Raw genomic sequence first — 118,746 nt, forward strand, 5'->3', positions numbered from 1 at the left:
TTTCACAAATTTGGAGCTTATGACAAATTGATTGCTTTAACAAGAAATGCTGATGCTTTAGCTGATTAAAGAATGATAACCAATAATGCCAATAAGAAAATTGTTTTATTCCTAAAACAATTAAAACGCAATTTGATCTAACTATTTATATGCTTCATTTGTATGAAGCACTATAACTGATCGCTGAGCTGTTGTGCTGTGGGTCAAGGGTACAACTCCGGGTTTATAATGCTAAAAAATCGGGTCCCAGTATCCACTAGCACAGAAAATTGTGTAGCTTTGTGTTTCACAACAAACAAACATAATTCTGTTGAGTTACTCTACACGAAACAACGTAATAATAATCATCGATATTTAAAACATTTTCAGCTTTGATAAAGCAAACCACTGTGGTTCACCTCTTTAGTTCATGCAAATCAAAGTCTGGTGAGCTGTCTCGTGATCTAACATCTTATTAATTGGTCATTCAGTTTTTTCTCCTAACTGGACACGAGGCAGAAGTGACTTTCTATTTTTATAGTTTCTGTATTTTACTTTAGTATGAAGTACGGTCACCACAAAATAAAGGCAACCTGATACGGATGTAATAAGTCATTGTGTTGACAAGGTCCTGAGGAACTTTTAGCCGTTCATTTGAAGAAATAACAAACAAAAAATATTTGCGTTGACAGGCAAGATGGAGGACTTAGCGGTAGAAGTGTGTGGGGAAAATGGTGCTTATTATAAGGTAATGTTTATGAAAGTTAAATTACGCCTAAAGAATACGTTTATTGTTGTTTTTCATTGCATAGATTAAATCACTGAATCACAGAAAGTTTATGTAGAGTTAAAGTATCTCCGGACTAATCGACTGAACGTGTTTCAGGTAATGTTTATGAAAGTTAAATTACGCCTAAAGAATACGTTTATTGTTGTTTTCATTGCATAGATTAAATCAAATCACAGAAAGTGGAATGTTAGTTTACTGTATTTTTACTGTGACTTAGGCTTAACATTAAGCTAGACCAGTGTTATCTATATATCGTTACCGGTCGTCTCTTGGTGGTATCGGTTTTGTTTTGCTAAGTTCAGACTATGATATGCAAATATTTGTAATCATGTTCTCTAAATCAATAATATTCTTTGGTTAGGCTTATTATCTTTCAGGGTAATCCCTGTGGTTGTATTGTTTTAAAAAATTTAGTTAAAAACGTTACTTTTAAAAGTAATAGTTGTTACGTTTCTTTAGTATTCACTTTCTATTTTTAGAGGTATGCATGCTGGTACAACATTTTGAGAAATGACCATTTTGCAGGGACTTGTTTATTTTCTACCCTCCCCATTTCCAGTGGCTGTATGTATACGCACACACACACACACCCTGTATAAGACGTTAAGAATATGAAATATCCCTATATACATACACTTGTGGATAGCATTATGCTTCTTAGTTTCAGCTGATGTTGTTTATGCATTATGAAATTTCTAGATGTGTCTAGAACCACTCCTTTATTCATGCAATTGTAATTGATAGTGGTAATTCAACATCTATTATTTACATATTTCTAAATTATTTACACCTGAGTTTTACATAGGACTTGCTGTACTGTGTATTTTAACCCCCACCCCCATACACATTCCAATATGATTATTCTTTTTTTTAACATTAAAGTATACTTAACATTAATTATAATGTTAACATTGAAAGTTATGGGATGCACTGCCTGTTATGATTAGTCATTTAGAGGCACTCTTCAGCTGCATTTTGGCCTCAAACATCAAATGTTATGAGTGTTAGAGGATCCAAACTGATAGGTCATACCACAAATAACATCAGTTGAAAGCTAATCACATTGATCACCATACTGTGTGATCAAATATATTTCATTTTATTAGTGCATAACAAGTACATTTTCTTATTTCTGCTGTACAGTATCAACATTATGTTGCTGAATAAATGCTTACACATTCTCAGTGTTATTGATAAATCCTTGTTTGTGTCAAAGAACAGTGAGAGATTCTCTAGTATTGGAGCAGAGTGCAGCAGGATGAAGAATATGTCACTGTCTGGGCTCTTTATTCTAATGTACTAATATTTACCCTCAGACTTAGCATACTTGCAATACAAGATAATCTTTGAATCTGCTTCTTCTTGAGATGATTTTAGAGTTTGGATGGTAGATGGCCATCATTAGATGTCAAGAGGTATGTTGATTCCTTCCATATAAGAGAACCTTTCCCTCATGAACTTTGTTGGCATATATTACTGTGAGTTTTGTCTTCACCTCTCCTTTGTTGTTCCATCATTTTCACAGAAATTTCTTGTAAATGTTAGTACTAAATACAATGTCACTGGACTTGAATTTTGAAAACCTTGTTGCAGATCTAGCTAAAGTAATTTGCTGCTGCTTTCAAATAGCAGAAGCAGACATTACGATCTTGAATCACCAGAATTCTACTTGGTGGTGTGGGATTTGCATCCTCACAATCCCTTGTTAGGTAATGAAATGCTTTACATTTGTTTGTTTTGGGTAAAACCTCTTTGACTGGGGGATTTTGGCAATTTTTAAATAATGAAAATAAATTCATATACCATTGGATTTCATGTATACAAATAAATGGATTTAAACTGCAAGTTCAATAATTTAATTCATAAGTAATGAAAAAAAGAAAAATGGTACTTGGAAATTGACCATTTGTTCCATGCTGTCTTTCCACTGGAGCAATGTTAATGAAATATTAGTGGTTTATTGCTTTACCTGTTAACCTGATACTGCATGATATCCATGTCATTGCAATAGAAAATATAGTCCAAAGAGAAATTGATCAATGTCAAACCTATGCATTTGAATACATTCCATGAATAAATAAAATGACATTTTTAGCAACCATTTGCTAGAAATGAAGTATGGGCTTACTTATGTACTTATGAAAGTAAAGGTGAGATTTTATAATGATGTTGCTTGGAAACTGGAAACACTCTGGTTGATAGATATGTACAGATAGTAAACTCCATCCATTCTATGTCATGTGAGGATGTAATTCTGTTCAAGATGTTAGTTATCCCAAGATGTAATACAAAAGTCAAGGAAATAAGCATTTGTGTATGAATTATCAGTGAAATTAGTAATAAGTGTGGATGTGCTATGATATTTTTTAAGGGTTTGTTTTTATTAAAAACAATGGTGATATAAAAGAAAATAGCTTAGTTCATAAATGATTTAAGTTTAAAATTAAATCATGATAAGTCTTATGCACTTAGCTCTGTGCTAGGTGATACCAACAAAACTTCACACAGCTTACAAAGGAATTTATTTTGAATCCAGGTTATGTATATAATCTAGAAAATAAAATACGAACTTCGTATTTTTTATTTTGTTGAAATATGGGTTATGTACTGAATCAAACACAATAGCCCCTTCACCTCTTTCCATTTTTGAAAACAGTCCCCAGTATACACCTACTTAAATGTATGAATAATCAATCAACAGCTTAGAATGTCCCACTGGTGGTTTTATCAGCTATTTTAATCTTTTAAAAAGTACCACATTCTTTTGATCCAAGTTTTCAAGGAAATAGGTTGTGTCTTTAGTCTGCTCAAAGTTTCATATTTTTCAAAATTTAAGTACATTCGAGTTACTAAGTTGAATAAATTATAGTGAATTCTGTGTTGTGAGTGTGGTTACCTATGATGTTTTTTGGTTATTCAACTGTATACATCTTCTATATGCAAAATTTTAAAAGGCTTAGCAGCCTATGTTCAGCAACAGCCAAGTACAAGGGTGAAGACCAGCAATTGCTTGTTTTACTTCTCGATTTATTCTGTATTTTAAGAAAAATAAGTTTAATAATTTATTTCTATTTAGTAATAATATATACACATAGATATATAATGTATAATAATTCAAATGTGATTGTATATTACAAAATACTAGTCCACTAAAACACAGGGAAGACTAAAGGTCAGATTTTTATTACTGGATACGTGACCTGACTGCATCAGTGCAAATTGTATGTTACATGGGCATGACTGTAAGGTCAGTATAATAAAATAATAATAAATATCTTTGTTTATATGTAGTTTGAGACTTTAGCTACTTAGACTAAACTTTTGTGTTATAATATGTAGTCATTGTAGCACAAAAAAGCATAATTTATATTTATTTCTTAATTTTTTATGATGGTCAAGTGACAGACCCAACATTGTTATAGTATATAGAATGACATGAAATGTAGTCTTACTGAAAACAAACATTTGAAATGTATTTAGGTAGGTTTAGAGATTATATAAATAATGCTTGAGATTTATGGGGTGAAGAATAGTTTTTTAATTTTAACATGAAATTGTTTTGTACTCAGACTAGTAATGAAACAGACTATTTTTACAAACAGATCATTAGTAAAATTATTTCATTAAAAATGACTTTTTGTACATATAGTAGTTGTATTCATTATTAAGTCTACCAAATTTTGTGAAAATACACATATATATTAAATATTATTGTGCAAAAACTTAACATGTGCAAATGTGTAGACAAACTTATGTATGTTATACTGAGCCTCTTGTGAAAGGGCTAATGTTTTTCACATCTTGTTTGTTATTCAACACTGCTTTTATTATGTAAAATGTTCATGGTTCAATTTACTATATTATACTGATGATAATTATATTAATTTTTATTAAAGCACAGGTGGAAAAAGACTGTGCTGTCCTTGGTTCACTAAAATTGTTTGCATAATTATTTACAAATATGCATGGAATGTGTTATGTTGTATCCTGCATTATTGCTGTATTATAGAATACATTCTTTTGCTTTAGCCACACCCAGTGATATGATATAGAGCAAACTTTGCCTCACGACCAGTGATATGATGTAAAGCAACATGTTGCTGGACTAACCTGTAGAGTGTTTAAAATTTCTTTTAATGACTTTTTGATATGCTGTTGCACATATCTATTAGTTTATTCATTGCTTAGTCCATGATACAAAGCTATTGATTTCCTTTGTTTCTAGTAATTCAGTGTCAGAGAAGTTTAAATGTTTTTAAAGTTTTATTTGTGTGTTTAGTAGTAAATATGTGATCCAAGAAACTGGTAAGACCAAAATAGAGCTTGAAGAAAGCTATCTTTTAATGTATTACTGTTTGTTATTGGTATAGCCAATTTGAACCAACATCCTGGTTTCAGTTTTAACATTTGCTTACTGGTCACTGACAAATAGCAGATGGCAGTTTTAGCAATCATCTCACTTTTATAAGAACTCATTTCAAATAAGTGGGAATATGGTTGTCTTGAAATGAGTCATGCAAATTCAGCATGTATTAATATGGTAGATGTTTTCTATTTGTTGTTGGGTGTACAGTAATTAGTATTTTATTTGTGTGAGATTTGTATGTTCACAGTTGTTGTTACTCATTCCCATGCTTCTATGGCCAGGAACCATAATTACCTGGAGCTTCCTACTTTAACATTTCCAATAATGTATGGTGTAGGAGTTAGAAGGTAAGCCATCAATTCTCTCAAGTTCAGTTGCAACCCTTGATTTTGAGATTTTACAAGTTGTTGAAGTATAACATTTCATTTTTGCTTGTATCAGACTTCCTTGTTTATTGTTATTTTTGCTGTTGCTTTTTACATCCAAAGTGTTAAGATTGAGCTATTTTGTTGAAAGTCTCTCAGTTTCCAGTTGATCCATGATGAAGGAGACTTTTATATTGTTACCAGCATTTTCTGTTTGGAAAATATGTTAGAGACAGGTTGCAGTGTTAGGTGACAAAACCACCAACTGTGTTTGTCATCTATGGCAAATGGATTTAAAAAGCTCTCAGGTGTTCTTTAATTTTTCTGACTTCTCACTCCTCAGTATCTCTGATTGAGCATTGCAGCACTTCATTCCTTCAAGTATATCACATATAAAAGTGTTTTTGTACTGAGATCTGGCACTGGTGGTTCTTATCTACCTATGAAAGGAATAATAACTGTTCAGCTTTTCAGAAATGCTAGTGCATGTTTTTGAAGTTTCCATTTCTCATCAGTTGCTGCTCTACAGGTGTCCTTGCATGTAGATTGTATGAAGAACTGCAACTTTCTTGTGCATGGGGTCAACATTCTAGCTATTGCATAACTGGGAACTTAGACAATTCTGATGGTAATGCATCATCATGTGCTAAGTGTGGCTATAGCAATAGTATGGAGGATTTAAAGGCATCAAGTATTTCAATCAGTGATGTCAAGAAACCCACTTGTTGAGAAATTTATATGCAAAAACGGCTCGTTTGGGTTGAGAAAATATTTTACATAGAAGAGCGAACAACGTTTGACCTTCTTCGGTCATCATCAGGTTCACAAAGAAAGAGGTAACTGACCGGAAGCTGACCACATGTTTGAAAGGGGTTGTGTAACTGTGTGTCGAAATGTAGAGGGCGGTATTAGATGTTTGAATATAATTTTATTTATTTTATCACATTAATATAGGTATAAAGGCATTCCTTTATATTGGTTTATTTTGGGTTTAAGTTGTTGTATAAGTAAAGCTTTAATTTTGCATTTGTTTATGTTTGTTTCTTTATTTAGTATTTGAGTGTTTTCTATGGTTATGTTATGTTTATTTGACTTGCAGTGTTCGAAAACGTGTGAACATCCCAACATTAACTTCACATGTGAACAGGAAGAAAGCAATCAAATATCATTTCTTAACCTCAAAATTACAAGAACTGACACACAATTCAAAACAGAAATCCACCGAAAAATCACCCATACTGGACTATACATTCCTTGGGACTCAGCACATGAAACAAAACAAAAACTCAACATACTAAGAAACCAAATAAACACTGCCATAAAACTATGGTCACCAGATAAAATTAACGATGAATTAGACAAAATAAAACAATACTTCATCAACATCAATAAGTTTCCTCCACAAACCGTAGAAAACATTATACGCACACACCTAGACAGTAAGCAAAATCAACCAACTAAAGTAAATACAGCTCACGAATCAAAAAAACTACAAAACCATATACTGCTGTATACCATATATTCCTGACATCAGCAAACAAATAACCAACATTTGGCACAAATTAGTAACAAAATATGACATTCCAGTTAATACCAAATTTATTCAAAAACCAGGCACAAAACTGAGGTCTATACTATGTAAAAACTACACTGACAAACACCACACCAACATTATTTATAAAATACAATGTGATAACTGCCATGACTTCTATATTGGAGAAACAAGTAGAAAAATGGAAACCAGATTCAAAGAACATAAAAAGTCCTCTTCACACGTTTTCGAACACTGCAAGTCAAATAAACATAACATAACCATAGAAAACACTCAAATACTAAATAAAGAAACAAACATAAACAAATGCAAAATTAAAGAAGCCTTACTTATACAACAACTTAAACCCAAAATAAACCAATATAAAGGAATGCCTTTATACCTATATTAATATAATAAAATAAATAAAATTATATTCAAACATCTAATACCGCCCTCTACATTTTGACACACAGTTACACAACCCCTTTCAAACATGTGGTCAGCTTCCGGTCAGTTACCTCTTTCTTTGTTAACCTGACGATGACCAAAGAAGGTCGAAGCGTTGTTTGCTCTTCTATATAAATATTTTCTCAACCCAAACGAGCCGTTTTTGCATATAAATTTCGCATCAAGTATTTGTTGATGTAAATGAATCCACTCATATTTTATCAGGTTTTAGGAGCCTTGTTCATAAGCATATGGCTCTGCTATGCTAAGATCAACATTGGTACAATATATGATGTAAGATTGAAATTCTTTCTGTTGTCCAGTTTATTAAAGGAAAAACTATATTTCATGTCTGTCTCAAGTTTGTTTTTCAGTTTCATTTTTCAGAAGTTTGGGTTTGAGAACACACTAAACTGTAAGCTTGGGATATAGGCTTTTCATATTTTGCTAAGTAGAACTATTTTGTGTTAAGACCATGACATTGTTATTGATAAATTAGTATACATTGTTACATGCATCAGTATTTGCTTTTATGATATTTACCTGTTTCACTTTTTATTCTTCATTGGTGCTTCTCCATATTTTTAGGTTTTACAAATATTTTGTTCTTCATGACTTGCGATATTTGGCTTCAGATGCAAAAAGGTTGTGTCCCCTTTTCCTCATCAAAAACCTCTCATCACCTAATCTTTCTGTTATGTCTAGAACTGTTTGCCATCTGTTAAGTTCAAACTGAGGTATCCTCTCTTTGTCCAGGTTCTTTCAACTTTCACTTTTTCCAATTTTCAGAATTATATAAATTGTAATCAGGTGTAAAGGGCAGTCTGTCCATGCCATTTAACTTTGTGGTGCTATTTTATAAAGTTTGTGTTATCTCTGTTGGAATAGATATGGTTGTGAGGCAGTTAAAATTCATATTGAATTGTTGGTATTGCTTTCTGTTGTAACCGTGATGTTTATTGATGTTATCAGGTATGAATGTACAAATGTCTGCCATTTTATGAACTGAATTGAGTGGCTGAGATGGCCTCCTCCTCCTAACATTTGGCAGTTTGTTAAGTCTGCTCTGTCCATTAATACACTTAGGAGTTGTAATTCTCCTTAATGTAAGTCTGAGAAAAGGACTGTACAAGTTTTTTGCTCTTGTTTGTAAACCTTCACACTCTCTTGTTTATACTTCTGGGGTGGGAATTGTTTCTCACTGGGTAACTGACTATGATGCAGTTAAATGCACATGAAGTCTGCAAAGAGAGACAAATCTTCATATATTATCTTGTCAGTCTTAACCTTGAGTATGAATTTTAATAGTATTATTGAAAAAAATTTTTTTGCTTAATATGCTAAAACATGCAACTTCAAAACTGGGATTTTGAGTCTGAAAACCTTGTAATCCCATACATAATGCTGAAGAACACACTTATATTCCATATGTTAATGTATGCAATATGTATATATATTTATTAACAACATGCTTCTCACTTTCAAGTGGTATACTTAGCATGTCATCCAAGATATGCTATAATATTTATAAAACAATTTCATTAGCTGAGTAGAACAAATAAACTTTGGGGGAAAGAGGAGTTGCAGTAGCAACTTCTTGTGGTTATGAACATTACATTTTCCTGTTTATTTGATGACCAATTCAAATTGATGCTATTTGAAGAAAATATACTTGTCATGAAAATTAAATAATCAATGTATTGTAATACCAAGAAAAATTGAGAAAATTAAAATGACTGGATAAACTGGTTAATTTCATGTTAAACAATTTTATACAACAATTTTTCAGGTTTTGGTGCTATATTAAAAAAAGAAAAAGGTGTAACTTCTTAGCTTACATTAAAAAGACAATTGTGCAACCTCTCCCTAAATTTTATGAATGTGTTGCCTTTGGTGAAGGAGTAACCTATCCTATGCATTCTCATCCAACATCACTGATTATCTTAGAAAAATTTAGTTAGGGCCATTTTTATCAGTTATTGTTAATTGAGGGTGCATTTCAACCTTTTCCCAGCAGGCTCGGTATAATATACATGAGTTTGTTTAGATGTTTGTACACATTAAGTATTTACAATATAACTTTTTATACAGTGTTTCTTCATACAGTTTGGTAGGTTTTTAGTAAAGATTACAAGTTTTCTTGTAAACAGAAATTCAGATTTTTTTAATGAAATGTTTTTATTAAAGATTTGTTTGTTAAAATATCGTGTTTCATTACTATTTGGAGTGCAAAGTGGTTTCATGTTATGATTAAAAAACTATTCTTTGTCTCAAAAATTTCAAATATCTATTGTGTAATCTCTATATCTCCTAAATACATTTCAAACATTTCTTCTTAGTGAGACTATTTACTGTTATTTCTATATCACAGCTGTGTGGGGTTTATCAATTTACTAACCCCATAACCATCATAAAAAATTGAGGAAATTATGCTTTCTTTCTTGCTTGAATGACTACTTATTATGACACAAAAATACAAATGTTTAGTTTAATTAGCTTAAGTCACAAAACATTGTATTTTTATTATTTTTTATTATACTGAACTTCTAGTTGTGCCGAGTTAACGTAACATAACTTGCATTGACATAATGTATAAGCACTCATTACGAAATCCAGTAATATAAAACTCATCTTTTGTCCTTACAAAATATATCTGTTGTGGCTGTGTTTTAGTGGACTAGTATTTTGTAATATACAATCACATTTCAATTATTAAACATTATTCATTATTACTAGTTAAAAATAAGTTATTGAACTTTTTTTTTAAATACATAACAATAAATCAAGAAGTAAAGCAAACAATCATCTCTTCTCTCTACGATCTTTGTACTTTGTTGTTGCTGGACGTAGGTTGCGAAGCCTTTTAAAATTTTGCACATGGAATATATCAGTTTTTTAAAGTTTTATATATGTACAGTTAAATAACCAAAAAAATAATAAACAGCTACACTGAAACCATAGAATTCCACTGTAATTTACTAAGCTTAGTAACTAAGATATATTTAGATTTTTTAAAAATATATAAACTTTAAGCAGTCTAAAGATGCAATCTATCTCTTTGAAATCTTGGTTCAAAAGATCATGTTAGCTTTTTTATAGACTTGAATGGCTGAGAAAACCACTAGTTGGGCATTCTAAGCTGTTGATTGGTTATTCACATGTTATATATTGAAATAAGTGTATTTATGAGACTGTTTTTAGGAATGGAATGAGATGAAGGAGGTCATTGTGTTTGATTCAGTACATAAGCTATGTCTCATTAAAATAAAATAAAAACTGATGTTCTTATTTTATATTGTAGCTTATCAATATTGGTAATTTGAGTTCCTAATTTGTTCTAAACTATAGACTTTTGACATCAAAAAAATTTAATTGGTGCTGCATTCAACATACAATGTTATTCACTGAAACTAAATTTAGATGTGTTCTTTTAATGTTTACTTTGAAAGCAGAAAATTAACTTACGTGAAATATTCCATTTGTTTTCAAACATACTGACATAAATTCATAAAATAGTATTTAAAAAAATTGTGAATGCAGGTCAACAAATGAGATGACCTGATCTTTGACTTTTTCTATTTGTTGAGATATGGCATATGTATTGAATCAAGCACGGTGGCCCCATTCATCTCTTTCCATTTTTTAAAAATGGTCTGTATAACTTCAGTATATGATCTAATGACCTGTGAATAACTATTATTTTAAATATATATAAATGTCTAATGTTATGAGATTCAAGCTAGTTAGGCTAAATGTTTGAGTTTTCATGTTATAATCTGCAGTTATTCTCGAATGAAAAAGGTATAATATATATTTATTTCTTAATTTGTTATGGTTGGTGGGAGGTTTTTCAAATTAACAGAACCCATATAGTTAGGGTAGACAAAATATAATGCTTTACTGAAAACAAACATTTAAAATGTATTTAGAAGTTTTTAGAGATTACACAAATAATGAGATTTGCAGGACCATTTTAATGAGTAATTTGTTAAGTATTTTATGGTGCTGGTATATCACCAACTGATTCAAGATAAAAAGTCTGTTTATTAATTTTCTGTAACACTGCCATATATATAAAGCAATTTATATTTATTTCTGTTTGCTCATAAAGAAGGAAGATACGTTTTATATCGTACTTGAGTTATAGGGCTATTTCATTTTTATAAAGCCTTCTTTAAACTGCATGTTTTTCTAATATTATGAATATATTTATTTGTTATGGTTGGTATTAGGTGGGTCGAGTTGATAAACCCCATATAATTAGGGTAGAGAAACTAACAGACAGAATATAAAGTTTTACTAAAAATTGTTTGTAAAATGTAATTAGGAAGTTTTATAGATTACACAAATAATATTTGAGATTTTAGGGACAAAGATAATATTTTTAATCATAACTTGAAAATCGCTTTGCTCTCAGACAAGTAATGAAATAGACTCAATATTTTCACAAACAAATCTCTAGGAAAATGTACTTTATTAAAATAACTGATATTTTGTGTGCAAAAGACATACAATATTTACCAAGTGTAACAAATTTTGTGAAGTTGCACATACTGCATCAAAGTTATAGTATAAATATTTAACGTATTTTATGTGGTCATCACTAAAGTGTTAATATAAAAAGTGGTTTCTTAGGTTTATATAGAACTTGCAAATGTTAATACATTATATGCATTATAAAACATATTGAAAATTATATATTTAAAAATGGCTGGTATGGGTATAGAAAGCACAAGTAGAGGAGCAAACAATGTTTCGATCGTCTTCGGTCATTGTCAGGTTCACAAAGAAAGAAAGGGTAACTGACCACATGTTTGAAAGTGGTTGTGTAATTGAGTGTAGGAATGTAGAGTGAATGCTTAGATGTTGGATTATATTTATTAATATACATATAAAGGTGTTCCTTTGTATTGGTTTATTTTGGGCTTGAGTTGTATAAGTAAGGCTTCTTTAATTTTACGTTTGTGTTTCTTTCTTTATTTGGTATTTGGGTGTTTTGTATGGTTGTGTTTATTTGATTTGCAGTGTTTGAAAATGTGTAAAGGTGACTTTTTGTGTTCTTTGAATCTGGTTTCCATTTTTCTGCTTGTTTCTCCAATATAGAAGTCATGACAGTTATCACATTGTATTTTATAAATAATGTTGGTGTTGTGTTTGCCAGTGTAGATTTTACACAGTGTAGACTGTAGTTTTGTGCCTGGTTTTTGAATAAATTTGGTATTAACTGGAATGTCATATTTTGTTACTAGTTTTTGCCAAATGTTGGTTATTTTTCTGCTGATGTCGGGAATATATGGTATGCAGCCGTATAGGGTTTTGTGATTTTTTTTAAATTGTGGGGTATATTTACTTTTGTTAGCTGATTTTGCTTTTTGTCCCACCCACCGAAGCCAGCAAGATAGCCTTTGAAACCTATATCTGAGACCCTAACCCATCAATAGACATTTCCAGCAACCAATTAGCAACCCTCATAGAATTCACCACTATGAAGACAAACTTCATGTTCAATAACCACAACTATATACAAACAAATGGCCTAAGCATGGGCAATCCAGTATCACCAGTTCTAGCCAATATTTTTATGACACAAGTTGAAACACAAGCAATTAACACAGCATTACATTCACTACTATATTGGTACAGATATGTAGGTGACACAGTTGTGGGATTCACACCTACAGAACACACACTTAATTATTTCAATCACATTAACTCTATACATCCCAACATTAACTTCACATGTGAACAGGAAGAAAGCAATCAAATGTCATTTCTTAACCTCAAATATTATTGTGCAAAAACTTAACATATGCAAATGTGTAGATGAGCTCTCATATTATACTGAGCCCATTGCATAAGGTTAATTAAAACTAGCTTTGATTTACAATTCAGTAATAATATATTTATATTAATGCAGAAATATGGTTTAAATTTGCCTGTTTTATTTCCAGTAAAAAATACCAAAATGAAAAAAATGGCAAAACTAGAGAAATTTGGAAAGAAAACTTTGTCCAAGTGACAGAAGAAAATTTAAAGAGTAAAGTTAATTGATTATTACTTCAGAGACTTGCAGACTCCATGGTAAAATATGTAAACATGGGAGTTGTGTTCAAAGTTTTTCAAGTGTAAAAATCTCTATGGTAGTAGTATGAAGTAACAGTTCATTGTTGTTTGGTAACTATTTGAAATACATTTTCAGCAACAGAAAATGTTAAATTTACAAAATTTGATTGTGTGTATCAGTAAATCAGCAATAAGGAACCATTTAGTCCTGGCATATCCCTCTTCAGAAACAAAGTTTTAAAATCTATTCTTTATTTTCCAGGAAACCACTTATACCCTTTCTTAAATGTCTGTGAAGTGTTGGCCTTCACTATTGCTGACAGCATTTTCATTCCATAGGTTAATTTCCCTTTTAAAACAAATAAATCTGTATCTTAACTGGTACTTAGTTAGTATATTCAAAATTTGGAAGTTCTATCCTGTAATTTACTTATCTTTGGAATATGACATAAAAAATCAAGAAGCTTTTATCCTATTAGTTCTCATGTGTTTATAGATATGATGCATCACAAAAGAAATCTATTTTTATTTTCAATTTAACAGCTAGGCCTTTTGTAGTATTCCCCATTTTCTTTTCAGTCGTTATAGGGTATTGAAATGAACTCAATAATCAATTTGTATATTCTTTTAAGTATTGTTATATATCTATCTATACAACTTTAAATAAATGTGATGTTTTGTGTATTTGAATTTTTAAAAATGTAAAATGATTCTAATTTTTAGGCCTACGTGACGAACATTCACGATGATGAGGTAACTGTAGCCTTTGAAAATGAGTAAGTATATGTGTACTTTTTGTTATTTTTATAATGTTTAGATTGCTCCTAAGTATCTTTATTTTCACAAAGAAGTCTAAACATAGTTATGTTATTATAAACTATAGGAAACTGGTCTAAATATAATCTTATATGGTTAAACAAGTCATTAAGTAAAGTGTGTGTGACTTTGTAGTGTTTGTTTATTTCAAATATTTGTGTTTCAGGAGAAAATAATGTTAAACTTGCCCATAAATTTAATTGTACCACAAATGATATTTTATAGCAGATTATATGTAGATAAGATTTGGATAAGAGCATATTGATCCATGCATCAGTATATGTAAGAATAATTACTTGAAAGAATATTTACATCTTATGCAACAGATAATATTTTATAAGATTTTGTGATACTTCAAAACATAGCTGAGTAATTAATTGAATTTGGCAAACAAGTAATTGGTAGGCCTATCAATTGATTATGTTCCATTAATTTGTTATTCTCACCTGAGACAAATTTTTTCTTTTTTTTTTTTTCTTTTTTTACAAAGAGTTTTGAATCATCTTTCATCAATGTGATAGATATCTTCAGGTTTAAGAAACTGGAATTAAGTTACTTTTTTACATCCTTTAGTGAACTATTTTACTAGTTTCAGCCATAGGCTAACATCCTGTATCAGTTAATTGAATAAACCTCATTGTAGGAAAGAAAATTATTTTTCAAAAGTTACGCTCAAGAACAGACAAAATTTGTCTAACAACACTGATGTTCATAGAAATAATTTAAATATAAGAACTAGGTAGGCATTTTTTTTAATTATTGAAAAACATATTACATTTGACTTAATCTTTTATATAAGTTTGAAAATGTTTAAGGTAATTATTCCATCTAGCAATCTATGACGTTTTGTTATTGTTTGCTATGAACATAAGTATCATTAGTCAAATCAGGTTAATTGACATTAGATGTAGGCCAATGGCTGAATCTGATACTGTTTTTTTAAGATTTTTAAAATATTTTTTTAGAGAGTAATATATTTATGAACTTTATACAAAATACCAAATACAAAAATGATGAGATGAATAGTTGGTGAGAGATACGTTATATACACTTATTTAGTTTTTAGTGTCAGGTTCATGATTTTCTGTGTATGCAGCTATATTTAGTGATCACACATAGATATTTTAGGTGAATCTTCACTGTAAATAGGGATAATAACCTTAAAAACATGTGCTGCGTGTTAGAGGTAAGTAAGATTATGATGAGTCTGAAAAGTTATTATTTGATGTATAAAATATTCTAGTAGAAAGTGTTCTAACAGGCTACTATTTTGAATCAGCAAAGTGCCAACTCCACACATCTGTATCCTTTTAACTCGTTTATTTGTCATTACATATTTGGTAAAAACAAATACCTTGTTTGTGGTAATATATGACAGAAAAATTAGTGTAGAGTAGGTTTTAGTTTTAAGTTGCTTACTTATTGGACTTTATGTCACTGTATTCTTGTATACCTTTATCAAAATAGAGAATGTTTTTTGTGCATTGTGTCATAGAGTTGATAGACTGTATAGGTAGGTGTGGCCAAAGCAGTCAATAGTCACATTAGAAATACAAACACTGAAAAAGCAACAAGAGATAGTTTTACTTCAAAAGATGATAGCTACTCATTTTCATTCGTTTCTCTATTCAATAAGGCAAGAAACTATTGTTGAGGCACCAAACCAGAAAGTGACCAACCTACTAAATTGTTCATATTTTTTCTTGTTTCATACAATTACATTATCAGTAATGTTAATTTAATACTAAATATACTGTATGTATGTTTTTGCAGTGTATGATGTCAGCACTTAGTTGTTATCATGTTACTATTATCCCTCAGTTTTATCTTTTGCACAAAAATCTGGTGTTCTTTTAAAAAGCTCAAGTACAGGGTAAAGCAGGAATTACCAGCTAATAATAAATGAATATAAAATAACTGTAACATGTGGAATACTTAAGGCTTTTATGCTATAGAATTGGCATCATTTGGGAGCCAACCTTTGTATTATGTATGAAGAGGATTAAAAGATATACACAAACTTTCTGTTGGGAAAACTGTTACTAATGAAGTAATTAAAACATTTTGTAAAATGATGTATAGATGGAAGTGCTAAATAGAATGTAAACAAGATTATTGGAAGGACACAACTATACATGGAACATTCCTACAGGACTCAATATTAAAATTTAATCTTACACTGTAAAATGCATACTTGACTTTAATATTAATATGTAGCTGCAGTAGGAAGCTATATATTTCTGACTGTTGATATTCAGTTTGTTTATCCTAATGTTATAGTCATGTTGTGGTAGTGTAACTGAGAGGCTAAGACTTACTTAAAGGAAAGCCAAGTTGGATCAAAACATATTGTGCGTGGCATGGTCAGGTGGTTAAGGCAATTGACTCACAGCCTGATAGTCATGGGTTCAAATTCCTGTCACACCAAACATGCTCATCCTTTCAGCCATGGGAGCATTACAATGTTAGTCATTCCCACTATTTGTTGACAGAAGAGTAGCCTATAAGTTAGCAGTGGGTGGTGATGACTAGCTGCTTTTCTTCTAGTCTTACACTGCTAAATTAGGGATGGCTAGCACAGATAGTCCTCATGTAGCTTTGCCCAAAATTATAAAACAAACAAACAAACAAAATGTGTCTTAGTTACTAGATACTTATTATGAGGCTGGTCGACTTGACTGGCCTTGTAACTATTTTATACTCTTGCACTTTACAGTGTAAAATTAATTTTTAATACTGAAACTCATAAAGAGATTTATGTATACCTGAATCATCCCAATACACTTGTTTTTATTGTTTTTCTCACTGCTATCCCTACATCATTTTACATTGATAAAATAGTTTTATTTGTGTATTCGTGGATTAATTTACTTTCAGTTCTTGTAGTTTCATGTTTGATTTAGCAGATATGTTGTTTTTCCACTTATTTTAGTAGGTTGCTTCTCAAAATGCTTATGGGCTGAAATCCTTGTTTCTTACACACTTTTGCCCAAATAGACTAAATTAAAATACACTGGGGAAATAGTAATTGTAGTTTATTCATATGCACCATACCAAATCTGCTTATTAATAATGTTAGTTGTTTATGGAGTTATCATTCATTAACATGCGTTAAATATGTCATTATGCCTTTTTAATACAAACTGCCAGTGATTCAAATTGATAATATAATTATATTAACTAAAACTAAATTAATAATATAAAGGTTTTAAGCTGCTCATTTTTTGTTTCATATCACTATGAAAAAATATCATCCTTTGAATTGTATTTATGTACTTTAACTTTTTAATATTACTCACAAAATAAAGTAAATCCAAATTTTTCAAACTTTCTGTAAATGTATTATATCTGGGTTATTGCACCTTCTTCACAAACTCAGAATGAATGAAGTTTAATTCTTCAGTAGAGTAAGTCTATAATTATTATGTATGCTTTAAAATATATTTGGATTGAACCAAAAAAAATGAGAAGTTTATTGATGAATTAGTGTTATGTAAACTAATAAAAATTAGTGTTTCTGACTGTTACCATCTTTGATTTCCACTAGTTGATTAATCAAAAATCTGATTACATCAATTGTTACAAAAATAATCAACTACTCAAAATCATTGTTTTTGATTATTCCAATTATCAAGTCAGTTGAAATATTTTAAACAATTTTTTCTTTTTATTTAATGTTATAACAAAGCTGCCAGGGATATCTCCCAGTGTCACTAAATTTGAACTTTTGGCCAGAGGAAAGGCTACTTGTTGGCAGCACATGCTGTCGGGTATTTTTTGGTGCTTGCTTGGTTATATGTACCATGGTTTGAGGAACATTGTACTAATCATTTAATGGGAGTGGAGATTATCAAATAGTAAGAAACACATTTCCAAACATAGTGTACATCTCTGCTTATTTCAACTGATATTAGACAATGGAATAACATTGTTAGAGACTGGTACTTTTAAGCAATTGTTATTGAAACAGACAATGCTATAAGAAAACTAGTTTCAAATTTTGTATCTTGGTAAACAAAAACATAAAATTTATATAAAAATACTGTAAAGCCACATAAAGCAGATTACAATAAATTATCCACTGAGGTTTATTAACATCTATTTATCAAGATCATTATAGCATTGTCTTTTTGCCAGGCATAATTCTAAGTTCATTACTTTCTGTGGATAGGTTCATTGCAAACCTTCCTCATAAGAATAATGGGTGAAAACAGCACCATTTGGTAACAATATGGTTACCTTCCCTTGACATTTTTCAAAGAAAATGTGTAAACCTTTAAGTATTGGGCCCTTTCTTTCTAAAGTAGATCAAGGTGCATAAAATATAATTTTTATCCTAGGCCTTGTGAAGACAATTATACTTATTTATGCTTATATTGATTACACAGTGAGCTCTTATAATACAGGGTGTTTGGAAAGTCACTGTGCACTTATATATTTATTAACAGACATGTTTCAATATAGAATACAGGAGGTAAATTTGAATGACAGTTATAAACAATGTTGAAAGTGACCCCTGTTGGCATCAGTACAGGCTTTGATCCTTCTTATTTTATTTCTAAACACCGCTATCAGTTACTGGCTTGAAATAGACTGAATTAATGCTGTTATTGCTGCTTTCAAAACTGCACATTGACTTTCTAAACACCCTGTATTATTCCTTTCAATACAGATGATATAGAAAAAAAACTAATTTTTTGTAACATTACCTTAAAATGATTGATACTTGGTGATTTTAAACAAACTTGAATTAAATGTGAAAATAATTATATATCACAGTAACAATATTTCAATTACTTGGATAGTTGGAATAATTGAAAAGATTAATAGTTTTAAACCACAATTTCAACAAGTTCAGTATTTGTTTGAGTCATGACATTAATTAATTAAAGTGAACAAACTTGAATTAATCAGAAATAATAATGACAAATCATATAATATAAATATATTGGTTTCTTAGACAGTGGGAATAATTATTTTATCAGAAATTATTTGATTAATCTAGTTAATTGCTCAGCACTTGTTCCAAATCTTCTTTAAGTAGTTTAAATACACAATTATATGAAAATAAATTGTAACTTAGAAAATACTGTTTATATTGTTTAATAGATTATTTTTTGTTGGCATCACTAAAATTAGAGCTTGCTAAAATTGCATTTTTAGTGTTAAATAAAACTGAAAATATTTTTTTTTGATATGATATTAATAAATTTTTCTTACTAAAGTGATTTATTTGAAAGCTGGCAGCCTGAAAGTAAATTCCACTTTCGAAGAGTCAGGCTTCCTCCAGTACCATTAAAGGAAGGAGAAAAATTAGAATTAACTGAAGGGCAGGAAATTGAGGTAAAAAAAAATTATTACTTTTGTATTTAATGCCATGATTTTGTGAAGCTTATTTAGACTTTTGACTTTATGTATGTGAATTTTGGAAGATACTGCTGTTGAGAGAAATGTTTGTGTCTTGCATTAAATAACTGGTAAGAAGACAAGTAATATAAAGTTACCACTTGCTTTTTACTTAAAAGAGTATTTTTCACATCTTGATCATGGATACTGACATCTTACTTCCACTCATAAATAGCTTTTCTTAACTTATATTGCCCTCCACAGGTACAAACATTCTTTAACCACTAGCCTTGATACTCTCACTATTGTGTATATTCATGAGATATCTGCATGGTGTTGTGTAATATGATCATGCAGCAACCCTCCACCAATAGGAGTTTGATTCAACTCATACTGTAATCAGCTCCCTCTCTTCTATGCAGCTTATAATCATTTATTGATTAGCAGTTTTACTTATAGGACATATTTTCACTCATACTTATCTACTGATTGTTTTCTTTTTAGAAAAATCGTGTGGATTACTTGCATGCTTTCATTTTATCATATAGTAATTCATTGATTTTTTGCTTCAGTTTCAAGTGTTGTTCCAAATGTGTATTTACTTTTTTTTTTTGTACCTCTTCTTTCCAGGTGTCTGTTTCATGTCAGGATCTTACATTATAGCTAGTGTTGCCTTATCAGGTATACTTATTCATAAATCTGGACTGCAGGACCTATGAGTCAGACATGCCTACTTTTGAAATGGGGTGTTCTACAAGACTGCTTTTTGGTATTCCTTGTGGTATTTTGCTTTATAAAGATGTTCTCTCTGGACTGTATGCTCATGGACTAAAATGATTAAAGCAGACAGAGATTGTTGCCCCTTCCTGATAACCTAGGTGTTGTAGTTCATCTAATTGGTCTGCTTTTCTAATTAAGGTCACCCATGCACTATCTCTGGACCTGATGTACAATTCCAGATACTGCCAGGTGACAAATAGTGTATTCTGCCAACATGCAATTCACCCTTCCAGCTGAAGCACCCTCCTTCCTACTGTCCTCTAGGTGTCAGGTTCCTTGTAGAAAAGGTAATAGTTGGAATAACTGGACCAGCCATATAAGTCCTGACATATTTATATCTGGGTACCTTCATCCTACCAAAAACTGGAAGATACAATACCAATCCCACCTAGTGATAGACTGGAGATGTACCTCCAAATGTTGGTTTTTAGCTGATATGGTGATGGTTATGTTGGATATGTGCACATGAAGATACGTATAATTGGTGTGGAGGCTCATTTTTTCCACCAGTTCCCATATCCGAAGTAAATGGAGAGAATTCTCTTACTATCATGAACTGGATATCCTTATGGTTCAACTGGTTTTGGTTGTGGTCAGTTTCTCACTTTGGACTTGACATGCCCTAACCATTCTACATTTGTGGTTCCTTAATTTCATAAAAATATGTTGCTGGGTGCCCACCTTTTACCTTGGAGTGAAAAATACATTCCCAGTGCTGTCTGGTAATGAACTGGAGATGCACCCTGACTTTGCTGTACTATCCAATATTGAAGAGATTACAGGCTGCATGGAAGAGAGGGCACAAGTTATAATAAGAGTCGTCACATTCGTATTGGTGGAGGGCTGCTGTGTTATCACTTTGCTTGATAGCTTGCAGCTGTCTCACATTAATACATATGAGGGAAGTTGGGATTATCAAGGCTAGCAGTGAATGAAAATTTGCACTTATAATAGAGGGAAGTGTATATTATTGCAGAAAAGCTAATATATATGAGGTAAGTAGCTATTGGAAATATATTTTCTGTATAGAAAGGTATTGAATTTGCTGGATTTGTTCATAAATACTGAAACAAAATTTAATGTTACAGATGGTGATATACATAACATTGAGTTTAATCTAAAATATCTTATGTTATTTCTATGGTGATAGGAATATATAAATGAAAAAGGCTTTTTATTTTCATATGTTTGCTCTGATGTGTGGAAGATAAGAATAGGAGACATTTGAGATAAGTAAGGTATATTGTCATGTTATATTTGAGATTAGGTACTGTTTGGAATGAGTGTTTCATTTTTTAAAAGCCAGATCTTTTTCACAGGTTTATTCTAGGGCCAATGAACAAGAAGCATGTGGTTGGTGGAGAGCAGTGGTCAAAATGACAAAAGGAGATTTTCATGTTGTGGAGTACCTTGGATGGGAAACAACCTATACGGAAATTGTTCCTAGTGACAGGCTACGTCATAAAAATACCAAGTTAGTAAAGAAGTTAACTAGCTTTGAGTTGCATACACCCAGTTCTACAATAAAAAGTGAAGGTTCATTTTGCAGATAATTTAACCAGGTAAAATTTAAACAATTGTAAATAAAATTTATTAAATTATACCATAAAAATATTACACTGTATTAGTGTGTGTAAAGTAGAAATAATGGAAAATAACAGCCTGTTGTATGCATGATATTTAGCATTCCATTATCATCTTTCTTTGTAGGTTGCATATTTTAGTTTTTTAATGGATTAATGATTTATGTAGCAATCACAATATAGTAATTTTATAAGGTTCAAACAGATTCAGAATAAGCTATTTGTGCTTATCTAAATTATGTTAATAAGTTTATTTTTCCTCTTAGTCCACCTATCATGAAGGGATCCTTTCACAAGTTTGAAATGGACGTGCCTGAAGACCTTCGAGAATAGTGAGTAGATAATAGAGTGCTGTGTATTTATTTGTTCTTTCCAAAAAATATACATTTAGAATTTAAAAAACTATAATCTTTAAGTGACAGGATTGAGATTGTGTGAAATTTGTTGTTTATTAAAATATTTGTTTTTTAATAATGCAGTGGTTGAAATAATTGGTTATGTAGAATAGGGTAAATGTACTTGATTCACAGTTGGAATGTGGAGTTCTTAAAATGTTTTAATTAAAAAAAACAACAAGATCAAAAATAAATAAAATATGACAACATTAACTTCTGATCAGAGCAAACTACTTGCTTTAATTGAAACTAAAATTTAACCTGGAATTCTTAATGATTGTTGCTGAATAAATATACTTGTATGTTCTTATATATAAAGATTATAATGAATTTTTTTGTCAGTTGGGTATGCACTCTGTTAACTATATTTTTGATTTTTAATCCCAGTAGTATACCACAAGGTTCTGCCAGCTTAGGAGTTTGTATGTTAGTTCTAAATGCATATACTTACCTAACAGTGCAAAATAACCTTTATGATGAAAATATAATTTGATAAGTAATTAAACGAGATATATTAACCATTTTAACCAATAGTATTAATGAAAGGGACTGTGAAAAACAATTGTGTATCTACCTACAGAACACAAAAACACCAGCATTCATCCTTACATGGTGCCAAATGTTTATTTCAGTGGACATTTGCATTTGTAGAGGTAATCTGTCACCTGTCAGCTTTTAAGGATAACTTTTTATTTGGCTTTTTTTTTCTATTCTGCTTTGTTATATATAGTAATTCTTCATTATACATTGCTGACTTAGATAGCTGTGGCTTTACAACTTTTGTAATTTTGGACTCCATGTGTTTCTCTGTATATGGACTTTATTCAGTTTTCTGTTTATACTAGCAGTGGTTCACAATACATTTGCAGGAGTTTTCCTGCTCTTCACATGAATTTTACTTATTCTGTCATTTCCACACATGCCACTCTAAAGCTACACTTTTTGCAAGCATTATGTGTTACATCAATAAATCCTAGTCTGTTTAACAACATTTTATTCAGACAAGCAAATTCATGAAGACGTAACTTTATTTAATAAAACTACATGTAAAGTAAACAGTTGAAGAAATGTTATTTACTATAGTGTATAGACTATGAAACAGTTATTAGCATTCATTATGTGACATGGTTTTATGAACTGAACCAGAATCTCAAAAAACAATGAATAAAACTCAGCAAAGAGAATAGTAACTAAGTGTTGTGTATGGGAGATTATATTAGGAACCAAAACAAGATTATTAAGTAATAAAGTTGCAGTGGAGACAGAATAGGTAGAAATATCTGAATGCATGTTCACAATGTGATAGGTATGTGGTTTTGAATGAAATGTGCATGTGTATTTTAGACCTAAATAAGTTAAAGCCCAGAAAAACTGTATCTAGCATAAATGTTTCAACAAATTACATGCAGATTAAATATTGCTTTTGTGAAGTACTTTAGAAATAAAAAACTAAAGTTCAAGTTGAAGCCAGTCATCATGTGATGAAAATGACATTGTACTATTGTGTAACATGTTCCTTACATTAAAAAGTTTGACTAAGCAAAAACAGGTGAGGTGATTCTGAATGGAAAGATCAATATGCAATCTGGACTCCATGGATGGAGACCTTTTTAACAATGTGACATTTGTAGATTTTGATCAAGAAATTGGCAAAAAAGTTCTTTGCAGACATAGAAAGAAAAAAAAAACATGTCAGGAAGTTACTTTTGGAATAAGAGGAGACAATGTGATAGTTTCCCACTCTTTCCAGTAGGGGTGCTCAGGAGCAGTTGTTTCCTTTCAACCCTGCTCATGTCTGTAATTGTGTTTATACACATTAATGGGAAGTTTTTGACAGAAAGCTATGAAGAATGTTGGAGAAGTTAAGATGAAGGTATTCTTTTCCAGTGGTTGTTTGTGATGAACAGAATTGTTGTGGCTGTTGGTGATTTGTGGTGTTGAGACAAGACAGAGAGATCCTAACATGCATTCGAAGTATTAACTTGAAATCATATTGTCTACTGATAGGGCAGTCTATCGATATTCTAATATTAGTTTTGGATTTTTTAAATTTAGTAACTAATTTAATGTTTAAATAAACATTATTGAATCAGATTTTATAGAAAGGAATTGGATTTCAGGCCTTTCTCGGGGTAGCGAGTGCCAAAGTGAATTTTCTTCAAGGAAGAACTGCAGTGCCCAGAGAAAATGCACTTTCACGGGACAAATGCTGAATCTGAATAATTTATCTGTCCTGTGCCCAGGCTGTAAAAGAAAACATGATGGTTAATAGTAACAAAAATAAAAAATGTTCAACCCTTTGTGTGTTTGTGTGCGTGCATGCCTGTGGGTTTTCTTCTTTGTTCTATTGTATGCATAACAAATTGTATGGTGAAGTATGTATGGTAGGAGTGCTTGTGAGCTCATTTTGTGTAGCTATTAATTAATTTAAATGCAAGCATATCATTAATATATAGATATAGTAAATTCAAAATTCTTTTAACCATGTCACTATACAATTAATCTGCATGCTGATTCCCCAAAGGACTCAATTATCCACCATTCTTACAAGATTAGCTGTTCTTATTCATTTGTGCCTTCTGAATTCAGACCTTTTTATTATTCATGCCACAAACCTTGTGTTACTCCTCTTTTGTTGTTGTTGTTTTTATTAGTTAATTTATGTCACTTTATTCTTGCACTCAAGTTCTGTCAAACTTTTTTGTGTAGTTTTTCTGAAGTCCACCTTGCCACTTTGGGGATTATAACAGTATCTTGTGTTTTTCATGGGTCTCAGGTGTAAGTGACCTTACAATGGAATTATCTGCTGTTGTGCTTTTGGAGATCAAATGCTATTGAGTTCAAACTCTTTCCTAGGACTTTGCCATGGCTCCTGCTGAAACTGCTAAACCTTTACTGGCTGATGAGGACTTTGTTTTTATTTTTTCTGCCTCTAGAATTTTCTGATTGTTCACTTTTCTAACCTCGGTATTCTTCCAGGCCTAATTTGGTCTTCTTGCACTTTTGTTCTCAGGTGTATGTCCTCACCCTTCATTTTACATGCCCTAACTTCCCACATTTGGTTTTTCCTCACTCACATATTCAGATTCTTGCTATTCTGTTAATCTAGCAATTCTAGTAAGAAATTTGCTTTTCTCACCTACCAAGGACTTCTGATCAGTTAACCTTTCCTTACCATCAGGCAGACTATATGTTTTTTTTATTAGCAGTTGTTTAGATTTTACTACTTTGTGGAGTAGATCTAGATTCTATTGTTTATCTTATGTATACCATTTTCTGCTGTCTTTCTTCCTTACATTGATTCTCAGAGGATCTTGACAGATATACTGAGAGATTTTTGCCAGTATCCTTCACTTTCTCTTCTCCACTTTAACCTGTGCTTTGTCCTCAAACCAGGCTTTTACATATGTGGTTTCTTTGTTGTTGGGAACTTCTAGGTAGGGACTTGGTTTTTTTTCTCCTTTTCACTTATATCCTACCTGATAGACTCTGTCCAGTTAAGGACCTCAGGTATGATACTGCACATACAACTGCCCTCTGGGGTAGTGCAACAGTCTTTTTATTCCCTGGCAATTCTTTTCTCTTCTAGATCTTTCCACTTCAACCTTTCAAGTTGGGTCCACTTTATGTCATTTAGCCGACTCCTCTCTATTCTTCATCTTGTACCTTATTCCGTGTTTCCTTCCATACTCTCTGTCTTCTCACATTTTCCCTTGTTTCTCATCTTTGTTGTCTGTTGGAGGAAATTCCACATGAGGACCACATCCAGGATGTTCCTTTTCCACTATCTACATCTCATAGATTTTCATCCACTTCTGTTGTTTTCTTTTTGTGTGGTTGTGCTCAAGACTTCAGTATGACTTAACTCTTAATTTTTTATAATTTTCCTCTTTTTCAGGAGCCTTTCCCTCTCTCTTCTTTTCTAACATAAATGATATTCTGTGGTGAATGGTGCCTGACCAAGTATTCTTTAACTTCAAACCTGCACTGAGCCATGTAGATTTGCATTCTATTGTCCATGATTCAGTGCTCTCACCATAGAGGTGGATTGTTCCGTAAGCTCACTTGAAGATTATGTATAACATGTGTTCATAACTGTACCACCTATAGCCTGCACTGATGAACTAGAATGGGAAAGCTGTACATCCTTGCCATGCCTTGAGTGAATAACTCGGTATGGTCTGCTTTTTAAAGTAGGGTTTTTTGGTCACCCGTTGCACTGTCTCCAGTGATGTCATTCCTCCAGACTCTTCGGTGCATTCTCACTCTTCTTCTTTTAGTGGAGTATGGGAGTTCTTACCTCTTTCCATTTCCAAGCCACTGGATAGTTGACCATGGAGGCAACCTTCTGAATGGGTTACACATAAAAGTTGGCTGTAACTATTCAACTGAGAGTAGGTGGTGATGTTCTGTTGGTGTAGATGAGATGTGACCTCCACAGGAGTTGATCCATCCCCTTGCTGTTGGATGTAACCTGAATCTATTTACACAATCACCTTTTAAGAGGACATGGCAACCTTAGACTGTTTATGGATTCAACAATATCCACAACCAATGGAGTTAGTCCATCACTTTCTTAGATCATGCAACCTCCTTATACCATTTACAATACCATGGAGTTATCCATCACCAAACTGGTTGACATGGCCTGCTCTTATTAATTTACAACTACAGTTGAGTTGATCTGATGACCTTACTGATTTATATGGCCTTCTGTTACACATTTTATACAAAATTGAGTTGATCCATTGTAAATGCAATTCAACTCTTTTCTTTTGGAGCTGTCATCGTACTATTATGTAGACATTGGTTCCCAGCATTGAGATGTTGGATTTGAGTGACCCAATCAATGTAAGTCCTCCCACAAGGTGAATCCATCTTATTCATGCCAGATGGCCAATCTCAGATTGCTTTAAGGTGTTGATCCTTGTGGCATACCCACTACTTAAAGCAGGTTTTAATCTGCAATACAGGGTTGGTAGTGAAGATGTTATGATCCTTATCCTACCCTTTCAGAGTGTTGGAACCCTGTAAAGGAGGGTTTAAATGTAATTTACTTTTAAAATACTGTGAAATATGTCTTAACCACTCTACACTTTGTGTTTGTCAAACTATGTACACAGATGAAGAGTGTACCTGGCTTAGAAATAGTGTAGTTTCCTTTCTCACAATACAGGATCTCTTTCTCTAGTTGTCAAGGGTATCCTTCAGACACCGAGGGGTGCTTCTGTTATTCTCTCAAACCAGTCCTCCTCCTCCTGTGTGGGATTCTAGCTAATCTTGTTAGAAGATGTAAGTTCTGTATCAGAAGTTATAAGTTTCTTATACTGAAAATATATTCCCAATGCATACTTACCTCCTCTTACACTTCTCACCTTGCCTTCCCACTTCTCCAACTGCTCACACCGCCTGCTAAACTTCAGAGTGAAGGTTCAGTAGAGGTAGTCACGTGCATCACTGAGCATACTATACTGCAATTGGATAATGGATGATACATAATATTATGCATGAGAGGCATGTTAGAATGTACTAATTCCAATGAGGGGGGTGTGTGACACTTGTGGTATGCATAAAGAAAAAGCTTGCATAATGAGGACAGCATTGAATGAGAATAGCTAATCAGAAATATGTTTTCAGTAAAAGAAAATTATATTTCTAATATTGAAAGAAGCTGTATTTTCTATATCTGGCAGTAATAAACTTAGAAAACCTTATTTGATGGTGAAAAATAATGATTTAAAGAAAACATTGAGGATAATTAGAAGAAAAGTGTTCCCCAGTAAATGCCATAAATATAGGCAAAATATTAGTCCTATAAGAGGCCGAAATCATTGCAAAATAGAAAACATTATATGGATAATAATATCCAAGATATATAGAAGCTGCCTTTATATGGATTTTATATATGTTCCTGAAATATTAGCAGTTTTGTAATGAGGCATATAAACATCAAGGTTTCATGGCATAAAACACACATTACAACACCCTGCAAGTACAGGGGAAATTCTTGCATGCAGCAGTAGAGGGAAGCATTGTTTGATATCTGTGGGGTGAATTCAAATTTTGCAGTCAGTGGATATAAATGTTTATTTAGTGATTTCTATTAATTATTTGTTCAGTTAACCAGTCTTCATGTTGAACAAAGCTGAAATGGGCAATATCTCCCCAATGCAGTTCTTTTTTTATTTTAATTTGTTTGTTCAAATTTATTGCTCTTTTGTTTTATCAGCAGTGTTAGAGAGGGAATTCCAAAGATTGGTTTTCTGGATTACTTTTGAAAATTAGAAGACAAATACATAATAGTTGATCATGCAATATCTTTATAATCATACAATCAGTTTTTGATGGTTTTGGAAAGATATTTATTTCTTGTTTGATTTTGAGATTTGTGTGTCTTAGATTTAACGAAAAAGAAAAATTTAGTATTATTTATTCTCAGTCTTTCAGTAACAGTTTTGAATAGGTTTATGATATTTATACAAACATATCAAAATTATGACTTATTTAACATTTATTTTAATCAAAATACTGCAATAACAATGATAATATTTGAGCAAATTTGTAACATTTAATTACAAAGTTTTATCAGTATGTATTTGTATTACAAAACAACACAATTTCTTTTAAAGCTTACTATAAGAAACTATTTACAAAATTATAGTGTGCTATTGCAAATCTGTATATCTCTGTCATTTAATACTCTTTTTAGCTTTTTCAGCTCCAAACTAGAAAATGCCCATAAAGAATACAAAAAAGCTATTGGTGCTGACATTGTTAGGTTTAATCCAGAGAAAAATGTTTTAGTGATAATTGTAAGTAGTACTTTATTTTAACAAGTTTTTCTTCTGTGACATATTTTATCTATCTTTTTGAAATATAAAGGATTGAAAAATATATTGTCATGAATAGGATAGATGTTATGAATAAATTAATATTTAGTTTTTGAGTACAATGCATTTGCTGATTTAAGTATCTTTTTTCTGTGGTATGTTTTTATCTGTACTTATTTTACAATATGTAGTAGGCTTGTACTATGCTGCTTTATTAAATTCTTAGTGTTTTCATAAATGAGCACATTTCTAAAAGGAATTTGAGATTTCATATCTGAATTCTAATCAGTATCAAGTCTTTTTATTTGTGATATTTGATAAATGTTGGTTGAGAATGTTACAGAAAAGTTATAATAATTGAATGTGTTTTGTAATAATTCAGTTGATGTTTTAATAGGGAAGATCAGAAGCCATGAGGAAAAGAGCATTGCTATTGATAGAAATGCATTTCCGAAATTTACGGCAGAAAGTACTGTTAGTCCACAGAACTGAAGAGGCAGCTCGACAGTTGGAAGTAAGACAAAGCATAGTTAACTTCCTGTCTCTCATATATCTGTATGTACTTTTATAGTTAAAAATATGTTATGTTAAATAATAGTGTTTTATGCAACTGTGATGAAATTGTAACTTCACCACTGTGGATCTAGAATTATGTTATACTAAATATGTTATTGACTGTATTCTGACTATTAATTTCATTAATCACTTTTTTTGATAGAGCAAGGAAAGATATGCTTTTACTGTTATTCAGAAGTTTAAATTGAGGTAATAACTGAAACTCAGCAGAAGGAATGTTCAATTGATGTATCACAAATTTTATCTACTTAATTGGTTAAAATATCAAGCGATGTTATAATACTGTTAACTAATGCCAAGTCTTGACCACCATAATGTGGTTGCACATTTTATTTTTTACATATTTAACTGAACAAATGTTTTTAGAGAAGTAACTTTATTTTACTTTATTGTACTTTAATATTTGTGGCTTAATTGTAACTGTAAGTTATTGTTTTTATTACTACGTTTTCCAGGATTTTGTTTTATAAGAGTAGTAACACTAGTGCTATTAGTACATTATAAGATTAACTGTAACTCTTAGTATACTCAAGGGCAAAGGAAGCAAGACATAAAGGTTTGATATAGTAAATGTTATGCATTGCAAAGCATTTTTGGAGAAATAATTAAAAGAAATTAAAAAAAATTCAAATTTAGCAGATCCTTTAACATTAAGAAAAAATTGTTTGTAAGCAGAAAAAGTAAAATATTGAATTCCTTTGCAATTCAGTATATCATGGTAGAAATATTCTGTAAAATGTAAGGAGTTGTTATTTTTATTTGAATGAAAACTTCTGCTAATATTCAAAAGGTGCATGAAACATTGGACTGTTTTTTGTATTTAAAAACTGCTTTAATGGAAAATCTCAATATAAGTTCTTTAGAAATGGCAATTTGGTTGATTTTTTTAAGTCATTGAAGAATTGTTGAAGAATGCACAGTATTAAAAGATTATAAACTTTCTAAAGATTCTTCCAGTAGCAGTTCAGTTTGAAGCATGTTAGTTAAGAGCTTTAGGAGAAGTTCTCGTATAATATCTTAATTTAGCTCTTGTGAATAGAAATTTACTGATTTATGAATGAATATAAAGTGAAAATTAACTTTTTAAGTAAATTTAAAATGAACAAATTTGATTTCTTCTCATAATGTTGGTTATATTTCAGAACACAAAACTGCATTCAAACTCAGGGTATGTGGAAGAATTCAGTGTAAGAGATGACTTAATGGGCTTAGCTATTGGAGCCCATGGGGCCAACATTCAGAATGCACGTAAATTGGATGGAATTACCGGAATTGATTTAGAGGAATCTACTTGTACCTTTAAAATATTTGGAGAGGTAATATGTGTGATAAAATGGGTTTGTTTACTCTTGAATGTAGTGCATTGTAATATGAGAGTTTATAGTTGTGATTGAAGAGCCTTCCAAGAAAACTTTTCATATTACAATGGGAAAAAATAAAATAAATTTCTGAAAGCTAATTATTTTTTAGCATATTAAACTTAATTTCAGTTTAAGCTTTATTGGCTTAGTGTAAAAATAAATATTAAAATAAAAGACAGTGTAAAATTAAATTTATCATATGTGAATGAAAAAGCTAACACTGGTAATTTCAATACTTTTAGAAGAAATGTGTCATTTTATTGTAGATTGAAATGTTATCTTGTCAACATAATTTTTACTATGTCAGAAAGTATACATCAGGAGATTGTTTTAAAAAAATCATAATTTTGCTTCTTTGGTTTCAAAGAAACTAATTTCCCTTATGCACAGTTGATGCAAAGATGATGGCTTCTCATTTGACTATATTTACAAAAAGCCTACCATTATGCACGACATATATAGCAATCATTGTTTAGTTCTAGTTTTTACTGTATCGGAGTAATTTTTATGGCTCTTTGAAAAATTGACAATTTGAAAATTTGTTTCCAAACCAAATTTAACAGTTTTTCTCAATAGTAGTAATTTACTTCCATTCTTTCAATTCTCATTTTATTACTCTACAGTAAGTCAAAGAGAGATTTTGTTTCAACTTACCATTTTAAAGTTCAATTTAATAAAAAGTTTTATAATAATTGATATTGATTCTGATATTTGCAATTGAATATTCAGAAATGAATTGGTTACTAACAAACCTTTAACAACAACAAAAAAGGAAATGTAATTTTGTGAAGACTGATTTAACCCTTTGGCATTCGTATGCTAGTTTTCTTAGAAAATAACATCACTCTAATCATATTTCATTCCAAACAGTTTGTTATTTGACACAAACTTTCGATAAAGGTATATTGTTTCAGAAAAATAAAATGTTTAATTTTTATTCCTTCAACTATTTCTGTTAAAAAATTCATCTTGTGTTATTTGCACTTCCACTCTGAATAGCTCACCTATGAGGTGATCTATATAAGAAATATAAAGATGCTATTATTTATGTTAACAGTTTATACATTTCACTTGCATATTCTTTATAATTTCATAAATGAATAGCATCATTTTTAAGTTAAATTTTATATTTTATTTTTCATTTTCTGTTCTCTGTCATTAGCTATTCTCATCAACAAACAGTGCAGTGAAATGCTTAAAATTAACAAATGACAGTATATACATACCTTTAAATAGTGGCCTGTATGCCTGTATTACTTACTATATATATAAAAACGGCTTGTTCGTGTTGAGAAAATTTTTACATATATATTTTTCTCTACATTTTTACATATGTATTTTTCTCTACGTGGGTTTTCTTGACATCACTATATTACTTACTGTTGGCCTGGCATGGCCAAGCTTGTTAAGGCGTGCGTCTTGTATTCTGAGGGTCGCGGGTTTGCATCCCTGTCCCGCCAAACATGCGTGCCCTTTCAGCCATGGGGGTGTTATAATGTGACGGTCAATCTCATGATGAGTTGGTAAAAGAGTAGCCCAAGAGTTGGCAGTGGGTGGTGATGACTAGCTGCCTTCCCTCTAGTCTTACACTGCTAAATTAGGGACAGCTAGCACAGATAGCCCTTGAGTAACTTTGTGCAAAATTCAAAAACAAAAACAAACAATACTTACTGTCTTTGCAAGTTGCATAGCCTCAGGCAGTAAGGTTTGCATATGTCCTATGTTTAGATGTGTTGATGAGATATGAAACAAATAAGTAAGCTTATAAAAAAATCACTAAATCTTTTAAATATGAATTGTTAAACACAAATAAAACATAATTTGTCAAAATATAAAAGTAAACCTAACTGTAATTTAACTATATATCATACTGATATATGTAAGGTGAGAAACAATTCGCGAGTATTAAAAACACCAGTCTGAACAATATACTTGATTCATTTCATGTCATTGAAAGAACAGGTGTATAACAAGGGTTTTTATTACAAATTTGGCTTTCAAGAGCAAAATTTGGCTTTTCTATTGGTTGTAAATATGCCATTCAACTGAAACTATTGCTGAGTAACTAGGTTTTAACTTTGCAGGTGGGATTTGTTTATCTTAAACTGAAGATAAATTTACAGTGGTTTTATATGGGGGAAGAAATTCTTGAAGGCCTCCAGACAGTAATAAAATAAATGTGTAGTGTAAATGTTAACTGTCTGAAATAGCAGTCTGTGTTAGCTACTCAGTTTCTTGTATAGAGCTCTAAACTCTCTCATCTGACTACTGGCAAACGACCACATATTGATGAACTCTGTATGATCAAATTTGCAACTTGAATCTGTCCTACAATGTTTAATTATAGATTTGTTAATTGAAACACCCTTAGGGTAGCTGTCTCCATTTTTTATTCAGAAGGGTTTAGGAGGGCTAGCTGGCTCTCCTAAATTGGTAAAAAAAATTATGATCTGGGGTCATTTTAGTGGAAACATCTTCATCCCAACATTCCAAACTCCTCTTGAAATCAAAGGCCATTGGAATTTTGACCAGGCCAACTGGCCCTCTTTCACTGCTCTCTTGGTACTTGATCCTGCAATCCTATGTAAATTATTGATAGATGATTGTGTAGCAGCAGTAACTAACTATATTGTCCAAGCAGCTGCTTGAGCATCCTCAAAACCTTGACATCTTTCCCACGACATTCCTGCTCTTGGTGGAATTCTGCTTGCTATATAACACAAAAAGCTCAGAAACGTCCTTGGTATAAATTTTGTAGATATCCCATGCTTTCAAACTGCATTGCATTTCAGCAAGCCCATGCACAGTCTTGGCGAGTTAGATGTCAAAGCCAGAAGAAATTTTGGATTAAATACACCTCCAGCATTTCTTCAACCACCAGTTCAAAAGTCATATAGGACAAGATCCAGATGGTGAGTGGCCAGTATACTTCTGCCTCCCTCTCTATCTTAATATTTAATTGCCATGAAGATGCTGATGCTCAGAGCATTGCCAATACTTTTGGTGAATGTTTCTCTCATGTATCTAGCTCTTCAAACTCATCCCCTTCCTTTTTAGCTATTAAAACACGAGTTGAACATCTTCCTCTTTCGTTTTTGAGTGATCATCCCTATGACTACAATCACCCTCTTACACTGGTGGAACTCAAACTTGCACTTCATTGGTCTGGCAATACATCAGTTGTACCTGATAATATACATTATGAGATGCTATGCCACCTTTCTCCTGCCTCCCTTACTATTCTCTTGGCTGTCTTTAACTGGATATGGTAGGCTTTCCTGATGCTTTGGCTCCTTGAATCAAACAACCTTCTCTCACCCACTCAGTGTGGATTCTGAAGACAACGCTCCACGATAAACCACTTAATTTGCTTTGAAACATCAGTCAGAGAAGCCTTTTTGAAGTAACAATGTCTTGTTTCTATTTTTTTTATTTAGTGAGAGCTTGTGATACAACATGGAAATATGGCATCTTGCAAGACCTACATGCATATGGATTGGATAGTAGTTTGCCACTCTATGAAGCATTTTTTAATGAACTGCTGATTCCGGGTCTATGTGGGCTCAACACTCTCCCATTTTTTCCCACAGAAACTTGGAGCCCCTCAGGGCTGTGTTCTGAGTGTCACACTTTTCATTATAAAGATTAATGCTATCAGGGAGCAGCTACCCTCTACAGTTGCAAATGGTTTTTTTGTTGATGACTTTCACATCTCGTGTCAGTCTTCAAATGTGAGGTTTATTGAGTAGCAGCTACAAACTGCAATCAATCATACTTAAGTGGACCACAGCAAATGGTTTTCAACTTTCTCTTCCTAAAACTGTTTGTGTACATTTCTGCTGCCAACAGGGTATTCATTCAGATCCAGAACTTTGTATTGATGATGATGTACTTTCTGTTATCCCTGAGGCAAATTTCTTTGGTCTTATATTTGACTGTAAATTAAATTTTATTTCCCATATCAAGCAACTCCGTGTCAAATGTATAAAAGCACTGAACATCCTCTGTGTCCTCTCTTCCACCTCTTAGGGAGCAGATCAATACTCCATTCTTAAAAATCTATTGTGCCCTTATCCAATTCAAATATGACTATGTGTCTATGGTTTATAGTTTTGCCAGAACCTCAGGACTGAAAATGCTGGATCCTATCCACCATCAGGGGCTTCGGCTTTGCACTGGGGTCTTTCGTACTTCTCCAGTCCAAAGTTTGTATGTGGAGTCCCATGAACCCCCTCTGTATATTTGCCGTTTACAACTGTCTCTTATGTATGCTTCGAACTTTGCTCTTTACCACAGCATCCTACTTGGGGTTGCATTTTCCATCCTCAGTGGGCTACACTTTTTCATAATAGAAAATCTGCCATTGTTCCTTTTAACCTTTGTATCCAGGCACAATCAGAAAAATTGGATTTATCTTTAAATAACATAGCAGTATCAACAGATTGGCCTTTTCCACACTGGCTAATTACTGTCCCCAACTGTGACCTATCTTTGAGTCATCTGAGAAAGGCCAGTACTCCTCATTGGAAATATTGCTCTTTATTTGCTGAACATCTTTCAAACAATCCATCCATTCCCATATATACAAATGGTTCAAAATCAGGTAACTCTGTAGGCTCTGCAATGGTTTGTTACAGTTTGGTTGTAGCACACAGAATCCTCTCTGGACAAAGATAGGTTATACAGAGAGATGGGCCAGTTTGTTTTGGATACCAGGTCATGTTGGTATTCTTGGGAATGAGCTAACTGACAGAGCGGTAAAGTCCGTCTGCTCTGACTATCACCACCATACCTGTTCCATATGTGGACTATGCATGGTCTAGTTATCAAAACCTGACTGTACATCAGTTGGCAGTCAACCTCAAGTGAGCAACAAAATAATAAGCTTTTTCAAATTAAGACTTTTTTAGCTTTTAGGCCATTTTGTTTCTGTAAAGATCAGAGGGAGGAAGTTGTTTTGGCTAGGCTATGCATTGGTCACAGTTTTTTAACTCACCACTTCCTTTTATCTGATACTGATCCACTAGTGTGTGGTCTATGTGGCACTCAGGTCACAATCATACATATTTTGTTATCATGCTGTTGTTACAACAAACAACAACGATGCCAATTTAAACATGTTTTTAAGGTAGGTTTGCCCTTGACATTAGCTAGTGTCATAGGTGATACTGGCTGCCTCACTCATGTTTTTACATTTTTAAGAGCCATTGGTCTTTTTAACTTAATGTAGGGTTTTTATTTTGACCTTAACTCAGGACTGGAAAGGCAAACTTCAGGTGACTGACAACAAGTTTGAACTTAATGCTTCAGTCTTTGTGGCGGGTCTTAATTGGGCCCAGCATGGCCAAGCATGTTAAAGAGTGCGACTCGTAATCTGAGGGTCGCGGGTTTGCATCCCTGTCATGCCAAACATGCTTGCCCTTTCAGCCGTGGGGGCGTTATAATGTGACGGTCAATCCCACTATTCGTTGGTAAAAGAGTAGCCCAAGAGTTGGTGGCAGGTGGTGATGACTAGCTGCCTTCCCTCTAGTCTTACACTACTAAGTTAGGGACGGCTAGCAGATATCCCTCGAGTAGCTTTATGCAAAATTCAAAAGCAAACAAAGTGGGTCTTAATTTTACATATTTTATGTATTTTTACCTTAATTTCCATTAATTGTTATAGTATACTACATCTTGTTTGGCACAGATAGCCTAGTAGCTCTAAACTCTCTCAACACAGGGTTGGTCTATGTGACCCACCATCTGACTTTTTTGTATTCGTTTTAAGTTTTTTTATATTTAATACTTCTAACTTTCAATGTAGTGTGTATATTTTATAAAATGTGGCTGTATTTCAATAAAGATTATAAATCTAACATACAAATTGTATTTTTTAGTGATGTATATCTAATAAAATAATATAAAGATTTGTAGATAAATATATTGGATACTTATTTTGAATTATTTGTGTGAAAAGTAATTTCATATTAAAATTAAAAAATACTTTTCTTTTGCTCAAAAATCTCAAACTTTATGTAATCCCTAACACCTTCCAAATACATTTCAAACGTTTTTTTCAGTACAACTTGACAGCTAATATATATTTTCTCTAACTTAACTCAAAATGGAATTGGTAAATTTGACTGACTTTGTAACCATGAAAAAAAACAAACCAAAATAAGCTAAAATTACCTCTTTTTATAATGACTTTATATTGAAATATAAAACCACATTTGTTTATTCTAATCAGCTCTAAGTTTGTAACAGTATACATATATTTATAATTAAATTTTATTATTTTATTGCCCTTTGAACTGTAACTAACTTCTGTCTGTATAGTTATAAGTTGTAAATCATTCAATGAACATGCAGATCGTTTCACTATTGAATTACATTCCTAGCATGTGTGCATGCCTCGTGAAACATTTTCATTTTATTATTATTAGCATTTATTCTACGTAATATAACCTTTGTTATCTAAACATATCTTTATTTTTTTACATCTTAGTTGCTTTTATAATTATACATAAAAAATAAACATAATAAAAAATAAAATATGGATCAAATCTTCTTTTTCTTGGTCTCAGTTGTTGAAGAGAGTAAACCTTAATTTTTTTTTACTATTCATAGTATTGCAATTGATAATTTTTTATTCAGTTAAATAATGCTCCAAACAATATAGACTAATAACATACATAAAGTAGACAAATTTACTTGCCTCTTAAAATTTTCTGGTGTTCTAACTCTGTGACAACAATCATTACAAATTCATCCAAGTTAATTGTTAATTTTTTCACAGGGAGTAAATTGACATTTGGCACTTTAGAATGTGATGTTATAGAACAATCATTTGATAGATGAAAACCTTGACTTTCTGTTGATTATATGTAATGTATAATTAAAAGTAAGAGTTATGAAAGAGAATATGTGCAGGAGTTATGTTTGATAACTCTGTAACCAAACAAAAGTTGAAGACAACATGGTTTATCTGAGCAATGACAATTTTGTAGAGAGTAATTTACATTTTGGACTTTTTTAAGAGATGGTAGATAAAATAGGGATGACGACATACCAAGAGATAGTATGCCACATTATGGGAAATTCAGGATTTTTTTAAATATTGTGTTGTAGAAATAAGAATTAAAAACTTGTATATTATTAAAATATGGATTATTAGCTGAGATTTTATGCTGTTGTGATTAGTATAACATAAACAAAAAATAGTTGAATTAAAGTTTGATTGTAAGACACTAAAACTTTGTGTATGGTTAGCCCTGTCACCGTGAACATCCTTTACTGTGCACGAATGACTTACTTTAAAAATCTTATTTATCTTTATTTTGTTTATGTATATGGTTAGGGTAAAGAAAATAACAGTTAAAATATAATGTTTTACAGAAAACAAACATGAAATGTAATTAGGAGGTCTTAGAGATTACACAAAAGAAATTTGAGATTTTTGAGATGAAGAAAAGTTATTTTAATCTCAATGGGAAAATCACTTTGCATGTGGACTATCTAAAACAAATATGCAATATATTCATGGACAAATTGCATTTTTTGTTCATTTATAATACTTCATAAAAAATAGTATATTTTGAATATGAAAGTCTTATAATGTTAACTGAAAGTCTGCCACATTTTGTGAAGATATACATATTAAAAGTTAATAGTATGAAATCTACAAAAACTTTACACGAGTGAAAAGAAGTCACATGATTAGTACTCTTGATTGAACTTGTATTGAGAGAGTTAAAAGTTGCAAATTGTAACCTTAAGTGGACGATGTGACAACAAAAGATACAGTTTTTAATTATCATTTTACATGTTTCTTTGTGAGATTAAGGAATGAAGCTTACATAATATCAAACTTTGAATTCTAAAGTACTTAGTAATAATAATTTCCTAAGATGCATTGATAAAAAGTTGTTTGAATAAATTTTGAATGTAACACAGTACCATAAGCAGAAAGGAATATAAAAGTGGTTCCAAAAGCTATAGGGTTAATACTATAAAGAAACAGTTATTTGGCATTTGGCAAAGCAAACAGTATGCAGAGCTAGAAAAACAAAAACTGTCATAAGAGAGTGAATATCCTTTCAAGCCACCATATGCTTGATGTTTATAGCAAAAATGCACTTATGTTGTAAACATTTATGTACATGTACTAGTAAATGGTAATTTTCGTAGTAGGAATATTATAAAGTGTAGCAGAGAGAAAGAGAAAGACATTTACTTGTAATTCATTCCCACAATTTAAAACACTTTAAGTTAAAAATGTATAGTTGCTGCTATTGCATTCAGAAGTGTTCCAGTTTTGCATAACCTAACATTTCATTATTAAAAGGAATAAGTTCAGACATTTTTATCATTGATGGTTCACATAAATCTTTCCAACATGTTTTCTTAACAGTTCATATGTTCTCTAAGAAAGTGCCCGTGCTCTTTGTACATGCTAAAGACTGTCAATGGAACTCTCCAAATAGAAATGAGTGAATCATAAATGACATTGTAATTATATTAATACTTTAAGGTATGAAGTTTATGTTTTTACAGCATCATTACTGAGTTTATTCTTTCATGTACAAAAGCTACTATTGGGAACAAAAGGACTTGTGTGTAGGAAAGTCTTGCAAAGGTGAAAGTGGTTGATAAGTAATGGTCTACTGGTGTGGTAAAAACAATCATTTTATGCACGTAGTATTTTTTTTTTCTGGCACAGTAGAGAAAGATACAGAAAAATCCACTTATTTTAGTCTAATACTCAAGTGAAGGTGTTATAAAAAGAGAAGTTAAAACTGATATCTGGATATTGGAAATCATTATTTTTTAACATACACATATACATAAGTTTAACATTTTATTAGAAGAAAACTTAAAAGTGTAACTTTTGTTTTACTTTTTATGTTAATTTAATGAATAGGGCATTCATTTAACTTCAAGAGTACAATAAAGTAAAAACAAAGTTTTATTTTTTGACAAATGTTATTTTATTCAATATCTCAGACAGAAGAAGCAGTGAAAAAAGCCAGAATTATGTTGGAATATTCAGAAGAATCAATTTTAGTGCCCAGAGTTTTAGTTGGTAAGTCTGTTAAGTGAATTATGTTATTTTTTATGTTTTTGTGTACTTATCAGCTTGTTTATTTGTGTGTGTGACAATTCAACAAAATTTGATTGCACCTGCACATTAGAACAAGGAAGGGGGGATCACTGAACTTTAGTTAGGCTTTTATTTAAAAGAAACAGTTTATACTTTCTTCAAAAGAAATATTGTTTATTTTGAGATTTCCATGGGCAAATAAACATATTAATCATGAAATAAGCAGAATCAAATCCATAAATTTAAAATAATTACAGTATTTTTGTAATAACGAAACCACTATGTTATAGTGTGTGTTCAGGAATACTTCTTACCAAAAAGACGTTCATGTAAAGCATTAGGTGAAATAGAATTATGAGCTCTTTATTGGTTTGGTTTGTTTTGAATTTTTCACAAAGCTAGACAAGGGTTGTCTGCACTAGCTGTTCCTAATTTAACAGTGTATGACTAGAGGGAAGACAGCTAGTTATCAGCACCCACTGCCAACTTTTGAACTACACATTTACCAATGAATAGTGGGATTGACCATCACATTATAATGCCCCCATGGCTGAAAGGGCAAGCATGTTTGGTGTGATGGGGATTCAAACCTGTAACTCTTAGATTACGAGTTGAGTGCCTTAACCACCTGTCTTAACATGGAACTCATGTTTTCTGCATGATGCAAATAAAATTTGACATAGGTTAATGTTTGACCAAGTTTTTCTAACTAATTTTATGTTTGTGATATCACTTGTCTTGATAGATCAGATATAAAGGTATGCAGTATTCTAAGTTGAAGTAAGAATATATACAGAACATAATAATAACACCTAGCTGATTCACTGTAGTGTCTTAATTAAATATTGCTAATCTGGCACAAATGTATATGACATTTTGTCTACCTTAATCTGGTTTTTGTTTACTCACTGCACAAACAGGAATAATGTGGTAAACATAACATATTGTAAAAAGTTTGGTAGGAGATGGCTCATCTTATTCACTGTTTTTAGGATTTATAACCCAGAATGTTTCTAACTATCTTTGTGCAGTAGGTTGGAGGCTTAAACTTATGATAGTTTACAGCAACTACAGTGTCGTGTTTTCATGAAAAAAAATTTGGACCATGTTTAGTGATGTTTTCCCAGTGTTTCTGTTAGAGATGATGAGAAATCCATATTTATGTAGTGTTCTTCCTTTTTTTTTCCAGTATATATGTCTTCTTTAAAACAAAATAGTCCTATTACTCTCCTTTTGGACATGGCATTTCACACAATAAATTTAAAATACTCCTCACTTTTTGTAGATGATATAGAAATTCTCAATCACCCAGATTATGTAGTTGCATTTAGTGTATGCATCTGTTGGTATGGAAGGCTGTTTAGTCAGAAATAATAATGTCTGCTTTATCAGATAGGGTTTATTCTGCATCTTGTTAAAAGTTGTTATCACACAATCAGGTATCAAGGAATCATGTTGAGATCTTCATTAAGAATCATTCAAACAGTTGTTCTTGGAATGCTTGTTTGACTGACTTGTTAAAGCTTCCTGAATCGTAGCCATTTTACCAGCAGTACATTTTTTATAATTACCACTGTTTCACACACTTAATTCTCATTTGTATCACAGAAGGGTCTATAAATTTCATGAACTGGCATAAAATATCTACCTAATGCTTTCTATACCTGAGAGGTGGGTTAGGACACCTCTCTGTGGTACTTTAATACTTGTGCCAAATGTGTGGGTGTTTGTGGTGGGGGGATGGAAAAATGAAGAAAGCTTCAAACATGTCACCCTCTGGAGTATTAAAAGAGGCCAATCAAATGAAGTCTGATAATAAATTTTGGTTCTGAAGACCTACTTCTATAACCCATCATGCCTTGGTGATCTTCTGAGCTTGTTTTAGTTTTTTTTTTTGGTATTTCCTTGTAGGAGAACTGTAGCATACAGATAGGGATATTTCCTGGACAACCATGAGTTTGCATGTCATATTTAGGCCTGCTATATTGAAAACTGTGAGTGTAGTTCATGGTCAAACAAATACACAGTGTGGGCTAATGTAAGTTAGCATCCAGTTGAAAGTAGTCACTGTTGGATGTAGTACTATGTATCATATTAGTAGGTCATCAATATAGTACTTGCAGTTAGGTGATCAATGGCACTCCAGATAACAGAACATTCAAAGTCAGTTGTATGAGTAGTTTTTACACCAATTATAATCTTGGACACATGGATAGCAATGAATTTGGTGTAACAACAGCTGTGGTACTTCTTGTGAGCTGAAATTTGAATGTCAAGTGAGTCTCTACTTACCTACCAATACTTGGAAATATTTCCTGGAAAACTTTCCAGTCTTTGTTCTGCTATACATTTTACCTTTCCACACATATGGCCTATAAATTCCTGTACAGTATCTCCAGTTAACCCTTTTGCTACAGTCTCAGTATAATATACACAAGTTAGCCTACACATTTGCACATGTGAGGTATGTGCACTATTACTTTTGATACAGCATATGTATCTTCACAAAATTTGGTAAAGTTTTAGTAAATATTACAAGTGTTTTGTACACAAAAATCAGATTTTTCAATGAACTAATTTTATGAGAGATTTGTTTCTTTGTAAAAGTTGTGTTTTGTTACAAATCTGAGTGCAAAGTAATTTTATATTATGATTTAGAAAATTATTTTTCATCCCAAAAATCTCAAATGTTATTTGAGATATATTATATCTCAAATATATATATTATATATATTATCTCTGAAATGTATACAGGAGGTTTTAGAGATTTATATTTCTATTTTTTTTTTATGGTTATGAGGTTGGTTACGACCCAGACCTTCCATAAATCAGAAAAGTGACCTTTAGTCTTTTCCTGTTTTGGTCGTGTTTAAGAGACAGACCCCATATATTTTAGAGTATATAAAATAACATAAAATATAAATTATGCTGCTTGTGTGCTAGAATGACTACATATTATAACACAATAATACAAATGTTTAGGCAAAGTAGTTTGTCTCATAACACTATGTATGTATTTATTTATTATTTTTTATTACATTGACCTTCCAGTCATATCTAGCTAACATTCAATATAATTTTAATTGTAAGTCAACAAGTGAGGTGACCTGTGACCCATTGCAAAAAAGTTGAGTCAGACCTCTTTGTGTTGGACTCTGGGGCTCCAACTTCTGGGCCCATGTGTACCAGATATTGGTTTTGGTGCACCTTCTCAGTGTTTTAAATATAGTTAAGGTTTGGTTATTGCATCTACAGAAAGCCCTTTCTGTGGAATGGTCCCTCTCTTCTCCAGTGGTCTGTTGTTCTAACTAGGGTTGCACAATCACCCATTGCACCTTCTGTAGTGTGATGTTCCTCCTATTATTCTTCCCTTCTTCATGTGGAGTTTGAGAGTTTTTGTCACTTCCCAGTTCTCAGCTGCTGGGGTTGTGGACCGTAGAGGTTTCCTGATGTCTGTAAATCAAAGGTCATAATACATATCACAAAACGACTTTTAGAAAACAGTAATGCTGGAATTCCTCCCTCATTTCGTACCTACTGCAGTTTATTCCCAGAGATGCAGATGCAAGTGGGAGCTTGTCCAGCTTTCATTGAATCTTTCATGTAATACTGGGTTCATTGATCATACTCTTTTCCTATGGCTAAGGTCAGTAGATATCTCCCCTTAGCATTTAATTCTGGTTGAAGGATATTTTACTTCCCTGCTTGGGAGGCTTTTGTCTGTCTTGCAATACCAGTTGTGGGACACAAATTGCCCTGTTTCCACAGTTGAGCAGCTAGGATAAAATCATGTGCACTTGGCATTATAAGTAGGATGTCTAGAAAACTTCCAAGTTCACATTAGAAGTCAGGGAAGCATATCAAAGTTTTCCATTTGTTTAATTCCTCATTGTAATTCTGGTTGCTTCCACTTTAGCACTGTGTTTATATGCAGTTGGGGTGGCTGTGTAAGTTGCTTAGTCTACTTGCCCTAGTTGTATTACAGTGTGTATACACTTTTTGATAGTTACATGCTGTCTTCCATACCTCATAATACCAAGACTGGGACATGGAACCTTATCTGTGTGTTGGGGCTGGGGAGAGAGATCATGCACCAATCCTCCCAAGACCTTTTCCTAATGTGATCCTCAGTGCTGCTTATTTTTACAACATTTAACTTTTACAAGGGTAAAGAATATGCCTGTTCCATGAGAGGCAGGGTCCCCTTTATGTGTGCTTTAGTATATTTGTTGAGCACACACGTTCTATTCACTACAGCCACTTTCTGCAAGGGATTTCTTACTTACATTACATCAATCTTACATTCAAAATAGATAATTTCTAATAAAATACCTTTTCTCATGCACTTCTCACTATTCCTATCCACTTTCAGTGTTTCTTTAATGTTTGATGTGTGTCCAGTTTCAAAAGTAAGGTACATGTAAAGTAATTCAGAAGGAACTAGATGCTCTTGGAGAGTGTGTTGTGCTCCTGTTAGTGGAGGGTTATGGCATGCAACATTCCCATTAAATGAACAGTTCAAATTGATGGGCATAAAGGCTATGAATTCAAACAAGAAAAATCATATTTTTTTATCATGTCAGAGGGCAATGGAAGATTTAAAAAAGCTTTGTGTAAGAGGAGATAAGTATTTATTTGAAAATATATTTTAAACTACTTGTAATCATCACCATTTCTGCATGAAATAATTCTAAATATTAAGTGAACAGATAATCTTGTTTCTGGCCAGAAGCATAAAAGAACAGTTGAAATAAAATTTGAATTACCATAGTTATATTATAAGTTAAATTTACCTTTATGAGTTATTTAAATGAAGATAAAATGACAACTTCAGTGAAATAAAATAATTTAAAATGATTCATATTCTGAGATCTTTCTGCTTTAGAAGCATGTGTTCAAAACAAATCAATTTCAGATGACTGGAATACATAACCACCTTAGCCTTTGTTTCAGGTAAAAATAAAGGGGATACATATCTGACAGTAAGCATACAAATTATATATACATATATATGAAGCTTAAAATGAGATAAAAATGCTTGTGTTTAGATTAGGTAGAAAATAAAAACAGTATCAAAAATCATTTAAATTTAAGTCACAAAATGGATGTTGGTAATAAAGCAACTTATTTAATGTTTTATATTTCAGGAAAATTGGCATATCATTATGTACTGGTTTTAGCAAAGCTTTTCTTTTGCTGAAATCGTCACTAGCACTTGGAAACAGTCCTTTGTATACGTTAGACTCCTACCAAGCAAGAGGATAGAGTTTCATATTAGTTGATGGTTAATTTTTTAAACCTTTCAATTTCATCACTGTAAAAGTTGCATATACCTTTTTTGACAGCAACTGAATCTTGAATGTGCAACATAAAAGGTTGTGCTTGCTGATTCTTATTGATTTTCTCTAGAACTAGCTCTTCATCTTTTTTGATAATAGTTTTGAGATTCAGTGGTAGAGCTTCAAAAGAAACAGTAGGAAGTTCATCTGTAGCAGGCAATGCTCTTTATTTAATTTCTGTTATTACATGTTGGTGTATAAAAATATTTGAATACTAGAAACAAATGATCTAAAACCTCCAAAATTTGTTATTTTTTTAATTGACCACTCATTTCATCTAAAGCTTATACTGGAACATACCACTAAAATACAAACCACAACTTACAGTATAAAACATTTAATGATTTAAATAACAAAATCTAATGAAATTATATCATGCATTTTTGCAATATGTTTTTGACATGTGATGTAGTAAAATATATTGTTGAAATAATTCTACTGTTAATAAATAAAAGCTTTCTGTAGTAAACATGTCGTATATGAACAAACATACAAAACTTTTTTCACCTCAATATATAGTGATTTTTGTTATTAAGTTTTGATCTCTGTAAGCAGATCATGGGCAGATTGAGAAATTGGTACAAGTCAGAGGTATGTTATAAAATGTCTTTAGAAAAACTTAATGCTTTGGGAAATCAACTCTAGGGACAGTTTTTAGCATAAATTTGCCAAAAATACTTTGCATTGCTATGCAGAGAATCCACAGGTACATGAAAAATGCATTTCATTTGTCTGAAGACATTTAAAAGCTACCTGTGACTTTCAGTCACACCTATCAAATTGTATCAATATCTTTGTCATTAATTCTTGTCACCTTCATCTTTTTTTTTTTATGTCTTTGATAGTTTTAATTTACTGTAATCTTGACATATAGTCAGAGCATTTGTAAATAATTCTAACAAAGTTGTATGTTAACTTATGCTTTTTCCTTGTGTTTATTTGCCTCACCTCATTTGTTATAGTTCATCTCTTTTAGTGTTAATTTATAATGTTTTTTCATCTATTGCAGGAAAAGTTATAGGGAAAAATGGACGCATCATTCAGGAGATAGTTGATAAATCTGGAGTAGTAAGAGTAAAGATAGAGGGAGATAATGAAAATCAGACTCCTCGAGAAGAGGTAGAGTTTAATGTATTTGTTTACAGAAACACCTGTACAAATATTTTGTTTGGCATATCAACTTAACCTTTTATTGTTAGAAGTGTATATTATCTGTAGAAAAATATTTAAATGTATGTAATATATTACTAAATTAGTTAATGTTTGTGCTAATCAATATAATATTAGTTTTTCCCCTACTTGTCATATATTATTTTAGTTGGATATGTTCTTTTGTTTCTGACTATTTTATTGTGTTGTATATAAAATGCTTCTGCAGATTTTACTTTCTTTTGTGCAAGAGCTTATAAAATATTTAAAAAAAAAATACCAGTCACCAACAATCCAGTTCTAGAGCCTGTTGGAGTTGTGACAGAACTTTTGTAGCTAGAAACAGCTTAGAAATAAAAACAAGCATTATAGTGGAATACAAGTGGTAGGTCCACCATAAATAAAATATAGATTATCTCAGCTTAACATAAAATTTTTGTATACATTCAAAATGTGTCAATATATTTTGTAAAATTAATTTTCATGAAATTCAATTACTTGGTGATAATTCTAATAAAGAACTCTTAAATAGTTATTGATATTTTGCCAAGTTACTGTTGATATTATAAACAAAGGAATGAATTTTGATGAATTTCTAACATTTGGTAAATATATAGTTGCTAATAAACAGTGTATAGTGGGAGATCAAAGTATACATACTATCTTCTTTATACAGAGCTGTGTTGAAAATGTAATTAAACAACTTTCAGGGCATGAAACTAAGAGGTGATTTTGCCAGATAAGGGTCATGCACAAAAAAATATTTGCTGGTCCCCCAAGTGTTTTATTGGATCCCACTTTTCTGGGATGATTTTTATTTTGTTTGTAAGAAGCATATTTTGTGATTTAAATTAATTATGTGGTATAATTTGACAAATTAATCATTTATCACATAGAACTCTTTATTTATGCTCTATGAAACAATAAGTACAATGAATTATCAGAGTTAATTATTCAAAATTAACAGTCATCATAATGAAAATTGTTTGACATTGGCTTCATCAGTTTCAACAGTGTTTTTCAACTATGTGAGAAGCTTATAACTATTTGACTTATAAACTATTGACAGAAGTAATCCTTTTGCCTTGGGTACCCTTTACTATACATGACATGAAGAAAATATTTTTTAAAATCCTGAACAAATCTTTATTTTATTTCATTAAAAATACTTCACTGAAAAATGTGTTTTTGTACATGAGAAACATATGATGTTAACTGAAAGACTACCAAATTTTGTGAAGATATACACACTATATTGAAAGTTAGTTTTTCAACCACCCCCTTTAAAGAGTAAAACATTAAATGTAAATTAATTACTACAGAATTTTAATTGCTTGGACAAATCATGATTTTTATGGCCTTCAATTTTGTTTGGTTACAGAGCTATCAATAGAAAATCAGACCTCACCTGCTACACCATATTGTTAAGATATGTTAATAGTTCTCTCTTACTTTTAGGTATGAATTATTTAACCAACAGAAAGCCGGGTTTTTTATCTATTGACTGATGTATTGCATAATGTTGTGTTCTGAACAGATAATAGTGAATCTTACTCAGAGTGAAGGTAGAGTTCCAGTGATAAATTTAATGACTAGCTTGGATGAACTTGTGAGAGCTTTTGTTGCATAGTTAGAAAGCTAGAACAGTTTTGAGAGTTTAGGGAGGTTGTTTATTTTTTGCACATTAATAGTCTGTGTTCTGTGGTACATTATTTAAATAAAGAAAAATTATTTAGTTCATTACTACTGTAAAAGAGTAGGCATAAATGTCTTTGAAAATCAAATGCAAGAAAAAAGAATATTGAGTGAGTATAAGTATTTCATGTTTATTTGTTGTTATAACACTATGTAACACAGATTTTGTTCCTGGATAGTATGTGTTATTTCTTAATTGCTTATGTTGTAAAACTACTGAAAATGACCATTATTCCCTTCAAACTATGCTTTTGTGACCTGGATAATGAAGTTCAGAAATTAACCAATTTTCTGTGTAAAAATGGGCAAACTTGAACATTTGCATTTACATATGGTGTGAATAAAACAACGCATGAATCAAGATTTACATGTTTTTATACTAAAGTTATGCAAAAATGTTTACAAGTGAGTAGTTTTTCGAGATTTGCCACTGTAATGTAAATCACTTTCACGTATCAGCTCCCAGATATAGTCTTTCATCATGTTTTCATTATATGCTCCTTGGTAAGTAGCAGTGTTCAAAGTCCAGTATATCTTGGTGGAAGCGTTCGTCTTCCTCCTCTGAGTAGGTTCCCATGTTCTTCTTGAAATTATCAAGATGAGTGTCAAGGATATGGACTTTCAGGGACTTCCTGCAGCCCATTTTGCAGTAGTTCTTCACCAGAGCCTCAACCAGTTCCACATAATTCTCGGCCTTGTGAATGCCAAAGAAGCCCCAAGCCACTGCGACAAAGCTGCCCCAAGTTTTTTTTCCTTTCCTACTTGAGCTTCTTGGGGAATTCTGTGCACTCCAGGATCTTTATTTGTGGTCGGATAGCTTAGAGAAGAAGTCTTGAAGGTACTTGAAGGCTGCAGTCTCCATATCAAGAGCTGTGACAAATTGTTTTTTCATAAGACCCAATTTTATGTGCAGTGGTGGGAACAGCACCTTCTGGAGGTTCACTAGTGGCTCACACTTGACATTGTGCCTCTCCACAGAGAACTCGGTCTGTTGTGGCCAGTGCTTCCTGTTGTAGTGTGCTGTGGTATCACTGCTGTCCCAAAGGCAAAGATGACAGGGAAACTTGATATAGCCTCCTTGGAGACCCATTAGTAATGCCACCATTTTAAAGTCTCCAATAACCTCCCAGCCATACTCATCATACTTCAAGGCTTCTAGCAAGGTCTTGACGCTGTTGTATTCTTCTTTGAAGTGCACTGAATGAACCAGGGAAAGAGACAGATACTTATTTCCATTATGGAGCAGCAAAGCTTTGATGCTTCTGGATGAACTATCAGTGAAGAGGTGCACTCATTCAGGTTACAGGCAATTTCCATTGCCTCATACAGACTGGATACATTGTGGCAGAAGCAGAGCCCATCTTGATGAGTGAAGAAGGTTGAAAAATGTGGGTGACACTTCCTCTGACTTGTGACTTACACACTTTCATCAAAAAAATCCCACTCCTTGAGTCTAGATGTCAAAAGCTCAGCATTCAACTTTGTTATACCAAGATCTCTGATGAAGTTATTGATGTTTCTTTGGTTGGGTTAATATGAGTTTCTTACACCAGCTGCACCTCTGAAATTGTAATCTGGATTTTAATGGTACATTCTCTTCTGATTTGCTGCTTTCTCTGTAGTGGAGTGAGTACAGAGAGCTCAGGGCAATGTGGTACTGGGACATTTGATGATGGAAGGTCCGGATACATAATATCAAATGCATTCTTGCCAGCCCGATGTTTGGAATGGCTCCACCGTGCAGAAGTAGGAATTGCTTGAGTGGTCAGTGGGTTTATGCCAAATTCTTGGAAAATCGAACTTCATGACTCTCTTTTCTCCTCTGTACCATCCTGCTAAAGAGCAAAATTAAATTATTATGAAGAATAAATTTATTTCATCCACAACTAATGTGTAAGAGGTTCATGCAAGATATTTTATATATGATATTTTCTTTATACTATTCGAAATTTAAAAAAAAAGATATTTAACTTTTAAAAGGTGTAAAATTTGTATAATAGAAAGTCTTACTATTCAAGCAAGCAAAAATTGTCTGTCTTACTTTCAGTTTTTTGCAGTGCTTGCATGTAAAATGAGGTGCCCAGGGTTTGTCTTTATCCCCGATAAGCACGCCAAAATATGTCTTATAGGCTTCACACATTTTAGCAGATGCTGTCACAGAGTACTTTTTTGCTCTGGTCTTGATAAATTGGCCACATACATAGCAGAATGCATCTAGAAAATGCTTGCAACTTTATACCATTGCTGATAAAATCAGATAGGTTCATGTGTTCACTTAGGCAGCTAGAACTTGATTAAGTGAAGAGTGGTGAACCCCTGTATATATATTACTATGGAAATTTCAAGAAAATTCTAAAAGTCTCTGGAAAATTGTCATAAGTTCTACAACATTCTAGAAAATTCTTGTAAGTTTGAGAAATTTCTCTGTCAGCTACTCAGCACTGAATCTACCTGGAATGTTTTGGAAAATGGGAAAATTTGAAAATTTCATTACCCAGGTCACAAAAGCAAAGTTTGAAGAGAAAAATAGGTCTTTTCCATTTACTTTAGGCATAAGCAATTGGAAAATAACAGTTTCTGCCCAGAAACAAGAAAAAGTAAAAATTTCATTACATAGTGCTATTATAGAAGTAACTAAAGTGAGATTGGAGTTTCTTCAGAGGGCAAAAAGTATTTTTAATCTTAAAATGAAAATTTACTCTGAACACAGGCTATTCAAAACAAATGCTCAATATATATATGGATAAATTGGACAAATATTTAATAACCATATGTAATGTGTGGGTCAAACAGAGCATGTCATGGTCTTTGGGGGATTTATTTCAAGTGTTTGAAAAGTAACTTTATTATTAATGTATATCAATAAAATATGTATTAAAACCTAGTTTTTTATTTCAAATTTTAATATGTACATTTTATTTTCTTAATATTAAAGGACATATAAAAGCTAAATATCGATATGTGTGTCACAGTACTTCCTTCTGTCTTGTTGCTCTGTTTATGTATATTTTTTATGCCTATTATATACACCTACAATTGATTAATGAATTAGAAACATGAATTTTAGATAGATAAGCTAAAATATTATAAGTTTATATCTTCCTATCACTGTGATTTACTTCCTATGGAATGGAAAGCAAATAATAAAGCGTGAATGACAATTGCTATATTCAAGGAATTTTTGAACAAATTAAACAAAAGAATGGAACAAGAAAATATGAATATTGTACTTTTCCTAGATAATGCAACTTGTCACCCCAAAGTTCAACTTTCAAATGTTCGTTTAGTTTTTCTACCTCCATTTACAACATCAGTTCTACAGCTACTAGATAATGGAATTATACAGTGTTTGAAATCGAAATACAGAAAATTAATGTTTTTGCATATTACTGCAAACATGGACGAATGTAAGGGAGCATCTGAAATTATCATGAAAATTGATGTGTTAGATGCAGTTGTATTTTTAAGACATTCAATCAGATGCATAAAAGATGAATGCATAATAAAGTGCTTTAAAAACTGTGGATTTATTCTTGATAATGGAGGAGATTGTGGAGAAGTTGTTTGTTATGATGATTCTAGTGAAATCCAAACTGATTTAGAAGATTGATGGATATGGTTCTGTGAACGCGGAAGGTTTTGTGAACGTTGACAAGAATGTTTTAACAGAAATTGATTTGAAATCTATAATAGAATCGCAAGATGGTAACAGTGTGAGAGATTCAGAAGATGAACAAAATGGAAAAGAAAGTGAGGAAACAGAAATTTCTGCTTCATCACAAAGATTAAGTTATAGTAATGCTATCAATTGTATGCAAAAATAAAGGGGGAAAATGAACTTCATAAAAAAACTGTATAATTGGCATTCACTTTTAACCACATGAGAAAGTCCATTAAAAAAAATGAAACAGTTGAAAATTGACACTTTCTTCAAATACATTTGATTAATATTTTGTGTACTTATGTATATGTTCTTATTGTAATAAATATAACATAAACAGTATGACAACTTTATTCACAAACATCTAACTTTCCTTGAGTGAAGCAAGTATAATGTTCTGCTCAAATATTATATGTAATTAAGGAATTGCATGTTCCCTGTTTAACGCAGAAATTTTACTCTGTCCTATGCGATTCCTCCTTAGGTTTTACTGTATTTGTAATGTTCATTGAAAGAGTGAAATAAACTTATAAAAAGTTTTTATACAGATTGTATAAAGTTCTTCAAGAATGTAAATAACTTTCAGAAAACATGTACATAAAGCTGTAAAAAACCTAAATGAATGCAATATATATATTTCATATAACTAAATACACATACATATATTTATATTTTAGAAACTGCATATGAGAGGAAATTTTATAAATAACAGAAAAACACAAAAATATATAAGTTATATTAAAATTGTAAACAAATGTTTGAGAATGAAAAACTTTCAAAAATATACATAAAGCTTTGCCCAGAAAAAAATCTAGAAAATGAAAGGAAGTTTTATACGTACAAGTGTATGAATAACAAAAGAAAATTTTATGGGCAAGAACATTATAAAAAGGAAACGATGTGTATTTAAGTGCAATAAAAATGCTAAGATGCCACTTTTTAAAATATTTGTTACTCTTTAGAGAAAAAGAATGAACTGTATTTGTGTAAGGAAAAGAGCAGTTACCTAGTACGAAAGCAATAGTTTAGTGAAACTTTCATAAACAGATTTATTTTTGTCATCATAATGTGCAAAATGAATCAGCTATGATAATTCAGTAATTTTGGTTACATACAAAGTAAAAGCTTGATTTATTTTAAGAGTATCACTGGTACAGTGCTCTGCAATATGTTTCATACAGAGATGCACATCACAGAGTGTATGCTTTGGAGTATCTTGTTTGTGAGGCACAGTCTGCATCTTTTTTTTTTTTTTTTTCCTGTTTGACAAGACCTGTATAATTTTGTACCCAATGTTTGTTCATCTACGGACAGTTCTCTGTTAAGAGAATAATGAGAAACAAAGGACATGAGAAGATCTGTCATAGGTCTAACCTCAAAAGTTTTATTGTGGTTAGGGTCATTCCTCGGAAGAGTGTTAGAGTTGTTATTAAAAAGTAAATATTTATGGATGGCTATAAACCTTTCTCAAGAAAAGGTTTTAGTAAACCAAGAATTATGAAATGGAAGATGTGTAGTCCAGTAGTCAGAAATCATAGGATGATGTAAAGGCCCAAAACAATAACTGGGCCAAAGTAAGCTGTCCTAAACAGTAACATCTTTCCACATTACAGATTTTATCTTTTGTGGTGGCTCATTTTGGTTTGTGTTTTATGTGCATATCTGTTTGTTTCATCTATAATTAAGTGGAGAGCTTCTACTGAAAAATGAAGTTTGAAAATTTCAATCACTTTATTCAAAAAAGTGACCTTTTGGGAGACAGGCTCACTTCTATTGAGCAGAGGTATCTGTTTTTGTTGTTCTTTTGTTATTCTCACCCATTTTTAGGAGTCATTACATAAAAGAGACTTCTCTGTGGACAGCTCAGTGCTCACTAAACTTTACCCCTTCTGCTACATCTTTTATCTTTGCCCCTCCCTGTGGTGGTGATCTTGATGTTGGTTCTGATGTAACTGGCTGTGGGGAGTCCAGAACATTTTTGTTCAAAAATGTTTCACCAGGTACATCTTGATCTGTCCATAAAACAGAATCTGAAGAGCTGGTTCATCATTTCTTGGCCATTTTTGTTTAAACAAATTCAGTCAGAGGCATTGAAATTGAAGCATCAGGTACTTCAAGATCCAGTTCTTCTGATTGAAATGTTTTTCTTTTTTTCAGTTCCTCCACTTTTCTTGTTGATTCTATCCATTTCTAGAAGGAAAGAACACATTACATGTAAATTATATATATTCTCTGTTGTGTATATTTGTTTTATATGTATATATATTGAGTGATTTCATTCTTAAATTTCAGAAGCAGTACATGATATGCTAAATTACAGAAGTAACTACATTGAACTTAGATCAACAACTACATACTGAACAGAAATTCTGTGTATATATTATAAATGATGGCTGCTTACTTCAAGCTAAGAGTCTGTAACAACTCACGGTGTTTCACAACTGTAAAGGAACTTCTGAACTACATTTTAGCAGTAAAATTAACAATGTCTTTCCAGAGAAGACTAGACTTAGAAGGCTTGTGAAACTAAACAGTTGTGATAAGTAATACTGAAATGCATTTTTAGTAGTTGACGAATAAATGCTGAAAATGGAAGTAGGATTTTATAAGCATGTACTCAGATAACACATTTGTACATCTATGCTGCTTCATTCTAAACACCTTGATATGATTACCAATCTTGGAAGAATTGCAGTGTTTATTGTATTGGAACTGAACAACATAGGCAACTTTGGCAAGTTGAAAGTGTAGTATTGCTACATCAGAAAAATCTTGTTGTAAACAGTGTAGGATACATACATAAGCCAATAAATTACACATCCTGTTGTCAATATAAATGTTTTCAATGATTCTAAAAACATTGTGATTTCTCTGAATTTTCCAAGAAAACCTTTTAGGAAATCCAATATATGAAGCATCTTCTTCTCAGATCAACTTCTCAAGTTGGCTGTTTTTTTGCACATGTTATGTTGCTTTCAGAGGTATATTACTATGGTGTCACATAAACAGTCCACTGAAACAAGCAGAAATTTATTGGTTTATTTTGTACTTTAGTCATTGACTATAAAATAAACACAGATAATAAAAAAGAAATGTTTAGCATTTCATAGTTTTAAGAGAAGTACTTTGAAACTTTGCAAATAATAATGACAAAAAGAGGCACAGCTGCTTGTTTTTTATAATGTCTTTTCATATTTCTACAGCCTGAAGAGTCAAATATATTTTTAAAATACTAATAACATCATTTTACTTGAAAATAAATGTTTGAAATGTATTTATGATGCTTTAAAGATTATACAAAAGAAATTTAAAATTTTTGGTATGATAGATAATATTTTTAATTGTAAGAGGGAAATGACGTGAAACAGATTTAATATATTCACAAAAATTTTCGTAAAATACTTCATTTAAAAAATTATTTTTTGTGTACAAAGAGCTTCTTGTGTTTACTTAAAGGTACATTAAATTTCATGAAGATGCACTTACTAAATTAAAAGTTACAACATAAATACCTAACTTGTCCAAATGTATACATGAGCTTGAATATATTGTATCAAACCCCTTATGAAAGGGTTAACAATGCTTTCATGGGTCAGGCTCTCAACTGTTTCAAAAGCATGTTCTACAGTTTTCAGTCTTTCACTAAGAAGGTCGAAACGTTCGCTCTTCTATGTAAAATATTTTCTCAACCCAAACGAGCCGTTTTTGCATATAAATCAGTTGCTCTTTTCAAGAGCATTGAAACTTCATGCCTTCCATTGAGCTTCTTTATTTGGAAAGTTTGCTGCCATTGTGGATTCAATACTAAAGAACTACCAAATTCAATAGACATCATTTTACCACTCTACTACAACAATGCCTTGCTTTCACACTAAGCTTTTGGATAACCTGCATCTTTTTTTTTTATTGTCATGAAATCCAAGAGATCCTCAGACGTATCACTAGACATTTCATCTTCATCACTCTCCAATAGAATAGCATAATCCATCCTTTTTTCTTCTTGCTTTTAATTTGTTCTATGACTATTTTCCACCTGCTTTTTTGTGCCATTTTGACCTCTGGGTCTAAACTGTTGCATCCAAACTGACATCTTGAGCATTTCCCACAAGAACCAGACAGATACACTTTGCACTTACAAGTTATTTTCTTTTACTCTATTGTTTCATTATCAGTACAAGATCAGTACATTAACTTACTGAATGTTGATAATATGTTGATTTATGGCCAATCATGGATCAGGTTTTCACAAATGGTGTGGCAGTCACCTACTTTTTGTATAAATGTTTCACATAATTTTGTTTAAATTGAATCAATATTCTACTTCACTGTGTGCATGCAGGCTGTGTGTAAGATTAGTGAATGTAAGACAGTTTCATGTCCACACTTCCTGCTAAACTACTGCATTGTCAATCTTCTGATTTCTACCTTTCATCTGAAGAGGGATTTACAACACTAAAATCAGGGGTTTGATTCCCCTCGGTGGGCTCAGCAGATAGCCGAATGTGGCTTTGCTATAAGAAAAACATACACATACACACTCATCTGAAGAGTGAGAGACTGTATAACAGATGTCTTTATGGTGATGCATATTATGTGCACAGAATGAGTGGTTCTTAAAAAATGATCTAAGAGCATCTAGATTTCATTATCACAAAGCTTTTTCAAGAGCTTTTTGTTGTTCAATGGCCATTTATTGATATTGCACACCAAAAGTGCTAAAATATATTGGTCGTTCAGGTTTTAAAGATGAGCAGTTAAGACATTTAGGATCTTCTCTCTATCTGTTGCTAAACGAGGTAAAGTATTCTACAACTTTGTAATAGTAAGGTAAAATATGAAGTCCTCTTGTTGTCCTTTAGTAAATCGTGAAGAGCTAGTCAGTCATGTTCTATATCTTAGAAACAATCTTGTCTCTGCAGGGTTTCAGAAAATCCTCTTAAGGATGATGTCTAATATTAGAATAAGATAAAGAACCTTCTTTCTCTGTTGTAACTGTTTTAGAAAACCTTTTGTTTTATTTTTGGAGGCAGTGAGTGCAATCTGAACATTGGGCACAGTATTCAAATGTGCAATCACTACTGGGTATACCTTGAGTAAGGTTTCTTTTGTGATATTGGTTTGTTGCAGCCAACATATGCCTCCTGTTTGTGTAGGAAGCTTCTGCTTGGTGTCTTACAACATTCTTGATTTTGTCAGCCCGATCCTGGCAACTGATGAATTGTGATAGTACAAGTAAATACTCGAAAGGAACGCATTTACAACTTTTTGGTGCTTTGGTTCTTTGTTTGAATCTTTGTGTGCTATGCATTGTATTGGGATGATCCAACCTGTTTTCTATTTCAGTTCCATTACAAAACTTTCCTGGACCCCAATGCTGATTGCAGCCACTTTGAAAAAATCAACGGTAATAGATATTAGTGAGTTCTTATGTACACAGCAGCACCACCCTTTTTTTAGTAGTGTGTGTGTGTGTGTGTTTCTTTAAAATGTTTTGTAACCTTATGAATATGTATTTTTGTGTGAACATAAAGCAACAACAGCACTATTTTCACACAAAAGATTTGTATATTGCATATAAAGTTGGACAAATATAATTGAATAATACATAGGTTGTGGTTTATATTAAAACAATTTTGGAACATTACCACATCATTACAGTCCATGTCTTCATGCCTGGTAATGCTGTCTATTGACCATACATTTTGAAAATAGCCTTGCAGTACTGCTTCTATTACAAAATTCTCTGCTGCATTATGTCCAAAGCACAACATACCTTCCTGAAGTCTTTCCATATGTCATCTTGTTTCTGAAAATTGCTTTCCCCATGCTCATTTCAACAGTGCATTTTCACAGAAATCAAAATGAATGAGTTTGACATATGTGATTGTTATGTCTTTTTATGGAATAACATGAGTACCAGTTTCATTTCTCAGGTCACTTTGGATATGCAGTGATTAAATGGATATGTATACATAACTTGTTGCTTTTTCAGACTGAGAATTTTACTAATTTTGTTGTGTATTGTCATGGAGTTTCATCTGTTACAAAACTGCACTTAGCCTACCATGGCTGGTGTACAACTTGTTGCAAGTATCTTGCTGATACTTTTGATGCATGAGATTGATTTGTATTTATTTATTTTTTCTAATGCCACTTTGTACAAAGGATATTCTTGTCTTAGAAGTTCTAAATACCTGATTTCAGTGTGTGAATATTTTACATCTGAAAGAGCTGTTACATACCTTTTTAAACATTATCAGTTTTTGGTGAAATCACACTACCTGGTTTAATGCCAAACAGTGTTAAAATGTAATTCTTATGCATCCTGTTCCACGACAACTTTATATCAGCTGTGTCTGTAATGTGACTTGCTGATTTGTGTATTCAAACTTTTAATGTAACACATCCAACCATCTACAGTTATCGTTATACATGAGAAATTACTGCCTGGAATAGAAGGACAGTTAATATGTGAATTTATTTTACCTTTTTCTTTATGTTAATGTTAAAGCAAATTAGAATGTTGCATATATATAAATAATTAAAGTAAGTTTATTAGGCCTTGTCTGTAATGTGTTTAACATTATAATTTTCATTTCTCATTGTAGGTTCCATTTATATTTGTGGGAACTGTTGAGAGCATTACCAATGCAAAACTTCTTCTAGAATATCATTTAGCTCATTTGAGAGTAAGTTTTCATGATTTATGTGCATGTTAGAAATTTTAGATTTTTAATTTCATGCTCTAAAGGATAATTTAAAATTCATGATTACAAATATTGCTTCAGTAGTAAAACAAATACAAGGTGATATAGCAGCTAATGAAACAAATGTAAGGTGATAGTTAAAGATGTATAATTACTACTTAAAAAGATTGCTTAAAATTCACAATTACAAATATTACCTTAGTAGATTCATGCATGTTTTAATTATTGTGTTAAAAATCTGTGTTTAGGTCTTGTATGTGATAGTATAATTCTGTGTGTGAAGTTAAGAAAGAATTTGTTTATATTTTGTTTTGTACCTTTAAATATGTTTATGAATTTAAAGGTTTATAAGAACAAATAGTAAAACAAGGTGTGTGTATCACTGCTGAGATATGTATGTAGTACATGCACATCTGGAGAAGTTTATATATCCAGATGTGTAGTAATATAGACTTCTGTAAGTGTTCATATTTTGTCAGGAGTAAAACTAAAGATTCATTTGTATGTGTTTGTCAAGCTGTTGTTTGTAATAAATCCATTCAAACCTTGGAGGTACATTTCTTTGTTGGTTTTACATGTAATAAATGTGGACAGCTGTACATTCAGCTCATAGACATGAGAATACCAACAGTAAATATGCAATGATTCTAGACTTGTGTATGTGTCTATACCTTTTGTTTTGCAGTTGTAGAGATATTTGCTTATGTAATTTTCTTAGATTTGTGTGTTATGAGGATAAAAAAAATTCAGATTTAATGAATGGAGTTGATTGTTTGTTGTATAACTAGGAATGAATTTGTGCATCTGTGTGTCAGATTTGATTTTAAATTGAAAAATAAGCCACTGAAGTCATAAATATCACCAGAGATATTACTTTCAGTTCTTCTGATGCCATTTTGGATAGTCTTCACACTGGATAGTATCTTAACTTTATCGTGTAAATATTTTCAGTTTTGTTTTTTGAAGTGACTTGTTATAAATGCTTTTTAAAATGTAAATGTTTTTTATTATTATTATTTTGTCCAGTGGCATAGATTTTTAGTTGTGTCATAATGGCTCCAAGTTTCCCAAGTACAAAGTTTCACTTCATAGCTCTGTCACCTTATGACCATTTTGAGATCTGATTACTGTTTTGGACTCATGAGGTTAAACTGTTTTGATTGGTGATTGCTCAAGGTCTCATAGATGAATTTACTTTAATTCTGCCTAAAATAATTTCTATTTGAGGGAAGACTAGTACAAATCTTTTGTGAGTAATAAAATCGAATCAGATATGCACACACCTCATGCTTGGTATTACTGTGCATAAAAATATAGCTAATAAAAAGGAAAAGAGGTCTAGTAGATTAATTTAATCTTACCTAAAAGAATTTCAAGTGCCACAGCTATTGAGGATGCCCTCTTGTTTTGCTAAAGAATTAGTTATGAAGTTTTTCAGGAATACTCTGTCTCACTTGCAACTATTATCACTGCAGTGAGATGCTCAGTTGATGCTAATGTGTAAACGAAGGGAACGTGTATCACTTGAAGACTAAAAGTTGTCAAAATTATGAACACAGATCTGTTAGGCTATAAATCTGCATTGGAAATTCTAAGGGACCAATAACTTATACAGGATGCTAACTATGGGGATTCATGGACAAATATGGGCTGGACTATATTGCTAAATTGCAAGATCCCCTTCCCCACAAAATGCAAGTTTGCTTAAATTAAAAATAAATATTCCTTGGTCACATCAAAATCATTTGTGTTTTTGACACTCAGGTTTATGTGGCTGGATTCAGATGTCTATGACTTATTGGCTATAAATTTGAACAATAAACATACAGCACACAGTCTACTTGTTTTAAAATAATATATTCAAAACAAGTCAAATATATGTGCAAAAATTCTTTCCATTATAAGATATCATAGTTGCATCTAAAACTAAACAATTCTCCTTACTTGTGAAAAGTCCACACATGTTAGTTCAGAACCCAGTTGACAAGATGTATTATTTCATCTCTGTTCTGTGTCTTACTGTACAGTCTGCAATAGATTTACTTATGTTATCCCATGGGTTACCATAGTTCTATGTAGATCTTTAAATAACTGTCTTTTCCTCAAAATTTACACAGGCAGGTTCAGTTACTTTAGAACACACTTTGAAAAACAAATTATTCTCCTTATTTCTTAAAGTGTGAAATTTGCTATTAACATATTACCTGTTATGGATAAACTAACAATCACACAGTGTAACATAATATTTTCCTGTATAACTTCACTTGCTTGCTCATCTAAGTTTATACATCTACATACATACATATCCAGTTGAGACTCTATAAGCTAGGAAATGCTATGATGTAATAATACTTGCATTGCAAGAAAAAATGTAGAGGTTTTGAGAAAGGTGATAACAATAATGCTACAGTTGAACTACACACACAGTGGACAACTCCTATCAAGTTACGTAACAAAACTTGCCATTACTATCTTGCTTTTAATACTCGTTATAACAAATAAATAATCATTAAATATTAAATGACTGAATGAATTAAGTAATAACTCTTGACACTAAAAATTCTTGCTCATCCAACAATGAAATAGAAAGTGGAAATATGTAGGGCATAACACAAACAGCTTGTGCTTTATGTAATTTGATATGGTAACATGAATTGGAAGTTTGCTAGGGATTTACAACTTATATGACAGGGTTATCAGTTAGACACAGTTCAAAGAGCAGTAAAAAATACTTAAATAGAAACACATATACACTGATACAAGCTTTAAGGTACTTAGGATAAATGACTGTAGTTTCTTCTTACAATTTATTGCAGTCATTTTAGAAAGAAAGAGGGTAATTTAGATTAATTTTGTACTTTTATGGTGGTTACTAGGTCTGTCAAATAGACCAATTGTGTATGGGGTGTTTTTGCTGTTTTTAGAAATAGGCTTGGTATCATGTCCTCATCTTGCATTTTTGTTCTTTTTATTTTATAGTATGTAAATGTTTGTGTTTATGGGATCTGGTCAGGAAAATTTCTTTTCTTCTTTATACAAATAGTGGGCTGACTCCTTGCTGATAGTGTTTTTTTTTTTTTAGGTATTTCTCTTCACTTGCACTCATCAGTAGAAGTATCATTTGTATGGTTCTCTGTATGTTTTGTTGTGTCAGACTTTGCCTTTATGTTGTGTTTTTGACTCAGTTTTCAAATTGTTTTTGTTATTCTACATCTCATTGGAATATTTTGTGCAGTAGAACATTCGTTAGTCAGTTGTTTTCTGTTTGTTGTAGGTAATATTTCCTAATTGTTTTGGTCAGTTTGATGCAAAATATTAATTGTGCTGGTAACAAATTATTTTGTGTTTAAAGATTTTTCCTCTTTTGAGTCTTTAGCTCATTGTTTTGTTTAGCTAGCTGCTCATTGTTTTGTTTAGCTAGCTGCTCATTGTTTTGTTTAGCTAGCTGCTCATTGTTTTGTTTAGCTAGCTGCTCATTGTTTTGTTTGCATCTTAAGTCTTATTTTGGTACTAGAATTAGGTAGATGTTATTGTTTTCTCACAAGTTTGATTTTTAGCTGACTTATATATATATATATATATATACCATTCTTCTGTTAATTTGAACTGTTTGAATCCAAAGACAAATCAGAAGGATTAATAGTATGTTAGAATGCTGCTGCAATATAATATTCAGTTTAAGCAGTTTTATTTATATCTGTTTTATCCACATATATATCCATGGCTCTAGAAACAGATTTATATTCATTTTGTGGAATTGAATTTGAATGATCTGGTATGTTTCCTGTCACAATTAGAACTTTGTTTACAACTGTCAAAAGCATAGGGTGTGGTTAGGCCCAGTTATCATAAAATAGTAGATTGCATTTTGCTGTATGGGAGGTACACATCTCTTTCATACAATATTGTATAGGTGACTTTTTGTAAGATTTGTTTTGTTTCTGTTTTTACATTTCCATTTTCTATACTGTTACTTACAAATGTGACGAGATGATGTTTTATCAAGAGTTGATTTCCTTATATATCTAAAGGATCGTGGTAATTCAAGATATTCTTTCTGTGCATACAAGTTAGTGTGTAGTCTTCTTTTATCTTTTATATAAATTTATCAATATTATTGTTTGCTTGGTGAGAAGACACAATAATTATGTGGTTTGGTATAGGTGTGGGGTTATTCCCTATTCTGTTGAATGAGCATTTCCAGTCTCAGCTCATTTGTAAGTCCCCAGACTCATTTTCCAGGGGAAATATATTATGCTACGTAACACAGATTTTGTTTCTGGATAGTATGTGCTATTTTGTAATTGCTTATTTTGTAAAAGTACAGAAAATGGCCATTATTCCCTTCAAACTTTGCTTTTGTGACCTGGATAATGAAATTTAGAAATTAACCTATTTTCTGTGTTAAAACAGGTAACTTTGCACATTTTCATTTACATAAGGTCTGAATAAAACAACATATGAACCAAGATTTACATGTGTTTATACTAAGGTTATACAAACATTAACAAAAATACTTAGAGGTGAGTAGCTTTTCGAGATTTCCGACCATTATGTAAATCACTTTCACATATCAGCCCCCAAATATAGTCTCCCATCATGTTTTTGTTATACGGTCCCATGTCACAAAAGCAAAGTTTGAAGAGAAAATAGGCCTTTTTCATTTACTTTAGGCATAAGCAATTGGGAAGTAACACTTTCTGCCCAGGAACAAGAAAAAGTAAAAATTTTGTTACATAGTGTTATTATACATCTTGGTAAAAAATGTTACTGATATATAAAAACATCTGAAGTTGATGTTTTTTATAATTTAAATAAAATCAAATAGGTATCCATGTCTTGTTTTTGTTTGTTCAGTGTCAGATAAGAGAATAATTTAAGAAAGTTGGTATAGACTAATTTTATTTTTAGCTTGTGCAAACATATGACAGAAAGTTATGGGATATTAAAGTAATCTAATTCATGATGATGTCCATTGCATGAGAATGTGGATGTAACATGACATGATGATAAACTTTTAATGACAGGATTTCTGCAGTCCAAATCAGAATGCCAGAGAAAACTATTTGAACTTAATTTTAATTCTAAAATATTAGAAATATTTTGAATTTTTATTTGTTGTTATTTGTCATGTACTATATTGTTTTTTTTAGAACTATATAGTTCATAGTTTATTGATTTAGGAATTGTTTTCTGTTGTTGCTTAGAAAGTATATTATTTTTAGTTTGATTGTAAAAAACTTTCTCAGTATAATAATTTTTGTAATTCTTTCACTTTGAAAAGATCACATCTTTGTAGTTTGATTTTCTTTTATTTAGCTAATTTCACAAAATTATAAGTGAGAACTAATAATGGTTTTTAGTTATCAGTTCATGTTCACTCTACAAGAAAAAGTTTTCTTCAGATACTTAGAATTTTCCAACAAATTATTTATTGATCAGGGGATCATACTCATGTAGTGGTCATATTACAGTGATCTGTTGTATCCACACTTTTGCCATATTAGTTTTTAAATATAAGATTAACAAAAAGAACATTTTAATAATAAATAATTATTATACATAACTTCCATAGCATATTTTTAGTGGGAGTAATTCAAGTTAATTTTTTTTAATCATTGAGGATGTTGGTGGAAAGGAAAAACTTTGTTCACTTTATAGAATCATATAATTAAATAATTTATTAGTTGCAGAAATGAAAGCATGAAATATGAAAAAAAAAAATTGTTCATTCGTTTTCATTATATGTTGCCATTTTCTGTAATATGTAGGAAGTTGAAAAACTGCGACAAGAAAAGCTAGAAATTGATCAACAGCTCAGGACTCAAATGGGCAGCATTTTGAATTTCCCAGTACCACGAAAAGGAGGACCTGACAGAGGGTACAGCTCTGATGTGGACATTGGTAGAGGAAGGGGAGGACCTCCAAGAGGCCGAGGAAGGGGTGGAGGTCCAGGACAGGGACCTGGTCGTAGATGGGCAGGAGATTCACGCTACAACAACAGCACTGGTACTCATCCTGCAACTCTCAGTGACTACATTCCTAATGACAAGAGAAGTGGCTCAAACACAAATCACACTCCCCAAAGGGGGGGGCCAGCAAGTGGCTACAGAGGACGAGGAAAAGGTGGAAACAGAGGAAACACAAATAGAAAATAATAATTGTATCCCAGAAAAAGAAACTTGAATTTATTGCCTAGCATCTTTGATGTGGCATTTACAACATCGACAAAGTATTAAAACAAAATACAAAATTTTAAACACAGCAGTTTCAATAATGCTGATGTGTGATGTCTTGATTGGTGAATCAGTTTTTTTTTTTTAAATAAGTCCTATCTTTTGCTCTTTGACTGTTTCCTCTGTTTCAGTAGAATTGCATTACAGTTGTTTTCTTCATGAAAGAAAAACAGATTTAAGTACATTTTGACATATCAGTTTTTTTAGCAAAGTTAATTTAAATAGAAGGTTTTTTTAAATTAATTTTTAATTATTTTTATTATTAATTAACTTGTGAATCAGCATATGCACTTATTAGATTAATGGCAGTTTTAAAAATGAAACATGTACATCAAATTGTGGATTTAATAATCCTGAGAATGTGGAATAAGATCAAATTGTAGATTTAATCTATACTTTTTTTTCTTGCTTTTTATACATTATCTACTTTGTTAGAATTTTCTTCCAGTAGGTAGCACATAGTTTGCACCAGTTTAGTCTGACAGGAATCAATTAACTTAGCTACATTTTTGTTGGTTTCCTGTATTTTATCATAAACATAATGTGAAAAAAAAAACTTTGAAAGAACATCTCACTGGAATGAACCAGTGAGTTTCATGCTCTTACAAATATTTTGTCAATCAGCAAAAATTAATTTTTGGTTAAGCCTCAGTCCTTCCCTACTGATACAAGTTTTACATTGAAGATTCTGACAATGTTTCGTGATTTGTCATTCATCATTTGTTTTTGTTCTTTTTTTTTAATGTGTGGTTTACAGTCTTGTGTTAGGAAAACTGTTAAGCATCTTTTAATGGTTAAAAATCTGAAAAATGTGAAAGGTGTACACAATACCTTTATGAATGGTAGACAACATCATTGCTGAAAAAACTAGCTTGAAGCAGCAAAAAAATGACATAATTTTAGTATTTCTTATGCTGAGTTGCAGTGTTTACTCTGAGTGTAAGGATAACACTGTATACATGACCTTGGGGATCCTTAAGTTTGTTGTGTGAGACATACTGTATTAGTGGAGCTTTAACTTTGAATATTCTCTCTTGAGTCAGGGCCTGATCTAGGATTTAGTTTGAGCATCAATGAGATTGTCATAGGGGCTGATCATCCATTCAGTGTTATTGTTTTTTGGTTTCTTTTTTTATAATTTGATCATTTTATATAGATGATGGCAAGTGTAATAGAATATCGAATGGATAACAATAAATCTAGCACTATTTTTATTGCTTATTCAAAACACATGCTACTGATTTCTGAAGCTATAGTTAAAGAATTAGCTTCATTACCAATTTTAGAAAATATTACAGAATATTTTGTGGATGAAGTTTCTATTCATATAACTGATTGATTACATAACATGTACATGTGTTTATTATTTGATAAGAAAAATGTTTGTCAATTTTTAAGTTTGGCAGATGAGAAACACCCCCCACCCTCACCCATTTTTTATTTTTAGGGGCGAGTGTGAGTGTGAAAGTACTTGATGCCCAAACCGATATCATAAGTGGCCTAGATTAGGCCCTGTGAGCACTATGAAAAGAAAATAATCATTTAATAAACTTAAAAAAATCATGTCAAAGTTAACATGACTTTTCAAATACTAATGACAAAAGTAAGTAATAATTCTTAATATGGTGAATTGTACATAAGGTTGGAGGTTTTGAGGTATTCTTGAATGTACATTTTTATGAAAAACTTTTCATTATGTTCACTTATCTTTATTTTTTCTCTCTCTCGATGATGATAATACTTTATTAAAAGTGTGTAGGACTGATAATGTGAACCTGCTAAACGTTTCTTAACATAGAATTTATTATCTGTTGAAAGATGACTTGAAGATAATGGAAAGTTCTATGGATATATTGTTTCTCAAAAAATATGTAAGATCTTGCAGATGTGAATTGAAAATAGAAGATGATATCTTGATAAGCAAACACTTATTGTACCTTTGAGAGTGAACTATGACTCAATTCAGTGTACTGACATCTCAGTGTTTTGTGAGTTAGTGAGGCCATTTTATCTTAAGTAATAGGATAACATTTATTATATCTAGCTCTTAATAAATGAGATCTGTATAAAATTTATGTCATTCACGACTGAATATGAGGTCTTGAGAAATCTTACAAAGAACAATCTGTGTGGCTCACTAACCATATTCTACATCTAGAGTTGGAGTTAACTTGTTCAGTTTTGTTGCTGAGATTGTATGCCATTTGTGAACTCCCAACTCGTATGGTATTGCCCAGTGTCGTAATAATTAACCAAACTAACCTACCATTTAATAACAAACTCATGGCACTTAGTACAAAAATATCTTTGTTTTTTTACCTGGCAATGACTTGTTATCCCGGATATGAGAACAAACCATTGCTTACTCCCAGGTGAGTGAGCCAAGCAGACAAGAAAGGGTCTTGTGTCCAATTTTGGCCACATTATTGTACCTAATGATCCTAAAGCTTCTAATTATTTTTACATTTTCCCATGGATCTTCATTTTTACACATTCAGTTCATTTTTGTATGAAGAGGTAATTATTCCTCATGTTGTAATAAAGCTGCCAAGTTTGGAAAATTGCCATGTGGAATCTTGTTTCATTTTTTTTAATCTAACTTGACTGCCATCTACTGGTTTAGACCCTTTCTACCCTGCTTGTACCTCACGCACTGATGTCACCAGAAAGTTGATATATGTGGTTTTAAAATGCATGATTAATTCTTAGAGATTTCCATAGTATTAACGAGTAGATAAAAGACTGAACGGTTTGTGAAAAAACAGGGCTGAAAGGGTCATTCCAGTTTTGATTTGATCAAAACCTGTTTCATTATTTAAGAAAAAACAAAAATTTACTTTATTTATAATTGTAGCTTGTAAAATATTTTCACTAACCTTTCAGCCATGTTTAAAAAAATGTAACTTCAATAATATGCTTCAACCCAGTAACAAGTGTAAAAACATTTAGATATAATTATATAAAGTAACACCAAACATTTTTACTACACATTGTGCTCACACAGAGTAATGTGCATGGTAGAAGTTTCTTTTAATATACTTTGGATGCAGTTATTTACATTTTCTCTTTTATATACATAATTTATTTTTATTTTTGCATGGGTTCTCTTTCTACAAAATTTACCAAGTTATTTACATTTTTCAAATTAATTATTATTGAAAATTAATTTAATGGCTTATATAATTTATTTCATTTTGGAAAAATAAATATAAAAGAATGTTCAACTTTAGAGGAAAGACATTTCAACAAATCTAGAAGAAACTTGAGAGGTGCAAGTTCAGATAAGATTTTACTGCTTTGGAGAGGTTTCAACTTGTGTAACTTTCCATTTGCAAAAAGACTGAATATTATACTTTCTGTGACAAAAACATTGAAGACCATTGAAACAATTGTACTGTAATAATCCTCCAATGTAAAAAAAGAACATATTGTTTTGTATTTCTTTTAATAAGAACTTTTTACCTAACAATATGTGATTAACACCAAATCATGACATTTAGTAGACTTTGTGAAGGTCACAATTTTGAAAATAATAGAAAATTCTGAAGGTACATAGGGAAAGCTTTTTAAATTATTACAGTGAAAATACACTTATTTACACACAGTAATGTTTGTGGAAAACACTTAGTAGTATTCAAAGTTTTTTTCTCTTGATAAGATAGCTATGAAGGAAACAGGAGATGTGTATGGGTTGTGTTTCTTTGGTGTTAATAAATGATACAAAATATCCTTCTAAGTAAAGATGAAGTTACTAGAAATAATGGGTCATTAAAACTACATGTAAATTATTTTTAATAAGCATATATTCAAAAAATGTTGATATTCTAGTAGCAACAATTTAATTCTCTGAAGATGAAAAAAACATTCCTAACATGATATGCAATAAAAAAACAAATAAGTGTATTGAAATTGATGATTTTACAACACTACAAAGAAGAGGTTGGCCCCATTGTCTGCCAACTTACAAGAAGTTGGGCTTTTCAGATTGCATATAAAGGGCAAAAATAACTATCAGTATCAAATAACTGCAGTATGCTTTTATCACTTTTCTAGCTCACAAATGAAAACATCTTTTCCATGAAAAATAATTTGGAATTTTTTTCTTTTGTTGTTGTAATCTTTTTTAGTGCTTGATTTCACCATCAAAGTTTACATTTCTGGTAGGAAGTTAATATTGCATGCAAAGCTTGTTATGTTAAACAGTGCAGGCAACACCTATCGACTTACTCTGGAAGAATCGATATAAAGGGAATGTGACAATGATAAATATTATGAAATATTGTGATCTTTTAAAAATTGTTCCTTCTCAGGAGAGACATTATACACTAATATATAAAAATATTACAAAAACATTGATAAATAGTGTAAATTTCATGTTTGCCTTGAAACTATCAAATCTGATTTTTGCTACAAATGGACTTTCACTCGCTCTGAACAAACTGTAAGAGTAAATCACCATTTGATTGTATGAACATCATATGAATGTATACAGAGTAATGCTATGTGAACAAACCAAGAACTGCCTGAACAATAAATGCTTTGAGAATTTCTTGTTGCTTTTAACTAAACTGTAAAAACATTATAAAAGGACTTCTCTGTATGCAACTCTTGAAAAATGTTTATCTCTCCTCTTTTTTTGAAAAATGAGAATGGTTGAATAAAGAAGAAATTGCTCTATTTTTTGGGCATTGAATCTTATCAGCACCTGTAACCTGCTTATACTTTTTTAGTTAACAAACCATTACTGACAAAAGCGACTAAGTTGAGTTTGTAGAGGATTTTATTATAGTAAGCATCAAATCAGTTTTATATGGCTAATTTTTTTATATTTGAAAATAGAAAATAAACTGTTACAATTGCTGTAAAGTAAAAATATGTAGTTGTGTTTATACAAAATGATCTGTCCGGCATGGCCAGGTGGTTAAAGCGCTTGAGTTGTAATCCAATGCCGTAGGAGCATTATAATGTTACAGTCAATCCCACTATTTGTTGGTAAAAAAGTAGCCCAAGAGTTGGCAGTGGGTGGTGATGACTAGCTGCCTTTCCTCTAATCTTACACTGCTAAATTAGGATCAGCTAGTGCAAATAGCCCTTGTGTAGCTTTGTCTGAAATTCAAAACAAACCAAACAAAATTATTTTAAAGAAGAAATGAAAAAAAAAATGATGCTGGTACCTAGAAATAAAGGCTACTCCCTCTGCAGGAGAAATCAGATACTGAGGCAATGCTAAAGGATTTAAGCATAAGAGACAGAAAGAAATGTTAATACAATGATATTTAAATGTTTGTTTGATGAGTTACTTGAAAGAGAGATTAGAAAGATAAGAAAAGCAAGATAACATAAAAGTAGGTAAATTATCAGTTGGTTGGTTACCTTGGCTACCCTGATTGTATTGTATTTATGTATTAAAAAAGAGGGTTGTCAAGAACTCCTTACCAGTGTTTTTGAAGTTAACTTACTTGAACAAAGTATCTACATCTTTATATTTTAATTTGATATATGCTTATGTAAATGGACTTAGAAGATAGCCTGATGTGGCTTTGCTATAAGAAAATACACATACTCATAAATGAGTTTATTATCACTTTAATTTTAATATTCTGTTTTGTGGTGAAGATATTAAGAAAATTAATGAATTAATATAGTGTGATCATGAAAAATGAAAGATGTTAAACAGTGTGTATATATATGTTTAATATTTGCCTTTAAATAACATACCGTAAGTCTTTTGAGGTTACTTGAATTTTATGACAGTATAAGTGTGACATGAAAAGTTATACATTTAACATAAAACTTATTAACATAATGTGCATGGGAACAGCATATTGAAGTTTGTTTTTTTTATTATCCCTGTCTATTTTATCTTGTATTTACTCTTCTCTATTATAACCTATTGTTAATCAGCAGTATTGGAGTAAGGTGAATTGTTGATAACTCTGATACCAAATATGTAATATCATGTTAAATTGCACTTCCTTAAAGGTCATAGCATGCACATTTTGACTCCTGTCTATGTGAATAGTGTTCCCCACTGGAACTGTAGTCAGTCTTTAGATTTACACTGCTAAAATTAGGGGTTCAAATGTATCTCAGGACAGCTGGTATGGGTATTAATGCACCAAGATACATTTTTACTTCATGTGGGTTTCTCGTCATCACAAAACAGGGGTTGACCCTTTTGTGTACAGCTGATAACCTAATGTGGTTTTTCTATAAACTATGGAAATAAGGTTAATTAATTATATTAAAATAATATAGTATAAAAGCACCATTATTACCTATTTGATTATAAAATATAAGTTATTGGGTCAAAGTTAATGAATTCAGTAAGATAACTGATTTCATAGTGAAAATTATGATTAGTTGTGATTCATAATATTAATTTTAAATTTAAGTTGTCACATCATTGAAGAGCATAAAATATGATTTTGTAAACATTTATTCATTAGAATTTATCAACTGATTAAAAAAATTCTAAAATTATTTATTTTTAACCAAAATATATTGAAGGAAATAACAACATAGCATTATTTAATTTTTTTGGTATATTGACAATGCAAAAAATACTGTTATGTAGGCAGTTCCACTTCAGAAAATTAACTTTACAGAAAGGAGTAATTTTATCATTTTAAACTTTTTTTCTGTAGCTTGGGGTTGCAGATGATTCATTTGATGGTGATGATATCTTTTCAAAGCTATTTGTGCATTGAAGGAACATCCATTGGAATAAGTTCACTCTATTAAAACTAATTGTTAATTATCTTTCATGATGAAAGTAAATGTTCTATTTCAGAAGTGGGTAACATCTTAAAGATATTATTGTTTCTTCTCTGTGAGTTGTTTGAGCATTTCTAGCATGTTTTAAAAGTTGTAAATTACCTCTTCCAATATATATATAGAAATATATATATTATCCTTTGGTTTCATTATTTTATTGTATACTTTCTTAAATTTTTATGATACATCAGGATACAAGATTGTGGCTTGCAGAATCAGACCATTTTAGTGGTGATAAATCACATGTAGGATCATACAAGAATTGTTCAGGAAAAACAACCATTCATATGTATCATTTCTAGCATTGAAATAATTTGCATTTTCAGTGTCATCTTGCTGTGTAAAGTTGCCCATTTAGCATATTAAGTTTTTAGAATATAATTTATTTTTTTGGGGGAGGGAAGTTGGTTTGGATATTCTAATGAGTTTTAGGTTGATTTAGATTTAGGTTCCATACACGAATGTATGGAATTGTATCTATTTGGAACTTTTGTCATCTTTTTAATTTTCTTTGTTTGAAATACAGAGTTGTACTATGGATTATGTAGGCTGTGGACACCCTGGATATTAAACCTCAATTTTAGTATTATAAGCTCTTGGGCTACCTACTGAGTCGTGAGAGGGGAAGCTTTAGGTTTTGTTATATGTTTCAGTCATATTTGCATATTTATATTGTGAACCAAAGAAGTAACTAGAAATGAATACAAAACTTAACATTCTCCTTTAACCTGAATGATTTTTTTATATGATAATCATGTTCTGTATGGTATTTAGATATGGTTTCTTTTTGGTGTGTAGATGAATTTGTAGTATATTAGGCTGTGCTTAGAAAGTTTCTTTAATTATATATATTTGCAAAACATATAAATAAATGAACTGGATTTTAGTGAAGTTGTAGTTAAGTAAATTTTGTTACTAAGTTAAAGTTTCATCTTCAGGGTCACGTCGAGAGACTCCTGATGATGGTAGAGTGTTGGACCTTCCTCCACGTCAAAAAGGACGCCGTCGTGTAAAGGATGAAGATGAATCTGTATTGGATAGCCATGAAGTGTCAAGTGTTGCAAGCATGGATAGAGGTGAGGTTTTATTTTCATTATTAAAAGAAAAAGATTTCATGCTATCAGATAGATTGTAACTTTCACCTTTACCCAAAGTATGCAAACTGTTTGTATATTAAATTCAATGAAAGAAATATTTTTTGTGAGGAAGCTTATGTTTGTGAACTCATAGTTCTTATCTTTATATACTTAATTTTCAGCTAATTTATATGGCTCCTGTACTCCTGAACAGATGTACAATTTTTCATTTTAAACATCTTGTGGGATGCTACTACATTTTTTGCCTGGAACTATTTTTCTCCAGCTCAAGTAACTTTGGAGTACTGTGTTCAGTCTTGGGCTTCTTATCTTAGAAAAGACATTGTACTGTTGAAAGAGTACAGAAGAGGATTAACAAAATGGTATATGTGGGATGAAGGAGTTGTTGTGTGTGGAGAGATTAAGATCTTTAAAACTGCTTTTTTTTTCTGGAAAAAGAAGAGCTAGAGGGGACCAGATTGTAAAGTGAGTTGATAATGTTGATACGTCAACATTTTTCATATTTAACAGTGAGAATAGTAGAACTAGGGGACACGTATATAGATTTAGATGAAGTGAAGCCATCTTCAGCTAAGACAGTCTATTTTTCAAATAACGTGGTTCACCTATGGAATGGGTTGTCTTTGCATGTTGTGGAGCCATTAAATTCAAGTGAATTTAAAAGAAAGCATGATAGATACATGAATAATAGAAACTGGCTTTAAATTTTCTTTAATAATTTTAATTTGGCTTAGAGCAGGGCTAGGCAACTCCATGGCCACTGGCCTCATGTGGCTAGCTTGAATTTAGGAATCAACTTTTCCCATCATTTATTTTTTATCGCAGATTTGGTATTGAGCAACCGCACTGCCTCACGTCATCGCTAATATCACGTGGTTCATCACTGCCACAGAATCTTCCCATTTTGTAATGTCAGTCCGGTTTAGATGATTGTCATCAAGTGTATGTTGTTTTGCATGCATTGATAGAACTAAATACGTTAATTAGCTATAAGGTAGCTTGGATTCTAGCTCAAAAAAAGAAATCATTTTCTGATGCTGAAATAGTAAAAGAAGTATTGATTGTAGTCATTAAAACTCTGTTGGAGAATTACGATTCAAAAATAAAAGATGATGTTCTTCAAAACCTAAATAATGTGAAATTAAGTTGAAAAAGAATTATCTGAAGAATGCAAGAGTTAGCAAAACAATAGAAAATCAGTTGTTTGAACAACTAAGAGACTGTTTGTATTTTTATTTAGCACTAGATGAGTCAACAGATGTTAGTGGCACTGCACAGTTGATATCTTTGGTTTGATATGTAACTTCAGATCTTCAATTGAGGAAAGAAATGCTTGGCCTTTGTGGATTGGGAGATCGAACATGTGGAAAAACCATCTTTGAAAATTTTCTTGAAATGTCAAAAATTCAATCTGGATTTTTAAAAACTGGTTTCTATCACAACAGACGGTGCTCCCGCCATGATTAGGGTGAAATTAGGATTTGTTTCTCTTTTGTCGTAGCATTTAATTGAAAATAATGTAAAGTCCACACTGCCATCCTTCCATTGCATTTTGCACATCAGGAAAATTTGTTTGTATAGATGTCTAAAAATGATGAATTGAAAAATTTGATGGACATTGTTGTAAAAATTGTGAATTATATGAGAAGTGGAAGCTCTCTCATCCATCAACAGTTTTTTGAGTCTTTGAAGAAAAGCAGTGGCTGTACTTTTGATGATCTTACTGACTTTGCAAATGTAAGATGGTTAAGCAGAGGAAAAGTCTTGGAACGATTTACTTCCTTATTACCTCAAATAAAAGAGTATCTTGTTGAAAAAGGTAAGATTGAAAATTTCCCCGAAATTGAAATTTTGTCATGACAGTGTGATTTGCACTTTCTGTGCGACATGATGACTCACTTGAATAATATGAATACAAAGCTTCAGGGAAGAGGTAAAATAATAAGTGAGCAATCACATTGTATTCATGAATTTCAATTAAAGCTAAACCTCCTTGCAGAACAATTACAAAAGAATGATTTGACATATTTTTCAAAGTTGAATAGTTTTCTAAGAAATTAATAAGGATGATGATTTCTCTGATGCTAAAGATGATCTCTTTGTAAATTGGATCAAAAATCTGTCTCAAAAATTTAAATCACATTTCTCCAAAATTAAAAATTTGAAATTGATATTTGAATTTTTGCAAGATCCATTTCAATTTGACTTAGAAAATTTCAGTTAGGAAATTACATATTTTTTGTCTTTGGATAAGTATGGATTTGAAGACGAGGTGCTTACCCTGCAAAGTGTAGAACACATGAAAGGTAAAGAAAAATATTTTATCAGAGAGATGTGGCTCACTATTCTGATAAATGAGAATCTTTCATATTTAAAGATAACAATTTCAATATTATTTTCCATGTTTGGATCAACATGGGTGTCAGTGAACATTTTCTACGCTATATTTTTTCAAGTCCAGATACAGATCTCGGCTTACTGACATAAATTTAGAGGCAGAGCTAAGATACTCATTGAGCATAGATATTAAGCCAAATTTCACAAAACTTGTTGATAAAAACCGTCATCAATTTTCACATTGAAGGTTAGTTGAAATACAATTATTTTGATTAAACTAACATCTTACAATTGTTTTTTTTTAATAGTGTGGCAAACTTTGTTTTCATTAGCTACAGTTATGGCCACTATGAAAAATATGTTGCCCACCCCTGGTTTAGAGGATGGGACAACCAAGATGGACCAGAAGGTCCCCTGTTGTACTAAACATTATATTATGCTATTTCCTCTTGCTTGTGCATGACTTGAGTTGAACAAAGATAAACTTAAATATGTTCTAGTTATGTAAAATTGTTTCACAGTGTAATGTGTGTAAACAAAAAATGTCTATATAAATATATTAGTACTGTCTGTTGTATGTCCATGTAACTACTTCAAGATATGAAGATTCATTAGGTCCATGCAGAAGGTACACAAAAAATTTCAATTTTGCATGGACATTTTTTACCACTACTTTATCCTCTACTGATGGATCTTTTCCAAATTTGACAGGAAGGTTTGTTGGATCCACAATGAGATACATGCAAATCTGTGGTTTCAAGCTAATCTATAAGTATGTCTGTGTATATATATATATATGGAATATTGTTGTAATATTTTTTGTTGATAGGTGTTTTATTATTATTTGTTAGAAAAGAAGAATGCAAAGTTCAGTTCACTTAATGAAAGCACTTTATTTCTTAAACTGCAATGTTGATAAGTTAACTTCAATGTATATTTTTCGGCTTAATTTTGCAGTAGATGCTGCCACAACAATTTCACTCACTAATTTTGTAGCGCAGTTTCTTCATTGAATTTCAAGTTCATGAAACTGAACTAATAGACTTGTAAATCAATAATCATCTTCTCTAGTAACCTACATTTTTATAGTACTCCTATCATATTCTAAAACTTTCAATAACCCACACCTATCATGTGCTATGAAATCTCCCTATAACCAGAAATCATTAAACAATATGTACATATAGATATTTTTAATTGAAGAAAACTTACAACAATATACAAGACTCTTCTTGAAAGTATTCATTTAAGAGTAATGGTAGTATATAAAAGATGTTTATGCAATGATAGATTCATGATTAGTCTTAGATGCTATGAAGTTCACATGAATGCTCATTGGTGTAATGATGTATATGAAACTGCATCTGAGAGAAAGACTGTTCTTAGATTAGAATATATGAGACTGCTTTTGAATACATCGAAACATACAGGATTATGTGTAAAAAACTATTTCTAGTTGTGATAATGTAAATAAAATTCTGTTCCTAAATATATTTTTATTTGAAACATGAAGAATAAATTTCAGAGTCGGTAGGCTGAGGTTTGAGCTTCTTCATGTTTCTGTGATGCTGCAATTTGCTTAAGCATATCCAAGTAAATATATAGGCAGAAAGATTGAAGGAAAGGGAGGCCATGGAAGACAGAGGTTGTCTTGTGTCAAGAGTTTATCTAAATGGATGTACGTAACAATAGTGGACATTCTGTGTGCCTCAAGGAGAAAGTCTTGCCATGGTCACCAATTTCCTGTGATCCATGTGAAGGGCAAGTGTTACTGATTCATTGCCATGTCTCTCTATATTTAACAGTTCTAAGTTATGGAGGATTGTTTTTGATCTTGACATTTCACTAGTGTTGTATAAGATGCAATTCATATTGTAAATACCAAAGTAGTGATTGTGGTAACAGGAGGCCATAGAGGCTAGTTGTTTGGAGTTCAACCTTAAATCCAGGTTTACAGTCACAACTGGAATACACAAGTTACTAACTCAAGGAAATTTACAGTTAGACTGAAGAATTAACTCAAAGACTGATATTCAAAAACACAAACAATACTTTAATGCAATGTGTTTAAATACTTGGCTAAAGGTATTTTTAGAAACTTCATTGTTAAAATTACTAAAATGTTCAATCTGAGCAGGCAACTGTTCTTCATTTAAACTTTCTACGTTATACATTAAATTTCTAATTACAACTAACAAGCTATCAATTATAACATTATTTGAATTATTCTCAGACAAAGTTTATTGTACTTTTCTTAATATCAAGTGACTTAACATTAATTTCTGGTATTACAACCAGAATTCAAGTACAAGATGTTTGAGTGCTTTAATATATTCAGTTTGTAACTTAATATAATGATTTGTACCAAATTGTTGTGTTCTTTATTGTAATAGTTTGTACAATAGTTTTGCATCATTCTTAATGAGGAAATTTTTTAATACCATAATATGATACAATAAATTTTTTTATTAGTGATTGAACTTTCAAAAAGCACCTAACTAAAAGTACAATTTTTTTAGAAAAACTTGAAGTTTAATATAGAGTTTTCATAGAATAATGCCTGCTACTTGTTATATAAATGTGCAGATGAGTTTGATTTACTTATGTTTTTGTAAAGGATAGTTTTTTGGATTAGTGTGATCTGTTACTCTTTTAACATTCAAGCTATATGTTATGGACAATGTTTTAGCAAGTCTACTAAACCATTTCTTTTATTTACCATATTCAGTATGTGTGTGTCAGTTTGTTTTTGTTATTTACTAACGGAAATTGAGAAAAAGCTGGAATAATTTATTTTTCCACACTCAATGTTCACTTTATTGGATATCTTAATAAATAACAGTTTGTTTATGTTTTTTTTTCCAGAAAGTGTGTCATCTGTTGAAGGGTCTCAGAGCCGAAGACGGCGACGCAGAAGGCGTAACAAGCGTCAAGAAGATGGACGATCTTACACTGAACAACCACGTCAGATAGATAACAGATATTCAGAACCCCGGGAAGTTGGAAGAGGTAGAGTTAGTGGAGATAAATCTTTTCCTCCTCGAGCAATTATGAGAGAGCGAGACAGCAGCACAAATGGAGAGGATAACTGTGAAGCTTCTAAAGGGTTAACCAATATGAACTCTGCCCCTCCAAAGCAACAGAGAGAACCTCGTCAGTCTCATGTCAGATCAGAAAAACTAACTGAGCCAGCAGTGTCTAATAATAATAAACAGATTGTCAATGGAACAGCCTAGAAATTTACTGGTTTAAATTATTCGGTTAGTCGTGGTGCTGAAATTAATAATAATAATAAAAAAAAAGAACTTGTTGTTTTCCCTAATATAAGCAAACACCTGTCATAGCTATTGTTATATCACTTAATCCTAGCAGATGTTTGCCCTTCTGACTTGCATCAGTTATGTCACTGTCTCTATTAAACATCATAATCTGAAAGTCAAAGGTAAGAATCCAGACATAGTCATAGAAAATCAAACATGAAACACTCAATGAAAAAAATAGTGTTGAGCTGCTCTGTTTTTAAATATAATTGCTCAACTCGGTTGAATGCACCTCTTTGTGTGATAATTTATAGTTGCCATGAAGAATTTGGTTGAACAAAGCTGTTGTATAACCTAAACCCCTGTGCGTCTATACTAATATATTGGTCCGTTTGAGTTAATCATATTAAGTTGACCCCAATTAATAAAGTCCTGTAATTGGGATGTATACCTTTAATCGTTATTTATTGTTTTCATTTGGCATTTAAGTAGATAAGGAATTTGTGAACATGTTGTTTCACAAAAATGAGTTTCCAGAAAAGTGGATATATTTATGTTTGTGTAGTTGGTGCTTTTGAAATTTTTGTTTTTTCTTTTTGTATTGATTATAGAAACATGGCCGATTTTAAGGAACACACTTTGTGTAGTCAACATTTCTTACATATGTCAGTAACAAAATATCATAGCATTAGCCTGTTCAAAGCGTTTGATACTAATCACTTTTGATACTTAACAAGTTCTAGCAGCCAAGTTATGAATCTTTGGTAAATCCAAAGCGGTAGCAAAGCAACCGTTCTGATGTCTTGTAATGTCTATTTCGAAGCAATAAAAATTCTGACCATCCCAGACATGCTTGTTATTTTATCTAACACTACAATACTATTTCATGTTATGAACTTTATGAAAGTTACTGATAAACGTGTTTTTTTTAATAATCAGTTGTTTAAGTCTGTTCAAAAGATTGATGGAAAGCTGTGCATTATTTTTCGTTCATGTTGAGTTTTAATAGGAGAAAAGTATCTTTGTTATTAACATTGTGGGAAACTCAGTGAACAAGAATTTTTGTGTTTTAAACATGATTATTTTTACGAAGGTTTGTGCAGTTCTCGTAATCGTAAGTTGAGGAAGTTTATTGCGTTTCATTCATTTATCAAAATAATACGTTTTGATAGTCCATTAGTAACAAAAATGTTATGTCGTGTAGAAAATAAATCACTGAAAATATTAATTAAAAGACTTTTTTTTTGCCAGTAGAGAGCATTGTGCAATGATTATGTTGAACATTTTAACGACAGATAGTTAAAAAAGAATTCCACAAAAGATGCTCTTACGTGGTTGTATCTACTATTTTCATTTGGATGTAGACAAATTACACATTTTTCAAAATAAAAGTTTACCCCTAACTTAATTTATATCTTTGCAACTTTATTATGTATGTGTGTGCACACACACATACTACATAGCCAAAAGTATGTGGACACTCAACCATCACACCCATATGTGCTTGTTGAACATCTCATTCCAAAACCATGGACATTAATATGGAGTTGGCTCCCATTTTGCTGCTATAATTGCCTCCACTCTTCTGGGAAGGCTTTTCACTAGATTTTGGAACATGGCTTCAGGGATTTGCTCCTATTCAGCCACAAGAACATTGGTGATGTCGGGCGAGAAGGCCTGGCTTGCAGTTGGCATTCTAAGTCATCCCAAAAGTGTTCAATCTGGTTGAGATCAAGGCACTGTGCAGGCCAGTCAAGTTTTTCCACACCATCTTCGGCAAACCATGTCTTTATGGACCTTGTTTTGTGCACGAGGGCATTGTCATGCTGAAAAGAAAGGGCCTTCCCCCAAACTGTTGCCACAAAACTGGAAGCACACAATTCTCTATAATGTCATTGTATGTTGTAGCATTAAGATTTCTCTTCACTGGAATTAAAGAGCCTAGCTTAAACCATGAAAAACAGCTCCAGATCCGTGATCCTCCTCCACAAAACTTTACGTTTGGTGCTATGCATTCAAGCAGATAGAGTTCTACTGGCATCTGCCAAACCCAGATTCGTCCACCAGACTGCCAGATAGTGAAGCGTGGTTCATCACTCCAGAAAACGCATTTCCATTGCTCCAAGTGCAATGCCAGTGTGCTTTACACCACTCCAGCCGACACTTGGCATTATGCATGGTGATCTTAGGCTTGTGTGCACCTGCTTGGCCATGGAAATCTATTTCATGAAGCTCCCGACAGTTCTTTTGCTACATTGCTTCCAGAGGCAGTTTAGAACTCGGTAGTGAGTTGCAACTATGGACAGACAAACGATTTTTTACGCGCTTCAACACTCCGAGGTACCGTTCTGTGAACTTGTGTGGCCTACCGTTTCATGGGTGAGCTGTTGTTGCTCCTTGACGTTGACAGTTGACTGGGGCAGCTCTAGCATGGCAGAAATTTGCAAACTGAGTTTTTGGGAAGGTGGCATCCTATGACAGTGCTACGTTGAAAGTCAATGAGCTCTTCAGTACGACCCATTCTGATGCCAATGTTTGTCTATGGAGATTGCATGGCTGTATGCTTGATTTTATGCACCTGTTAGCAATGGGTGTGGCTAAAATAGCCGAACCCACTGATTAAAAGGCGTATCCACATACTTTTGGCCATGTAGTGTACATCGTATACTGACTGCAATAAATAAAATATATGCCAGTTTTATAAAATGTGTGCCATTTGCTAAGTATGCAGTGGATATATGAATAGGTTCATAGTTATTTAAAGACCAAAGGAAAACGATGCCTGCTGAAAAAAAAAAAAATCTAATGTTACTTTAATTTTAGACGAGTGTTTTGATACCTGTTTTGTTGTAGTCGTTCCCCGCTGGTGCAGTGGTAAGTCTGCATATTTACAACGCTAAAATCAGGGGTTCGATTCCCCTCAGTGAACGCAACAGATAGCACAGTGTGGCTTTGCTAAAAGAAAACAAAAAACTTGCAGTAGTTCCCTCGGGATTCAGCGTAAAGTTTGAATCGAAGGCTTATAGCGTTAAATACCGGGTTTTGCTAATTAGTGGTGAGCACACCACGGATAGCCCATGGTGTAGCTTTGCGCTTATTACCAGACAATATAAACTCTTGCGTTGGTACAGGTTAATGGCTTATGTTATTTTTGCTTGAATGGATTACTTTAAATGAATGTGTAATTAAAACTCACTAAAGTGTGTAAGTACCATGCCAGTGTAAAATTGTAACTGATAAATGTGTGCCCGTATTTTTCACATCAGCAATTTAGGTTTGTGAGGTGCTAGAAACTTTATATGACAAAGTTATGAGCTTTTTTTATCAGTTTGTTTTGTAGTAAAAATATTTGGAATACTACGTACATAAATTTGTTTTATGTAAAATCAAATTGTCATATAAAAATAAAATCGTTTCGTAAATGCCACAAAAAATTCAGTAGCAAACCTGCTTTCCACGGCAACCAGTGTCATTGTTATTTGCACTATCCATGTATGTTAAACATTTATTAGGCCTTTGGTATTACCAGAAGTATTAAGCTTACTCCAACTAACTTGTTTGTTCACTATCTAGGGGCCCGACATGGTCAGATTTGTTAAGGCGTTCGACTCGTAATCTGAGGGTCGCAGGTTCTAATCCCGCCACACCAAACATACTTGCTCTTTCAGTCGTGAGGGCATTGTAATATTACGGTCAATCCCACTATTTGTTGATAAAAGAGTAGTCCAAGAGTTGGTGGTGTGTGGTGATGACTAACTGCCTTCCCTCTAGTTTTCACTGCTAAATTAGGGACAGCTAGTGCAGATAGCCCTCGAGTAGCTTTGCGCGAAAATTAAAAACAAACAAACAAGCACTATCTAGGTGTTAGAAACCTGTTTCGTAAGGAAAACACAGAAAATGACTTAGACAAAATCTAGCACAATTATACCAGTTTTGCCTAACTCATAAATTTTGTGTTTATTTAATATGGTGAAATACAACTCCTCACTTGGCGGGATCGGCATGGTTAGGTGAATAAGATGCTCAACTCGACATTTGAATGCTGTGGGTTCGAATCCCCGTAACGACAAACATGGTTGCCCTTTCAGACGTGGTGATAACTATCTGCCTTCCCTCTCTTCTTATACTGCTAAATTAGGGACTTTCATGCAGCTTTGCTCGAAATTAAAAACCGAAAATACACCCTACTAGGCTTCAGGAAGACTGGTATATACCAAACATACACTCAGGTATAATTTTGTACAGCGACACAACACCGAAGAAGTTTATACCACCAACTGTTCACAAACATTTTCCATTCGTTTAAACTTAAATGCGTTCAGCAACTTGCTTTTTTAGAATTACCAATCAATATTGACAGTTGAACCAACTTTAAATTTCCCTAGGATTTATCTAAGAACTTCAACTGTCCTGAATACAAAGCAGGTTGTGCATGGTTTACTCCACAGAAATTCTTCCACAGTTTAGTGAGGAAGAAAAATTGTTGATTGCAAGACATTTGATTAACATCTCAATACCTAATATTGCTCATTAACTTTGACTTGTTGACTTTCCATTCAGACAACTCTTTTGACTGTATAATAACTGACTGGCTATCACACAAAGCTCGAAAGACATTTTCGTCGTGAATTAACACTTTATAGTACCAAAGAATATAATTTCCATTAATTCGTTGAATTTCATAATTAATTAACTGACCAAACAGTTAATTTCAGCAGTTAGAATTAACAGGTTATCACTGATAGTCTGGCGAGTCATCAGAGTAGACAGACCATTTCCTCATCGCTTTTGAACAGCCAGTTAAGTACTATAACATAAAATTAAATAGTACGACACAGTGCTTTTCTCATTCATAGAATAGCCAATTCTTTATAGGTTTGAGAGTGATGTAGGTGTTTAAAGTTGGCAAGATATTTATGTAGATGCTTCACACAATGCTGCAATTCGACATTCACACCTATCACAACTATCTCAAGTATTCCTATAGGCACGGTGGCACTTCTGCATTAGATCCACAAGGAGCTGTACTTCTTATAAAACATCAGAACATTTGGAAAACAATTTATTACTATCATATTTATCCAGAATGAATGGACAATCTTGATGAATATAAACCAACTTGTATTTCTGGTGAGTCATACTTAAAGACTAGAGTGTATCGTTGAGTTTCTTTTTGGATACAAAGCATGTATCAGCCTTAGTCAATGCGGATAGCATCTGTTTTGATGTAGAATATATAGGGCTGGAGAGGTTTAATTTATCATAGGATAGGAATAGCCCTTCGCTACGTCTTTACAGAAGCAGTGGAAACACCATTTTTACTGAATATGTGATCAAGAAACTCCACTTCTGTATGATTGGACATGGCTTTTAGACTTAAGTATTGAAGCCTGCATCTTAGACACTGGATACGATTTTCAAATTTGCAACTGTGGTTTGAATCATGCAACATTTTGTTCCATTGCTCTCCTCTAAGTATAAGGTCCGTCACCCATACCAAGCCAAGTAACTTCGATCAGAATCAAGCAGTTCTTCTTGAATGCTGAAAGAAGTCTTGAATTTACTTTCACCATCGAAATTGATTTTTCATTATCCATAAGCGAGATATTGTGCATTGTAACAATGAGCACCTTATAATGAATCCAAACATTAATCTATGTATGTTGGAAATAAAAATAAAAGGAATCAATGTAGAATATTGTGTTTACCTGTCTAAAGTCCACAGAGAATTTTGGCATTCATTCCTTTTTTCTGATAACCACACTGGAGACGACAACCTTTTAAAAAACAAACACTTTTAAAACAGTAGAAAGTGTTCACAAAATAATGGACACCACTTCTCTATAATGCTTGAAAAGAGATTTGGTTAAAACTTTGAGAGTTTTCAGTGAAGCTTCTATGAACTCTTAATAAATACTGAGAGAACGCCGCTATATATAAGCCAATAAGGTAATGTCTCTCGTGCGCCACTCATGTTACTGTTGGCCATTCTATAAGTAATAAATAAGAAGGATATCGTCATTAAGCATAACGAGGTTTGTTAGTGGTCATTATCACTACCACATTCTACAAGGTGTATTTAATTATGCACTCATACATTAATCTTCCTTCCCAAAAAACATTTGAGAAAGTGACCCATGATAATGTATAATAAGAACTAAAATAATTTAGCTGTATTTCAAAACCAGCTCTTTCTTGCTAATTATATGTGTTTTGAAATGCACATGTATAGAAAACTTTGGAGAAACCACTATAAAAAAACTCGTATACCTTTCAACATAATTTTGTTTCTCCCTTGTTTTTAAAGCTTTAACTTCAGTATTATTCAAAATACATTTATAATTTCATGTTGTGGCTTCAAGCTCTATTCAACTGTTTGCTTTCACTTTAACTCAAACTTTTATTTTTACTTCCCATCTAGTACATCACTTCTAAATCTCTTTGTAATAATGGCCTGGCATGGCCAAGCGCGTAAGGCGTGCGACTCGTAATCCGAGGGTCGCGGATTCGCGCACGCGTCGCGCTAAACATGCTCGCCCTCCCAGCCGTGGGAGCGTATAAGGTGACGGTCAATCCAATTATTCGTTGGTAAAAGAGTAGCCCAAGAGTTGGCGGTGGGTGATGACTAGCTGCTTTCCCTCTAGTCTTACACTGCTAAATTAGGGACGGCTAGCACAGATAGCCCTCGAGTAGCTTTGTGCGAAATTTCAAAAACAAATAAAAACAAACTCTTTGTAATAACATTTCCTCGTATCTTATAATGTAATATTCTAACTTTGCTTAGTGAGTCAAATTCTAATTCTGTATTTAATAGATTAAACCCTGTACACATTTCACTTTTAGAGTACATGCCTTTATCAAATACAAAATCTATTACTTAAGTTTCAAACTGATGACCACAGGTCACAAGGTAAAGTTCTATTAAGGTGTACATGGTAAGTCTCATAACAATGTTGCAGGTTAATTTTGGCTACAATTTACTTTTTTACATACCAGGCATACATATAACGTCATGATGAAAGTAAAGAAGTCACAGTCAGTTACAATGTAACTAAATTCAAAAGCTTAAATTAATAGACCTAATGTTTGTGACGTCACAAAATTTATGCTATCCTACAATATATTTCATTCACATTTCTCTTAATTTATCCACTTCAGCCTCCAAATCATGATTTTAAAGTTTATTGTGTATAAAGAGAATTTCAAATGAACTTTTATCACTAATACTAATCCTGGCATGGCCAGATGGATTAAGGCGTTCGACTCGTAATCTGAGGGTCGCAGGTTCGAATCCCCATCACACCAAACATACTCGCCCTTTCAGCCGTGGGGTGTTATAATGTGACGGTCAATCTTACTGTCTGTTGGTAAAAGAGTATCCCAAGAGTTGGCGGTGGGTGCTGCCGACTAGTTGCCTTCCATCTAGTCTTACACTGCTAAATTAGGGATGGCTAGCGCAGATATCCCTCGTGCGCGAAATTCAAAAACAAACAAAACTAATACTCTAGCCTAGCTGACAGAATGAATGAAGATACATATTCGTTTGACATCAGTTTTATTCACTTTTCTTCAGTTTGTTTGCATTTTTGTAAACGAAATAATAATTTGATCTAAGTAACAACTTTTATCCACTCGATTTTTTGGAAAAAGTTTTGCGTGACAGAAAAAATAAGAATATTATTTCAGAAACCGACATAGTTGAAATATAGAAAATTCATTATTAAAACCAAATCAACGTTTATGAAGTTTATATTCGCTGGCCATTGTTATCTGAATTTAAAATAAAAATGCATGATGGTTTGTTTGTTTGAAATTTCGCGCAAAGCTGCATGAGGGTTATCTGCGCTAGCCGTCCCTAATTTAGCAGTGTAAGAGTAGAGGAAAGACAGCTAATCATCACCACTCACCGCCAACTACTGGGCTACTCTTTTACGAACGAATAATGGGATTGACCGTGACACTATAATTCTCCGAGAACTGTAAAGGCAAGCATGTTTGGTGTGACGGAGATTCAAACCCGGACCTTTCAATTACGAGTCCAGTGCCGTAGATGATGGACATATTAAAAACATAAACGTTATACATTAAAACTGTTTTGAATATACAAATGAGTCACCCGTGAACCACAACCGATAAAACGTCTCAATGGAACGTGCGAATCGTAATTTCTTTTTGATATTACTTGGCATTACATAGGCATTATAATACCATTGGAAATTGATCGATTTTCTGACAAACATGTAACAACACTCTCCTACACATATTATTTAAATACACAGATCATAAAGAAGTATTCATTTTGGGAAGTATAAAATTTTCAAGACGGGGTTATTTGAAACTCAGCTGCGGGGCTATTGTCAAGATGAACGACCATGAGATGGAATGTGACTGGTCGTAGAATCATGGACTTTAACAATAGTTTCAACATTGTTAGTCATCTCACTGTATTTAACAAAGTAGTTGAATAATGAAGGTAATTATTAATTAATAGCACTGGCAGCTGAAATTAACTGTTTAACTAGCATTTAGGTCAGTCAGTTAATTACGAAATATATGAACCCAATAGAAATGATATTTTTTGGTACTATCAAGTCTTAATTCTTTGAGAAAATGTCTTCAGGACCTTGTGTGATAGTCAATTATTGTACAGTCAGGAGGGTTATTAGGTTGGAGAGTCAACAAGTCAAAGTTAATGAGCAATATTTGTATTGCAATTAACACTTTATCTGCCTCACTGAACTGCAGAAGAATTTTTGTGGAGTAAACCATGCATAACGTGCTTTATATACAAGATAATTGAAGTTGTTAGATAAATCCAAGGGAAATTTAAAGTCGGATTAAAATGTCAATAAGATTTGTGAATTTACAATAGAAAAACTTGTGAAAGAATTTTATTATCTTTTTTCAATTATGTTAAGATGTGTGAAAAATGTGGGTGAACAATGATCTTGAACTTAATTCCAGCGCGATTTTTATGTGCCACTGTATAAGATTTCACATGGATATAAGCTATAAGAACGAGGAAATTTGTGTCTGTTTTTACTAGATTTTGTATTTTATGTTTCTTTTAAAAATCCGTCTCATAAGAAAAGACAAAATACTGAAACAAGATCTATTAAAAAAGACAAATTTTCACTTAGATGGCGGTATGATTAAACAAAGAAAAGAGTTGGAGTACATCTAACACTTTTGGTGACGTGCGAGACCTAACGTATGTTTGGTGTATACAGATGGTGCTTGTTTTGTTTTTGAATTTCGCACAAAACTACTCGAGGGCTATCTGTGCTAGCCGTCCCTAATTTAGCAGTGTAAGACTAGAGGGAAGGCAGCTAGTCATCACCACCCACCGCCAACTCTTGGGCTACACTTTTACTAACAAATAGTGGGATTGACCGTAACATTATAACGCCCCCACGGCTGGGAGGGCGAGCATGTTTGGGGCGACGCGGGCACGAATCCGCGACCCTCGGATTACGAGTCGCACGCCTTTCGCACTAGGCCATGCCGGGCCCTCAGATTACGAGTCGCACGCCTTAACAGAGGGTGCAAGTGACAATAGTATTAGTTGCCGTGGAAACCGGTTGGTGACATCATGTACCACAAGTATGTTTTGGCTCTAAACGACAGCACAGTAGTTTTTTGTTATATGTTCAAACTATTTTGTATATAATTATTCATATACAATCACATGACATACGCAATGGCACAACTTCTTCAGAAAAATAAATAATGTAGTTTACAACATGAGATTGTAATGGTAAATTTGGTAACGACTACAGCGATTACCTTCACTACTTTGAGACATGAAATAGTTTATGTTATGTTTTTTAATCAACTTGTAGGGGATTTTATATAGTTTAGTCCTGAGCTTGTTTCTCGTGTTACTTCTAAGTATAAGAAAAACACAAAATTGGTTAAAACTCTACGACACATCAAGTAAAAAACGTAGTGGGTTCGTCGTTTTTACTGTAGTTAGTAAATGTTTATTTTGAATTTCGCGCAAAGCTACACGACGGTTATCTGCGCTAGCCGTCCCTAATTTAGCAGTGTAAGAGTAGAGGAAAGACTGCTAATCATCACCACTCACCGCCAACAGGAATAATAGGATGAATTGTCACATTATAACGCCACCGTAGCTGAAAGAGCGAGCGTGTTTGGTGTGAGAGGGATTCGAACTTGCCACCTTTAGATTACAAGTCGAGTGCCTGAACCACTTGGCCAGTGTTAGTAAAGGAATATTGTTAAGTTTAGGTAAATAAAACATGGTAATTTAAACGAGTTACTTTTTTTGAAGTGAAATAACTATTATTTGTTTGTTTGATCGGAGAGATAAATTAGTATCTGTTGATTTCGAGAAACTTTCATTCAAAAATATATTTAGTTGATTTATAGGAAACAATTTTCAAACTGTGCAACTGTTACTGATTGTTTTATTTCAGTATTTTAGTTTCGAATGAGGTAGTTGTTGCCTGTGAATTTTGTATTTCAGCTTTAATAATTTAACATTGTTTTTGTGCTGAATACGTGAATACGATTCTGAAATCCTGTAAATAATTTCTTTTTTTCATTCAAATTACGTTTCGCTGTTGTCAGAAGACAGGATGGAGTTGTGAACAGACATGCTACAAAAAATTCAAGGTTAGAAGCTTTGATCACTGCTTCCAAAGTAGTTGACCTAAATTCACTTCTTAGGTTAAGGTGTTTTGTTGCAGTTTTACACTATTTGCCTCAATAAACCAGTGCTTTTTCTTTATGACAACCAGATAATGAAGGAAGAACTTATTTGTATGTAAGATAGCTGAAGTAACAGCGAGGTCACCCATTTGATGGAACAATCTAAACGTTATAAATAGGAACCTACGAAATGCATACTTTAGTACATCGATGGTCAAACTGATTTTAAGTTTGTTCTAGATACATAACTTATTTAACCAAAAGTTATAATTATTTACTAGTTGGCATGATTAGGAGTTTAGCTAAGATAATGTCACGTGTCGTGCATATAGTCTGTGCTTTTAACATCCACTATGTTTGGTATGTTTTAAGGCCATATGGAGATGTGTGCATTCGCCATGAATGACTGCAAGTGCACCACATCCACATCTGGATGGCCGTTTCCAAAACAGTGGTAGTGTTCCTGCCCGATTGGTCATTATACTTAACTTTATTTCGCTAACTGATTTGATTTGGAGTTTCCAGTTCTGTTTTGTTCTGTGAGTCATGTGAATTGTACTCATGTGAGGAATATGGTGAGTTACCCAGAAAGCTAAAAGACTGTAGCCCAGTGCATTAAAAAGGCGCCATTGTTGCGAAGTAACATCGTAGGCGGTACATTGTTTAATTATATATCAACAGATATTACGTATTACTCGTACAACAAGTGGAATTGACAAGTTAGGTATGATTCCAAGAGATTGGGTCATGAGAAGTGTAATAGATCCAGAAGAGGCATCAAGGCATAAACAGCCTGCTCTTACTTCAAGATCAGGGAATCGTACGTGAAAATAACTGCAACTTATTTCATTTATTTGTATCTTCTCTTATTCCGTAAAGTCCAGTAAAGCCAGGAGGATAGGGTCCTCGAATCATTTTTTCTCCAAACATGCTCCCCCTTCTAGCTTCCTTCCTTCTAGTCTCACATTGCTAAGTTGAGGATGGCTAGAGCAGATAACCCTCGTGTAGCTTTGCGCGAAATTTAAACCAAATTATTTTGTATCGTCTTCAGTTATTACTGCATTTAGTTAATTTAGTCTTATTTTGTTCTTTGTAATATCTTAATATTGGTGCTCAAGTTTGTTTAATTTTATTTGTAATGATATGACTGTCTGCTACAGTAACATTTTATTAATTTTTACTTTATATAAATATTGATGTTGATTTCTAATGTTAAGTCATTTAGGTTTTAACGCTTAATTTCACCTGAATTTTGTATATCACGTTGATCTTATTGTAGTATCACTCTATGTAAAGTTTAATATACTTTTAGTTGGCTTTTATTTTGTTTAAGGTGCTTGTTCGATTGTACGTGTAACTCTTTGTATTATTTATTTTACGACCTTCTAATCCAAGAGTTTTGGTGTGTGGTGATGACTAGCTGCCTTCCTTCTAGTCTAGGCTGCTAAATTAGGGACGGTTAGAGCAGATAGCCGTTGAGTAGTTTTGCGCGAAATTAAAAAACAAACAAACAAACACAAGTAATTAAGGTATTTTCATAAAGAAGAGGAGAACCAAAAAATTTCTTTTTAGAAAAGAATGATTTTCTTGTGTATAAGATGGAGGACATTAAACGTGTGTACTCAGAAAGATTTCTGGTACGAAAATAATGGATGATGAATGTGCAAAAATTATCGTTGTCAGTGACGTTACCATTTAATGGAAAACATGGTTTTTAGTAATAATGCAGTTATGTAATCCATTCGTAGAATATACTCTCAAATAGACCTGAGAGATATTTCCAAGTTGTTGTTTTTTTCCTTTCTTTTAAACTTCATTCTTAAATCTCTTCACGAAAAACGTCTTATGCTGTTTATGAATTTATATGTCCTAGTTGTGATGCTAGGATCTACTACTAGATGGCTTTTTGGTTTGGTTTGAATTTCGCGCAAAACTACACGAGGGTTATCTGCTCTAGCCGTCCCTAATTTAGTAGTGTAATTTTAGAGGGAAAGCAGTTAGTCATCACCACCCACCGCCAACTATTGGCCTACTCTTTTACCAACGAATAGTGAAATTGACCGTAACCTTATAATGCCGCCACGGCTGAAAGGACCAGCATGTTTGGTGAGTCGAGTGCCTTAACTACCTGGCACTCTGTACTGGCCAATCTTTACTGGGTCGACCACGGTGTCGAAACCCGATATCTAATGTTATAAGTCTGCAGACTAGGTTGTATCACTAGGGTCAGGCCTTATTCAAAAGTCCATCTGCAACTATTATTGTTATAAGTAATTAATAAGTGTTTGTTATTATTATTGTATTATTTACCAATATATCAAAATGTTTGTTGTTATCATGCTTTTCTTTAACCAGTTATCAAGACATTATGTTCTTGAACTTTAGTTGTACAGTATATTACTGTGATAGAAGCTGATTTGACACGCACTACGAATCGAAGACCTTGATCTCAGTGCGTGCAAATATGTACAGGCTTAAATTAAACTTCAAAGGAATTTTAAAATGTCACTTATCCCATTAAGCGTCATAGATTTGAAATCTGGGCTATATATTATTTAATTGTGTCGTGCATGAGAATTTAACAGATGACATTACCAAGAGCTGGTGCTTAGCACAGTCATATCTATTTTTTTCAGTTCTTCACATGTTTATATTAATTACTTTATCCTGATCCTAAGTCTGACACATTACTAATATATACATATATATATATATATATATAATAAACATACATGGTTGAGAATTTCATTACCGGGCCTTCGAAATTGGTTTAATATATGATACCAAGTTTTCATATATACATTTTCCCAGAGAAAAGTTAACATATCCTAAAATTTACAGTTTCAGTTATTTGGTAGGGACTTTCGTTACGTTAAGTCACTTTCGAAATGTTACCCTGTCGAAGTTTTATAATTGTATTTATCTAATGAGTATTAATTTATAGTATTTTACGATTATAATTCAATGTGAGAAGATACTTTTTGTATTTGTCGATGTTGTTCACATTATAGCAACTTATAAAATCTATTTTTAGCGTTGATAGCTCATAAAACAACATAAACACAGATTAAAAGGCGACATTGGTCATGAAGCCCATAAATTGGATTGGCGAATAGCAGTGAGTTTTTCTTTCGTTGTAAGTATTTTCTGATATATCTACAAACTGTGACTTATTTAGGTATGGACTAGAGGGAGCTCAGCCTCAGAGTCCATGGTATTAATGGGAGCCCATTGATAATTTTCTTCTATGTAAAATTTCATGGGATGTAGCGCCCATAAAAGTTATTAGCCCCTGTGCCTAAAACCTTAAATCCACTATTGTCTACAAATTTAATAAGTTTATTTAGTTGAAAAGTGAAAAGTATAAAGATAATGCGTGGTGTTAGAGCGATATAAAAACACATCATATAAGTATTCTTTCGAGAGCAAAATACAGAGAAATTAGTACATTATATTAAAGCGATTTTCAGTACGAAAATGAGTATCTAAAAGAGCGATGAACAACATATGAGTATCTAAAGTAGCGATGGAACAACATATGAGTATTTAAAGTATTGATGGGACAACATATACCAAAATTGTATTTTATATTGTTTGGTGTTTTGTATATAGTAGGAAGTTATAGAAAATTAAACGCAATTTGGAAAGGATACGTAACAGCATTTTTCGAAAACAATATTCATACAGCCTGATCGTAAGGGTCTGTTCAGCTTAGAGATTTAGAATTTTCAAGATGGCGATATCTTTTGTTCTTTACAACATTACAAAACATTGGAATATAGATCAGTTTGGGATGTCAGTACTAGGAGGCAAAAGAACTGCAACCAGTCGCAAATCAGTCTTAGTAAGCAAAGTGTCGTAACAGATAAGAAACGAAAGATACAAAGGTCAGTGAAAACAACAGTCCATGTGTCCCAGGAACAAGTAAGCAACACAGTCAAGAAAGATTTCCGTCAGTAAACGAGGTCAACAGGGTATGGATTCTCTAAAAAAGTACAGTATTTATACCTCCCGTTCAACTGTCACATACCGCAAACATTTGGATAACAAAATGGGACTAACACTATTCCATACGAAGACATAACCGTTAAATTACCATATATAGTATCTGTAGAGACTTCTTTTTTATATGCAAAAACGGCTCGTTTGGGCTGAGAAAACACTTTACATAGAAGAGCGAACAACGTTTCGACCTTCTTCGAACCTGACGATGACCGAAGAAGGTCGAAACGTTGTTCGCTCTTCTATGTAAAGTGTTTTCAGCCCAAACGAGCCGTTTTTGCATATAAATTTCTCAACAAGTGGGTTTCTCGTCATCACTGATTATTGTAGAGACTTCTGTGTGATTAGACTGTTGAGATGGGCTCTGATAAATTGTCGTCCTTGCACACCATATAGATTCAGCAAAGTAAGCAGAGAGAAATGGTGTCCTTTGGACATGATAAGACTCACAATGGAGTATTTTGCAACAGAAACACACTGTAGAACTTTATATGCAAAAACGGCTCGTTTGGGCTGAGAAAACACTTTACATAGAAGAGCGAACAACGTTTCGACCTTCTTCGGTCATCGTCAGGTTCACAAAGAAAGAGGTAACTGACCGGAAGCTGACCACATGTTTGAAAGGGGTTGTGTAACTGTGTGTCGAAATGTAGAGGGCGGTATTAGATGTTTGAATATATAATTTTATTTATTATATTAATATAGGTATAAAGGCGTTCCTTTATATTGGTTTATTTTGGGTTTAAGTTGTTGTATAAGTAAGGCTTCTTTAATTTTACGTTTGTTTATGTTTGTTTCTTTATTTAGTATTTGAGTGTTTTCTATGGTTATGTTGTGTTTATTTGACTTGCAGTGTTCGAAAACGTGTGAAGGTGACTTTTATGTTCTTTGAATCTGGTTTCCATTTTTCTACTTGTTTCTCAATATAGAAGTCGTGGCAGTTATCACATTGTATTTTATAAATAATGTTGGTGTGGTGTTTGTCAGTGTAGTTTTACATAGTATAGACCTCAGTTTTGTGCCGGGTTTTGAATAAATTTGGTATTGATTGGAATGTCATATTTTGTTACTAATTTTTTGCCAAATGTTGGTTATTTGTTTGCTGATGTCGGGAATATATGGTATACAGCAGTATATGGTTTCGTGGTTTTGATTCGTGAGCTGTATTTACTTTAGTTGGTTGATTTTGTTTTCTGTCTAGGTGTGTGCGTATAATGTTTTCTACGGTTTGTGGAGGAAACTTATTGATGTTGGTGAAGTATTGTTTTATTTTGTCTAATTCATCGTTAATTTTATCTGGTGAGCATAGTTTTATGGCTGTGTTTATTTGGTTTCTTAGTATGTTGAGTTTTGTTTTGTTTCATGTGCTGAGTCCCAAGGAATGTATAGTCCAGTATGGGTGATTTTTCGGTGGATTTCTGTTTGAAATTGTGTATCAGTTCTTGTAATTTTGAGGTTAAGAAATGATATTTGATTGTTTTCTTCCTGTTCACATGTGAAGTTGATGTTGGGATGTATAGAGTTAATGTGATTGAAAAAATTAAGTATGTGTTCTGTAGATTTGAATCCCGCAACCGTGTCATCTACATATCTATACCAGTATAGTGGTGGATGTAATGCTGTGTTAATTGCTTGTGTTTCAACTTGTGTCATAAAAATATTGGCTAGAACTGGTGATACTGGGTTGCCCATGCTTAGGCCGTTTGTTTGTATATAGTTTTGGTTGTTGAACATGAAGTTTGTCTTTATCGTGGTGAATTCTATGAGGGTTGCTAACTGGTTACTGGGAATTTCTATAGTTGGGTTAGGGTCTCGGATATAGAGTTCTAAGGCTATCTTGCAGGCTTCAGTGGTTGGAACTTCTGTAAAGAGGGATATAACATCGAAACTGGCCATTAAGGCTTTATGATTAAGTTGATTTAGATTAGACTTGAAATTAAAAGAGTCTTTGATAAATGAGCTGGCTGATGTTACATATTTGGAGAATGCCCATGCTATGTATTTACCAAGATTGTAATTAAACGATTCATATGTGGACATTATTGGTCGTAATGGACAATCTGGTTTATGAGGTTTGGGGATGCCGTATATTTGTGGTGTGCGTGAGTCGGTTTTACGTAGGTAGGAATAAAGTGTTTGTGAAATTGTGTTGGCTTTTTTCATTTGTAGTAGTAATTTGTTCAGTTGCGTCTCGTGTGTCTTTGTTGGATTTGTGTGTATAGGTTTAAATTTGTTCGTGTCTGATAGGATGTTATTCATTTTTTGGATGTATTCATTCGTGTTCATTATGACTATAGCGTTACCTTTATCTGCTTTTAGAATTTTTATGTTTTTGTCTTGTTTTAGGTTTTTTATGCAATTAATGTCTATTTTTGTAAGGTTGTTTTTCAGTTTTCTGTTTTGTGAAATTATGTTGATGGTTTTGTGATGGTTTTGTACTTACCTGTTACCTGTTACCATTATGTCTGAACTAGCATACCGTACACCACTATTAACAGTACACGCTCACACGATCGTTAAGAAACTAAGGAATTTAAACCAACGAATTATTAATAGAAGAAATGACATTTATTTTATTCAACAATGTAGAAAAGAACAACTAACCCCTAATTTTGTAAAGGTAAAACTTTCAAAAAATTTTAATACATACACAAACATTATTCAAAATTTGCAGAAAAAACTACTGAAAGCCATGTTGAACACAAAATATAAAGAACTACATGACTTACAAAAACAAAAAATGAATCTAGACCATCAACTGGCATGCTGCATTAAACCAGAGATTTACGGACTTATACAACGAAACATAAACCAAATCAATACTAAAACGACAGAGACAAAAGATCTGCCACAACAAAAAACTAGAAAACTAAGATGCAAACAACAGAAAAGACACCAAAACGACAAACCGTTGACTAACCTCATAATTAACAGATCCGACCGTCAATTAAACACAGACGAGATACATCTACTTAACAAAGGACTCAACTTCGCTATAGCACCTAGGCACATTCCAACCATAGAAATCAAAACATGTTTAGAAGACCTAGCCAGGAGACTTGTGATACTTTCTACAGAGAACAAAAACAAGGAAACAACCAAAAACAACCAACAGAAAGAAGACAACTTAGATAATTTTATTGACATCCAACAGCCAACCTTCCCAGGTAAAATTACAAATTTATATTTTCCAGAAACACCTAAAACAACATCTTAAACGATTTTTCAAAGAATTTTCTCACAAAACCATCAACATAATTTCACAAAACAGAAAACTGAAAAACAACCTTACAAAATAGACATTAATTGCATAAAAACCTAAAACAAGACAAAACATAAAAATTCTAAAAGCAGATAAAGGTAACGCTATAGTCATAATGAACACGAATGAATACATCCAAAAAATGAATAACATCCTATCAGACACGAACAAATTTAAACCTATACACACAAATCCAACAAAGACACACGAGACGCAACTGAACAAATTACTACTACAAATGAAAAAGCCAACACAATTTCACAAACACTTTATTCCTACCTACGTAAAACCGACTCACGCACACCACAAATATACGGCATCCCCAAACCTCATAAACCAGATTGTCCATTACGACCAATAATGTCCACATATGAATCGTTTAATTACAATCTTGGTAAATACATAGCATGGGCATTCTCCAAATATGTAACATCAGCCAGCTCATTTATCAAAGACTCTTTTAATTTCAAGTCTAATCTAAATCAACTTAATCATAAAGCCTTAATGGCCAGTTTCGATGTTATATCCCTCTTTACAGAAGTTCCAACCACTGAAGCCTGCAAGATAGCCTTAGAACTCTATATCCGAGACCCTAACCCAACTATAGAAATTCCCAGTAACCAGTTAGCAACCCTCATAGAATTCACCACGATAAAGACAAACTTCATGTTCAACAACCAAAACTATATACAAACAAACGGCCTAAGCATGGGCAACCCAGTATCACCAGTTCTAGCCAATATTTTTATGACACAAGTTGAAACACAAGCAATTAACACAGCATTACATCCACCACTATACTGGTATAGATATGTAGATGACACGGTTGCGGGATTCAAATCTACAGAACACATACTTAATTTTTTCAATCACATTAACTCTATACATCCCAACATCAACTTCACATGTGAACAGGAAGAAAACAATCAAATATCATTTCTTAACCTCAAAATTACAAGAACTGATACACAATTTCAAACAGAAATCCACCGAAAAATCACCCATACTGGACTATACATTCCTTGGGACTCAGCACATGAAACAAAACAAAAACTCAACATACTAAGAAACCAAATAAACACAGCCATAAAACTATGCTCACCAGATAAAATTAACGATGAATTAGACAAAATAAAACAATACTTCACCAACATCAATAAGTTTCCTCCACAAACCGTAGAAAACATTATACGCACACACCTAGACAGAAAACAAAATCAACCAACTAAAGTAAATACAGCTCACGAATCAAAAAACCACGAAACCATATACTGCTGTATACCATATATTCCCGACATCAGCAAACAAATAACCAACATTTGGCAAAAATTAGTAACAAAATATGACATTCCAATCAATACCAAATTTATTCAAAAACCCGGCACAAAACTGAGGTCTATACTATGTAAAAACTACACTGACAAACACCACACCAACATTATTTATAAAATACAATGTGATAACTGCCACGACTTCTATATTGGAGAAACAAGTAGAAAAATGGAAACCAGATTCAAAGAACATAAAAAGTCACCTTCACACGTTTTCGAACACTGCAAGTCAAATAAACACAACATAACCATAGAAAACACTCAAATACTAAATAAAGAAACAAACATAAACAAACGTAAAATTAAAGAAGCCTTACTTATACAACAACTTAAACCCAAAATAAACCAATATAAAGGAACGCCTTTATACCTATATTAATATAATAAATAAAATTATATATTCAAACATCTAATACCGCCCTCTACATTTCGACACACAGTTACACAACCCCTTTCAAACATGTGGTCAGCTTCCGGTCAGTTACCTCTTTCTTTGTGAACCTGACGATGACCGAAGAAGGTCGAAACGTTGTTCGCTCTTCTATGTAAAGTGTTTTCTCAGCCCAAACGAGCCGTTTTTGCATATAAATTTCTCAACAAGTGGGTTTCTCGTCATCACTGACACTGTAGAACTAGTGATAAAATGAGCGTTCATAAGATGGAGTGTAATCAGACATGGTGACAGCCGTTGTAAAGACGTGGTGAAGCTCCAAAATCGTTTAATGTAAGGTATGCAAAGTATGTTACAAAGTCTGTCTCTCTCAAGTTCAAAATGATGAAAATATCATTTGAGCACTCAGTGGCCATTTTATTAGATACACCTATCTAGTACCGGGTAGAACCCCCGTTTTCCTCCAGAACAGCCTGAATTATTCGGGACATGGATTCAACAAGGTGCTGGAAACATTCCTTAGGGATTTTGGTCCATGCTGACTTGGTAGCATTACGCAGTTCTTGTAGGTTTGTCGGCTACACACTCACGCTACGAACCTCCGTTCCATTTCATCCTAAATGTGCCCTTTTTGGATTACAATCTGGGGGAGTGTGCAGGTCATTCCAGTACACTGAAGTCATTGTCATGTTCGTGGAACCAGCTTCAGATGATGCGTACTTGAGATGATGTGACATGATACATTATCTATTTTGGAAGTAGACATTGTAAGCTGGCAAGCTGTGGGTGTAAAGGGATGCACATTGTCAGCAACAATGCTCATGTACGCTGTGGCATTGAAGTTATGCTAAATTTGTATTAACTAGACTAATTTGTGAAAAGAAAACATTCCCCACACCATTACACCACCAGCAGCAGCAGCATGTATCATTACAAAAAGCAGAATGGATTCATGAATTTATGCTGTGTACGCCACATTCTGACCCTACCTACTGCATGTTGCAGCAGAAATCGAGATTTGTCAGACAAGATCATGTGTTTCCAATTTTCAATCGTCTGGTTTTGGTGATCTCGTGCCCAATGTAGCCTCATTTTCTTGTTCTTAGCTGACAGTAATGGAATCTGACGTGGTCTTCTGCTGTTGTAGCCCATCCACTTCCAGGTTCGACGCATTGTGCGTTCAGAGATGCCCTTTCGTACACCACTGTTGTAAAGAGTGGTTATTTCAGTATTTGTGACCTTTCTGTCAGCTTTAACGAGTCTGGTCATTCCCCTCTAAACTTTCTCATCAACAAAATGTTTTCGCCCACACAACTGCCTATCTTTTTTTTTTTGTCACCATTTTCTGTAAACTTTAGAGCAGGGGTGAGCAACTCAATGGCCACGATTGTGGCTAGCTCAAATGTAGGAATAAACGTTTTCCATCGTTTATTTTTTATCGCAAATTTAGTAATCAGCAACTGTACTGCCTCACGTCATTGCTAATGTCGTGCTCTTCATCACTGCCACAGACTTCGTCCATTTTGTAATGTCAGTCCGGTTTAGATGATTGTCATCAAGTGTGTGTTGTTTTGCATGCCTTGCAAACATATTTTTATCGTGCAACTTTCAAGTGTTTAAATATATTTTGTTTTTAATCCCATAATATGGATAAGTGGAAAATTCGAAATGAAAGAATCCAGATGATGGTGAACACTCAGAAAATAAAGACAATTTAATTTATTCTGGCATTACTGAAAAAGAGAATGAGAGTGACTGGGAGAATGTGAAACAAGAACTTAATGAAAGTTGGGAGTTGAAATTTGCAGTGATTGAAGCAAATAATAAGCCAGTGTGTCTTTTGTGTAACAAAGTTTTTAGGAATAATAAAATATACAACCTTAAGCAACACTTTAACAATTTTCACAACAAATTTGAGGTAAAATTTCCAGTTGAGAACAAAAATCGTGCATAATATATGAATAAACAAACCAACGAAGACAACCAGCAATTAAGAAAAGAAGGTTCTAGAAAGGCCATTCAAAATTAATTCCGATTGTATCTCAACTACACTAGTATCCAATCAGAATATGAAAACCTAAAACGAAGCTTATGCAGAGCAAAGCTTTGAACCGTTGAATATATATAATCCACTCAACAAATCAGAATCTCAACCGTTACATGTATATCATCCACTCAGTAAGTCAGAATCTCAATACCAACAACAGCAATTTCTACGGGGAAACAATTTCAACCAGCTCACGTTTCTCATGCCGTCAGAGTGAATAATAATTGGTAGCTTTATAGGTAACGTGTCAAATAGGATTTATTTAATGTGAAGCGTGAACACAGTAGAAAATATAATTAAAAACGTAAACCTGACAAGAACATTACAACAAGGAAGAACAACTCGCCAGAACGGTAAATTTTCCAGTAACTTTCAATTTCAAAACCATAGAAGGAAGAAGTTTAGAATAGCTTTGTATAAAGAAATATCTGTTTGACCAGCAGGAAGTTAATGTCCAAGCAATAAAAAAGGCTACAACTACAAAGTTCTGCACCTTGGAACCTTAACAGTAAATTACGTGTTGAACCAACAACTTTGGTTCCCGGTCTCAGTTGATGAATAAGAAGTAATCGTATTATACAAAGGTTTTTTTTATCATTGGTTCTCGCTAAAAATATAAATAAACTAGATGTGACGACTATTTCGTCTTCACTAAGGGCATGCATGTTCAACTATGCTAGAATTGGTGAGCTATCTGTTATCAATTTCCTTTTAGTTGCTGATAACAAAGACTAGCAAATTTCTAGCTGCTGAGAACAAGTTTTTATTTTACAGTTGTCTTGTTACACACACACACACATATTTATATTCATTTTTAAAGTTTCTAATCGGAAGTCAAAAACTATTGTCAAGCTTTTGGCTTTATGTCTGAGAAATTGGTGAAACTGTCTTTGTGAAACGACTTATAGTTTTATAAGATGATGAAAACTTTATGGTTGTAAAATGTGATTATATATTTCAACTCATTTTTATTTTTAGGTAGGCTTTCACTTGAAGTAATCTTACAGCGTGTACTCTTCACTTTTGATGGTATCAGCATTTTACGGTCATCTCTTATTACAAGTCGTGACCAATTAATTTGATCTACATTGAAGATTAAAGTGCTGTAATGTGTGAATTACTTCTAACATTTTTTTTAAAATCTAGAGTCAAACTCGGAAATATTTAAATAACTATCATTTCCTTCAATTCACATTTTCACGGGAAACATATACGGTTTAAGCATCGATGTGTTTAGTTCATAAATCTTGAATCTGAGGCCTCATTCACTCTTTTATTATTACATTAATTTTTAATAAAGCAACAACGCTTGAAAGGGGAATATCAATCTCAATTAGTTGTCTAATTAGAAAGTAAAATTCTACATTGAATAAATAAGTTAAACTAATTAAAATGCAGATTCGTATGAAATATTTTAAAGGTCTTCATTAATGGATGTATTTAATTTAATCGAATATTTATCATTAAAATATCTCCAACTGTTTATTCGTCTCACAAATAAACTCACACAAAATCTGAGTTAATAGACATATATCTACGGTATTCATCTACCAGTCGGTGGATTTAAGAACGAAGTTTTTTCCCCTGGTGCAGGTCTTACTAATGGCGTTGAATTAGGTCAGAGGTTTTATTAGCTTTCAGTAGTTGCTATGTGGTTATTTCTTTAGTAAAACTTCATTTACAGTTCTTACGATAGTCATCGATAGATAGACCTAAACTGCGTAATTGTGAATTGATTGTTAAATAGTGTATAGTGCCGATTTTAAAGTGAACTTATAGTATAATGTATTGTAATAGCAGAGCAGAGAATAAGTAATAAGTTTTCTAATTAGCTGTATTCTATAATAATTGAACCAGACTGTGTGGACTTCACGAAAAAAAGAGACAGATGTTTAAAACCGTGGATACAAGTTTGGTATCCAACAATGTAATACATATTTGCATAGACGTTTGACTTGCTTTAATATATTATTTTAAAACAAGTGGATTACGCTGCTGTTTCTTTATTGTTGAACCTTACTGCCAACAAGTTAGAAACACCTACTGTAAATAATCCAGCTTATACAAAACCTAAGAGTAATATAATTTAAAGTTTCTAACATGTTTCTTAGTGCAGTATATAGGCCATTCTCTTTTAACTTGTTCTTGGTGAGATCAAACTGTCTGCGTCTAGAAGTATGTAGGTCATTACTTTCATACATACTGTAGGTAAGTTCAGAATATTTCTGTGTGAAAACTCATTCGTGCTTCTGGCTATATATTTTTATATATGACCAATTTAAAATATCTCTGTGCTATTGCTAAAGTTTTGGGCAGCAGCGTCCACAGAATTAACCCTTTCAAGGATATTTACCCAGTATTTAATATTAAGCTCAGTCTGACTTCTATTTTAGTTGTATCCTGGGTCATCTGTTTTTAGTTTAGAGTTAGAGGGTTATAGTTCATTGAGGATAGTTTCAGTAGGTAACAGAATATTTAGTTAGTAATAGTATAGTCATACACCTATTATTTTAGTTTAACGAGAATTAAATTGACATTTATATATACAGGGTGTTCGGAAAGTCACTGTACAGTTTTGTAATCACATGTCTATTCAGTCTATTTCAAGCCAGCAACTGATAGCGGTGTTTAGAAACAAAATAAGTAGGATCCAGGCCTGTATTGATGCCAACGGGGGTCACTTTCAACATTGTTTATAATTGTCATTCATATTTACCTCCTGTATTCTGTATTGAAACATGTCTGTTGATAAATATATAAGTGCACAGTGACTTTCCGAACACCCTGTACAACTGTTGGAAGGCTGACTTCATCTTCCTATTGAAAATATGTAAATTGGTTGCTTGTTGGGTAAAATTGGCTCTTGTGAGTTTATTTCTTTCACTCAGTTCATTGTAAATTATGTCCTGCCATCTCCACCTTTACGGCCTTGCCTTTCTATTCTCAGCTGTAACTTACTTTCCAAAACTTGTAGTTCTTCTGCGTTGGTAACTTTCTTTTTCTCAGCACTGAGCACCAAAAAATCTTCAGTGCGTTCAAATCTACAGAAATAAAGTTATAATTCTGAAAAATTAAATAAATATTACACGGTCTTTCATATTCGTTTACTTGATTTTTGATTATTAAGTATTTATATTGACCCAAAGTTGTCTTTTCATTAACGCACTGTAGTTTTAATACAATATTCATAACCAGCATGTGTTGATTCTTATAAAAGGACTTTTAATATGAATTCTAAATGATATTTAGAATAATATAAAATAATCCTAATCGCAGATTCCAAAATCTATAATTCCACTTGTCTTAGGCTTCGGAATGGTTAAACCTATATTAAGAATGACCAGTGTTCGATAGAGAGATAAATGAACATTGTAACTTGTGTATGTTTTCCTGCACTAGTTTGGTTAGGGCTATACTTTATTGTAGTTAGTACTATCAAATAATAAACGTAAACTGTTACCCTACGACTTAAGTTTACATCTGTATTTTCTTCACATCCATTGAAATTCATTTAGATAGTAAGGTGCGCGTGCATATCTTTAGGACAGACAAAAAGTGAGTATTAAAATGATAGAAGTTTTCCATACTCAACATGAGACATTCCTAGCAAAGTCAACATCTATCTTCCTGAAACATTTTGTTCCCTTAAAAAGTATTGTGTTTACCTCAGTTTTTTATATAATTAAAATTTACGGCTCAAATAGAAGGAAAGAAAAATAAATACACATTAGTGAGATAAGAGAAATAGATATATATATAAATAGATAAGTATAGATAGATAGATATAGATGGATATATATATAAATTGATATATAGAAAGGCTGATGGATAAAAGAGAAAAAAGAGAAAGATTGAAAAAATATTTCCAAATAGTAATATAGATAACTATATGAACGTAATACTTATGTATATCCGAAAATGATAAAGAAACAAATAGTTTAGAAGCTAATATAAATTTTATGAAACTGGATTAAGCACTACGTTGTTTTGTTCCGGTTCACTGTGTATTACTTATGTACTTAATTTGATTTTAACTAAATTGGTAAACTGGTTTACTTTTATTCACGTACTTATTTGCGTGGTTGTACCTTATTCAAACATTTTATTATAACATATAACATATTTTTGACGTTAGTAAAATATAATGAACGAGAATGATATACAATATTTAAAGTACGTTAGAGATAACAGACAGAAATGCAATGTACAAAAACACGCAAAAGGCAACTCGAGAAGTTGCAACAGTATGGATTTTCCACTCAATTGCTTTTACCAATTTGTGATAACATTGCATCAGATAAGACGGTTATTGAATTATTTAACATGCTAATTAAAATTTAACTTTTTAATTATTACCGACGAAACGGTATACGATAAAGAATAATTGTATCCTAAAAGTTACAACATTATAACTGAATGCAGCCTGACAATTTTCAACTTATACTTCATTAATTTTTTAACACTCCTACGAAAAGTGGGGCGAAATAGGCCCCAGAGCAACTTGAAAGGTTATTAATATTAGGCTAATAATTTTGTATTTAAATGAAATTGCCATTTAAGTCCATTAATAAATGGATTAACGAGATTCCCACTGTCCCTATCTACTATCTAGCGAAACCACAGCCAGGGGAACGGGCTTGGAGAAATCAGGACTAGAAACGTCTTTTCGTAGGAGTGTTAAATTAGGATATTCAAAAGTTATAGCTCGCTTATCTTTAATATTAGCCTTCTGTGGAAAACAGTCCAAGTTTAGAGAACACGGAACATTACAATATCACAGGGAATAATTAAACAGATCGGTTTATCATGCATGACTTAATTTAAAGTAGTTGTGTTTCATATTTAAACTTAAGTTTTATTTTGGTCTATATATCGAACTTGGTCGAGACATAGAAATAATGTATATAGTAATGTGTATTTAAAGCTTCCTACATGTAGGTGAAGACAATTTTCACACATTCTCAATGTGGACTTGTCCAAAATGTTAAACATATCCTAATTAATCGAAAGAAATGCTTAAGTTCATAATTTTTATACCAATATTATAATATGTTCCGCCACACTTTCTAAACACTATTCAAGTGCGAATACTTTTATTCTGTTTTTTTTCTCTCTACTGTTCAATTTTGCAGAAGGAATCCGTTGGGTAAAAAGTGGATCTGCTAATATTTTATATAGCATAATGCATTTTGTTAAGGTCGTTTACATTCATTTCAAAGGTGACGTAAGAACTTTCTGCGTTTATAAAGCAGACATATTATAGCAAATGTTTGAAGCGTGCCTAAAGCTACGTCGTATTTTAAAATCTTCTTAAAGGGAGAACAGTGGAATCCTGCAGATAAGCGGCCATTCATTGTCTACTCGGCCGAGAATGCGTCAGTGTTGCCGAGTGTAATTTGTGAAGAACCGTGGTAAGCTCACGAATTCGTGCGCTTGATTCCGGGAAGAAAATCTTTGCGCGGGAGGATTGGGGATCATGATTGTGTCGGATATCTTTCTGGCTTTTGAACGAAGACAGAGAAAAAGAACTCGGCACGCTGAGAATTTAACAAACACTACAACACAGCTGTGAAATATTGGAACCCAGAGTGGATAAGCCACTAAACTATGCAAATTCATGGTAATGTATGTTAACACACCAATTTAAAACAAAGAAACATTACGTTTATTCTGAGATACGTCTAAGATGACTTAGTCACTAACGTGAAATCTAACACGACACAGGACTTACAACAATTTTCTTAGAGCAGCAGTTAAAGATATTACATAATTTAGCTATCGTCTTTTTAAGTTGTTAAAATACTTGGACATGCACAAACTTTGAAGCTGTAAGAATGAACAGTAGTATTAGCTAATGCAGGACAGCAAATAAAATGAAATTATTGTTTACTACACAAACAGGGTAGTTTTAATAAGAACACTTAATAAAGGCCTCAAGTTTTAATGAGTAGACTATAGGTTTTTGAAACTTGCATGCTTCATTGCTGAAGTAGCTGTCGATTTTATTTTATATGGTGCTAAACACTGGCGAGGGGAGGTCAGGCTGCACGTGCTCATGACTCAATATGACCTCTCGTGAGTTACGTCAGCATAAACATGACCTTAACCATCCCCTACTGGTCTCGATGGTTGAACGTAAAAAATAAAAAAAGGCATTTGCTAACATCTAAACAAGACGGTATGTAGTTCCGTTTTTGGAGCATGTTAGAAAAACGACTGAATGGGAGGCAACGTAACAGTCGTATCTTCGGAGTGATTCTATAGATAAAAGGAAACAACAACAGAATGCAATTTTGTAACATCTTGTACACAGGTGTCACTAGTTCCGGGAGGAGCAAGGTCGGCTAGGTGAGATGGGTGTCCATAATACACCGTTACTGCTTACTGTAGGTGTCATTTCTCTTCATTGATTCATCAGATCCTGCCTTAAGTATGAATCATCACTCTGCTATGAATGAATGTTTAATTTTAATGAAGGATGGGTAATCGTACAAAACATGTAGTAGTCTGTATTCAACAGTGAGAAAGTATCAAAATGCATACCTTTAGCTCTTTGATGATAAACCACTTAATGAAATAATATTATTTTGTTATGATTCTGGAGGTGTATAAACTTCTACATTCTTCTGAATATTATTCAATATACTGAGGTTGAGTACGCTACACCAAAAAATATTTTGAAACCTCTTCACATTGATACGTTACATACGTCACATTCATTAATGATCTGTGTGCAAGCAACTTGATAATCGTCCTGCAACGTAGTTTTCATTGCAAAATGCACTGCTATAAAGCTGTCATGTCCAAAACACAATTTTCTCTAAGCATACAGTTATGTAATCCATTTGATGTACGAGAACAATGCTTTTCGTTTCAATATTATGACTGTACAAAAAAACCACAGGCGCTGTTGCGTCTGGTAACTTGCCCAGTATGAGTTCGTATTGAATAACATGAATTCCATTTCCTTCTCTAGGTGCAAACACTGAATTTAACAGTTCACGTAGTGGAAGGAACTTGTATATTCGTGGTTTGTGTTGCTGAGTTATGACTTGTTGAAGGTCTATTTCTTGGTAGTCTCGGTACCCTAAGTTGCCTTATTCTACAGAGACTTTATATTGCTGTAGTTATCGGGTAGCTTTCTGATTTGTATATTCCAAATTAATTCAATATAATATATCCAGTCCTCTATATTATTTCAAAAATAGTTGCAGACTATGTCACTGGTTTGAAAAACGAAGAAACAAACTTGGATTATTTATAATAATTTAGGTGATGAATATTTTTACATACGATATTGATATCGACTTTTGATCAAAGCAACCTATCTATATAGATCAGATTGCATATAATTTAAAGACATATTGTAGGTAGTGGCTTGTGGTTTTTACTATAATTTTAAGCTATATGCTTTAAATATTCGTGTTTATGTATCATATATTATAGAGTAAATACTTTTTGAGATAACTATCAGATAAGATATATTTGTATGTTCACAATCTGGTGAATGTTCTACTTGTAATGCATATAAAACGTGGAATTTTATTTTGGCTTCAGGATGATAAAACTGTATGATTACAATAGATAAAACATGGTTGGTGTGGCGATTGTAAACCTGAACTCTTTTAGTATCATATTTTGGAGTCTGATAATTAAGAAATGTAAAAGCTGTTTTTATTAATACGCATACCAGAGTTCACATGGTAGTTAAGCATCTTACCCTTGCACTTAAAATGTATACCTTAGAATTTTCATTTTAAAATCTTTAATGGTCTAAAATAACACGTTGTTAAAGCAAGGGCTCAGTAACAACAAAAACAACAATTTATGAAACTGTAACATTACTTGAAATAAAATTTAACACTTATCATGACACAGTAAATAAACACTTTCCTAGCCAGGACTTATACAAATGTTAATGAAGAATAAACTTAAATATCATAATTAATTATTTCAAATAATTGGATGAAGAAAAAGAACCAGAAAAAGGAAAAATCTAATTCCAAAAACAAACAAACAACAAAACAATAATAATACAACATACCAAAAACAATTTTCTATATTAATAACAATAAGGAGTGATAAACTGTAGCTCTTTCGTTCATTATTTCGTGATCGAGTGTATGAAACGTAAAGGTATTTACTCGCTGTGTAAAGTCACGAGGGTACGTCTTAAGTGATCATGATTTTACATATTTTTTGTTTGTTTGTTTTGAATTTCGCGCAAAGCTACTCAAGGGCTATTTGCGCTAGCCGTCCCTAATTTAGCAGTGTAAGACTAGAGGAAAGGCAGCTAGTCTTCACCACCCACCGCCAACCTTTGGGCTACTCTTTTACCAACGAATAGTGAAATTGACCGTCACATTATAACGTACCCACGGCTGAAAGGACGAGCATGTTTGGTGCGACCGGGATTCGAACCCGCGATACTCGGATTACAAGTCGAACGCCTTAACACACTTGGCCATGCCGTGCCCATTCTTTTGTTACATTAATAATACCTGTACCTCACTGCTATGGATGCTGGTGTTAATTTCATAATATTTATGTATTTACAATAAAATTGAACGTGATCAACTAGAAGGCGAATTAACATTTTAATGTGGCTAAAAATTCTTAGATAAACTAAACGATAGAATGAATAATAAATGAATGATATAAACATAAACAAGTAGAATTAGCTATCTCAGCAAAAGCTGTTAAAGACTCCCCAAATCTAAGCAAGTACAAAGAGTTAAACTATCAGTTCATTTCAAATTTTCTACAATTGTCGAACCTTTATATCAGTTACGAAGAAAGCATATTAGGTGGAAATGGGCCCTTCAATATGACGATGCATTCCGGAAATTAAAGCAGGCTTTGTGTAAATCCCCTACCTAGCACCTTTCAAGAATAGCTGAACACTATTTGTTGCATACTGATACTTTAGATGTTGATTAGGTGTAGTTCTATGTCAGTCAGTTGTCATAGCATATTCCAGTAGAACACTGAACTCTGTATAAAGACATTACATTACTACAGAGTTAGGTTGTCCAACAGTAGTCCGGACTGTAGAAAATAGTTTAGATATGACTAAAAGGAGAAGAGTTTACAGTTATATCTGATCACGTTGCCTTGAAATGATAACAGACAGCTCCGAAGGTAAGTTGTAGGATGATGTGTTGGTCGTTAAGATTGCAGGACTTAACATCTAAAGTACTTCACAGAAGAAAAAAGTGAAAAAATTACCTGATGCCCTATCGAAATATCATAATAATTCCCCATAAGAAACTCCAGAGTTGGACGCCGCTGAGCTGTCACCTAAACTTTTTGTTTGTAACAGATTATTTTAGTAAATATCATACTAATTCCCCATAAGAAACTCCAGAGTTGGACGCGGCTGAGCTGTCACCTAAACTTTTTGTTTGTAACAGATTATTTTAGTAAATATCATACTAATTCCCCATAAGAAACTCCAGAGTTGGACGCGGCTGAGCTGTCACCTAAACTTTTTGTTTGTAACAGATTATTTTAGTAAATATCATACTAATTCCCCATAAGAAACTCCAGAGTTGGACGCGGCTGAGCTGTCACCTAAACTTTTTGTTTGTAACAGATTATTTTAGTAAATGGGCTGAGTTACATCCTACCAAATAAATAACTGCGAAGGTGATTATGAAACAAAAATATTCATGAATACCTGTGTAGAAACTAAATATGGTATTCCAAAGACTTGAATTCGATATTGGATCACAACTGGTATCTCATTTGGTGAATGAAACTTGTAAAGCTATGCAAAATAAACGTATCTTTATAACTACATGTCATTCTCAGTCTAACATTATCTATATTATGCAAATGCCTTATATTTTATTTGATGCCTGCTAATACTGAAAATAAATAATCGTACTTAAGATGATCATTAATTTACATTTTATCTAGCCATTAAAATTTCTATTCATGAGTCTACAGGTTGTATGCCAGCCAAACTCCATCTAGAACCGACTGAAGGAATACGCAACACCTCAAACCACAGATAAACTAACAGCAGAATTACAAGTTGCCATATAGGAGACAAGATCCAATGTCAAAAAGGCTTAGAAGCGAGATCGAGAAGCCTACAACCATAAAAAACGCCTAGACATATTTAAAGAAGCTAACTTAGTATTATTAAGATAACATTTTTTAATCTTCTGCAGAAAATAATTTTACTAAAACATTTCCCAAGAGTTGGCTGTGGATGGTGATGACTAACTGCCTTTACTCTAGTCTTACACTGCTAAATTAAGGACGGCTAGTTCAAATAGCCATCGTGTAGCTTTGCGCGAAATAAAAAAAAAACAAAGAAACAAACTAAAATATTTACTCCGAGGTGAAATGGCCCCTTTGAAGTTACGAAGTGTACAACTCCATTGAATGTGTAAATTAAAAGATCATAGATAACGTGAGGTTATAGGAAGATTTCACATTTCTATTATTAATGTGTCTATAGTTTCTCAATGAAAATTCTCTTGACATCGAAGAAGATGGAAATCATCCAAGACAGTTGCAGCAAAATAAAAATGTTGATTACAGAAGACTTGGAGGTCGTTCCTTCACAAGACAAAGAACTTCTACTGGTGTATCCACTTCTCATTCTTCAACGAATCTTGCTGATGACTTACCTGTGTCTCCTTCTTAAAGGACATTGCAACCACATGCCAGAGTTGCTTATCGTAGTTAGCTAGTCTTCAAACTACCAAACTCCCGGTAAGCCGAAGTAGAGCCATAAGCTACAGAAGATCAAGCTGAAGATTTAAAACCATGAACTGTATTTTTCTTGTAAGGTACCTGTACTTAAACAGTAAACGATTCATGGTATAAAGATGGAGTTAAAGTAACGATACAACAACTGGGACATTTTATACAAAGTGATTAATGTTATCAGTTCGTTTTTCAAAGGGAGATGTAAACCTGGCATGGCCAAGTTGTTAAGGCACTCGACTCGTAATCCGAGGGTCATTGGTTCGAATCCCCGTTACCAGAAACATGCTCGCCCTTTCAGCCGTGTGGGTATTATATAGTAACGGTCAATCTTACTATTCGTTGGTAAAAGAGTTGGCGGTGGGTGGTGATGACTAGCTTCATTCCATCTAGTCTCTTAAACTGGTAAATTAGGGACGGCTAGCACAAATAGCCCTCGTGTAGCTTTGCGCGAAATTTAAGAACAAATAAACAATAATTCTACTTTGTAAGAGCGCTGTTATACTCTCATGTTAACTTTGGAACCACTTCTTCTGTCGTCAGTTGTGCTCAGTCTAATGATTATTATTACTTGGCATCACAATATTTCTTGTAAGAGGCTTCTGGGAATAGCAGTGAGGTTAGTCTTCACCTTGACAACTATTTACAGATCTTCAAATATACATAGACGTCAACTTTCAAAATTATCGTTAAAAAGACCAAATACATAAACGTTCCTCACTAACGTTACATCAAGAAACTTCCCAGGTATGTGGTAAAACGATATTTCTGTCTTATTGGCTATAGTTTTGAAAACAACCATTGATCGAGGGGTGTAACTAAAAGCTTCTCAACTTCAGATATTTTTGTATATTATTCTGTTGACGGTACCAGGTGATATACCCGGGTTAATCGCAGTAGTGGGCTCTCTTTCGTAATTATAGTGTTCACTGTACGATTGAGATCGGTATTCCTGGTTAGCTTTCGTGTTGATCCAAGACTGTTCTTATCTTATACGCTCTGCTTTAAAAGTTTCACCCATTTACCCAGGAAATGATCTCAAACTTGACCTAAAATACCTTGTCATAGTAAATTACCTTGTCTGTTTTTGTTTGTTTGTTTTTTGAATTTCGCACAAAGCTTCTCGAGGGCTATCTGTGCTAGCCGTTCCTAAGTTAGCAGTGTAAGACCAGAGGGAAGGCAGCTAGTCATCACCACTCACCGCCAACTCTTGGGCCACTCTTTTACCAACGAATAGTGGGATTGACCGTCACATTATAACGCCCCCACGGCTGAAAGGGCGAGCATGTTTGGCGTGACGGGGATGCGAACCCGCGACCCTCAGATTACGAGTCGCACGCCTCAACACGCTTGGCCATACCAGGCCGAATTACCTCGTCATAGTAATCTATTAGTATTATTATCGTTCACGAAAGTAGAAGTGGGATTTTAAATACTGTAACAACACAGGTTACTACAGTCATGTAAGAAGTTGTTGGACACGTCAGGTCACACCTGAATTTCGTTGTGAGGCATAGCTGTAGTCTATATATATCTGTATATGCTGTAGCTCCAAGGTATATATTTTTATATATACTTGTGGTAACAGCGGCATCTCATGTAGTTGTTTTTGCGCTATGGGCATGTGATGTTTTCAGATAAAATTTGATTTCCCGACAAGTTTCTCTAATAGAAATACGAATTACTGCAGATTGGGCTCAGTGATTTAAGTGAACTTCCTGAGTAAGAGTATTCCATTGAATTCTCGGAATTAGTGTGAAAATAAAAAGATCTGGATCTGTAAACTTTAACTATGATTAACAAAATCTTTATTGAAACAACAGAAAAACACTGAAAACTATGTGCGTACCCACGTGAGATGACGAAGAGACATCACCTCAAGTTATGACAATATGAAAGTTTTCCTTCTCGTGAGATGCATTTATGTGTGTCCTTGTTTGTGCTGTTGTGAATCAGAAAGTTACGTGAAGGAGCTATCTGTGACACGTCCACCACGAGTATCAAAATGAGGTTTGTAGCGTTAACAAGCCAACAAATTTGTCGCTGAGCTACTATGGTGGGGTTGGGAGCGCAAGATTGATTACTTTAACACTAAAATACCGAACTAGCTTTGAAAGGTTTCTTTTCTACAAATCTAATAAAGAGAAAGCACATGGGGTTCACACGTAAGCCTGATTTCTTTATTTAGCGAGAAGAAGTCACCTCATGACCTCTGTTCCCTGCACCATTGGTCAGCTATCAGATTCAGCTGTTGTCATGCTTCTGCCAATGAAGGATATCCCAGTTCTCAGTACTTTTAATCCAGATTCAAAATATGCTGAAAAATCCTTGCGGGCAGAAAATGTCATCTAACAAAAGAAGTTAAGGCTGAGATGGCAAGAACAAAATAATATTAGATATTTTAGACCATGTTTTGGGCGCCTTTACAATGCAGAAACTAAATAATTTAAATATATTATATTGCCCCATATGCTATCATAACATGGTATATCTACATATCACAGACATATGGTTGTGGACATTTCTGCAGCAATCGGTTGAAATACTTAATCACTTGTTTATAAAAATTTGGGATTTCAATCATTACGTTTGATAACTAGTCTTGCAATACACTCATTCTGGCTGTTAGAGCTATGATACGTTTTTATTTCAGGTATCTTTTTCGTATATGTTTATAATTTCTAAGATAACTAAGCCAATTTCCTTCAGAAAAGGATTTGTCTGATAAAGAGTGGAGAATTAAAAATCTTGGGACAGAGTCTGATTACAGTGGCGATTTGGTAACAGAGTCATCTATGCGTGGTCGTTTGTTTGTTTGTTTGTTTGTTCTTTGAATTTCGCGCAAAGCTACTCGAGGACTATCTGCGCTAGCCGTTCCTAATTTAGCAGTGTAAGACTAGAGAGAAGGCAGCTAGTCATCACCACCCACCGCCAACTCTTGGGCTACTCTTTTACCAACGAATAGTGGGATTGACCATCACATTATAACGTCCCCACGGCTAAAAGGACGAGCATGTTTGGTGCGACCGGGATTCGAGCCCGCGACCCTCGGATTACGAGTCGAACGCCTTAACAAACTGGGCCATGCCGGGCCATTGCGTGGTCGTTTATCAGCAAGCTGTTTATTTTATGATTTTGTCTTTTTTAGTGATTGGGGAATCGAAAGTACAGAAAGGAACATTCAGTGCCTACTGACCCCACCCCAGGGAGTCCTACAAGGGATGCACTACAATGCCAAACAAGGATACAGCGTCAACGCCAAGGTTTCGTGAGCACTATACCCAAATATCAACATCAGACATAATGTCCACAACACCTGCTGAGAACATCCAATATTGGCACTTGGTTGACCCTAGCCCAACAGGACCAGTCGATTGATTCTGAAGGGCCACCCCAAGACCATATTTCTACAGGAATTCAAGACCAAATTGCAGAGTTGGGGTTGGACCTCTCAACCACCAGGATCTTCTTCTCCCCTTCACGAGTCGACATGCACGGCAAACACGTGGGTGGATGTTCAAACCCCAGAGGAGGTAGACTGAAAACCTTCCCTGGGAGATCACTTACCATGTACAGGAACCCACTTCGAGGGGTATGTGATTGTAAACTATTTAGTATTGAACATTTAGTAAAATACTATCTCATAGGGAATAGTACTTAGTATTGAATTTTCGGTAAAACATTATGTGATAGGAAACTGTTAAGTGTTGAACAATAAGTAAAACACTGTCTGATGGGAAACTTACTAAGTACTGAACATTCAGTAAAACACTACATGATGGGAACTACATAGTACTGAACATTTAGTATTACATTAGGTGATGGAAACTACTTAGTCTGAAAGACTGAAGTTATTGTCCCTCTTAACGGTAATTATGGAAGCTCGAATTGCTAAAATCCGAGTTTAGATACACGTCATATGCAAAACACAGATAGCACATTGTGTAACTGTATGTTTTGCAACAAACAAACAAAACCTTCCTGGAAAATACTGAATATTAATTTGTATAGAAATAAGGTATATGAATAAACCATGAGTGAGGAAACAGAAATAAACTATAAAAACGCATTAATGTTAATGAAAAAATTAAAATAAATTTAACAGAAAACTGAATTAAATACAGGAAGGTAATATAAAAATAACATACGCGATCAAAGCCCTGATGGGCAGGGCGGAACAGAATGGAACATTTGTGTACCCCGCCAGTAATCAAAACAATAATACGTATATGTCGCATCGAAATATTGATTCGTGCAAGTTAAGAGATGGATTATTGTTTTTCAATTACAACTTCGGATAATTCTCTAAAATAACTGGCCGAAAGTGAATTCATGCGCGCGCTCCTATATAGAGAGCAGAATCTGAAAAACAGTTAACTGGGAATATGGGTAGTTAAATAAAACAAAACAAGATGTTGCATAATCATACAGAGTTAAAGCAAAATACATGTATAAAAGTTTCGAGAATGTATGTTTAGTGGAAACGTATACAAGGGAGATGGATGGGTAATGGTGCGTGAATTAACTTTGTCCCAGCACGATTGCTATAAGCAAAGTTTCAGAAAAAGCACAAAACAAAATGTTCTTGCTGCAGTCTGTCAACTTACGGTGCTATTTTAAAAATTAAGATTTTTTATGAATTTTCTTTTTCTGCAGGTCATATTTTTAACCCGAACTGAAAGCAATAAACTACTAACATTATGACTAACATTTCTATTGCATATAAATCTCTCAACAACTGGGTTTCTCGACATCACTGATTATGATTAACACTTCACCTTCTTTGAGGGTTCAAAAGGTTATTAATATTTCTGGAAATTTTTTGAGTGATTTGATCTTACTAATTTTATAGGCCAAATCTAAAATCAATTTCAATTAAACATAGAGACAAAATACTTAACTGAACGCCCCCCAGTGGCTCATCAGTAAATCAGCGGATTGACGCTGCTAAAAACCAGCTTTCAATACTTCTGGTGGAGACAAAGCACGGATAGCCCAGTGTGTACCTATGCGCTTAACAAGAACTTAATTAATCTATATGCAATATTTTAGGAGAAGGTTCAAGTTAGTTAATAAACTAAATATAAAAATCTGATGTCAAAATAAAATAGTAAACCAGAACAAGTAAAATAATGTGAAAAGACCGACAGTTTGTTTGGTTGTTTGTTCTTAAGCACAAAGTCACAAAATGGACTATCTGTACTATACCCATCACAGGTATCAAACCCGTATTTTAGTGGTTGGTTTGAAAGACTGAGAAAAAAAAGCCAGGGGAATAAGTAAGTCGATGAAGTTTTAAAAGAAAGTACTCAGAGAAAGGCATAAAATTATATTGAAATATTTCAGATCTCAGAAAACAATAATGCTTAAATGCCCTAAAATACTATTAATAATGAGTAAGAGGCTGAGAAAGTAAAACGGAAATAAATGTATGATACATTTTGAGCAAATAAAACTTTAATCCAAAATGCATTATTTTTATTTATCTAACATCTTTCGTTTTTCTGCAGCTCGGCATGGCCAGGTGGGTTAAGGCATTCGACTCGTAATCTAGGGGTCGCGGGTTCGAATCTCCGTCGCACCAAACATGCTCGCCCTTTCAGTCGTGGGAGCGTTATAATGTGACGGTCAATCCCGTTATTCGTTGGTAAAAGAGTAGCTCAAGAGTTGGTGGTAGGTGGTGATGACTAACTGCCTTCCCTCTAGTCTTACACTGCTAAATTAGGGACGGCGAGCGCAGATAGCCCTCGTTTAGCTTTGCGCGATATTCAAAAACAAAACAAATTTCCTTTTCTGCAGAACTAAAACCATTACAGCCGTGTATAGAAGTATATGTTGAAACTCGGACTTCTATACTGATACAGTTTAAAGCTGCCATCTCCACACTGAGAGCATTTTGCATAACGTTTTTAATGCATGTTAAACCGCAAATCATTTATGTATGTGAAATGTAACAAAGTTATACTACATTTCTTTCGCGAAACACGAAAAGTGTTCTAAATTAAGAGTCTCACCGTTGGTTCAATGTTAATCCTTAATACTAATGTTTGGTTTTCGATCTTCGTTGCTGGCACACTCAGATAGCTCAATCTACAGATTCGTGTTTAACAACAAACATATCTGGATAACAAACCGAGATCTTAGAAAAGTAATAAAAACCTGCTTTACTTTGGTGCTGTTTAAATTAACACCAGAAGCTCAAAATTAATTTAGGATTCCAGTATTTGTTACCAAGGTAATTGTATGGCCTTAATTATCTCATCATACCTGATTGAATACTTCGATGTATTCAATAATTAAGTACTCGACATTGTTATGAGACATGATAACTCGTAAACCAGTGAACGAAATAGAGAGGGCTTCTAATACGATATATATATGTACATAAAGACTCATAATATTATATAAACGCTCTTATCTTATCACTTAAACTTGGAGCCTTTCTTTGTTTTTAAGCACAAGCTTTCTTAATGAGCTATCTGTGCTATGCTCACCGCGAGCGTAAAACCTTATGTATAGTGTTATAAGCCCCAAGAGTTACAGTTGAGCTACCGAGAATGGGGGTAGGGTACTTTAGAATAGCGAACAAAGCCTAAACTCTCATGAAAACTGCTTATTTTGATTGTAATTAATCTCACCTTGTTATGTTACCAAGCTCTTTGCGAAATACACTGAAACTAATGATCCTGGATTGTACGAATAAACGAGTGTTTATTGCTGGCACTAGTTAATACGCAATAACGCAAAGGACACAAAAGAACTTGAATTCATTGATGAAAAACAGAGCACGTTTTCAAGTATCCTGTGATAAGACCTTTTTGGGGTTGGTGAGAGGTGGGGGATATAGGAGACTATGGGGAGTGTGGGCTATTTCTGGTACACACAGGGTAAAAAATCATAAGAAGCAAACGTATCCCTTTCTGTAGTATTTATAGATGATTTGTACGACTTACAGAAAGGGTACTTTTACTATATAAGAGTAAAAAAAGACATGACTTCAACCCACCCATCTTCTTCCTTCTGCAAGTCACTGTTAGTGTGTAATATTTGTTTTGATACAAGCAAAAGTCGCAGTAAAAATAAAAAAAAACAGAAGCTGTAATTAAGAAGTTAAAAAAGACACGAAACTGTATAATTCATTGTTCATAGTTCGTTTCTTTCACTTTACAAGTTCTTCATAAGTCACATCCAACCCAAAGAAACATCGATAAGGAATATTTCCACATTACGTCATACGAAAGAACTGTTGGTTTGAGCATCTGAAATTTAAAAACAAATCACTTATTTACGTTACTTACACCATTACATTATGTAACATATCACATTCATGTGATCACAAGATTGTAGCAAGACATCTTGATTAATTGAGTTCCTGCACAAACAGGATGGTAATACATTGTTGTTTATTTTATAACCCGAGTAATTTAACCAATAAATAGGACTAAGCTGAATGAAATCAAAATATTCATAGTTATTAATCTAAGTGATTTGTATTTCATAAACGAATAAGTTTTATTTCAGTCTTTTCTAGCAAAGCCGTATGAAGGGTTAACTGCGCATAACAGACTCTAATTTTGCACTGATAGACTAAAGGGAAGATAGCTGGTCGAATCCCACAGCAAACTCTTGGGATAATCTTAGCTGACCAAATAGTTGGATCTATTCGCCACTATTAAGGTGCAACCACAGCCTTAAAGTGTAGAGCATATTTTAACGGCATCAAGTCGCGTATCCGGAATCCCA

General features: G+C 32.8%; 1 protein-coding gene across 4 annotated transcripts; it reads left to right on the top strand.

The window, feature by feature from the left end:
- The first annotated feature begins 644 nt into the window (after positions 1 to 644).
- Positions 645 to 79,420, top strand: LOC143245547 (RNA-binding protein FXR1-like). Of its 4 annotated transcripts, none has more exons than XM_076491923.1 (14): positions 645 to 727; positions 14,268 to 14,320; positions 19,586 to 19,703; positions 21,806 to 21,960; positions 22,336 to 22,401; positions 29,183 to 29,276; positions 29,692 to 29,808; positions 31,013 to 31,186; positions 40,220 to 40,298; positions 46,665 to 46,774; positions 58,769 to 58,849; positions 64,639 to 64,876; positions 72,819 to 72,956; positions 78,180 to 79,420. In XM_076491923.1, exons 1-14 carry the CDS (start codon positions 677 to 679, stop codon positions 78,548 to 78,550), a joined length of 1,845 nt encoding a protein of 614 aa, XP_076348038.1. In that variant the 5' UTR covers positions 645 to 676; the 3' UTR covers positions 78,551 to 79,420. The 4 variants fall into 4 exon arrangements, with proteins under 4 accessions (XP_076348038.1, XP_076348030.1, XP_076348044.1 ...); XM_076491915.1 differs by having other exon boundaries at positions 667 to 727; positions 19,601 to 19,703; positions 64,639 to 64,993; XM_076491929.1 differs by having other exon boundaries at positions 667 to 727; positions 19,601 to 19,703.
- Positions 79,421 to 118,746: the final 39,326 nt, after the last annotated feature.

Source organism: Tachypleus tridentatus, chromosome 1, assembly GCF_004210375.1.
Source record: "Tachypleus tridentatus isolate NWPU-2018 chromosome 1, ASM421037v1, whole genome shotgun sequence".
Taxonomy (NCBI): domain Eukaryota; kingdom Metazoa; phylum Arthropoda; class Merostomata; order Xiphosura; family Limulidae; genus Tachypleus; species Tachypleus tridentatus.

Bases quoted from the DNA above. Each gene is read 5' to 3' on its own strand.
- LOC143245547 (XM_076491911.1), top strand. From the start codon at position 677: ATGGAGGACTTAGCGGTAGAAGTGTGTGGGGAAAATGGTGCTTATTAT. The intron at 728-14,267 runs GTAATGTTTATG...TCTAATTTTTAG, and splicing joins AAAATGGTGCTTATTATAAG to GCCTACGTGACGAACATTCA. The intron at 29,277-29,691 runs GTAAGTAGTACT...ATGTTTTAATAG, and splicing joins AAAATGTTTTAGTGATAATT to GGAAGATCAGAAGCCATGAG.